This window comes from Benincasa hispida, chromosome 7 (assembly GCF_027475165.1).
Source record: "Benincasa hispida cultivar pf3 chromosome 7, pf3_genome.v1.1, whole genome shotgun sequence".
NCBI lineage: Eukaryota > Viridiplantae > Streptophyta > Magnoliopsida > Cucurbitales > Cucurbitaceae > Benincasa > Benincasa hispida.
Window position 1 is genome coordinate 4,197,076 of NC_143484.1, and position 144,179 is coordinate 4,341,254.

Consider the following 144,179-nt stretch of genomic DNA (forward strand, 5'->3'; position numbering starts at 1 on the left):
AGTATCGAGTTTTGCTCGAAACGTTCAGCTTTAAACTTTTTTTTTATCTCGACAGATGACTTAATCTAGGCCCTTAATCTTCACTATGGGTGAGGTGACTTGAGAAGATTTCATGTAGAAGGCTGGGCGATAATATAGAAAGGAAAGGGAACTTCAAGAGCTCGCGATCTTACTACCGTTGGAAAGCTCTATGAGTCTAGTTTCTGAAGCTGAGCATTGGAAGGAAATGGCGAAGGATCACGTTTTCGGGCATTTTCGGGCATTCAACGAAGAATATTAGATCTAGGTCGAACCACATGGAATTTCAAGTTAAAAGTTTAAGGTAATATTGTTATCACCATTTTAAGTAAGTTTCTATAAGGAACTTTGGCAAGATAAGATCTGGGGTTTGAGTTACATATTTTGGAAGTTAAACCCAGAAATTTTTGAACAAGCAGGCAGTTTGTGGTTTAGGGCCATTGAAGAAGATTTAAAGCCCCAGATCAAACCACAAGGATTTTTACACTAAAATTTTGAGGTAACATTGTTACACAATTCTGAGCATATTTGAAAAAGGAATTTTCTTAAAATAAGTTCTGGTTTTCGAGTTATTGACATTAGAAGCTGAATTTGGAATTTGTTGGACGAACAGGCAATTACTTGCTAAATGTGAGCTTGGTTTAAAAAGAGTAGTCTTAAAAGGGAGACCAAGGTAGTAGTTAAATTTTTATTCTTATGGTAGAGCAACGTCCATTGGGGAAGCCTACCAAGCCTAAGAAAACAAGCCCAAAGACCCGTGAGTGACTAAATGTCTTCAAAAAATTTATATATAAAATTTCATGTGTTCCAAATGAATTTCATGCTAAGGTTTACACCTATGATTTCAAAGATTTCATAGCATTTCTTAAACATGATGTTTTAAGCTAATTAAATAAGTTTTACAAGTTCTAACGCATGTCAAGGCTGAATACTAAAGTATTGTAAAAGCTAAATGTTTATACTTCGTGAAGCATTCATGTTGAAACGTGACTATGTTCTTATGGTGAAAGTTAGGTAAATGCCATGCCTAAAGCTTTATTTACACATGTTTTCTATGAATGGTACGATTCTAGTAAGCTGGATTATGAAGGTATAGAAGGTATTCAAGGAAGTACCTAAGGTGTTTACGGTACTTAATATACTCCACGTGCACGTAGGTAATTCAGTATGAGAGGCTGAAGTATGGGTATCCTGGCCACAGTCATTATAATGGGACCGAAGTATGGGTCTCATGATCATGAATGGACGTTGGGAGCTTGAGCTACGAACGCTCGTTCTCAACTAAGGTTTGATAATATGTGTGATTATGATGTTATGCTTAATGTATGTTACTACGTAAGTTGCTGGAGACTAATTTCAGCATGTTTACATGTTTAATATGTGTATGAAAGGCATGAGACAAACTATTTTTCTATGAGTCACTCACTGGATAACCAGCACACCGTTTTCAAATGTTTTTCTTTTTTCCAGGTAGCAGTCAGATCCTCTGAGGTTGATCCCACTGCTACTTGCCACTCAAGACTCAGCTAGGAAGGAGAAAGCTTAGGTTTAAACTTGTAATTAATATACACATGTTTTTTAGAGAAGTCTGGGACTAGTGAATTTGTTTTGAGACCTATGTATCTGTTCTTGTGTTATATTTTTGGATGTACGTTTTGTTCTCACTTATGAGTTTATAAGTAAGTTGCTTTTGCTGGTTCAAGTTATAGATTGTTGTACCGCTAAGTTGTAATTGCATAATAAGGCTTAAAGTAGGTTTAGGGTTAAGTTAGGCAGTAAGTGCTGGCGAGTAGGTCAGTAACTACTGTCGTCACATCCCCTTACGAGTTAAGAGGGAATCTGGGAGGGGGTATGACAATTTTGTAACTTGAATTTCAATTACATAAATTAAGCAAAGAGATTACACACTTCCGCTAGGAATTCAATTTCTTCATGGAGGAATTTTATTTCGTGAATTGAAATTGAGCCATGATTGTGAATAATTTATTGGTCAAGTTTTAATGAGCTATAATAATTAATTAACATCAGTTATAATCAATTAACTTCGATTGAGAAAATACCTAAATTCTCATAAATCTAGATTGGTGATTAATTCCTATTAAAAAGTTGGCTTTGTTACCAAATATTAGCATCAGTTGGACTCAAATGCGGAAGCAATTATCACCAATGGATTCTAATAGGATGATTAAATCAACCAAGATACATATGGTAAAGGAGTGAACACTTGATGACTACATGATGAATATCCGAAATTCTTTAAATCAATGTTCTCCAATCCCAATGTCATATATTTGAATTTTTTCTTTAATGATATAAGGGCTTGTTTAATTCAATGAATTAAACTATGAGTGACAGAGAGTGTGTTATTCTTTTGGAATAAAAAACCACGCAGAGATTGAGAGAGAGCACCATAGAAGAACTGTCCATCACACACACATATATATATATAGAAAACTACCCACATTTCGGGCAACTACCCACTTACCACTAACTTAGATAACTACCCACATTTTGGGCAATTACCCACTTGCCAAGTACATGGATACCTATCTGAGATTAGTTTTAAAAAACATAAAATAATAAAAAAGTCCCTCTACTTTTCAAATTTCACATACAACCACTCAAATTATAAATTTTATGGTATGAGAAGAAGGGATTTATACCCGATAGTTATTTCTTCAATACTACACTAATCATTATCGTGTGTGCAATAATAACAATTATCAATTCCTTAAATTATATGAATCAATATTAGAAATCAAAATTTCTAGCACATTTTGCACATGTTCTATAATAAAATGATGTCTAATATCAATATGCTTAGTCTTAGAATGATGTATAGGATTTTTAATCAAATTAATAGCACTAGTATTATCGCAAAATATGGACACACTATCAAACTTTAATCCAAAATCACATAGAGTTTGTTCCATCCAAAGAATTTGTGTGTAACAACTAGCAACTGCAATATATTCCAATTCGGTAGTAGATGAAGTAACCAAATTTTTCTTTTTACTAAACCAAGATACTAAGGAATTACTTAGAAATTAGAAAGCCCCACTAGTACTCTTACAGTCAAGTAAATTACCGATAAAATCTGCATGGGATATCCTACCAAATAAAACTCGACATTTCTAAGATACCACAAACTACATTAGTAGTTCCAAGTAAATATATAAATATTATTTTAATGACATGCAAATGTGATTTCTTAAGACAATATTGAAATCCAAAAAAACATATACTAAACATGATATCAGGTCTACTAACGGTCAAATAAAGTAAAGATTCGATCATGCCTCGAAAAGTCTTTATGTCCACACATTTACCTTTTTCCTTGTTGTTTGATTTGGAGTCCAAGGAAGAAACTAATTTCCCCATCATATTCATCTCAAACTCATTATGCATAGACTTAAAAATTCTACGCATAAAGAAGGATCAGCAGAACAAGAAATAATATCATCCACATATATTTACACTTTAATCATATCATTTTCTTCAACCTTAATAAAGAGAATAGTACAATTTTTTCTCATTTCAAAACCATCCTCAAGTAGAAAATTATCAAGAAGATTTTTTAAGGCATAAATATCCCTTTTAAACTCATAGAAATGATTGAGGAAATCAAAACTTTTAGGGCTCATTTTGGTAATCATTTGGTTTTTTGTTTTCTATTTTTGAAATTTAAGCCTTTCGACAATACTTTCACTTCCAAATTTATTCCTTTGTAATCTACTTTTTACCAATGGTTTAAAAAACCAAGCCAAATTTTGAAAACTAAAAAAAGTAGCTTTTAAAAACTTGTTCTTGTTTTTTGAATTTGGCTAAGAATTCAACCATTATACTTATGAAAAATGCAAATCATGGTAAGAAATGGGGAGGAAGTAGACTTAATTTTAAAAAACAAAAAAGAAATAGTTATCGAACAGGGCCTTAAAGTCCAGTAGTTGTTCTACATAAACTTTCTTCAAAATATAACCATTTATGAACGCACTTTTCACACCATTTGATATAAAATAAAATTTTTATAAGAGGCAAAAGCAAGACACATTCTAATAGCTTCTAATTTACTAACTGATGTAAAAAGATTCTTCATAATCTATACCTTCCTTTTGACAATAACTTTGAGCTATAAGTCTAGCTTTATTTCTAACGATATTTCCATTTTTATTCATCTTATTTCTAAAGACTATTTAATCCCAATTATAAAACAATCAAAAGGCATAAGAACTTATTCCCAAACTTTGTTCCTTTCAAATCAATTTTAATTCTTTTTGCCTAGCAAAAAGTTTAAAGAAGTGAGAGCCTCACCACCCATGAACCTATGCAAGAGAATCTCTTTAAGGGGAGGTTTTATGTTTCATTAACCATTTCTTTCTTTATGTATCATTTTTGGTTGGAGGTGGATGTGCATGTATGTCAAGTCCTTAAGAATTTAAGCTCAGAATTTGTTTATTGAGATTAAACTCTATGATGATTTGGTTGTATGTTTTGTGATTACGACGATCTGTAATAGGTCTTAGATAATTTCTATTCACATTGTATTTATTGAGTACACAATTTTCTTATCTATGGTTTTGAAGGCTTGAAGTTGTATTATTTAGCCTATATGCTAATTGTTACCCCAAAATGATAATCTTGAATGATAGTCTAATGTTATATTAAGGGAGGAGAGAAGGTTATTATTACCCTATAATAAATGGAGGGAGGGAGGGAGGGAGGGATAAATGCTTATAAAGACCTAGTTAGGATTGGCTAAGTGCATACACATGTAAGGGATAAAAAGATTAGTTTTGAATTTGCAAATGATTGAGTGCATTTGATTGGGCTTGTCTTTGTAAATATTGTTGTTATCTAAAGCTCTGAGGTTAGAGTCATTGATGTGCAAATGATTATTCATTTTATTATCTTGATTATACATTGTCAGAGGACTAGTAAGATTTAGGTTGGGGGCCATTTGATAGCTTCCTAAAAGTACTATTTTGTTTTTTGCTTAACTCGTGTTAGTTCTTAGGAATTTGGTACTTATATATTTATATTAGAAAATCAAGCACAAGGTACATTTCAAAGTGTTAAGGGCGATTTAAGGTCAAATCAGAGCATTTGGAAGCTTAATTGAGTAACTAGGTTTTTACAAAGGTGAAAAGATCAAAATATCTCTACATTAGAGTATTGTAACACTAGATATAACGGTTGGATCAATGCTTCAAGAAAGAGACACAATATTCGAATGTTATCCACCAGTGTTACGACCCTGTTATGGTAATCCAGATTACAAACATTGCTGAATACTATGGGGCACTGGGCTATTCCTTATAGGTGTCACAACACTTTTTACCAGCATCGTGTTGATCTCGCGTGGACTATAATAATTATCTTCCATTTTTATCTTTAGTGTGGAAAATTTCTAGGGCTTCATGTTCAATTTTTGTCGATTTAGGCTAAAACCCTTGAGATCTCCATGTATTTGGTTTTTAATCAATGATTTTGGCATCAAGCATTGAGTTTCGATGTCCGAATAGGCCTGAAATGCTGATTTTGAGATTTTTTTGTGAAAACTTAGGGTTTTCTAAGATTTTTAATGGAATGTTGTAGGTTTCTCTGATTTATTGTTTTCTTTTCCTCATTTTAATTTCTATAAGCATGCTAGTTAATTAATTTGATGCTTAATCACGGTTGCATGTTCAATTATGCTATGCATATGATTAAGATATGCAATTTTTTACAATATGCATGCCTAATTTGAGGAGCAATAGGCTAAGCTTATGGTTGTTGTCGAATCAATGATTTTTTTGTGTTCATCATATTGCTCATAATCAACCATAGGAATAGACAAATGATATAATTGAACTTGGCCCAATTTAATTTGTCGTCCTAATCAATTCGTAGGCTAAATGGTCCTAATCGTCAAGTATGAAACACTATCGTGACAAGCATATTTTGTTGTTTATGATTAATTACGTTTAAAATGTCTATTTAATTGGATTAGGAGCATTTGTCCAAGTTTTCCAAAAGATTAGTTAATTGTGTTATAAATTAATCCTATTCCCATGATAAATTGATGCACAAAATCATAAGTATTCTAACTGATTACTAAAATTAAAGGGATGCAATTATGCGATGCATGTCTTAGGCTATGCGTTAATTCTCATGCATCGGTGATCATGTGTTGGAATGAAACTATGCGTTAACAAATGTATGCGATGACCATGCATTCCCGTGACAGGTTTTGTTGCACTCATGCTAAGTATAACGCAAACGCAAGTTTCTCGAATGATCCGAGGTCGAACCCAGGGGCTTGTAGCTAAATGTATGCGGTAATGTGTATGCGGCGGATGAATAAAAGAATGATGGGGGATATAAGCTAATAATTACTCCTACTCCTAACTAACAGAAAAATCATTGAAAGTATGAATGAGAGGTAGAGACATGACAACTGTTGACGCGTAGTAAATGTATGGAAAAATAGATAAAATGTGAAGATGTCTTCATCGCAACCCTAAGCTTGACCGCAAGGGCAACCTCAGCCAACGCCAACTAATGCGTTCATGCCATACACGCCCACCGCAAATGCACGTGATTTGTATTAGCAAACGAAACTTATTCCTAAGTCTCCATTCTTACTTATGCGATCTTAATCTAACTCTCCTGAGCATCGATTCTAACCTAGCTCTCCCGAGTCTTAGGTTCTTTCTTTAGACTTTCTCCCGAGTAGCTCTAAAGGTGTGATGGATGCATACATAAGACAAGGTAACCGCAAAAGCCTGGTTGACGTAAGATTATTCCTATCTCTAGTGAACATTTGCTTACACTGCTTAATGCAACCAACCACTTACCCTCCCAGGTAGTTAGTTGTTGTTGATTTTACTCATAGACAAGCATTGCATCTGCTTATAAACAAGCATTGCTACAGCTTCACACTAAGCAAATAAGATTTTCTCACACACTCACACAACACACACCTCCTGGTGGTTTGCTACATGCTTCATATTCCTATGCCGCATGATTAAGTATGCGATACTCTTATAGTCTCACTAAGTGATGCGATGAAAGTTAAGTATGCTAAGTAAAGGAAGATGAAGATGGAATTGAAGAAACATAGAAATGCATTGAACACACAATGTATTAATTTCTTAATCCAAAATGTAATACAATACAATATAAGAAAAGAAGAGAAAATGAAAGAACCAGCTGGAAGCAATGTCTTGCTTCCAGCAGATGTATGTTAAGGCTGCCGGTGGTGCCATGGAAGGGCGATGGAGTTGACTCTATTGGGATCTAACTCCGGTGAAGGCTTCGGTCGTCACTCAGAATGGATGAAGAAGAAAAAGAACTCTCAAGCTTTCTTTTAACGCGTTCGTCTGGATCACAAGGATCCACCCGAAGGTAGGAAACCTTGGATGATCTGAAATTCTACTCATCGGCTTTTATTTATAGAGTTTGATCGCCGACAGAATTAATGGACCTGCTCTGATTTTGACACTCGTGGCATCATGGTCCTTTTCTGAATTTCGACTACTAATGGTGTGGTAGGTGAAATGTCAACATCATCTTTTGATTTTCTTGAGATATACGTTGATGTTTCTATTCCACCAACCTTGCGGTAATCTTACTATTATGGTTATCATCGTGTAGCCGTAACCTTGAAATGACCACATTCGCTTGGTTACTGTAACTTCTACACGATGACCGCAATCGCTTGACAATCGCAACTCCTATGTAATGGACGCATGCGGTCGTCTATACGATATCCTGGCTCCCGCATCTGCATCCGATTCCTGCATTAGCTAAAAAGATAGACAATTGAACGCATAATAACGCATAATAGTGGGTTAGCCAAGATTCTTGATGCTGAACGATGCAAACTCATTTTCTCATGAATTCTTAACATAATTGTCGCATATTTTGCTTAACAGCCCTCATAATTCTAAATAAAAGGCCTAAGATGACGTGATGACGTGCATTTCTACATGTCATCACTAACCATCTCTAAATTGGCTAGGTAATCTCTTGTTATCTTTCATACTTTCTCATCGCTATTTTACTTTCCTATAGTTTTATTTTCTCTTTGTGTTTTACCTATCAAACTAGAGATGTCCATGGGACAGGGCGGGGATGGAGAAACATTCCCCATCCCCGCCCCCGCCCCTCTATTTGAAGGAACTCTTATCAAAGAGTACCTCTAAGCGGAAGCAAGATCGTTCCAAACTTATTGTGACAGAATTACCACATTCACAATCAAACAAACTAGTTATGCAATAACAACAAATTACAAGCATGCTTTGAAACTTTAAACAACAAAGAGAGAAGATACATACCAGTTGAAGAACCCTTCTTCACAGAAATCTCGCTCTCGTAGAATGGACTGCTCCTCTCGCTTTCGCTAAGATCGTCCAAGCAATCGTCCACCAAATCACGGTCGTCTACCAATGAACAGACTCCTCATGAAATCGACAGCAAGGAAAACACTACTATTCAGAACCCTTGGTATTCTTGGAGTGATAATCTAGGAGGTGTGGGCTCTGTTGGATTTGGTAGAGGGAAGGAGGAAGAGACAATCGTTTACCATGACTAAGCAAGTGGGAGATATCGGGTATCTATCGTATAGACGATGCTTGATCAATTAGGTAGAGGTAGACGATCGTGTAGTAAAAGGGGCGCGATCGTATAAACGATCATTTAGTAAACGCTCAGGCGCGCGATCGTTTGGAAAAAGCTAGACAATTGTTTAGTAAAACCTATGTGATCGTTTAGTAAATAGTACACGTGTATACGATCATTTAGAAACTTTGAGCTGTTGTGTATGCTTTCGGTTTGCTATGCGATAGGCAGTATACAAAATTCGGTGAGCGAATGTCTGATCCTTGCAAAATGAAAACAATTTTCATTTTATCTTTGAGTTACGAAAACTGAATGCAACCTCCCACCATCTCATTTGGTTATGAAGAAAAAGACGACACAATTATCCCATAATTGTTAAATTAAAAAATAAATATAATCGTATTATATTTATAACCTACGGTTTAATATCACATCAAATGCAACATATGAACCATAGTCTTTTTCTCCTTCACTAGATATAAATCATATTTATATCATTTTCCTCCAATTAATGTATCTCATACATCATGTCAACCATATCATATATAATTGACCAGTTCAATCATACCATATATAATTAACTCCCTTTTGTCAATTTGAACAATTCAATCTGACCCAAAACCTGATTCTTAACTTGAATTCATTGAGCTACCAAGGGGACTTATGGACCTATAGCTCAAAGCTCCAACCATACGTGAATAGCTGACTAAACTCTTTAGTCACAAGATCCACCTCTCTTTCATATTCTCATTGCGTTGTCTGTTAGCTAGAAGTAGGAGTATTGTTAGCTTAACAACCCCTCCAACATTCTTTTATTCAACCGCCGCATGCACATTACCGCATACATCTTGCTACAAGTCCCTGATTCGACCTCGAATCACCCGAGAAACTTGCGTTCGCGTTATACTTTGCGTGAATGCAAGAAAACTTGTGATAGGATGCATGGTCATCACATACATTTGTTAACGCATAGTCATTCCAATGCATGACCATTGACGCATGACAATCAACGCATACCTTAAGAACATGCATCACATATTGTGTCCACGAAATTTTAGTTGTTGAGTAATTTGACATCTAATTTCCCGTCATCATAAGATCGTCTAGACAATCACATAACAAGCACTTAAGTAAACTTTTTACTCTACAATCGTGTAGTCAGGAACTAAGCGTTGAAACTTGTTGAGCTACATGATCGTCTAGTGCGCGCGTGTCAACCTGCTCCTGAGTATCCGATAATCTACAATCGTTTACCCCATCGTTTACATTAGCTGACCAACGTTTGGTCGTCTTCAACCTCGAAGAACAACAACTCCTTGCTTCGAAGCTTCATCACGAATGACTCACAGACATAAACATTTTGAATTTACAGACTCGATAGAAAGTTAATATGCCCAGAAACACAGGGGCCCTTACAATTAACTTCAAATGTAAAAGAATTTAAACAACCAGAGGCTTCATCCCAAAAAACTCCATTAATCCACATCCATATAACTATTTAATGATTAAACAGAGAGCAAACGTGATTTACCCACCAAGAAAGTAAATGCTATTCTTTGCATTAATGAATTTGGAATATCAGAACCTGACTTTGATACCAATTGAAAGAACTCTTATCAAAGAGTACCTTTGAGCAGAAGCAAGATAATTTCAAACTTACTGTGACAGAATTACCGCATTCACAATCAAACAGACTAGTTATGTAATAACAACAAATTACAGGCATGCTTTGAAACTTTAAACAACAAATAGAGAAGATACATACCAATTGAAGAACCCTTCTTCACAGAAATCTCACCTCATCAAATGGACTGCTCCTCTAACTCTCGCTGAGATCGTCCAAGAAATCGTCCACCAAATCACGATCGTCTACCCACAAACGAACTCCTCACGAATTCGATAACAAGGAAGACACCGCCACTCAGAACCCTCGATATTCTCGGAGTGAGAATCCAGGAGGTGTGGGCTCTATTGGATTTGGTAGAGGGAAGGAGGAAGAGACAATCGTTTACCACGACCAAGCAAGTGGGAGATATCGAGTATCTATCGTATAGACGATGCTTGATCATTTAGGTAGAGGTAGACGATCATGTAGTAAAAGGGGCGTGATCGTATAGACAATCGTTTAGTAAATGCTCAGGCGCACGATCATTTAGGAAAAAGCTAGACGATCGTTTAGTAAAACCTATGCGATCATTTAGTAAACTGTGCACGTGTATACGATCATTTAGAAACTTTGAGCTGTCGTGTATGCTCTCGGTTTGCTATGCGATAGGCAGTATACACAATTTAGTGAGCGAATGTCTGATCCTTGTAAAATGAAAATAATTTTTATTTTATTCTTTAGTTACGAAAACTGAATGTAACCTCCCACTATCTCATTCGGTTACGGAGAAAAAGCCAGCACAATTATTCCATAATTGTTACATTAAAAAATAAATATAATCTTATTATATATATAACCTATGGTTTAATATCACATCAAATGCAACATATGAACCATAGTCTTTTTCTCATTCACTAGATATAAATCATATTTATATCATTTTCCACCAATTAATGTACCTCATACATCATGTCAACCATATCATATATAATTGATCAGTTCAATCATATCATATATAATCGAACTCCCTCTTGTCAATTTGAACACTTCAAACTGACCCAAAAACTAATTCTCAACTTGAATCCATTGAACTACCAAGGGGACCTTATGGACCTATGGCTCGAAGCTCCAACCGTATGTAAATAGTTGACTGAACTCTTTAGTCATGAGATCCACCATCCGTTAACTGTCAGGCATTCCATTAAAGATGACAACTACACTTTTCTCACTGCAGATATATTTCTATGTCCATCAGATATAACCAATCAACAGTACGATAACCCTTCACGCATGCTCATAAGTACAACTAGGCCAATTTACCGTTTTGCCTCTTTAGTTACATCTAACTCTTTAACTACCACTGATCCCTCTAATGAACAATACAACATAGTCCTACTATGTGTGGACACCTCTCGGGCCATGGAAGGTGTGTGGCGCCACATCATTCAAGCCCTGGAATCAATCCTTCAAGGAGCAATCTATCTACTTACCCTTGCTTTGGGGAAGGAGTGAAGTCAATCTTGTGTAGCTGAGTTCCCTGCTCCCAAATCAAACGAATCCCAAAAGTGGTAGGTTTGAGTTAGCGATCTGGCCACTCACACCCATGCAAATCAAAGGACCGCTCTCAAAGGCAGAAGTTCCCAACTCACTCAGGATTTAGGTCATGTTATTTATGGTCATCCTAGTGAAGTGAAGTCTTTGTCATGAACGACGTTATATAACGATACTATAACACTTTGTGGTCCGGTCTTATAAAAACTCCTTTGTATAGGACGCCCCCGTTCGCATGTCTCCACATGAATGATTAGGATCAGATCATCTGTAGCAAGTCACAACATTTGTAACTATTCTACAAAGCGGGCCGCATCCATATTGTTACCAGGATAAGGTTTCCCTTCTATATCCATATACTATAGACCATTTTGGTTATCACTTAAGACATGATCCACCTGTACATCTCCACATACATGCTTAAGTTACAAACAATCAGAGATCTTAGTTTATTGGTTTGTGGTAAAGCAATTAAAACATTCAATGTTCCATAGACAAAAGTGAAGAAATTATCATATATTATTACATCACAAGCGTTTGTTCAAAACTGTGTTTACAAACTACAGGACCCAACGAGAGTTCAGGGCATCATCCCAGCACTATTCCATTCTCCGTCCTTGCAGGGAAAAATTCCCCGCCTTTATTTTTCTCTAATATTTTTTTAAAAATTTCAATTAAATATATATTTTTTACAATTCTTTAAACATTTTCAATGGAATTTACATTTAAATGAAATATTATCAATTTTACTAATTAAAACAATAATACACATGTAATTTAAAAAATATAATTAAAATGTTAAATTCTCATAATTTGTAAAAATTAAAATTCAATATTTAGAGCATCCTATCTTAAATATTACAACATCTAAAGAATTAAAGTAATAAAAATCTTGAACTTAAATAATTAAAACGTCTATAATTATCTTAATAAAGTCTACAATATTAATATGAATATATATATATATTAAAAATTTATAATTTATATACAAAGTCGGAGCAGGGCGGAGAAACAAATTCCCCACTCCCTCTCCCATTCCCCGTGTATTCGGGGATTCCCTATCCGGTTCGGGGCGGATCCCCGCAAATTTTTTAGACATCTCTATGTCGAACCAAACATTTATCTTAGAGAAGTTAAATACACTTCCTGTGGTTTGACTTGGTCTCACATCTAATATTTGGGTCTTTAACACTCTAAATCTTTCCATAAGGAGAGATTGACTAAAGAGTATCAAGAACTCAAGAAGATTACACGAATAATGGAGGCAAGAAAATAATAAAACTAGAAGCTAAATGCTAAGCAAAATCGAGAAATTCTTCTTCGAGAATGGTGTGTCTTGATTCCTTAACTTGATGGTCTATTTATAGCCTTTAAACTAGGGCTTCATCAAGATCTTTTTGAAGGATAAAATTTCAAAAATCAGGCATTAATGCGCTGGAGAATTCTTTTCAAGGCTGCTGTAATTCTAATATTCTTTCATTTTCTAAAGATTTGTTCAGCTACCTGATAATGCAATTGCATCAGAAATTGTAATTCTTCAATTTGCACCAATTTTCTTCAGGAAACACGAGAATTATAAGGTATACTCCAAAAATAAAGGATCAAAGATTTTTAATGGACTCACTTGAAATATGTCTCCTTTCCTATAATTCCTTCCTAGTTTAAGCCAAAAATATGTTAAAACAATTCAATAACTTGGTTTTAAGCGCTAAACAAGTCCCATAAAGAAGATGGTAAATGCCACAAAATGCATATTTTTTGTACAAGTTTCGGTACATTTTCCTAGTAAAAGTCATAATTTTGATGTTATTTATCCTTCTAATTGGCTTGAATCAGATAAATTGATTAAATATAGGTCCATTTACTAGGATTCAACCTTGAGAAAAATGATTCTATCCTGGAAAGAGTCTTAAGAGTGTGTGAATTAGCCTCAAGGAGTTCTTTACCGTGCTTTTCCTGCAATACTTTAGTTTCTTTATTGCACTTCTCATCTTTCATTTCTTTATTCTCTAAATGTTGTCGTAATCATGATTTTTAATTAATGGAATCTATTCCTTCTTTCTTAGTCATGAATTAAATTTCTAAAGGATTCGATCACGTGGATACCCTAAACTTGATAAAGGGAGAAGATAAATTTCATTTGAAGTCTTTTCTTCAAAATTCTTCTCAACTCCTTGTTGAGATCACAAGCTTCTTTAAACACCAAAGAGGATACGACCACAAGATTTTTCGTACTATTCTCTAAAGACAAGGATAGACTTCTGGGAACTGGTTTCTTATGTAGGATAAAAGGAAAAATAAGCAGAGAAAAATCTGTATTTTTCTTGAGAGAAAGCTTTTAGAGATAGATGCAAAACTTCTAAGAGAGCTAGAGAGATCTCCTTTTTCACGTTAAGAAGTAAAAAAAAACTATATAACTGGGGAAGGAAGTTAATTCCCCTCAATCTCCATCCACTCCCCTACTATAACTGTAGGGTGGTAACATTTGATTTAATAAAATAAAATAAAATAAGATTAAATTAATTAATTAATTAATTAATCTGAATGAAATTAAACTAAATTAATTAATTAATCTTAAACATATATTTAAGTAGATGGAAATACATCTCTCTTATAACCTACAATTTTAATATCAATCTAATACATATTAAATTTTCACCTATAGTTTTAATATGAATCTATTCATATTACAATATTTGAATCTCATTCAAATATTAGTTCTCTCATCTTACGAAAATTAATTTTTTAATCTATTCAAAATTAACTTTATATTATAATATTTGTACTAACATTATATTAATCATATCTTATACAATTAATTTACATCCCTAATAAAATTTGAACAATTCAAATTCTTCAAAAACTATATGTCTTCGTATTTACCCATTAGTGAGTTAGCAGAAGGACCTAATGGAACTACAGGTTAGAATCTCCAATGATTTGAGATTAATTAATTAAAAATCTCTAATTAAACTAACCAACATTCATTAACTATGGGTCATTCCACTAAAGATCCACAGTTGCACTCTTCACATTGTAGATATATTTATGTGTCAATGGATATAACCATTACAAGCAAGTCGATCCTTCACGAGTCGTTCGTAATTATAGCCAGGTCAAATTACTATTTTACCCTTGTAATTACCTATTTCTCCTTAAGTCTCATTGATCCTCTAATGAACAACCTGTTTATAGTCTAACTATAAACAAAATCCCTACCAAGCCAATGAGAGGGAGGGGGCCATTGTTTAAGACTTGGATTCAGTATTTAAGGGAACAACTCATCTATTTTACCCTAAAGTTGGGGAAGGAGCGAATTTCATCTTGTGAAGCTATGTTCCCAACTCCCCACTGTCCAAAAAATAGTAAGCTTATTGAGCCAGTGACACAAGCCACTCTCAGCCATACAAATCAAAGGACAAGTCCTCATAGTCAGGAGTCCATAACTCATACAGAATTGAGATCAAATTACATATGGTCATCTTATAAAATATTAATCTTTTTAGTCAATGGTTTTACAAAGAAAGATGAACTATTTCGCAGTTCGATCTTATACAAACTCTTTGTATAAGATACCCTCAGTCACATATCTATACATGATTGACTTGAATCAAATCATTTGTAATACTTACAACATTTGTAACAATTACAAAGTGGATCGTATCCATAATATTACTAGGATAAGGTATCCAATCCTTATCCATATACTATAGACCTTTTAGGTTGTTACATGAACACGATCAAACTGTATGTAAACCACATACTGTTCAAGTTGTATTTAATAACCTCATATTTTAGTTTATTAGATTGAGTTAAGTAAGTATAAGACATAAATAAAATAACTTTTTATTTTATTAATAAATAATATGTTATGGATTACAAACTGCAAAATTTAGAATTGACCTAGTTTCATTGCAAATACTATCCAATAATAGCTCTAGATCAATCTTACATGAAGTGGGGTGACCTAAATCATCCTAATATGAGAGGGAAGAGATGACTCTTGCTGGTTCCTAAAACCTTTAGACCAACTTCTGCATTGTCAGAATTAATGAGGTTAGTACTCCACTAATGTTAAATTTATTCAATAAATTCACCATTTAAGGCACATGAATTCAGGTGAGATTGTTTCCTGCCCAACTGGTGCAATAATTGTCACTAAATCCAATTAAAAATTAAATCACACAATAAATTAGGCAAAACACACAAATTTATCTCCAATAAAAGTATATTCATACATAATTTTCTATAACTTTGAATTTAGGTCTAGATGCATAATTGAGCTCAAAGGGGCAAAAAAAAGTAAACACATCACGACGTAATATGGTATAATATTGTTGTAGATGCCTCAAGTACATAACATTGTCAAAGATGCCCTTAGTCTATATTGTTGCGTTTTACTTTGTAACGAAGCATTTTCATACTTTAAACGACTCGAAGTTGGGATATGAAAGTGGCACAAAGGTTCAAGAACAAAAACTGAGGGCCTTGAATCCTTTGCAGATCAAGTAGATACCTTTCCTCTTGTACTTTATATAGCTGTGCAGTAACAAAAGCAAAAAAGAAAATAGAAATTTTATATATATGTCTTTAGCATCATGTTTTTTGATGTTGTACACAAAAATTTAAACATTTTTTTTTGTCAAATTCATCGTATGGATGATTACTCCACTCCGTTTAATAACTATTTCATTTTTTTTTTATTTCTAAAAATTAAATATATTTTCTCTAAATTTCTTACCATGATTTGCATATTTCTTATGTATAATAGTTGAATTCTTAACCAAATTTTAAAAACAAAAACAAGTTTTCAAAGACTTTTTTCTTTTTTTTTAATTTTCAAACTTTGACTTGGATTTTTGGAGATATTGATAAGAAATAGATATAAATAAAAAAATTTTAGAGGTAGAAAAAATGTTTACAAAAACAAAAAAAGTTAGAAACTAACGTCCCATCTGGTAAACAATTTGGTTTTTGGTTTTTGTTTTAGAAAATTACACATATAGATACTATTTCCACCTTAAAATTTTTCTTTTATTATATACTTTTTACCAATTGTTTAAAAAACCAATACAAATTTTGAAAACTAAAAAAAGTAGCTAGTAAATTTGAATTAAGAAATTTTTTATAGAAATTTTGTTTTTGTTTTTTAAATTTGACTAAGAATTCAATCATTTTAATTAAGAAAGTTACGAATCATTATAAGAAAGGAAAAAATATATTTAATTTAAAAATCTAAAAACAAAAAATAAAATGATTATCATGTTGGATATCTAAATTCAAATCTTCAACTATTACTTTTATTTTGGAAAGTTGTTTGTAGAACTATTTTGTGTGTATATGTATATCTTATTATTACTTATTTACATTGCCAATGTTTACTTGGGATAAAATAATTTATTATGACAATTGAAAAATGTCATGATTAAATTTTATTTGACAGCCGAAAACTGCCATAAGATGTCAAGAAATGTATTGCCATGTAATACAAAATAGAGAAAGTTTAAAAGAAGCAAACAATATTTTTTGTATTTGCCTGTTTACTTATTGTTACCTACTTGAACCCTATCATGACAAGTAGAAAAATATAAAATAAAAAGAAAAATTATTTTAAATGATAAAATTATTAAAAATATTTACAAATAATAACATAATATCACAATCAATCTAAGATAGATTACGATAGACTACTATTTGTATCTATCATGACATAGATAGAAACAAATTGTTGGGCTTGAAATGCAGAAGCAGGCAGAACGCAAGATGGATTTGAAAAGACTTTCGGGTCGAGAGTGAACGAAGGCCCTTACACGACTATCGAATACCCCTCGATGCTTCACACAAAAGCTAGGTCGTGAGCAGGATGTACAAACCAGGTAATGTACGATCTCGGCCTTACACTTCAATGGCTGAGATTAGAATCACAAACTTCTGCTGGAAAAACCCTTGGACTGACTTATCTTTTCTTTTCCTTTCGCAGAGAAAGAATCGAGAGAAATCAAAAGAGAGGAACGCCGAGAGGCTGCCGGAATTCGCAGGGGTGAGGAGTCTTCGATCGTCTAGGCGATGGAGGTAAAGCAGAGGTCCACTAGATGATAAGGCAGGAGTCGTCTAGACGATGAAGCTTTACTGAAGGTCATCTAGACGAGGGTCGTCTAAACGATGGTCGTCTACACGATGAGGCTTGTAGAAGTAAACGATCGTTGGGTAAAAGCTAAACGATCGTTTGGGTCAGGACGGTATACGAAAGAGGAAGACGATAAGAAGAAGAAGATGAACATGATCGTTTACGTGGTTCAGCCAAGGGAGGCCTACGTCCACAGAGAAGCTAATGGAGTTTTCTTTATTCAAGATTGCTTCAAGATAGTGTAATCACTCAATTACAATTGCTCTCTCTCTCTCATTACAAAATTAGTTATGTAGAGTATTTAAAGGTAGCTAGGTTTGTAACAAAACCTGTAATCGAATGAAGTTTATTTCACTTCTGTTTAACAATCTCCACCTTGAAATGAACTTCAGCTTCTCTGATCTGACTGTCTCTCTGCTTTAACCTTTTTCTCTCAGCTCAAACCCTATTATATCAAGGCACTTCTGGAGCTTGAGCTGAGTGACTGTTTTTCTCAACATGTCGGAGGCATTTCTGAGGTATGAACTTTCAGAACTTCAATCTGCTTAGCTTCTATCTTCTGTCGTATGAAATGATATTTCACATCAATATGTTTTGTTCTGTTATGGTACCGTGGATGCTTTAACAAATGAATTGTACTATGATTATCACAAAAGATCTTCACTGTGTCTTGTTTAATTCCGAAATCACTTAAGAGACCCTTTAGCCATAAGCCTTCCTTCACTGGTTCTGATAATGCTATGAACTCTGCTTCAATAGTAGAAAGAGCTACTACTGATTGTAAGGTAGCCTTCCAGCTTAGGACACATCTTCCAAATAGGAAGATATACCCCGATAATGACCTCCTTTTGTCGAGATCTCCTACATAATCTGAGTCTATATAACCAACCAGCTCTGGTTCACTATCTGATAGCTATTGGTACTTTAGTTTAGCATTAGTAGTACCATTTAGGTACCTCATAATCCACTTTGTAGTCTCCCAGTGCCTCTTACCTGGATTAGCCATGTATCTACTCACTAGGCTAGTAGCATAGGCTATGTTAAGTCTTGTGGACACCATTAAATACATTAAACTTCCCACAGCTTGGGAATAAGGAATTGTTGACATAATTTGCTGATGCTCAATGTCTGAATCTTTAGGTGAATTCTCTGCTGAAAGTTTGAAATGGTTGGCTATTGGAGTAGTCACTGCTTTTGCTGTTGTCATCGGATACATTTTCAACAATTTACTGCAGCATTGTGACTGATCAATGCTTAGAATACTTGTATTTCTGTTTCTAATAATGTCAATACCAAGTATTCTTCTTACATTTCCCATGTCTTTCATTTTGAACTCTGATTTTAGTAGATCTTTTACTTTGTTCAGCTCTTTCATTGTTGCTCTTGCTAGAAGCATATCATCCATATATAAAAGCAAGTAGATAGGATGAGTATAGGACTCTGTATTTATATAAACACAATTGTGATAGGAGCTTCTGTAGAAACCATTCTTCTGAACAAATTCGCTAAACCATTTATTCCAGCATCTTGGGGGCTGTTTGAGGCCGTAGATAGATTTTTTTAGTAGGCACACACAATCTTCCCTCTCTTTGACCTCATATCCCTTTGGTTGGCTCATGTATATAACTTCCTCTAGGAAGCCATGTAGAAAAGTTGTTTTGACATCTTGTTGCTCCAGCTCTAGGTTGTTTTGAGCCACAATCGACAATAGTAATCTGATAGATCTCTGTTTAACCACTGGAGAAAAAATTTCATTAAAATCAACACCTAGCCTCTGTGTAAAGCCCTTAGCAACCAATCTATCTTTAAATCTAGGTCATTGATCGTTAGAGAACCCTTCCTTTAGCTTGTACACCTATTTTGATACAATTGGTTTGCATCCTTTTGGCAAGGATGTTAACTCCCATGTATTATTTCTCACCACTGAATCAATCTCTTCATTCATAGATTCTGTCCACATCTTAGCCTTAGAACAACTGACTGCTTCCTCAAAGGTTGAGGGTTTTGCATCATTAGACAAATCAGTAGTATTCAAAGCTAAGTAGTCTTCATACCTTGATGGTGGGACAATGTTTCTTCTCTGCCTATCTCTAGCTAGGCAGTAACTTCTCAATTTTGATTCTTCTTATTCAGTATCAATAATAGCATCTTCTACTTCTTCTTCTTGATGAGGTAGTTGATCAAAGTGTGATTCAGAGCTTGAAGGATCAGAAGTAGGAACTAGAACTTGCTCCACCTCAATTGTATCACTCTTCGCTTGAGGTACTGAAACATTTGGAATAGTTTTCTGCATATACATTTCTTCTTCCCTGAAAATCACATCTCTACTAGTTATGCATCTTTTCTCAATAGGGTGCCACATTCTAAACCCCTTAACACCTTCTGTGAAGCCCAAAAACATATACTTCACAGCTCTGGCATCAACCTTCCCTTTACTCTGATGAACATAGCCAGTGCAGCCAAATACCCTCAGGTTATTCAGGTTAGAAGACTGCTTGGTTCATCTTTCTTCAAGAGTTAGAAGGTTAAGAGATGCATGAGGGCATCTATTCAGTGTATAGACTGTATATGAAGCTGCCTCTGCCCAAAACTTCTCAGGTAGTATAGCATCAGATAGTAAGCTTCTGACCTTCTCCATTATTGTTCTGTTTAACCTTTCTGCTACCCCATTTTGCTGGGGTGTATGCCTAACTGTCTTGTGTCTTAATATGCCTTACTGTCTGCAATAAACATTGAACTCTTCTGCACAATATTCAAGCCCATTATCTATTCTAAGACATTTAATATGATAGTTAGACATTTTCTTAACCATCACTTTACATTCTTTAAACTTTTCAAACACTAAATCCTTAGATTTAAGGAAATAGATCCAACTCTTTCTTGAGTAATCATAAAAAAATATAAGGAAATACTTGGCACCACTCAATGATTGATAAGGTGAAAGACCCCATAGGTCTTAATGCACATAGTCTAGGATGGCCTTGGTTGTGTGCTGTGCCTTCACAAAGCTCTGCCTAGTAACCTTCCCTATTACAAAATGTTCACAAAAGGATAAACTCTAATATACTCCCTTAGGTAGAATACCTTGGTTGGCTAGAGCTTATAGACCTTTGGCACTGATGTGAGAGTCTTTTGTGTCATAGGTCTCCTTCAGTAGGCTGATTATAAGTCATAAACAAGGCTAAGTGTACTTGATGAACACCTTGCACTACATACACTCCATTTATCTTCACCCCTCTAAGGATAGGCTTACTATTCTTCAACACTTCACAGTATCCTTCCTTGCCTCGGTATTCACAGCCAATAGAGTCAAGCACGCCTAGTGAAATTAGATTTCTCTTCAGCTTAGGCACATGTCTGACATTTCTTAAGAGCTTGACTGTTCCATCTTCTAACTTCAATGAGACTGAACCAATCCCGACCACTGGGCATGAGTTATTGTTTCTCATGTAGACTGAACCTCCATCCAATTCTCTGTAGGTACTGAACCAGCCTTTGTGAGGTGTCATGTGAAATGAACACCTTGAATCTAGAACCCAATGTATGTTCTTATTTGCTTCTTCTGCCCAACAATTAGATGTAGCCAAAGCATAAGAATAAAATTAAGAATCTTCACAAACTGAGGCTTCACCTGACTGGTTTGGTTGGACTTTGGGTTATGGCCGAGATTGTTTATTTTTCTGCTCATTTTTCCACTTGAGCGTTCTGCAGTCTTTGATCAAATGTCCAAGCTTTTTACAATATTTGCAACTGATCTTGAACTTCTCTTTTCCTCCTTCATCATTTGAGCTTTGTTTGCCTTTCTCCTTGTTATTCTGTTTTGACTCCCCTTTAACAAACAAGCCTTATGCATTAGATTTTTCTTCTTTGCGTGTAATGAGTTCCATTTCTCTGATTTTAAGAGCAGAAATAATGATATTAGTAGTAATGGAATCTCTCCCATACTTCAGGGCTGTCTTCACTTCTCTGTAGGATTCTAGCAATGAGTTAAGAAGCACAAATGCTTCATTGTCTGCCCCGATTTCTTCTCCTTGAGTCTTAAACTCAGTTGTAATTCTCTTGAAATCATCTAAGTTCTCTATTAATGACTTCGATGCATTCATCTTAAATGTAAAGAACCTTTCCCTTAGGAAAAGTTTATTAGGCAGATTCCTTGTCTCATAAAGCTCATTTAATTTGTTCCATTTTGTAGGTTGTCTCCTGATCGATTACTTGTCGTAGGACATTATCAGACAAGTTTAAAACGAGTGTTCTATTAATAGTAAGCTCCATATATTCTTTTTCTTCTTCTATCACTGTACTTGGCAGCTTTGCCGGATCATCTAAGGCCTTGTGTGCCCTCTACTGTCCTAAGATAGCCTTTATTTTGGCCTTCCACAGACTAAAGTCGCATTTTTCATCAAATTTCTCGATGTCGTACCTTGATATTGCAATTTCTAAATTGAAAGTTCGACTGAAAGACTTCAAGATTATTGCTTCTTTGAATCTTGACTAATCTTGAAGCATTCTTGCAGGCTCTAATACCACTTGTTGGGCTTGAAATGCGGAAGTAGACAGAACATAAGACGGATTTGCAAAGTCTTTTCGGGTCGAGAGTGAACGAAGGCCCTTACACGAATATCGAATACCCCTCGATGCTTCACACAAATGTTAGGTCGTGAGCAGGATGTACAAACCGGGTGACGTATGATCTCGGTCTTACACTTCAATGGCTGTGATTAGAATCACAAACCTCTGCTGAAAAAACCCTTGGACTGACTTATCTTTTCTTTTCCTTTCGCTGAGAAAGAATCGAGAGAAACGAAAAGAGAGAAATGTCGGGAGGCTGCTAGAATTTGCAGGGGTGAGGAGTCTTCGATCGTCTAGGTGATGGAGGTAAAGCAAGGGTCGACTACACGATAAGGCAGGAGTCGTCTAGATGGTAAAGCTTTACTGAAGGTTGTCTAAACGATGGTCGTCTACACGATGAGGCTTGCAGAAGTAAACGATCGTTGGGTAAAAGCTAAACGATTGTTTGCTAAAGCTACACGATTGTTTGGGTCAGGGGGCTATATAAAGAGGAAGACGATAAAAAGAAGATGATGAATACGATCGTTTACGTGGTTCGGCCAAGGGAGGCCTACGTCCACGGAGAAGCTGACGGAGTTTTCTTTATTCAAGATTGCTTCAAGATAGTGTAATCACTCAATTACAATTGCTCTCTCTCATTAAAAAATTAGTTATGTAGAGTATTTAAAGGTAGTTGGGTTTGTTACAAAATTTGTAATCGAATTAAGTTTATTTTACTTCTGTTTAACACAAATAGTAGTCTATTCCGATCTATTGTGATCTATCGTAGACCGACAGTAAAATTTTACTATATTTATCAATATTTTGATTTATTTTCTAATATTTGAAAACAACTCAAATAAAAAAGTTAAAAAAAAAAATCAAAATGATATATAAGAAGACCATTTCACATAAATGACGAATTCAAATGAGGATGTGAAATTAGGGCATATACCTGAACTTCAAACTTGACCACATTTTGGAATATAGTGACATGATTGACCTTCAACATGATTGAATGATTAGGCATGTCTTGGTGATGTGTTATAGTATCAGATGTTAGCTTACATTTCATGTTGTATTCACCAATCTTCTTCCAACACACATTCAATTCTTGCAACACTTTAAGCACTTTCATCATTATATCACGTGGATGTGCTTTAGCCTATCAAATAACACACAACAAAATTGGGTCATTTTAGTCATGATAGTTTTTTTCTAGATAAGTTTTTTTTCTAGATAAGTTTGATTTGGTAGCTAGAGGTTGTCGGCGATAGTTATCGAAAGTGGTGGCTAGAATTGACCGATGAAGGCGATGGTAAGCACGACAAGATGGTAAAGATGAAGTAGATGACTTTTGAAGAAATTTTAAGAATTATATAAATTAAGGATTGATTAATTATTAAACACTCAAAATTCATAGTTAAATTAAACACACCTTTGAATCACTTATGATATAGATAATTTTTATTTTAATTTAGAAACATTACAATATAAAATATTAAGTTGCGGAAGACAAACCTGTAATCCAAGAGCCCACTTCCCATTATTAGGAATTTGAGGTGCAACAGCCACAACTTGATTATGCATACGTTCAAAAGAAGGTAGTGCGCCAACAATTGGATTCATTTGCTTAGGTTCCTAAACAATAACATTGCTTTGAGGTTGACACTCCAAACTCAAAAGTAAATTTTGCAAAACATAAGATGAAATAATCATTGATATTTGAATTTAGTTTCTCATTTGTGAAGGCTTTTTTTTGTCTTTGAGAATTGGATTTAGGTTTACTTGCTCTATGTTTGGTCATTGAGGATTAACTTGTGAATACTATTTGGTCCTTTGTTGTTTGATACTAATCGGCTCTCATTGATTCCCAAGTATAAAACATTTTTATCAACTAGCAACCAATGTTTCTTAGAGATGTACTATTTAGAAACTAATTTAAGACTTTGAGAACATGTTTGGTCGAAGGAGTAGGAGGTACGTGACTTCTTGTTTGTCCCAAGTAGTTCGTGGGCTCCACAATTAAAATAATTAATCTATGTCTTATTAACTCCTTGCCGAAATGAGTATGGCTCAACTGCCATATGGACATGCTAGTGACGATGCAGTCTGTGGTTCGAATCACTCTGTCTTTAATTCAAAATCTCAATCTTCTAACTCTCAAAATGAACGGCATTATTGGCTTGTTTTCACACTTTTGATCAATATTCAAGGCCATATTATGGATAAGCGCTATTAGCTTCATGGTGCCTTCTTGTTCTTCTATTGTTTGTCCTTTTGCTAACCAAAAGCATATTTTCCTTTTGTCCATGAATAAAATTGCTTCCCGTGTCTTTGAACTAATACATTGTGACATTTGGTGTCATTTCAATTTACTTCTCAAGTATGATATCGATATTTTTATTTTTTTACTATTGTGGATGACGTTTCATGTTCTATTTGGATTTTTATGATTAAAGTTGATAGCGAAGTCATACTTATTGCTTCTTGATTTTTACCTTGATAATAAGTTTGTGCATATCAAGCAGTTTAGATCGCAATACTCCCAAGTTAGCCTTCGCGAATTCTTTCAACTCCAAAGGTGTTATACATTAATTCTCATGTATTTTCCATCTTGAGCAAAATATGATTGTTGAACAGAAGCATCAACATTCGTTGAATGTTGTCTGATCCTTGTATTTTTTAGTCTTGAGTTTCCATTATGTTCGGGAGTAATTGTGTTCTCACTATTTTGCATTCTTAATTAACTATACATTGTTTTCTATTTTACATTGGCAGACTCTATATGTTTGACATTTTGGCGAACCAACTAATTACTCTATGATAAGGTCCTTTAGTTATGTACATTTTACCTCCACTTTGCCTTCTCACCAATCCAACTATTCCCGCTGTGTTTATTTGATATCCAATAGGTATGGAGAGTTATCAATTATAGGACGTTGAGAATTGATGGGTTATTTCACTTAGTGGTAAAGGCCAATTAAAGGCTCATATGGCCAAAATTAGGTTTTAATTTTAAAACCTTAAATAGCCAGCATAGATTGAGAGACTTCAAAAACGGACAGGAGAAAATTGAAGAAAACTTTATTCCAAACAACAATGTTTTTCTGCCATTTGGGGTCAATTTGTGGTATGATCGAGTTGAAATTTTGACAACGTGCTCTTGACACGAGGATCTTCAATCTAGATGGTGGAGATTTCTTTTGGAGCTACCTATAATTAAATACAGTGGGTAATGGGTTGCCACTTCAAGTGAGATCTTTTACCGTAAGAAATTACTGAAAAAAGGAGAGGAGTAAGAGAAAAGGTCCGATAGGTAAAGACAAAAGTAAAAGTAAGAGTTATCGGTTTGCAAATGCTGAGTGTTATTACTATTGTGCGAAATGCCATATAAAGAAGCATTGTCGAAAATTTAAAAAGAAAAATAAAAATGATGACAGTAAAGAAAAGAAGCATGATGATAACAATGATGTAGACACAATCACTGTAGCCACCAATGAATTTTACATTTTTATTCGACGGTGATGTTATAAATCTTGCTACACAACAGAGTGCTTGGGTGATTGACAGTGGCGCTTTAGTTCATGTAACATCAAAGAGAGATTTCTTTGCATCCTATATACTTTGTGATTTTGATAGTGTTAGGATGGATAATGATGGATCAATAAGAAACACTTGGCATCAGAGATGTACACTTGTAGAACAAGAATGCTTCTAAGTTGATTCTGGAGAATGTGAAACATATTCTTGATATTCATATGAATTTAATTTCTACAAGTAAGCTTGATGAAGAAGCTTTCTACATTACCTTCTATAATGGCAAATGAAAGCTTACTAAAGGATATATGGTTCTAAGAGAGAGAAATATTCTTCAATGTATTATATGGAGGCTAAGATTACTGATTGTGATATAAATATAGTGATGATGAAGCGAGATTTGACCTATGGCATAAAAGACTCAAATACATTAGCAAGGGTTTGAAGATATTATCCAAGATAAATCATCTTTCTGATATAAAGAGTGTAAGACCCTAACACTAAATCTAAAGTGGGAGGTTAAATAGAGAAGAAAAATCCTAAGTAAGGATATTGGGGCAAAGACTGGAAAACATTAATACTAAATTATCCAAAAAGGTGACCAAAAGACCAAACGCATATGGGAGGATTAAATATGTTGAACGTAACAGTGCATGGAGGATGGAAGGAAGAAGACTTGAAAAATGCCCAAGGGCTTGCATACAACAAACGCAAGGGCATGCGGACACAAGCAGGGCATCCGTTGGAGGCATGCGTCGAGTGAGCATGCTAGGTGCAAAGGCCATGCTCGAGCATGTATGCCGAACACCCTACCTATGCATCGAACGGGCAAGCCAGATGCCCATCTTATGCGTCCAGCGCTGCCGAGTCTACCGAGCAACCATGCGTCGATGCCTTATGCCAAGCGCTCGCCCATGCGGCGAGACATGCCTATGTGACCGAGCGCACTTAGACCGAAGCGCCTATGTGACCAAGTGCACAAGCCCTAGGCAGCACACCCATGCGTCGATGGTCAGTACCGTGCGTCCATGCTTAGTAGGCCGAGCAAGCATACCTAGTATGCCATGCGTCAAGGGTGAGCAGACACCGTATGTGTTGGTGATGGCTGACTCATGCGATGGCTAAATGGGACTTTGATGAAGAAAGGGTAAGTTGTTATGTGTTAAGGATAAACGATAAGGCTAATTGATGAAAAAACTCCAAGGAAAGATGCCAATAGTTATACGAGCATAAGTCTTAAAAAATTCAAGTAGAGAAATATGTTTTAAGTGTTTAAGTAATTTAGGTGGCAAAAGGAGGATCACACAAAGTTCTAATAGAAGGTGGACAAAGGAGATTTCATGCAATAGAAGTCTTATCACCCTAAGTCGGAGGTGGGTGAAGGAGATTTCATGCGAAAAAGGGAATTTTGGCTAGCAAGCTGAGATGAGAACAACTCAAGGCTAGGCTGGATAGGCTAAGTGTTGGCAGCTCCAAAGTGAGACAAATGGGAGTTGAGTTGTCACATGGAGGTGAGTTTGGAATGGCTATAAATAGAGGGGTTGAGCGAGATGGATTTATTCATACCATCACCAAAAATCTTGTGTTGAGAGCACATTTAGAGTGGTACGTTTGAATTATTAGGTTGCCAAGTTAATTGAAGATCAAAAGAAACAAAGGTTGCGTTGGTGAGGCATTGAGTCAGCCTGGATGCACGCTGCATCCGTTCGCGTGCCTCGCTCGACGCATCCCGCGCGCTAGCCCAATGCAACTACCCCCCCTCATGCGACACATCACGCCCAGTGCAATAGGCCACCATGCAACGCATGCCCAACGCGTCAGCCCTTATGCGGCACAACACACCCACCCTTCCTACTGCCAAACGCCCAACTGCCTACCACAATCCAAATAACCTCTAAAAAGGCTAATTTTGGGATTTTGGCTAAAATGGAGTAGGGTAAGCTGATATTTTCATTATATAATGGTATTTTGGCTATTTTGACATTATTTATTGATATAACAAGTATTAATTGAGAAATTTCCATTGGTATGGAGGAATTCTCAATAAGGTATTCTCAAGGTGATTTTAGTGGAAAAACTTTCTTGTGGTGAGTGTTTACTTAGTTTTATGCATTGATATGTGGATAAATGCATATGTAAGTGCAAAATGCATGCTTATGATGTTATGTTGTTTGTCATGATATTATTTGTGAAATTTCTATGGCAACTGAGATTATACTCGGACTACATAAGTTAGCATGCTTAATAAAAGGTGTTTGGCGATAAAATATAGTCGGCCTCAGTCGATAGGAAATAATAGTCGGTGACGACCGACGGGAAATATAGTCAAGTTACCTAAGCATTACTAGTGGGAAAAGAATTGTCGGTGTGCACATTGGCGGGAAAAGTGGGTTATAGGAAAGTTTCCATAAGAAGTTGTTATGATTGATAATATGTCCATGATATGAACATGTCAAGTATAGCATAGAACTGAAGGATGATGATTGAATAAATGTACAAATGATCATGCATAAATTATACTTGGAGATGCATCATATTTTGTGATGTTCATTGATAACTATCCAAGGAAAACGTGAGTTTATACCTTGAATACTAAAGATCAGGTGTTACAAATGTTTAAATAGTTTCATGCCCTTGTTGAGAGATAAACTAGTAAAAAGTTGAAGTATACTAGGACTAATAATGGAGATGAGTACTATAGAACTTTTTATGAGTATTGCATAAATCATGGTATTCAATATCAAAAGACATCTTCTAAAACTCCTCAATTGAATGGGCTAACTCAAAGAATGAATAATGTTGGGGTTGATGCCCTAAATCTCGTAGAGTTCTATAGTTTGTAATTATAATGTACAAACATTTTATTTATGTAATAAAATATTTCATGTTTTATTTCAAACTTAGTTGCATTAACCACAAACCAATAAACTAAAATCTAGGGTTATCTTGTAGCTTAAACATGTATGTATGGACATACAGACGGATCATGTTTTAAATGAGAACCTAAATGGTATGTACTATATGGATAAGGTTGGTTACCTTATCCTAGTGACACTACGACTATGGCTGACTTTATAGGTATTATGATCCGGATCATTCATGTGGAGACATGTGAGTAAGGATATTCTATACAAAGAAGTTTGTATAAGACCAAACCATGAAATGTTTAGTCTCATTATATAACGCCGTTCATAATAGAGACTTGCATTTCACCATGATGACCATAGGTAATATGACCTAAATCCTGAGTGAGTTGTGAACTCTTACCTATGAGAGCGGTTCTTTGATTTGTATGGGTGAGAGTGTCTAGATCACCAACTCAACAAACCTACCATTTTGGGGATTTGTCTGATAGAGGAGATAGGAACACAATTACACAAGAAGGAATTCACTCCTTCCCCAATGTCGAGGCAAGTAGATAAATTGCTCTCTCAAGAGTTGATTCCAAAGTTTAAACAATGTGACCCCACATCCTTTCCTAGCCTGAGAGGAATTTGATCATAGTTGGACTATGATTTCTTGTTCATTAGAGGAATCAGTGGTGCTTAAGGAGTTAGATGTAACTACAAGGGCAAAATGGTAATTTTGACCCAGTTGTACTTACGAGCAATTTGTGAAGGATCATTATACTATTGACTGGTTATATTTAATGAACACAGAAATATATATGTAGTGCAAATAGTGGAGCTGATGGTCTTTAGTGGAGTGCCCTTCAGTTAACGGATGGTGAATAATTTAATTAAAAAGTTTAATTAATTATTCATGTACTGCTTCAATCTACAGGTCCATGAGATCCCCTCGGTAGCTCAATGGGATTAAATGAGAATCAGTTTTTGGATTAATTTCAGTTGTTTAAATTAATTAAGGGAATTAACTATATATGATATAATTAAGTTAAATTAATTATTTATGATATAATTATTATAATGTATTTGATATATTATAATATAAAGTTTATTTGAGAGGAAATAAATATTTGAATATGATTCAAATATTAATTATGTGAATTGGATTCATATTATTCAAATTAATATAAATGTGATTTATATTAAATGTCATTAGTGAGAGAAAAGAAACTATATGTTATATTGTATATGTTACAATATTAAAACTATAGGTTATATGTTATATTTGATATAACATATAGTTTAATATATATTATATGATAAGGTAGTTATCATATTAATATATATTAAATTACTTATTTAATTAAATATATTTAATATTTAATTATTTTAAATTAAAGTTTTTACTTCCTCCCCACTTCTTTCTCTCCTAATCGTGGAAGTGGGAAACTGAATGGTCAGTTATTCTTCTTCCTGCAAAAACACACAGAGTTAAGATTTGTACCGTGCTCTCCATAGAATTCCGTTGTGATCTCTCATCCTCTCAATCTTTTTCTTTCCTCAATAATAAAAAATAGTTAGAGTTCACTCCTCCTGGGTTCTCATCCTAGAGACTATCAAGGTTTCCTTGCGGTGGTGCCCAATTAGCCTTTTTATTCACAGTTCGTGATTGTTCGTGGGAAAGGATATGTGAAGTTTTGAGTTCTTCAAAGGTAGGGGTTTATGAAACCCTAATTTATTTATTTCTTTTAGCGTGTTGTATGTTTTAAAACTAAATGCATAATTTTTTCTTTTTCTCTGTAAAAATTTTCAATTATGAAAAATAGGGATTTGGGGGATCTGCTTCCACTCAAGGGTCCCTTCAATGTGGATCCTTCAGTTGGTATCATAGCCATTTTTTTTTTATTCCAAATTCTCTTTTTTTTTCCTAAATATTTTTACAGTCATGGTGAGATTTTTAATTGATATATTCTGTCATGATTCTATGATGAATGGTTGTTTGATGAATGTGGTATTGTTAATGGATGTTTCGGGATAGGATACATAGATTTATGGCTTTATTTCTTTATAAATTTGTTTCTAATACCCCATGTTTTGGGGCATAATATTATTATTGAGTCTGTATTTACAAGTCCTTAAGTCGTTTGTGGCGTTTCCGATGAGATTCTAATGAAGATGGGACAAATTTCAATGAAGAGTCGAGGGATTTTGCAGCAGTATAATCAGGACTGTACTACAACATTGCAATGTTGTGCCCTAGCATTGCAACGCTGGGCATTGTGTCATTAAGCTGCAATGCAGAAAGAACCAACTGGTTATGGTCCGGTTTGGTTTGTGGCTCACTTTGGTACAGCTCCAGTTCAGTCATTTCGATCGATTTGGGTTTGGTTCGATGGCTGGTTGGTCTAGTTCGAGCAGTTTAAGGCTCAGTTCACTTGTATTTGAACCGGTTGACATTTATTCTTGTAATAATTAATTTTAAAATTTATTTTAGGTGTTCTATCCGGATCCATTAACTGTTATTTTTAATATACATGTGATGTATGTTTTATACTTAAGTATATGTCATATCGTATGTCATATAGAATTAAATCCCGCAATAGATCATACATTTAATTTCATGCATCAATTTATATTATAAATGTTATAATATATGTATACACATGATTTAAATTATATAGCATTCTCATGCATCATATAGTATACCTGTTAATATATAGTTAATGTATGCATGGATTAATAGCATATCCATGCATCATTTATATTATAAATGTTATAATATATAGTTCAATGCTATTGTAGGTTTCATTACTTTACTATATAATTGTTATTTGTTAGTAATGAAATAAAATTCCATGAAGCATAACACTACTTTAGGTTAATTTATAAATGCTATGATTTACTAAAGTTTGTCAAAGCATGCAATGTATGATTTTAATTTATTTTTTTAGTTTAAAATTGTTATAACAAATATGAAATTAGAAATTAAAATCAATAATTAAGAATTTCATGCAAACCTTATGTTATAATCATCTTTTAAAATTGTTTTAAAATATGATTCACATAGACCTAAGATCACGTTTCTAATGAGATTAGGAATTTAAGTTTGATCTTTTAATCAGTTTAATAGGATTAAATTAATCTTAATAAAAGATTAACAATGTAATAAATATATCTATAAGGGATCTTTTGTCTAAGGCGAGTTCTGTCTAGGCTAGGGTATTTAAGTTGACGGAAACGTAACAACCCTACTTGAAAACTTACCTGGAAAGGTGAATTAGATAGATTTGTTACATGCATGCAAGTTTGATTAAAGCTTATCAAAGAGTTTAATATACCTTAATCAAAATTGTTTAACTATCCAAATACAAAAGTTATTTTTAGGCAAATTAAACAAACACTTAGATAAAATCAATAGTTGGATTTTTCCTAATTTAATTAACCCTAGGTAAAACACTCAGTGGGAGGAAAATGGGGTATATGATACTTCATTTTATCATTTTCACGTTTCTCCTTAAAATCCACACCGTGAGGTCTATACTCGGCCTGAAGGCACCATAGTTATCCCCCTACAGGTGGCATTTGTATAGATCAATATCAAGGTGAATGAAGAGAGTGTTTACAGTAAGTGGGAGCAGGACGTGTGACAATATATCTCTCGGTCTTTCTCATTAGATTGAAGTAAAGTTTCATGCATGGCCTTGTGACACCGTAGGTGTCGCCCTAAAGGATGACATTTTTGCATGACGCTTTATTCTGTCTCCATAAATGGATAGGGTTGCTTTAGGTTCATGTCTCAATAAGTTTTTTTCTAAGGTTGGCTCATTGGGTGAAACTCTAGAACCTAAAATGAGGGGGTTACACTTACAAGAATTGTTAAGTAAGTTAACAAATTCTGGACTAAACAATGGTGACTGTTAATTACAGTGACAAGGTGTTGTTTTCTGTCTAATGGTTGAAAATGTCTCATTTCCGTAAAGGGGCACTTGATTACCCTACGGTAACTTTTGTCCTGCCTCACTGAAACATCATTGCAAAATAGATGTCATGAAGGGTACATTAGACTATTTTGCTAAAATTGATTGCTTGTTTGTGTGGTTTAATGCAAACAAACTAATTATAAATAATTTTATGTTTGAGAAAATTTGTTTCAATGGCTACTGCTACTTTTAATTTGCTCGCTACTAATAAATTAACTAGCGAAAACTACATATCATGGAAAAACATGATCAACACGATTTTAATAATTGATGACCTTCATTTCGTCCTGATAGAGGACTGTCCTCCCATTCTAGCTTCCAATGTTGCTCGAAATGTTCGAGAAACATATGAGCGATGGACATAGGCAAATGAAAAGACCCGAGCATTCATCTTGGCTAGTATTTTTGAAGTCTTCACCAAGAAACATGAGCTCATGCTCACCACCCATGTGAACATGGAGTTGGGAATGTTTGGACAACCATCCACGCAGCTCAAGCATGACGCTTTCAAACACATCTTCAATGCCCATATGCAAGAAGGGGCATTTGTTCGAGAACATGTTCTCAATATGATGGTCCATTTCAACGTGGTGGAGATGAATGGGTTGGTCATTGATGAAGCCAGCCAGGTTAGCATAATTTTGGAATCTTTACCTGAAAGTTTCCTTCATTTTTAGGCAATGCTATTTTGAATAGGATGGACTACAACTTAACCACCCTCCTCAACAAGCTACAGCCTTCTAGTCCTTGATGAAAAGCAAATGACAGAAGGGTGAAAAAAATGTTGCTTCATCCTCTAAGAAGTTCTACAGAGTTTCGACCTCTAGGACAAAGTTTGTACCTTCTTCCTCTGACAATAAAATATGGAAGAAGAAGAAAGGTGGAAAGGGAAAAACTAACCCATCGGCGCCTACTCAAAAGAAAGCCAAGGGTACAAAGGAAATTTATTTCCATTGCAACCAAGATGGGCATTGGAAGAGGAACTGCCTCAAATACTTGGCAGAAAAGAAGAAGACCAAGCAAGATAAATTTGATTTGTTTGTATTGGAAACATGTTTAGTGAAGAATGATGATTCTGTTTGGATTATAGATTCTAGCAACACTAACCATGTTTGTTCTTCGTTTCAATCAATTAATTATTGGGGCAACTTGATGCTGGTGAGATGATGATGCGGGTTGAAACTGGACACGTCGTCTCGGCTGTGGTAGTGGGGGGTCTCCAGTTGACTTTCTAGAATAAATTCATTTTACTAGAAAATGTATATGTAGTTCCTGGTTTAAAGAGAAACTTAATTTCTATAAAGTGTTTGCTAGAACAATCATATTGCATTAATTTTCTTGTAAATAAAGTGTTTGTTTCTAAGAATGGTGTCAATATTTATTCAGTAGACCTGGAAAAAAAATTAAAAGTGTTAAGACCATTAGCTACTAAAGCCCTCCATAACACTGAAATATTTAAAATTGTGGTAACTCAACATAAAAGATGTAAAATTTCTCCTAAAAAAATGTCCAACTTTGGCACCTAAGACTAGGACACATTAATCTTAATAGGATTGAGAGATTGGTGAAGATTGGTGAAGAATTCCAGCCATCCAAGTTTGACTACTCTCTATTTTTTCAAAGTTTTTGAACTACTTCTCTTGATTTATTGGTTTATGTCGATGACAACAACATAACAAGAACATCTATCCAACTTTATAATAGAATGAAAGTCATTTGAATGATGTTTTTAAGCACAAAGACCTTGGCAATCATCAAGTCATTAACGGACTTTTCCTTTCTCAGCGTTGTCATGTGGTTCAACTTCTTGAAGATGGTTGACATCTAGATTATAAACCTTTTTCAGATCCTATGAATCTGAATCTTTATTTATCTACTAATAATGGTCCTCTATTGGAGAATTTTACTACTTATCATTGATTGATTGACATGTTTATCTACTTAACAATTTCTAGATATGGCATTATATTCATGGTTCATAGACTAAGCCAATGTTTGTCTCATCGTTGGTAATTGACATGGCTCACTATCTACTTTGGTAGTAATTGAAGCATTCCTCTGGTTAAGAACTACTTTTACATTCGTGTTCTGACAGCTTCATGCCTATCTCGATTTTAATTAGGCTTCATGCCTAGATTCTCATAAATCTACGATTTTTCATTTCTTTTTGTAGGTGATTCTCTTATTTATTGGAAAGTTCTTTAGCTTCCGCAAACACAGAGTATCAAGCTCTTGTAAACTTATATGGATTTCTCAATTACTTAGTGAATTACAAGTTTCAATAGGGGTGATCATCAGTCAGACGAGACCAATTTTGGACCAAAATTGACTATTTATGGAGACGTTGAGGAGTTCGACCAACTGATCAAAGGAGAATGAAAAAAAAAATGAAATGAGAAAATAAGTGAACAAAGGAGAATGAAAAAAAAAATGAAAAAATAATGAAAATAGAGAAAAATTGAAAAACTAAGAAAGAATAAAAAACATAAAAAGGAAAATAAGAGAAAAAGAAGAGAGAAAACAAAACAATGGAGATTGAAAAGAAAAGAAGAAGCAAAAAACAAAAAAAAAAAAGAAGTGAAATGGTGTAATGAAAAGAAGTGAAAAAGAAGAGAGAATTTGGTTGGTCACATGAGAGAGGAGAGAAAGAGAGGGGAAAGAAGAGAGAGATGTGGACTATATTTAGTTAAGATTTGTTGACTTTGTAGAAAATAACAATGTATTTAAGTGGGTTTTATTAGGTTTTTGGTGAATTTAAAAGCCCAATGGCATTCTTGTAATTTATGAGTAGTAGCAATTTTGTAATTTCCCTTTCTTCTCCACTTAGTGAGTATTCGCGTGTTTTGGTTTTTGGTTGAAGAAAAATCGTAGCCTTTGTGGGAGTAAGCCACCGCAGCCGACAGAGAGACACGAGAAATAAAAAAGCACCACAGCCGTCTGGGTTGAGCGATCGGGAGGCAGTCGTTCGGCCGTGAGTCTATCGGCGTTTGCGTGGGTGACGGGCAGGAGATCGGATCTGGGCGGTCCGGATTGTGGTTGCGCCTATCAGTTCCGGTTCAGGCGGTGTGGGTGTCCAGTGAGATCGACAGAGAGACAGGTGGTCTTGGTTTCAAGTGGGTGCCTGTTGGGTTCGAGCGTGGGTGTCCATGTAGAAGTGTTGTCTCTGGAAAGGTTTCGTCTGAGCAGGCGGTTTATTCGGTAGGTTGACAATGAGAAAGACATGCGGGTTTGCGCGTGGTTCGTCGGTCAGAGGTAGTAGTGCACTGTTTTGGGCTGTTTTGTAGCGGGTTGTTTCAGTTTTCAGAGACGATGTCTAGTGCAAATCTCTTGGTATCAGTGGATGTTGAAATTACAGATTGGTGATTTTGTTGATTATCTGTAATTTGTAAATTTCTTTATTGCTCATTAATAAAATTAATTCAAGTTGGTTCTCAAAGTAGATGTAGACCAAACTGGTTGAACCACTATATATCTTGGTGTTCTTTACTGCTTTCGATTTATTTCTACTGATTGTTTACGTTTTGTTTGGCCATCTAAATTAAGTTCAGAAACTCTCACAAGTGGTATCAGAGCTCCAGTTGATCCAAGGAGGGTGTGTGGTTGTGTGCTAGATTATTCATTCTTTGTTCAGGATTTTTGTTGGAATTAATTTGACAGATGGCTTCGATGTCTACACGACTCAAAGTTGTTAAATTTGATAGGAAAGGTGATTTTGGGTTACAGAGGAAGAAGATTAGGGCTATTCTAGTACAACAAAAGGTAGCCAAAATCTTAGACGAAAATAACCTTCCACCAACAATTATAGAAGCTGAGAAAAGGGATAGGGATGAGATGGCTTGTCAAATGGAGTGTTTAGGCTAGTAGATGAGGCCACTACTATAGCGAAGTTGTGGAAGAAACTGAAAAGTCTTTATTTGACTAAGTTCTTGCCAAATAAATTATATCTAAATGAGAAATTCTTTAGATATAAGTTGGACTCAAGTAAAGGCTTAGGAGAGAACCTAGATGAATTCCAAAAGATTATAGTTGATCTCAATAACATCGGTGAGAAGATGTCAGATGAAAATCAAGTAGTTATTCTTCTGAATTCTTTGCCAGAATCGTATTGAGAAATTAAGGCAGTTATTAAATATGGACGAGATTCATTGTCCATTGATATAGTGTTGGATGCCTTGAGAACGAGAAATCTCGAGATTAAAAAGGAACGCAAGGATGGAGAGTTACTCATGGGCAGAGGCAGAAGTGAGAAAAAGAACGAAAAAGGAAAAGAGTCGAGATCCAGGTCGAAATCAAAGAGGAAAACCAAAAAGTTTTTCCTATGTCATAAAGAAGAACACTTTAGAAAGAATTTTCCTATGAATAAGAGCAAGAAAGTATCAAGTAGCAAGCATGCAGGGGATTCTAGTGCAGCAAATGTTACTGATGGATATGATTCAGTAGAGGTTTCGATGGTGTCCAACAAGGACATTCAGAATGCTTGGATCATGGATTCAGGGTGCACGTTTCACATGACTCCTAATTGGGATTTCTTGATTGACTTTCAAGAAAATGATGGGGGATCAGTTTTGCTTGGTGATAATGGTGCTTGTGATGTAAAAGGAATTGGGTTAGATGGAATTGCAACACATGATGGTATGATCAGAATTCTTACAAACGTAAGGTATGTTCCAGAACTCAAATGAAATCTAATTCCAGTGGGCGAATTAGATAGAAAAGGTAATTCCTATAAATCTGAGAATGGAGTTTTGAAGGTCATCAAGGGTTTTTTGGTTAAGCTGGAGGGGACCTTGAGGAATGGCTTTTATGTGTTAGAGGGTGCTGCAGTTTCAGGAGTGTTGTTGTTGCATCTGGGAAAGAAACAGATAAATCTATGTTATGGTATTACAGACTATCTCATGTGAGTGAAAAAGGTCTTCAAGCTCTTTCAGAACAAGGTTTTCTTGGAGGAGTTAAAGACATTGAACTCCCATTTTGTGAACATTGCATAATGGGAAAGTCTACCAAAGTGAAGTTTGGGAAAGGGAAGCATTCTACCAAAGGAATTTTGGATGATGTTCATTCAGATTTGTGGGGTCTTATAAAGATACCTTCTATAGAAGGTTCGAGATACTTTATGTCGATCATTGATGATTTTTCAAGAAAGGTGTGGATGTATCCATTGAAATTGAAGGATGAAGCTTTTGGGAAATTTCTTGAATGGAAAAAGCAGGTTGAAAACCAGACAGGTGGAAGGTAAAGTATCTGAGGACAGACAATGGTTTGGAATTTGTGAATAAAAAATTTGATAAATTTTGCAAATCTGAGGGAATTACGAGGCATTTTACTGTTACGTACACTCTACAGCAGAATGGTTTAGCTGAGAGGTTCAATAGAACAGTTATGAAGCGTACAAGATGTCTCTTGACAAATGCTTTATTATCCTTGAAATTTTAGGGGGAAGCTGGCCAAACAGCCTGTTATCTTATTAATAGAAGTCTGTCTCCCGCTTTAAACCTAAAGACTCCTCAAGAAATATGAACAGGAAAAGCTCCAAGCTTGGATCATCTCAGAGTGTTTAGATGTTTAGCTTATGCTCATGTTAAGGAAGGGAAGCTGAACAAGAGGGCACTGAAATGTATGTTTATTTGCTATCCTTAGGGTGTTAAAGGATATAAACTTTGGTGCTTGGAAGAGGGCAGAAATAAATGCATTATCAGTAGAGATGTGACCTTTAATGAAACAAAGATGTCATTTCGTGTCAAAGAACAGCAGAAATAGAAAACAGTTGATTAGGTTGAGGCAGAGGTTAGGATTGATTCTAAAGCACGACCATCAGTTAGTTCAGGTGATTCCAGTGATCAGTCATCTAGTTCTAATGGTAGATAGCCTCAATTGCAGATGACTTTGATTGATGAGGGAGCTTTTGGTGAAGAAAGCTCAAGTAGTAGTGACCTACAGAACTATCAGCTTACATGTGACAGGCCTCAGCTGGTGAGGCAGGCTCCTACGAGGTATGGTTATGCTGATTTAGTTGCTTATGCTCTTACTTGTGCAGCTGACAGTATTGAAGCAAAGCTTCTTACTTTTGAGGAGGCTATTATATCTGATTCGAAGGAACAATGGAAGAATGCTATGGAAGCAGAGTTATTCTCGTTGCAAAAGAATCAGACATGGTCATTGGTTCCAAAGCCTCCTAACCGAAAACTCATTCAGTCAAAGTGGATTTATAAAATCAAGCCAGGTAAAGGAGGTGATATCAAGCCTAGGTATAAGGCTAGACCCATAGCCAAGGGCTACACTCAAAAGGAGGGAGTTAACTTTCATGAGATTTTCTCTCCGGTAGTGAGGCATTCTTCCATTCGATTAATTTTATCTATTGCTGTTTACTTTGATATGTTTGTTGAACAGATGGACGTCACCACAGCTTTCCTTCATTGAGAATTGGAGAAAGTGATCTACATGGCTCAACCTAAGAGATATGAGGTGAAAGGAAAGGAAGATATGGTTTATCGTCTTTACAGGTCCATCTATGGACTGAAGCAATCGCCGAGATAGTGGTATATCAGGTTTGACACTTTTATTCTGAAGCAGGGGTTTCACGGAGCTCATATGATGCCTACGTGTACTGGAAACTATCTCAGAAAGGTACATATATTTAGCTACTTCTATATGTAGATGATATGATTCTGGGATATGCTATGAGTATGATAAGTAGGTTTATGTTAAATCCTAGGAAGGAGCATTAGAATGCAGTTAAATGGGTGCTTCGATATTTGAAAGGTAGTGTCAGTGTATCATTTTGTTTTAGCAGGGATTGTGATAAATTAGCACTGTTGGAAGGCTTCACAGATGCAGATTATGCTGCAGACCTTGACAAAAGAAGGTCTCTATCAGGTTATGTTTTTCATTTTTTTGGTAATATGGTCAGTTGGAAGGTTACTCTACAGTCAGTTGTTACCTTGTCTATTACTAAGTCAGAGTATATCTAAGTGGGTGAAGCTATGAAAGAGGCAGTATGGTTGAAAAGGATAGTTGGTGAGTTGTTGTTGCAGGAATTCATTCCTATCGTCCGTTGTGATAACCAGAGTGTTATTCATCATGCGAAGAATCCATCTCATCACGAACGGTCTAAGCATATCGATGTCAAATTTTATTTTATTAGAGAAGTTATGGTCTAGAAAGATGTTGAACTGGTCAAGGTTCATACAGTTGAGAATTTTTCAGATATGTTAGCCAAGGTTCTTCCAGCCCATAGGTTTAAATACCTATTAGATGGGCTGAATATTAAATCTGGATGATAAGAAGATTGGAGAATCAGCTTGACACTTAAATACTCTTGTTATGAGAGATATTTGTAGAAAATAACAAGGTATTTAAGTGGGTTTTATTGGGTTTTTGGTGAATTTAAAAGCCCAATGGCATTCTTATAATTTATGAACAGTTGCAATTTTATAATTTCCCTTTCTTCTCCACTTAGGGCGGTATTCGCGTGTTTTGGTTTTTGGCTGAAGAAAAATCGCAGCCTTTGTGTGAGTAAGCCACTGCAGCCGACTAGGGTTGGCAACAGGGACGGGGTGGGGCGGGGGAGAGTCCCCTGTCCCCAGCCCCGTGGGGGAAATTCCCCCCCTTCTTTGCCCTCGTCCCCATCATTTGAAAGTGGGGACGGGGGCAGGGATTCCCCATCGGGGAAATGGATCACTACAATTCCCCGCGGGGAATCCCCTATTAGATCCCCGCGGAGATTCCCCATTTTTTCCTTTTAATTTTTTAAGTTTGGGCTTGACTTTTGAGCTTAAATTTAGAATTTATATATTCAATATTGGGCTTACAACACTATAAGTCTATAGTATACATTATAAACATGCATATAAATAAGTTATTTTATATATTATAAATATATATTTATAAAATATTAAAAATATAAATATATAAAATCGGGGTCGGGGATTAATCGGGATCGGAGTCGAGGTCGGGGCGGGGATACCATCCCTGTCCCCGCCCTATCCCCAGATGGGGCCCCAAAAAAATTCTCCGTTTTGATCCCATTCCCGGTCAAACCGGGGATTCCCCGCCCTGATCGGGGTGGGGCTTCCTGTGGGGAATTTTTCCAACCCTACAGTCGACAGAGAGAAACGAGAAATCAAACAGAGCCGCAACCGTCTGGATTGAGTGATCGGGAGGCAGTCGTCCGGCCGTGGGTCTGTCGGCGTTTGCGTGGGTGATGGGCAGGAGATCAGATCTGGGCGGTCTGGATCATGGGTGCACCTGTAAATTCCAGTTCAGACGGCATTGGTGTCCGGCGAGATCGACAGAGAGACAGGGGGTCTCAGTTTCCGACGGGTGTCTGTTGGGTTCGAGCGTGGGTGTCCACGTAGGAGTGCGGTTCGGTCTGGGAAGGTCCGGTCTGAACAGATGGTTTGTTCGGTAGGTTGACAGTGAGAGAGACGCGCGGGTTTACACGTGGTTCACTGGTCAGAGGTGGTAGTGCACTGTTTTAGGCTGTTTTGTAGTGGATTGTTCTCAATTTTCAGAGGCGACGTTACTGCAGATCTCTCAGTATCAGTGGATATTGAAATTACAGATTAGTGATTTCGTTGATTATCTGTAATGTGTAAATTCCTTTTTGCTCATTAATAAAATTAATTCAAGCTGGTTCTCAAAGTGGATGTAGACCAAACTGGTCGAACCACTATATATCTTGGTGTTCTTTATTGCTTTCGATTTATTTCTACTGGTTGTTTTCTGCTGGTTGTTTGTGTTCTGTTTGGCTATCTAAGTTAGGTTCAGAAACTGTCACAGACTTTTATCCTATGATATGTTCTGCTAGTTGTCTCTGAAATTGTCCAATAGGATAGCTCTCGACATGGAGATTCTACAGGTTATATTCCTTATTTGTGAAGTTTTGTGTAATTGTTTCTCACAATTCTTTTTTCTATCGGGCTTTTACGGATTTCTATCGGGTTTTGTTTCATTTTTTTTGTTGTGCATATTTAAGAGCATTTTTGTTTTCTTGCTAGGGTTGTAGCTTTGCATAAATCATTTTGAATATTGTGTGCTCTATGGTGGTTGAACGATGAAATCATTTTCAATCCTAGAGATTGTGAAGTTGGAGGTTCTATTGATCTTGAAATATTTCATTAATTCATTTCAAACTTGATTTCTTATTTGAAAAATGATTCTCAAACGTAGGAAGAGTCTAAATTATCAAGTGGAGTGGTTTTCAATTAAAGGAGGAAAGGTAGGAGTTGAGAGGATTCTTAGGAGGAGCCTAAGTCACACCGAGAGGGAGTCTTGCATACTTAAAGGGAGCCTAAATAATTATTCACTAATGTACTCATACATAGGGGGAGCCTAATTTCATTGAGAGGACTCACGCTTAGTAGGAGCCTAAGTGATTAATCGAGAAGTCAAGTTATATCGTGTGTCACTCTATTGGCTATTTATTTACACGAATAGAAAAGTTGAGTAGGTTACTTGGGAGTCGGAGAGGAAGAACAAAGAGAATATAGTTAATATAATTGTTTTAGAAATTAAAAGTGGTTTTCTCCAAAAACTACTATTGCCCATGGTTTTGAGCATTAATGAGATGTACGATTAATTTCTCACCATTCCATTCATGCACGCTTTTTTTTAATTAATGGACATATATACTATAATATATATTGTTTTCATAATGGTATTAGTGTTGGTCGAGATTGGGTTATCTCTAAATCGACCAACTGGTCGATTTGTTTTTATCAAAACTGACGGCAGACCAACTTTGAAAATAAATCGGCCACCCGCCTTTAGTTCGGCCGGTTTCGGTCATTCGACTCGATTTCTCAGATTACTTTACTCATCCCTAAGTTTCAGTAGCTTGTCCAAGTACTATTTTCTATGACAATTTTGTGGTCATCCATATTGTTTCTAATCTAATGTTCCACTAGTGCACGAAGCAAATTGAACTTGATTGTCACTTCAATAGAGAAAAAAGTTGATAATTGTATTGTGAAGCTTCTTCCCATTTGATCATGTAAAGTTGTTTCTCCCTTGTTGTCCAAGATGAGTGTGACTAATATTCAAAATCCATCTTGTGGGAAGTATTAAGGGTGAGGTTATGTTGAGGATCATTGGAAAAACCAAGGAACCTTACACTCTTCACGAGATAGATAGGATATTCCTCTTATTGCTAATTGGTTTTGAGTTGAAATCCTGTATTATCTAAAACGGTATCAGAACCCATAAAACCCAAATGAGTAATTAGTCCAATAAAAAAAAATTAGATCTGATCAAGAATATTCCTTAAAAGATAGGTTGAGGAACCAATGGATCTCACTCTTTATAAGATAAATACTCCATGTTATCTAATAGATTATATTTTATGTTAGTTACTTTGGACTATTTATATGATTTTCTTATTAATAATATTCTTAAGAAAGTTTTATTTACTAACATGTCTAATAAAAGCTATCATGGTTAATATGTTAATAAAACCAATAATTATCTCACAAAACTAAGGGTTTATTTGGTAGAGAATTTGAAAACATAAATTTAAAGACAATGGATTAAATAAAAACAGAGTTGTATTTCATGTTTTCAAATTTGTATTTGGTAGTAGAATTCAGAAACTAGATTCTAATTTAAATAATTGCAAACTAGTTGTAGTTACCTACTAAATATTACTTGATAATAAATTTATTGATGAACATGTTTTATGTTAAAAAAAATTATAAATTATTATTTTGTAATAATATAAAATTTATAGGATAAATTGAAATTTTTGTTTCTATAGCTGAAGAAGTTAGAATATAGGTATTATTGTTAATTAGAATTTACCCTTTATTGTTTGATAAAAGTTTTATAAATAGTCTCTATGGTAAGGATTATTTAAGAGGATTTAACAAACCATAGAAACTATATATGAAGTTATATCAAACCATAGGAATTACAATCGAAATTCTAAAACCATATGAACTAATTTTTACCTTTATTCAAACCATACAGATTGAATATGGAGTTTAACGTAATTTATAATATATTATATAATACATATTTTAATTTTTTTAAAAAAAGTGAATTGATTTTATAACCTGACATATACTATTTTTCAAAATGTTTTAAACTTTATTTAATATAATTTTGCACTTTAAATTAAATTTTAAAATTCAATTTTGGATACAGTGAAAACTTAAAAATGTTGTTTTCAAAATTTACACTGTTCGGATCACAGAATCCGAAAACAGTTTTTAGAAACAAAACCCGGGTTGTCTGCCAAACACATATTCACTGCATTCAATGAATCTAAAAATATAAAATATAATCTGGATTGTAAACCAAACAGATCCTAATAAACTTACCGTTGATTCCTGAATCTCAGCACCAAGATAGCCACTAGAAATAGGGAATCGATCGCCCAATAACAAATAGTATGTCACAGTTCCCTAAAACAATGTGGAATTAATACTTTACATCAAATATTACAACATTGTCAACTAAGATCCCATTTGGTAACTATTTTGTTTTGTGTTTTTTATTTTTGAAAATTAAGCATATTTCCTCCTTATTTCTTACAATGATTTGCATCTTTTTTAGGTACATGTTGAATTCTTAGCCAAATTTCCAAAACAAAAATAATTTTTTTAAAACCTACTTTTTTTTTAGTTTTCAAAATTTGACTTAGTTTTTTAAACCATTGATAAAAAATGGATGACAAATGAACAAATTTGGAGGTAAAAGTAGTGTCTATAGTTTTAATTTTAAAAAAAAAAGAACTAAAAATTAAATGATTATCAAATAGAGTCTAAATATTTTCGAAACATCAGAACTAATATATAAATAATTATAGTTAATCAATATTTTGAAGATGTCAACAATAGACCAAAATGAACTCAACTAATTACTAGAATATCTTTAATCTGTAAACTATCATTAACTTGATCAATTAACAAAACTTTTAACAGGTTGAGATTGATATATTTTAAATATGATTAGTCACATTGATCATGTAAAAGAAAAATACCTCATTTTGCCTTTTGTTATGAAGAGATTCAACCAACTTATCCTTACTAAATCCCATCATAACTACTTTTTGAAGAACATCCTCATCGATCTGCAAGAAACAATATAAATATATATTTAGGCAAAATACAAATTATGTTGAGAAGAGATAAATATTAACAAACTCAACATCTTCCAATAGTATTATAAATTTCGAGTAACCATATTAAATCATAAACACAAAGACAAATAATTAAGTTCTGTTTAGTAACTATTTGGTGTTTTGTTTTTGTTTTTTAAAATTAAACTTATTTCATCTACATTTCTTACCATGATTTACATCTTTCTCAAGTACAATGGTTCAATTCTTTACTAAATTCCAAAGACAAAAACAACATTTTGAAAACTACTTTTTTTTAGTTCTCAAAATTTAGCTTTGTTTTTAACATTGGTGAAAGGTAGATAACAAAAAAAAAAAAAAAATAGTTTTGGAAGTGGAAGTAGTGTCCACAGACTAAATTTTCAAAAATAAAAACAAAAAACAAAATGATACCAAACCGGGCCTTAATAAATCAACATTTATGTCTTTATTTGGTCTAAAGAGTGCGCTTCGATACGTCTCTTGACACAGTCGAGGTCTCTCAACATATATTTTTCCCTCCACATAGCCATTTAAAAAGACTGACTTTGACATCTATGTGATGTACTTTTGAAACATTTTGTGCAATAATAGCTAAAAGAAAACCAACCGTCTTTAAGTGAGAATCACAAGTACAAAAATTTCTTCATAATCCACATCGTACTTTTGCTTTTATCCTCTTAATGCACTGGTGTTGACTATATATTTTTTCTTCATACATGCATTTGATAGCTCCCTAAATGAGTTGTTCTAATGTCTTTAATATTATAGGGTCTGCTTTAGAGAAATTAGGAATTTAATAGAGCAATCGAGGCTTCAAGGGACGTGAAAAGATGAATTTTCCTCATCTAGGTGTGGCATCATGCGCAACTCACAAACAGCAACATTAGCCACAATGTTGTGGCGCTGCCTTCTGTCGTCGTGGTGCTATCGCGAAGCAGAAGGCGCGCCCACATTAAAGCGTTGCATCTCTCTACGGCCATGTGGCACAATGCCATTGAAAAGGTCTTCAACATTGCAGCGTTGCCGTGATCTTATAAACTTTCTTCGTTTTTAGGTCTTTTATCACCCGATTTTGGGCCTCTAGCCCGTTCTCCCCCTTTCTCTCTTTCATTTTCATAGTTTTTGGCTTTTTTTTTAGTTTCTTCTTGTGATCGATCATGATGATCACGAAGTTTAGCTTCCTCATACTTCCCTATGGATCAACCTCTTTATTCATTAAAGCTAATTTATTGGAAATCAAAATCAATATTGACGTCTTTTTGTCATTCTTCTTGAAGCATTATAGATCTCTAGAATATTTCTTGTTTTCCTTAGTAACATTTCTTCGTCTCTAGAGAAATTTGGATATGAAGATTTCAATAAGTAATGGTATCTAATCTTCATTGAATACATTCCATTTCCAAAATTCTATTTCATTGAATTTCATATCTGGGATAATAATTATCATCATGGTTATATGATTGCATAATCTTTAAGCCTTGAAGTTGTCACTTTTTTTCTTATATGATATATGAAAATAAGCAATGCAACCAAATATATTATGTGACTAACAGTCAGGCTTTAATTTGCTTCACACTTTTTGAGGTATAATGTCTTGTTCATCTTTGTAGTTTTCAACTTCAAGTTGCTTTCATTTTCAACCATTACTTTTGAATGTCTTAAAACACTTTAATGCGTAACTTTTCTCTCTTAGAAAAAGCCCCGATATTCTCCTTCGACCTTATAATGCCATCATTACTTGTCTTAAACTGCATCTAAGAGCAAAGATTTAAAATAATATAGAAGTACCTATCAAACGTTAAAGGATGTTACGAACTATGTCACGAAAATTCACAGAACAATTAACAAATAAAAATAATAAAAAAAGATAATATCAGAGATTATTAACTAAGTTCGATGATTAACACCTACACCTGAGGAGCAGTGTGCCTATGAAAAGATAACTTCACTAATATAAACGTTAAGCAATTACAACATAGTATTTATCTATACTGACAACTGTAATACATTGACCTCTGTAGAGCTCAACCATTCGATACACCTAGGCTCCCCCTATATAAGAGACTCTCTCCCTCAGATACTTAGGCTCTCCAAAGTAATGATATCAGTGATGAATGTCTCAGGCTCCCTTCTAAGTCAGAGACTCCCTCTAGGCAAGACTTAAGTTCCCCTTAGATCGTGAGACTCCCTCTCACGATGTTAACATCTTCCAAACCAAATTTCTTCACAATAACTTTGGCATACTAACTTTGAAAAACGAAGATGCTATCTTTCATTTGCTTAATTTGAAATCCCAAGAAGTATGTTAGTTCTCCAACCATGCTCATCTCAAACTCAGTTTGCATTTCTTTGACCAGATTTCCATTTTGTTTCTATACGAACAAGGTTTTGTCAACTCTATCGCTCATGTAACCATTGTTGACAAGAAATGGTCAACCTATATACCAAGCACGAGGTGCTTGTTTTAAAGCATACAAGATCTTTTTGAGCCTGAACACGTAATCAGGATGGAGAGGATCAGTAATTCCCTTAGGTTATTCCACATACACCTCTTCATTTAAGTATCGGTTCAATAAGACACTTTTTACATCCATCTGATAGAGCTTGAATTTCAAGAGGAAAACTATTCCCTACAGCAGTTTCATGGCTTCCAAGGCTATAGGAGCAAAGATTTCATCAAAGTCAATACCCTCAATTTGAAAGTAACCTTGAGCTACAAGCCAAACTTTGTTTGTGATGACTATGCCATCAACATCAGTCTTGATCTTGAAGATCCACCTGGTTCCAACCACATTGGTAGATACAGGTTGAGGGACCAACTCCCACACCTTACTCCTTTCAAACTGACCTAATTCTTCTTGCATTTCATTCACCAAACATTTGTCTTTTAAGACATCAGCAACTCTCTTAGGTTTCACAAGGGAGGTGAAACACACATCCCCAATCATTTGCAAGCAATCCAACTTTTTCTTTCTTCCTAGTCAACACTCCTACTTCTAAATTTCCAATGATATTACTTGAAGGATGATTATTCATGATTGTGCTAGATGGTGGCTTTGCACACATTTGAACATTTCCACTTTCTGAGAAAGCATCCCAATTAACATTCTCAGATATGTCAAGAGAAATGTCACTGATATCTGGTGAAACACTCATCTCAGATTTATGATTATCTATTTTCTCAATTTTAGATTTATCATCAACAGAAGAAGGCATAATAGAGTCATCAATAAGAACATTGATAGATTTTATAACACACTTAGTGCCTTTGTTGTAGACTCTAGAGGCTCGGCTATTTGCTGAGTATCCAAGAAAGATCCCTTCACCACTCATTTCTTCCTCTAGTCTCTATCATTTAGAATATAGCACGGGCTTCAATATAGAAATATTTGACACTAGGCTTCCTTCGCTTCTAAATTCCATAATTTGTGCAGTTTGTGTCGGGATAGAGGACAATCCCATTGTGAAAGTGACAAGCAGTACTAAGGCTTTCAGCCCAAAAATGATGAGGAAAATATGTGCATGAATTATAACACTAACCATCTCTTCTAAAGTGCGATTCTTCCTCTCAATTACCCCATTTTGCTGACGGGTGAAGGGTGCAAAGAATTCATGATGAATTCCTTCTACTGCACAGAAATCGGCAAATTTATCATTTTCAAACTCATGCCCATGATTACTCCATATATGAACTACATTGAGATCTTTCTCTCTTTGAATTTGAAGACACAGGACTTTGAACACAACAGAGGTATTTGATTTTTCCTTAATGAATTGAACCTAGGTGTAATGAGAAAATTCATCCACACAAACTAAAACATATTGTTTTCCTCCAAGGCTTTTCACCTGAATGGGACCCATTACATCCAGATGAAGAAGTTCAAACACACGATCTGTAATAGCCACAGGAACTCGTTTGTGAGACACTTTAACTTGCTTCCTTGTTTGACATTCTCTACAACTCATCTTTTCATTTTCTTTCAGACTAGGAAATCTAATCACAACATCCTTGGAAGCAGTTTCCTGTATAAACTCAATATTCACATGACCAAGGTCTTTGTGCCATAAGGCAGTTTCATCACATTTTAACATAAAAGAAGATGAGTTATTATTTGCGAGAGACCAAAGATAACAATTATTAGATGAACGGTTGCCTGTCATGATGAGAACCTTAGCATTACTAATGACAAAACATCTATCTCTAGTAAAGCTAATATTCAAACCTTGGTCACAAAACTGGCTAATACTGATAAGATTAATAGTGAGACCTTTAGTTAGCATCACATCATCAAGAGCTGAGAGCCCAGAGTATTTTAATTTCCTTTTGGCAATGATTCTTCCTTAAGTTCCATCTCCAAAAGTGACTGCCTTAAGCTGATAGCTTGAAGATCAAAGATATATCATTTTTCTCGAGTCATGTGCCTGGAGCAGCCCTTATCAAAGAACCAATCCCCTTTGGTCGAGGATGTAAAGGAAGTCAAGACTACATTATAGTAGTTTAAGTTGCTTTTCACTATTCATACTTATTTGGATCTACAAAAACCATTATTCATTCCCAATTCATGAGCATGAATTCTTGATTCGAAATTCTATTTTGGATAGCCAACCAGTCTATAGCAATGAGGTCTAATATGACCTTTCTTACCACAGTAATGACAAATCCATTGTCTTTTAACTTGCTGATCATTTCTGTAATATGGCTTGTGAGTTGCGTTGGTTAGTTGGATATTCTTCTATGGTTTCTTTTGTCCACAAAAATGATTTTCTACTTTCCTTTATCAGCTTCCCCTCGACCATAAGACTTCTTGGAGTTCGAATAGCCAATACCATGAACATCACTTGAGCTTTGACCAACAGAGATAATTTGGTCTAGGTTATCAGTCCCATAATATGTGAGTGATGTCATATAGCCTCTTTATCCATATTAACTTTCTTCAGTTCCCTCTTTAGATAAAAAAAAATAACTTATATGAGTCTAGCATTATCAGCATCAATGATTCAATTCTAGTTTTGTGAACTTCTAACGCCTTATTGTCTTCGTGTCATTGTTTATAAAGATCATGATAGGTCGATGTAACATACAAATCAGGTACTTTCTTTCATCACCAATATTTGGAAAATCATATTCCTGGAGTTTTTCTTTTAAGCTGTCAAAGGAAATGCAACTGACAAAAGCTCTAACATCTCCATCAGATTCACAATCCTCAATGAACTCCTCATTATGCAGAGTCAATATATACCCTTTGTTTTGTCGCTTTAAGAAGGTCAGACATTCGGATTGGAAGTGGCCAAAACCTTCACACTCTATGCATCGAACAAATTTCTCTCTAGCAAAGGATCATCCTTTATCAACATTCTTCTTTATCCTCTAAACCTTCTGAGAACCAAACCCTAAATGACCTCCTAACTTGGTATTTTGGGAAGAGAAAGAGTTTGGTCTTCTATCAAATTTTTTTTAACACATGATAGAATTATTTCGACAAGAAAGAAATTGCATCAACAAGATTTTCATCTGATTCTTCAACTCGATCTTGCTCTTTATCTTCTACAGTAGATTGCAAGGCAATGCTATGACTCTTTTTATCAAGCTTGTCCTCTAGAGACATTTCAAAAAAAATGTGAGAAGAGAACCAAAGAGCATCAACTCTCATAGTAGAAATATCCTAAGCTTCTTCGATCGTAGTCACTTTCATGTCAAACTTCTTAGGAAGATATCCGAGAATCTTTCTCACAAGTTTCTCCTCTAAGATTTTCTCTCTAAGAGCAAAGGATTCATTTGCAAGATCAAGCAATTGCACATTAAACTCAATTATGGTTTCATTTTCATGCATCTTAAGATTTTCAAACTTTATGGCTAACAACTAAAGTCATGATATTTTAGCTTTTAATGTCCCTACATGAGCAACAACAAGAATATTCCAAGTTTCCTTTGCAAAGACACAAGTGTTTATCAACCTAAAAATGTTCTTGTCAATACCATTGAAAATGGCATTTAACGCTTTAGAGTTGCTTAAAGAGGCTTCATCCTCAGCTTCAGACCATTCCACTTTTGGTTTGAGTTCTTTCTCACCTTTTTCATTGGAGATTTCAGGGTGAGACCAACCAACGAGGAAAGACTTCTAGGATATTTTGTCAATGGACTTCAGAAACGTTGTCATCCTTGCCTACTAATATGCATAGTTTATTCCATCCAAGACCGGTGGATGTGAGGTAGAGCCACCTTCTATGGTTCCTTCCATAAAGATACACTAGGATCGCAACACCAAAGATAATGGTAAGCTATTCCTATACAAAACAAAAATAATATGAAAGTACCTACCACACGTTAAAGGGTGTTACAAACTTTGTAACTACAATTCACATAACAATTAACAAATAGAAATAATAATAAAATAAAATAACACTAGAGATTGTTAACCCAGTTCTATGATTCACACCTGCCTCTTGGAGTAGTGTTTGTGTAGAAAGATAACTTCATTAATATAAATGTTAAGCAATTACAACATAATACTTATCTGTATTGACCACTCCAATACAATGACCTCTATAGAACTCAACCACTCAACCGTACACCTAAGCTCCCCCTAGATCAGAGACTCTCTCTCTCGGATATTAGGCTCCCCCTAAGTAATGATATCAGTGACGAACTTCTTAGGCTCCCCTAAGATAGAGACTTCCTCTCGGCAAGACTTAAGTTCTCCTTAAGTCATGGGACTCCCTCTCAGTTGCAGCTTATCTTTCTCCTTCAAGTAAAGATCACTTCACTCGATTGGCTTAGACTCCCCCTAAGCTTGAGAATCCCTTCTCAAGAAGACTATTGATGAAGTATATAAACGGCGTAGAGTAGATCTCCAACCTCACAGCAATACAATCTTCACGGCTCAAGAAGATTGACAAAGAACACACTTGTGATAAGAGTTTCACAAGACAATTGCCAATCAATATTTGTTAGAAACGCTAACTCTCAAACAAAGACTAAGTGTCATTATATACACATAGTGGATGCAAGGAAGACCGACCCTAATTTCCAAAAGAACTTATGCAGGAGAAGGAAAAGATTTGCAAAAATACTACAGACAGAATATTCTACCTAAAGAAAGTATTTTGCAAAAACAACATTTTCATATGACAACCTTAAACTAACAAGAACAAATGCAGACACAATCTTAATGACGTCAATTAGACTTAAACAAATATTGCCAATACACAAAAGTGTATTAAAGACTATTCCCGCAAACTAACACGAATCCTTTCAGCATGCTTTGTCATCATTCACATGATTCTTAGAAAAACTCTTAGAAGGTCATCCTGATAGGACCCAAATAATATATCAACAATCCACACTAGGATCACCTCTAAAACAACCAACCAGACAATAGTAGTTTAATATATCACAACTTGATCACCGAATAATCACTAAACAATCAATCAAGAATGGACAACAATAAACTATAAAATTTTGGAAGAGCAAAAACAAATAACACACACAAATTATACGTGGAAACCCCTTCGATATTTAGAGTAAAAAACCACAGTACTTGTGAGGAGCCCACCCTTGTCACCTTCTCTTATTATGATAAAGTTAAGTGAATAAAAAACCCAAATCAGTCATACAAAGATTCACAACCTACTAATACTTCCATGCATAAGAGATCAATGCTCGAGAGATAAAAAGAATGAAAATATCACTTAATTTTACAGATTCTGTTCAACAACGACTATGGACAAAGCATAGTTCAAAACGAAAATCTCACTGTTTAAAGTGAGACCCTATGTGTCCTTAATAGGTTGACCTGTGTCCTTAATAGATTGACCAAACTTCAGTAAAGTCCAATGGTTGAAATTTTAGTAATCGATAACTTTGTGGACGTTGTTCCTAAAAAACTGAACTGCATTACTCTTCATGTTTCTCTTCTTTTTTTCTTTTTTTTTTGAGTTTTTTCAACTTTCCACTTTTTAATTAGGCCATCCCATCTCAAAGAAAAAAAATTCTATCCTTTCAAGATAAACTAACCCATTTACCCCCAATTGGGCTAAACATATAACCCCCAGCATTGCGAGCTCACAAAACACAAGTTTAAAAATAAAGTCTTGTGCAACAAGTGACTGGACACTCACAACACATCCAACATAGAATTTCTCAAGGCTAAGCACGTTTAATCTTGGAATTCTTATGATTGAGCCACTGAAAAGAAATGTACATCTAGTTGGTATAGGTAGTAACTTTCAATTATTTTATGTCTTTCTGAACCACACTTAGATTTCATATCCTTTGGATTCCTCTCATTGGGACGTGATATCGATTCACTCATGTATCTTTCCTACTTTGCTTCAATGATTTGTGAGGACTTATCATCCTTGGAAGAGGTTTTGGCAAGTGAAAAGGAAAGACAAGCTAGAAAATCTTTATTAGCTTTATTTATTTATTTATTTATTGTGTGTTTAAGTTCAAGTTATTGTAATTCTTTTTGTTTATAGTTCAAAACGCTAATTTATTTGTTATTTTAATTCAATGAAATTAGTTTTCGTTGTTTCTTTCACGCAACATTTTTTATTTCCACTGTTCTTTAATTCATAATTATGAGCTAAACTCCTTTGAGATTCAAATATGTAAATAACAACTAGCTTTGATCCATTGTTACAAATGAGGAAAATGAATAAAACTAATCTTTTAAACTTCTAATTATTTCAATTCGCTATGTTTTGATGGGTTACAAATGAGAACAATGATCCATTTTTATATACCATCCAAGAGAGATACCTCCCAAAAAAAAGGACATAAATAAATAATTATAAATATACACACTATTCATATGTATCCTAAAATTATATATTGATCCATGTATATCATGTGTCTAGCTTAATTAATTTTTAATATGCCATCCGTAAAATCTCTTTGCTTAAGCTTATTGCATATACTTTCTCAATTCTACTCTTTACAAATCACGGTTGTGTTAAATGTAATTTGCAATTTTCAATTAGTCCTTTAAGTTCTTCAATAGTCTTTTTGGAATAGGTAAATGTTATATAATTTAACAAAGAAAACTATTTCCGAAGGTCATTAACTACGATTCTCTAGAGACATCTATTGACATTTATAAATAGAGATGCTCTCTACGTCTTGCATGTAAGTAACTAAGAAAGCTCCAATTGAACCTTAACTATCAAAACACTAAATGGAAGAAGTTTTTCCATTATTTTGTCCCATTCTAAACTCTAGTGTAATTTTCTTTCATTGCCTCCAATAAATTTGGTATAAATCCATCCTAAAATGAACACAAATTGTGTTCCAAACTTGTTTTCATTCCCAACAAATCAAGTTCTGATATTTGATGGAGACATTATGAATATTGGCAAAATCAAATGGGGACCTTTTTTATTTCTCAAGATCTTAGGAAAATCATTGAAGAAGATTATGAAGTACCTTCTGTAGAAGAAAATGAAGGCACCTCAGACCGATCACGATATCAAAGTTTAAGAAGAACAAAAAGAGATGCTTTGGCGCTTCGGTGTAAGTAAGTCTATTTTTCTTTGAACATTTTGTATTAAAAAAAGCTAAAGATGCTTAGAAAATTTTGCAAAAAGAATTTAAGGGAATAGAAAGGTTATTTCCATGAAGTTGCAATCTTTTGTGGAGAGATTATGGAAACTTGGTGATGAAGGAAAGTGAAAACATTCGAGAATTATTTTCTTGAGTTTCAAAGATAATTAATCAAATGAAGTGTTGTGGGGAGAAAATTCCAAAAAAGAAGGTCAATGAAAACTTTGTTCGTTGTCTTCCTCCAAAATTCAATCATGTCATTGCTGTCATAGGAGAGTCCAAAAATGTGTCTCAATTGACAATCTTTGAGTTAATAGGTTCAATTCATGCTCATGAAGAACGACTGGATGAGTCTCCAAGTTAATTTGTGGAGCAAGCTTTTCATATCAAGCTCAATTTTGCAAAAAAGAAGACTTAGAAATTCTAAAAAATGGTGAGGTCCAACGCAAAAGGAAGATAAGAGTCCGCCAAAGCAAAGAGACGAGAAAATGGTGAGATCCAACGCAAAAGGAAGTTAATTTGTTGCTTTAATGCATTAAATGTCGGATTCTAAGTCATTATGAAAAAGATTATTGGTTGCCAACAAGAGCATAGCTCAACTGACATAGTGTTCATACTATTGACCTCGAGGTTTTAGGTTCGATTCCCCTATCCCACACTTTAATTACAATACCTTTCAAAAAAATTATTGGTTTCAAAATAAAAGGAAAAAGATGAAGCAAATTTTACAAAAGGAAATTGTACATTTGACCAATGTGAATCTAAAAATATATGATATATGAATAGTGGCTGTAGTAATCATATGATAAGAAATAAAGACTTCTTTCTAAGCTTGATCGAAATTTTAGTTTTCAAGTAAAGCTTGGTAATGACAATATGTAGAAAGCAGAAGGAAAGGATGTCATTTTTGTTCATACCAAAAATAAGAGATAGAAGGTACATTTCAAATGTTTCTATGTTCATGGCATAACTCAAAGTTTATTGAGTGTTGGTAATTTGCTCCAAAAAAGATATGTAGTTCACTTTGATGATGGAAAATGCATTATTTTGTATGGTAAAAACAATAAGATAGTAACGAAGGTCAATACGTCAATAAGAAAAGCCTTCCCGCTCCTAATCAAAATAGAAAAGAATTTTACTTCCAAAAGGAAAGAACCACAAACGAAGAAATTGGTGATATCAAGAGACTATTATTCGATGAAATGGCCACCTGATATTTAGAGAATTATGTTTCTCAACATTCTCAACATGATGAAAATATTCATGATCCCGATTGGCAAGAAGATTCTCTAAATTTGAAATCGCCAAACAATTTCACGTCAACACCTGCAGGATCCCTAGTTTAAGCTATTTCAAATCAAGATAAATGTTGGAATGCCTTGAATCTAATAGTTAGTGCTCCGAATGACTGTTCTAAAATCGACAATTAAAGAACACAAAAAGAAATATAGAGTAGGGAAAAATCGACACACAGATATACGTGGTTCACTAACAGTGTGTTAGCTACGTCCACGGGCAAAGGGAGAACAATATTATTTCGAAAGAATGTTTTCAGAATTACATCAAAAACGACACCTCTAGGTTAGAGAGTTTATATATCGCACTTCTCTAAACCCTAGGATCAAAAATGTAAATAACTTCAAATAAACAAATATGTTGAATACAAAAATCTGAATAGGTTTCGAGGGCAGCGCGCTCCCCTACTAGGTTGTTCGAAGCGCCAGCAAACAGATTCAAGGCATTTCAACAAATCTCCACCTTGACTTGAATTCTCTCCCAAATAACAGATGTACCAAATGCAACATAAATCAATATCGCCAGACGTACCCAGACTTCTCCCTCATACCTCAAAGTGTCCCACAAAGGGGACCACTAACAATTCAAAATATTCAGCAAGTCCAAACAATGTTGGAACTTACCTTGTGGAACCGGTTTGGTGAACATATCAGCAGGGTTATCAGTAGTACCAATTTTCATCACTTTAACTCTCTGCTCACCTCTTAAGAAGTGATATCTTACATCTATGTGTTTAGTTCTCTCATGATGAACTTGATCCTTGGCTAGGCATATTGCACTCAAACTATCACAATATACAATAGCTTGGTCATGATGCAAACCAAGATCACCAACTAACCCCTACAGTCATATTCCCTCTTTAGCAACTTCTGTCAAGGCCATGTACGCTGCTTCAGTAGTAGACAAGGTAACTGTAGGCTGTAAGGTTGCCTTCCAACTAACAACATAACCACCCAAAGTGAACACATAGCCAGTCATAGACCTCCGACTATCAACATCTCCAATATAGTCAGAATAAGAATAACCAGTCACCAAACACTTTGTGCAATTCTCATAAACAAGACCAACATCAGATGTACCTCTAAGGTAACGAAAAATCCTCTTAGCGGCTTGCCAATGCTTCTTCCCAGGTTGACCCATGAACCTGCTGACAACACTAACAATATGGGCAAGATCAGGCCTAGTACAGACCATAGCATACATCAAACTTCCCACTGCATTACCATAAGGAATTCAAGACATGTACTCCTTCTCAGCTTCAGACTGTGGTGAAAACTCAGATGACAAATGAGCATTTACAGCACTAGGAGTATCTATAGGCTTAGCTTATGACATGCCAAACCTAGACAATATTTTCTGAATATATCCTTTCTGTGACAAGAAGAGCTTATTCTTACCTCTGTCCCTATAAATTTCCATACCCAGAATTTTCTGAGCAGCACCTAAATCCTTCATATAACACTCAGCACTGAGAAGATTCTTCAATTTTAGAATATCAAACTTGAACTTTGCAGCTATGAGCATATCATTTACATATAAAATTAGATAAATCATCGAACCATCATCAGCTTTGTTGTGATATACACAACAATCATATGGACTCCTGTTATAGCCAAGTCCAATCATATAGCTGTCAAATCGTTTGTACCACTCCCTTGGAGACTGCTTTAACCCATACAAATATTTCTTCAACTTGCAAACATAATCTTCTTTACCTGGACACTGAAATTCATCTGGTTGGGTCATATAAATCTCTTCTTCCAACTCTCCATGTAAGAAAGTTGTCTTCATATCTAGTTGTTCAAGTTCCAAATTTTTATGTGCTACTATAGCTAGTAACACCCTGATAGAAGTATGTCTGACTATTGGTGAGAAGATCTCATTATAATCAACTCATTCCCTTTGTGTGAACCCTCTAGCAACAACTCGAGCTTTATATTTAATGCCCTTTGAAGGTGATATTCCCTCCTTTTTCTTGAAGACCCATTTACAAGTGACAATTTTTCTCTCCTTTGGTCGTTTAACTAATTCCCAAGTCTAATTTTTGTCAAGAGATTTCATCTCATCTCCCATAGCAGCAAGCCATTTAGCAGACTCACCACATGACACAGTTTCTCTATAGGTGAATGGCTCATGAGGATCCACCTCTTTAGCAACCTGCAATGTAAAAGTAACCATATCTTCAAACCCATGCCTCACAGAAGGTCCAACACCAACTCTTCTAGTTCTATCACGAGATATACTCGGTTGATCTACTCATGATCTTAAATTCTCAGGAAAATCAACTTCTGACGTTCTAGGCACATTAATTTCTGGTTGCACATCAGTTTCTGTAGTAACATGTTGATCTTCTCCACTTTGATGTTATAATTCATTCACAGTGAAGTGAATTGCATCTCCACCTGTTTATCAACACTACTACTTTCTTCCACATCAGTAGACGTCACAAAAGGCTTTACATTTGAGTTAAGCATGAAATTTTCATCAAATATCACAGTCCTACTAAGTATGACTCTATTCTTAGAAGGTGACCAGACTCTATATCCCTTAACTCCATCCCCAAAACCCACAAATATACTCTTTTTAGCTCTTGATTTTAATTTATCCTCATTAACATGATAGTAGATAGTACAACCAAAAAATTTTAATAAAGAATAATCTATAGGCTTACCAGACCACATCTCGTAAGGTGTTTTACAATCAATAGCTGTGTGAGGTCCACGATTAATCAGATAACATGATGTATTCACTGCTTCTGCCCAAAACTTTCTAGCCAACCCTGCATTAGAGAGCATGGATCTTGTTCTCTCCAACAACGTCTGATTCATACATTCTACAACCCCATTTTGTTGTGGAGTATTCCTAACAATATGATGGCGAACAATACCCTCAGCTTTACATAACTCATTAAATTCAGATCCACAGAATTCCAGACCATTATCAGATCATAGCCTTTTGATCTTCTTCCCAATTTTATTTTCAATCAATATCTTCCACTTCTTGAAATTCTTGAAGACTTCACTTTTATGTTTCATCATAAAAACCCAAGTCATTCTTGAGTAATCATCAATTATAGACAAAAAATACCTACTGCCTCCAATAGATTCAACTTTAGAAGGTCCCCAACAGTCTGAATGAATATAATCAAATGTCCCTTTTGTACGATGAACACCTCTTAGAAACTTGTTGCGATGAAGCTTCCCAGATAGACAATGTTCACATAATTCAAAATCTTGTACCTTATGCCCACAAAGAAGATCTCTTTTTGACAGAATTTGCATCCCTTTTTCACTCATATAACCAAGTCTCATATGCCATAACTTAGTCATATCATCCTTGTGAACGACCGACGATGCAACAGCAACATAACCTGTTATTGTGGAACCTAATAGAAAATACAGTGTTCCACGCTTTATGCCTTTCAAAACTACCTCAGAACCCTTATAGACATACATTGCTCCACCTTTACCTTCAAAACTGTAACCCTTGCTATCGAGTACACTAAAGGATATCAAACTCTTCTTCATTAGTGGAACATGCCTAATCTCTTTTAAAGTGTAGAAGGCACCATTATGTGTTCGTATCTTGACTGAGCTAATTCCAACTATCTTGCACACAGCACCGTTAGCCATGCTAACATTCCCTCCATCTATTTCCTAATAGGTTGAGAATCACTCTCTATTTAGGCACATATGATAAGATGCCCCAAAATCAAGAATCCACACATCATCAGAATGTGACTGTTCATTCACAACTAAAGCTAGATCTCTTTCAGAATCGATCTCGACTTCTTCAGAATCAATCTCAACTTGTGCAACAGAGGCGGATGCTTCCCTTTTGTCACTCTTTTCCTTCTTTTCTTGATTCCTTTTTATCTTAGGACATTCGGTGTTCCAATGCCTTTTTTTTTTTTTTACAGTAGTTACAAATATCATCTGATCTAGAACCTTTTGACTTCGAAGACCTTTTATTCTAGTTCGACTTCTGCTTACCAGAATTCCTATGTCCCTTGCTTCTTGTAGCAACTAACCCAGATGCCTGACTTTCTGTAACTGAACTTCCTGCATTCTGACGGTCTTCTCTCATAAGCAACATGGACTTTGTATCTTCTAAGGTCAGAGTTTCTTTCCCTCCAATATACGAGTCCACGAAAGTCTCATAAGACAGTGAAAAAGATGTCAACAGAATTAGGGCAGCATCCTCATCATCAACCCTTAACCTCTACATTACGCAGATCTAATAAAATTTTATTTAATTGATCAAGATGGTCTCATAGAGATGTACCTTCCTGCATACATAGAATGTACAAACGTTTCTTCATAAACAACTTCTTGGTTAAAGATTTCCTCATCTCTCCAACTTCAACCAAAGACCAGCGATAGTTTCTTCATCCGTGACCTCGATGATAATGTCATCAGCTAAACATAGCGTGATCGTTGAATGAGCCTTCTCCTCAAGAATCTACCACTTTCCGTCATCCACGGCAACATTCTTTGACTTACCCGTCAACGGCGCCCACAGCCCCTGCTGCTTTAGCAGGGATTTCATCTTGATCTGCCATAAACCAAAACTGTTCCGCTCGGTAAATTTTTCGATCTTTACGTTCACGCCAGACATCTTCAATTGTCGAAAAAATGCGGAATTTCGAAAAAATCCTAACAAGGCTCGGATACCAGTTTGTTACGAAATCGATAATTAAATAACACAAAAAGAAATGTAGAGTAGGGAAAAATCGACACACGTGGTTCACTAACAATGTGTTAGCTACATCCACGGGAGCGAGAGCGGGAGTGAGGGTGAAAGCGAGAGCGAGAACAGCGAGAGCGAGAACAGCGAGAGCGAGACCAACGAGAGCAGTGACAGCGACAACGAGAGTCGCGAGAGCCAAACCAGCGAAAAAGCTGGAGAGAGCGAGATTCTGAGAACAAAGAGAGCGAGATTTGGACAGAAGCATGGATTATGCATTGAATTTGGCCACGACCTTATAGATTATACATGGAAAAACCCTAAAATTGAATACAAACAAAGAATGATGACGTAAGGGCAAACGTTAGCAAGATTAGGTGTCTTATTGAAAGAAATCCTTAACCCTAAGTAATTTTAAAGAAGCCACCTGTAGGATGATTTGTCACACTGAGAAGAGCTGAAAACTACTATAAATAGGACCCTTTGCCGAAGATTTAACCCATTCTCAATCCTGTGAAAAAGTAAGTGTGAGTGAGGAAGTTCTGTGAGGTTAAAAGAGAAAAGTTCGGGTAAGGTGCTGCCCAAATTTCCTTCTAGTTTAAAAAAGAAAAGCTCTACTGATCAAATCATAAAGAATAATAAGGAATAACTAGATCACAGTAAGTAGTTTATCTCACCCTCTCTTTAAATGTTCTATGGTAGTGTACCTTTATTATGTTGTATGATTATGTTAATTGTTATATTGCATTACATGTTTAGGACACGTTTCTCTACAAGGGACCCCATGCATTATGTTTGTTCACGATTACGTTAAAATCAAGTTTGTTACGAAATCGATAATTAAAGAACACAAAAAGAAACGTAGAGTAGGGAAAAAATGACACACGTGGTTCACTAACAATGTGTTAGCTATATAAAAAATGCCTCTAGGTTAGAGAGTTTATATATCACACTGCTCTAAACCCTAGGGTAAAAAAACGTAAATAACTGCAAATAAGTAAATATACTGAATACAAAAATCTGAATAGGTTTCGGGGGCATTTCCCCCGATCCCCCACCAGGGTGCACCCCTGTACTAGGTTGTTCGAAGCACCAACAAACAGATTCAAGGTATTTCAACAATGACCAAGTCCAAGGATTCTAAGTCTGATGACATTTTCCATTACTGTAAAGAAAAATGACATTTGAAAATTGAGTGTCTTACGAAAAAAAATAACAAGAAAAGAAAGAAGTTTTTGCTTCTGTTGCAGAAATTGAGATCAATCCTGAAGGAATTGGGATTGTTTCTGAAGGATATCTACCCCTAGTTGTAAATGAACAATCACATTATGACTATGTATGGGTTCTCGATTTTAGGGCATCATATCATATGTATTCGAACAAATAGTTGTTTTTAACGTATCAATAGATAAAAGGAGGGAAAGTTAGTATGACTAAAAATGTTATGTGCAAGATAGATGGAATAGGCTCAATCAGGATACGGACATGTGATGGTGTCTTCTACACCTTGGATAGGGTTAGACATGTTCCATTAATGATGAAGAGTCTAATATCTTTAAGTGTGCTCTATAGTAAGGGTTACAATTTCAAAGGTAAAGGTGGAGCAGTGTATGCCTAGAAGGGTTTGAGGTGGTTCTAAGATGTGTAAAAACGTGGAACTTTGTACTTTTTTTGTTGGGTTCCACAATATCAGGTTATCCTGCTATTGCATCGTCTAAAGATCACAAGGAGGATGACCTAGTTGTGGCATATGAGACATGGTCATATGATGAAAAAGTGATGCAAATTCTTTCAAAGAGGGATCTGCTTCATGGGCATAAGATACATGATCTTGAATTCTGTAAATATTGTGTATTTAGGAAGCTTCATCTCAACAAATTTCTAAGAGGTGTTAACTGTATAAAGGGGTCACTTGATTACATTCATTCCGATTATTGAGGACCTTTCAGAGTTGAGTCCATTGAAGGCAACATGTACTTTATGTCCATAGTTGACGACTACTCAAGAATAACTTGGGTATTTATGATGAATCATAATAGTGAAGCTTTCAAGAATTTCAAGTAGTGGAAGAACTTGATTAAAACACAAATTGGGAAAAAGATCGAATGGTTGCGAACGGATAATAATATGGAATTTTGTGGGTCCGAGTTTAATGAGTTTTGTAAAATTCAGAGTATTATTCGTCATCATAATATCAAGGATACTCCACAGTTGAATGAGATTGAATAACGTATGTATCAGACGTTGTTGGAGAGATCGAGGTGCATACTCTTTGATGTTATGTTGACTAGAAGGCTTTTGCTAGCTGCAATAAATATAACATGTTATCTGATCAACCATTGACCTTACATAGGTATTCCCTGTAAAATGCCTTATGAGATGTGATCTGGTAAGCCTGTAAATAATTCTTTATTAAGAGTTTTTGGTTGTGCTATCTAATATTCTTTTAATGAGGGTAAATTAGAACCGAGAGTTAGAAAGTGTGTACTTTTAGGTTTTAGGGAGGGAGTTAAGGGATATAAAATTTTTCTCCTTCTAAGAATAGATTTATACTTAGTAGGAATATGATCTTTAATGAGAATTTTATGCTTAACTTGAACTCAAGTCTATTATGACGTCTACTACTGCAAGGGAGAGTAATAATGTTGATAAAATGGTCGAGATGTAACTTACTTCAATTGTGAATGAATTACAACATCAAGGTGGAGAAGACCAACAAACTGCTACAGAAATTGATATGCTACCAAAAACCGATGTATCAGTTGATGTGCCTGATGTGTTAGAAACTTATGTGATTGAGATTTCATAAGTTTTTGTACCTGAGACTTCTAGTTCATAAGTGTGTCAGCCAAGCATGGCTCATGATAGAGTTAGGAGAGTTAGTGCTCGGTCTCCAAAGAGGTATGATTTGAAGGATATGGTGAATTATGCATTGCAAGTTAATGAATAGGTGGATCCTTACGAGCTATTCACCTGTAAAGAAGTTGTTTCGTGTAGTGAAATTGCTTAGTGTTTGCTTCTATTTAGGATGCGATGTAATCTTTTGATAAAGACTAGAATGGGAGTTGGTCAAATGACCTAAGGAGAGAAAATTTTTTAAGGAAGGAATCTTATCTATAGAGGATATGAAATATAAAGATTGGGTTGGTGTTAAAGGGTTCACACGAAGAGAAGACGTTGGTTCAATGAGATTTTCTCACCTATAGTCAAACATACTTCAATAAGAGTATTACTAGTTATGGTAGCACATTAGAATGTAGAACTTGAACAAATAGATATGAATATTGCTTTCTTGCATAGAGACTTAGAAGAAGAGATTTACATTACCTAGTCAGATGGGTTCTAATGTCCAAGTAAAGGCGATTATGTTTGTAAGTTGAAGAAATCCTTGTATGGACTAAAGAAATCTCAAAGACAATGGGATAAATGATTCAACATCTAAATGGTTTGACTAGGTTACAATAAAAATCTATATGATTGTTGTGTACACAACAAAGTTGATGATAGTTCAGTGGTTTATCTATTTTTATATGTAAATGATATGTTTATAACTGCAAAGTCCAAGTATGGTATTCAAAAGTTGAAGAATCTTCTCAGTGTTAAATTTAATATGAAGAATTTAAGTGTTCGTAAAAAGAAAATTGTATGGAGATCTATACGAATAGACTAAAACAAGCTTTTCTTATCCCTGAAAGGTTATAAACAGAAGATCTTGTTCAAGTTTGGTATGTCATCAACGAAGCCTATAGATACTCCCAGAATTACAAATTCTCATTTCTCATTTGTGCTTTCACCATAGTCTCAAGCTGAGAATGAGTAGTCTCTCGAGTTCTGTATGCTAGTGTAGTGGGAAGTTTGATGTATGCTATAGTTATACTATGCTTGATTTCACTCATGTTGTTAATGTTGTCAATAAGTTCATGAGTCAACTTGGAAAGAAACATTGGCAAGCTATGAAAATGATTTTTCTACCTTAGAGGTACGTTTGATGTTCGTTTCGTTTATGAGAATGATACAAAGTGTTTAGTGACTGGTATTTAGATTCTAATTATGCTAGAGATGTTGACAGTAGGGGGTCTATGATCGGTTATGTGTTCACCTTGGGTGGTTCTGTTAGTTAGAAGGAAACCTTAAACCCTATAGTTACTTATCTACTACTGAAGTAGAGTACATAACTGTGATAGATGCTGCTAAAGAAGGAACATGGTTGAGAGGGCTAGTTGGTTATCTTGGTTTACATTATGATACGGCTATTGTGTATTGTGTAGTTTGAGTGCAGCATGCCTAGCCAAGTATCAAGTTCATCATGAGAGGATTAAGCATATAGATGTAACACATCACTTCCTGAGAAGTGAGTAAAGGGTTAAGGTGATGAAAATTTGTATTGCTGATAATCTTTTCGAGAAGTTCACCAAGTCGATTCCACATGACAAATTTCTACATTACTTAGACTTGTTGAATGTTTTAAGTTGCTGATGGTTCCTTCTAGGACACTTTGAGACAAGGAAAAGTCTAGGTATACTTGACAATGTTTTGTGTAACATTTGACATTTGTTATCTGTAAGAGAATTCAAATCAAGGTGGAGATTTGTTGGAATGCCTTGAATTTCATATCTAGCACTCAGAACGACTAAGTATGAGGGTCTTTATAATAAAATTGTTCTCTTCCTTTGTACATGGACGTAGTAACAAACTGTTAGTGAACTATGTAAATTTGTGTGTCAATTCTCTATTGTTTTACATTTTTCTATTTTCTTTATTTGTCAACTGCACAATAATAACTCAGAATATCCTCAAGAATAATGTGATTTTTGCAAGATATACATGCTTCAAGTAAACAAATTGTTATGTTTGCTTGTGATTAGCCACAAAGTTTTGATGATGCTCCAAAAACAAGGTTTATACAAAAAGGATGAACTCAAATATGTCTATGAGAAAGATTACAAGTTGGTTGGCTACACTAACATTGATTGGGCAAGTTCCCTTGACGATCGAAAAAGTACTTTAAGTTGTGTTTTGTTTGGGTTCTAATACTCTTGGAGTTTGAGAAAGCAACAAACTGAAGTTACTTGTGAAGTAGTTTGGTTAAGGAGAATCCTCAAAGATCTTAAAATAGAGTAGGCAATACGAAAAGAAAAAATCGTATGTGATAATATGTCAACGATTGCACTGATCAAGAATCTTATCTTTCATGTTCGGTTAAAGCACAATAAATTACGCCATCGTAATATTAGAGATTTGGTAAACAAGAAGAAATCTACTTAGAGTTCAACAATACCAACAATCAACCAACTAATATATTCACTAAAGATATTACGTTAGAGACGTTCAAGAAGTTTGAGATGCTTCTGAAAATTACAAATTAAGAGTGTTAAATGTACTTTGCAATTTCCAATTAATCATTTGAGTTCTTCACTATGACTTTTTGGAATATGTAAAGGTTGTGTAGTTTTCTAGAGAGAACTATTCCCTAGCTAGGTCATTAATTAGGATTCTCTATACTCTTCTATTGACACCTACAAATAGAGGTGTTCTCTACCTCTCGTAAATAAGTAACTAAGAAAACTCTAATTGAACCAAAATGTCAAAGTACTCGATAGATGAAGTTTCTCCATAATTCTCTCCTCATTCTAAACTTTAGCCTAATTTTCCTTCATGCTTCCAAGAGGTTGTTCTTTTAATAATAACTTGTACTTAAGTTTTTGTGCTAAAAAGAAGTTCAAGTATAATCCCTATGAAAGGTACTTGATCATAATTAACTCATCACTTTTCTTTATTCTGATTCATGTACTCTTGCACATAAGCACTATTTCAGTGATTCATAATAAAATTCAAACAACTCATATATCATATACATCTGTTGTAAAGATTAGATGTGCAAATTTGTATGTGCAAATTTGTATGGAGATAACACGAGATTTCTTCTCAAGATTAACTATAATATTAAGAGTAACTCATATATCTTATATAAGAATTGGAGTTCTTTCACTTTTTTTTAATGTGAATCCTCAACACAAATTGTTGAACAATAAAATAAATACCTGACTTTACATGACATATTACTATAGCAATAAGAGGGTGTTTAGGCCACTAACATGAATTTGGTGGAGTGTGCTATTATAGCTCACTCCACATTTGGTGCTCCAGTTATAATAGTTAGTGTTTCCAATTCCAACTAACAACCTAGAATTAATTACAATACTACTATTTCAAATTCCTCTTTCTACAATGTTTACTATTTCTTACTCATCATTTCTTTTTCTCTTTGTTACCGTATTTACCATTTATTATCTAGACTAAAATAGTCTACACCTAAACATATATTATTATAACTAAACTAAAATACTCTGCATCTCAAATACGGACTATTATAAACTGGAAAAACTATTATAATTCATAACTATAATAATCACCCAGCACAGAAAACAATTGAAAGTTTATTAGGTAATACCTAAGAAAAATAAATTAAATAAGAGAAAATAAGGGATGGTTTGGATTGACTTAAGAAAAAAGTATTTTTCAAAAAACTCATTTTTATTTAAATATTTTTGAAAAAATGATTGAAAATATACTTCAAAAGTCATTTCGAGTGGTTGTCAAATGGTTCATGTTTTTTTAAAATAACTTATTTTTTAAATTAAACATTTGAAAATATATTCCAAATAAACTCGAAGTAAACGTGGGTTTTGATTGGTACATGGAGAGTATATTGAGAAGTAATAACTAACCTTTTCAAGTTGTCCCAAAGTGGAAGTTGGTTTGACAGCTAAATAGCGAGGAAGATGAGCTTGAAACCATGGATGCTGGCGGATTTGAGGCATGGTTATTCGTCTAAGTGGATCAACTATCAGTAAACTTGAGATCAAGTTTCTTGCCTCAGCCGATAAATAACTTGGAAGCTTATACACACCATTCTACAAGCATTGGAGAATATACAAACTAATCAAAACTTTAGTTAAACCAATATATATACTCTACTTATGTACGTTTGTTAGTTCATCATGATTACGTGTACAACCAAACAAATTGAAAATCAAATTAATCCACTCGTTTGGTTTGGTTTTTTAATATAAAATTGGATATCTTGATTTGTATTTGGAGAATAAAAAACTATTGGTTCGGATTGGTTTTTCTCGAGACAAAACCAAACCGAGAATATATATATTCCCTTCAAAGTAAAATCTAACATTAGGTATTTTTTAATATTTTAATTATTAGATGCATATATATTTGTTGTTTAGAAAAAAAACAATTATTATGGAGTATTATGTTTTTTATTTAAAAAATTGCCAAGAGAAAACAAAATGACTAATTTCAATCTCTAACAAAAAAAAAAAAAAGAAGACCCAATTTTAATGTAAAATTAGCTAAAATAAAATGATCTTTCTAAAACAAAAGGTGGATATAAAAATAAAAATTTGGAAGAAGAACAAAATCTTTCCATCACCCCAATAAAATGATAGAGATACATTACTAATTGACACGTCGATCATTTAAAATATCTATTGGTATATCAACATCTATTATTGATACTTCAATGAGATACATCAATGAGATACCCCAATACGTTAATGAAAGACATGTGTATATAGATACACACAAATAATTTTTTTTTTTTTGAAAGATTGTCATGTATATTAATTACATGTGATCAATTGTGACCCAATAAATTTTCCTACTTTAGGGTTGTTTGTTTTTTTAGAGTACCGAACATAAAAAAAATTTTATGTTCGGAATTACAGATGTTTGGCATTTTTAGATATCTATATTTATTTTGTAATTATATTTTTAAAGATATTTAGAAATAGTTGGATAGTTATGTTTATTTTGTAGAATTTCTACTCGAAAATGTCTAAAATCTACATAATATTTCATGAATGTCCTTATGACTATTCATAGTATATAACTAATCATTTAATATAATTTGAATTTATATAACATATAATTTTTTTATTAATTTGATTTTCTTTTAAATTAATATAATTTATATTATTTTTAGGGAAATTATTTCAAATGCTAAAACTGTTGAAAATATTTCCAACATATAACAAATTTTTTGAATTATCAATGATAGACACGAGACAATGATAGGCGTCTATCATTGATAGTTCTTTGCTATATTTTGTAAATGTTTTGGTTTATTTTTCTATATTTAAAAATGGCCCTTATTTTTATGTGATATTTTTCTCGATTAAATAATTTATATTTATTTAAGATTTTGTTAATAATGTAAATTTAATTATTTTTCTTAAATCAATAAAAACTACTAGGATATAACCAATAAGAGTGATATATATCGTTGGTAATATTTATTTTAATTATAAAATATAAACAAAAAAGAGCAATATATATAAGAAAAAAATTAAAGGTATAAAAATGAAGAGGATGTTTTATCTATGCTCTTATATTACTGCATAACAAATACGATAATATTGATATCTATCTCATATAAATTTTTAATTTCTATAAAACAAACGGTCTCTTATAATTTATGTCGATAAATTTAAATCTTACCTTTGTTTTTAATGGAATATAAGATTTACCTTTATTTTTTGACGAAGGATAAGAATGTTTTCATTGTCAAAAGGAAGAGAACCACATAAAATAGCATACAATATAACCCCACAGCTCCATATGTCTACTTCAGGTCCTGCGTACAATTTTCCAGAAATAACCTGAAAAATGGTAATAAAAAAACAAAAAACCAAACTTCAAACTCTTTCAAAGGAGATTTTCAAAAATATAAAAGAAGAAAAATAAAATTTAATATTTCTATTCGTTTTTATCACTAATAAACATTTATAGACTTCTATAAGCTTCTATCAATCATAGACTTATATCAGTTTCTATCATTGATAGACGTTGATAGAAGTCTATCAATGTCTAGTTTCTATCCCTTATAGACGTTGATAGAAGTCTATCAGTGTTTATCCATTTTCTTTTTGTTATTTCTGTAAATAGTTTTACTTTTATTTTATTTATGAAAATTTTCCAAAGTAAGATTATTTTGAAAAATATTTTTTTCTCTAATCAATCCAAACAAGTCCTACTGCGTCAGGAAAAGTATTTTTAAATAAAACACTTTTGTTTTGAAATATTTTTTTTTAGAACTGTGCTTTAATCACAAATTTCTTTTAGTGGCATTTATCTGGAAGATTAATTTTAGTGACCACACATTTTTTTTATTACTAGTAATTATTGATCTATCCCTATACAATCATTTCTGGAGTGTTTGTTTAAAAAGGAAAATAAAATAAAATCAATTTACTTTTCAAAAGAGTGATTTCTAGTTTAAATTACAAGTTAGAGTTCCTAAATTTTAAAGTTTATATCTGTTCAATTTTTGTATTTTAAATTTTTTTAGTAAATTTTTAAAGTTTAGAAATTGTATAATAATAAGTCATCAAACTTTTAATTTTGTGTACGATAGATCCTGACATTCAAAACTTTCAACAACCAATTAATGTAAAAGATATAAATTTTAATTTATATCTAATGGAATCTACACGTTCAAATTTATGTCAAGTAGAACCATGAAATTTAAATAATTTGAATAGTTCAAAGACCTATCAAGTTTAAAAAATTGAAAATTAGATCAAATTGATCGATTAAAAATATTTTGTAATTCTTACTCTTATTCAATTTTTGCTGCTTTACACACTAATTTTAACAAGAAACAACGTGAAAACCTTCATAAACACAGTAATTTCGATAAAGATATGCAAAAAAATAACTTATGGTAAAAATTCATACATTTCAAGAAAAAAACACTATAATACCATTTTTCTATAAAATAATAATTTGATACAAATGTATAAGAAAAAATTTAGAACAGGAACTTATTAGATGTTTAAAATTACCACATTGTTTGAACTTTAGAATCACTCAAAGAGAGAGGAGAAAAAGAAAAACTTTAATAATGTTAGAAGTCAGTGACTCAAAATTGATTTTTTATTTTTTAAAAAAATTTAGAAATTTGTTAAACATTTTTATATTAAAAAATTGGGAGTTTAGAGAAAAAATTGTTTTTCAAAAAATTTATTTTTATTTAAACACTTTTGATATAAAAAAACTAAAATACGTGATTGCTAAACACTTTAATTTATTTTGAAATAACTTATTTTTTAAAATTAAAGACTTGAAAAATGTATTTAAAACATAGATAAATAAGCAGGGGCTTAAATATATTTAAGGGCTAAACTTATAAATTAACCCATAGTAGTTTTTTTATTTTTATTATTTTTTATTTTTTTAAAATAAAAATTTTTTTAAAAAAAAACAGTACCTCTGGAGCAGCATAGTTAGGACTGCCACAACTAGTTTTGAAGAAATGGCCATCATACATCACATTGCTAAAACCAAAATCAGCTACCTTCACATTGAAATTGGAGTCCAAAAGCACATTTTCAGGCTTCAGATCTCTGTGAACTATCATATTTCTGTGGCAGTGCTCCACTCCACATATTATCTGTCTCAATAACGTTTCGATTAGAAGATTAAAAAATATATATATTTTTTTTTAAAATTTTATTTTTGTTTAAATTTTTTTTATAAAAACAGATTAAAATACATTTGAAAAGTTATTTTGAGCGATCGTCAAATACTTCAATTTTTTTTATTTTTCAAAATTAAACATTTGAAAATGTATTCCAAACACACCCTTAATTTTTATGATTCGATAAAAACTCAAAAAAAATCTCTATGATTTGATAAAATCTTTCTAGAATAAACTCTATGAACTAAATTATAACTAAATTATAAAAATCTCTATGATTTGATAAAATCTTTCTAGACAGTTTTTATACTTTCAAATGTTAAATTATAATCCTTATACTTTCAATAAGTCATAAATTTAGTCCCTAATATTAGTTCTTTATACATTTTTTTAAAATTTGTTTATTATCTATTAGTATTTTTACTATAAATTTGAAAATATATTAACATATTGTTTTTCTTAAATGAACAATATTATTATTATTATTATCATGAACCAATTTCGATAAAAATTAGTAGGGATGGACTAAGAATGTATTTGGTTTAACTTTTAGTTATTAAAATTTTAAAATAAGTCATTTTGAAAAAAAAATGTTTGGCAAAACGCTGAAAATAGTTTTGGAAACACCTTCAAGTCTATTTTGAACTGTAACAATTAAATAAAAATGATTTTCTTGAGGGAGAAAAAAAAAGATAGACTCCTATAATTAGAGTTTATTGAATGTACAAAGATTAAAATTGGACTTTTGAAAGTAATGGACTAAAACTAGACAAAGTCCGAAATATAGGTACCAAAATGGTATTTTAACTTTCTTATTATTGTTTTTTTTTTTTTTTTTTTTTGAAAAGTTACTAGTATTTTAAGATCTATTTGAAGTAAGTACATGTTTTGGAGTGATTCTAAAGTGGTCAAAATCATTTGGGTCATGTTCAAAATCAATTAAATATTTAGATTTTGAGTTATTAAAATCATTTTCGTAGTAAGGGGTCTCTTTAAAAGTAAGGTGTAAATATTTTTGGAATTTTTCTATTGATAAGAATTTCCCTTTTGAAAATGACAAAATTGACTTTAACCGTTGTAGGTATACTCCCAAACATGTCATAAATGTACTAAAATTGGACGGATTGAAAGTAAAAATAGTATTTTTTGTTTTCATTAAACAACTTTATTGTTTCCAAAGTTATTTCAAACTCAAATATTATATACCTGTTGAAAAATTCTACGAGCTTCATCTTCCTTTAACCTACCCTTCTCCACAATATAATCAAAGAGTTCTCCAGATTTGACGTATTCCATCACTACATAGGTATCAGTTGGTGTCTCTATAACCTCATATAGTTGTACTATGTGAGGATGCTTAAACAACTTCATTATTTTTATTTCTCTTCTAACTGCATCAATTTTAATATTAAAGTAAATACCATGTAGAGGCAAGTCAACCAAAAAGAAAATTCTTCAATAGATTAATCAATATGGAAATATAGCCCACACATAAAAATATATATAAACGATTAAATATGAGAGAATATATATAATGTAATTTCTTGGAAGAAGTATTTTTTTTAAAAAAAATAAAAAATTATTATTCTATGTTATTTTAAGTTCAAACCGGGTCATGAGGAAACAACCATCATTTTTTAAAAAGGTAACCGGTGTGTTTTTTTATTGAGCTATACTTAGATTGATTCATAAAAGAAAGAATAATACATTTCACTTTTTGTCACCAAGATTATTTAGGTCGAAAGTTAATTTTGTTAATAAAGTCAAAATGATTCAATTTCGCTCCCACCTCCAGTCTTAAGAATTCATTTGATCTGTTTTCTGATTAACACCTTTAAATAGTGTTGAGGGTTGTCTAAGGCAAGGCCAAAAACCCATGAGCAAACTCAAGCCCGTAGGATATCGAGAGGAGGTATAGAGAAAAACATGTCCCAAAAGGGAAAATTCAATGTCTCGAGGTTTGGGTCGAATAGACAGGCCGATAAATATATATCTATTAAGAAATAACCAACTTGGGCTCAGTCTGACATCATGCAACCTCGAGCGCCAAAAAAAACCTGAACAATACTGACGTTACATGCAACCAAAACCGAGTGTCAGAGGAAGAATCAATAAAAGCCTCATTCGACAACTCTGTAGGGGAAGAGTAAGTAATCTCCACAGAAGAGCCCTATTTTTACTTCTTGTGTGTTTAACTGAACTATACACTTCTTATACTATCATAGGCATCAGAATATGGTAAGTTTGGCACCATATCAATGCAAGAATCTCCTATGTAGGACAACTCAGAAGCGAGACCACACCAGGGGAAGCGAGCTAGAGATTAAGCCCATAAGGGACACACAACAAAATTGAACGCGAGCGAGATTTGAGTGCCAACACTTGGCACCATCTGTGAAGAGTGACAATAGTTGACAACAATTGGCCTCACGCTACCTAGGTTTGTTTGGCCTGCTAAGCTTGAAGCGTGTGCCATAAGAACATACCCAATCTTGCTAATTAATGATCCGAAGCCCCACACCCGAACAGAAAATCTCAAACAGGCAAGAAGTGGCCCCACACAATCTTGGGCTCAATGCAGGACGAACCAAGTCAGGTGATGAAGAGCCAAACCCCACAGGGGAAGGCACCATCGTAGGACAAGACAATCAAACCACAACCTTGTTGTAGGAGGTCGCACAAAACCACGACAAGGCCCAATCAAGCTAACCAAGCCTTCAACCTCTTCTTTAGCTTACAGGTGACAATAATCCAATTCATCGCTTAAGTGGAAGCCATGACGAAGGTGTTGGGGTTGATGCCCTAAACTCTTGTTGGGTCCTGTAGTTTGTAAACATAGTATTGAACAAGTGTTTGTGATGTAATAATATATGATATTTTTCTTCACTATTGTCTATAGAACATTGGATGTTTTATTTGCTTTACCACAAACCAATAAACTAAGATCTCTAATTTTCGTTGTAACTTAAGCATGTATGTGGTGACATACAGGTGGATCACGTCTTAAGTGATAACCAAAATGGTCTGCAATATATGGATATAGAAGGGAAACCTTATCTTGGTAACGTTACGGATGTGACCCACTTTGTAGAATAGTTACAAGTATTGTGACTTGCTACAGATGGTCTGATCCTGATCATTCATGTGAAGACATACAAGCGAGGGTGCCCTATACAAAGAAGTTTGTATAAGACCGGACCACGAAGTGTTATAGTCTCGTTATATGACACCATTCATGATAGAGATTTCACTTCACTAGGATGACCATAGGTAACATGACCTCAATCCTGAGTGAGTTGGGAACTTTTGCCTTTGAGGGCGGTCCCTTAATTTGCATGGGTGCGAGTGGCCAGATCGCCGACTCAAATCTACCACTTTGGAGATTCATCTGATTTGGGATCTGGGAACTCAATTACACAAGATGGAATTCACTCCTTCCCCAAAGCAGGGGTAAATAGATAGATTGCTCGCTTAAGGGCTAATTTTGGGACTTGACCGATGTGGCACCACATCCCTTCTCATGGCCCAAGAGGTGTCCACACATAGTAAGACTATGTTGGTTGTTCCTTAGAGGGATCTGTGGTACTTAAGAAGTTAGATGTAACTACATGGGCAAAACGGTAAATTGGCCCATCTATACTTACGAGCATCTGTGAAGGATTATCGTACTGTTGATTGATTATATCCGATGGACATAGAAATATATATGTGGTGAGAAGAGTGCAACTGTCAATCTTTAGTGGAATGTCCGGCAGTTAACGGATGGTGGATCTCGTGGCTAAAGAATTTAGTCAGCTATTCACGTACCGTTGGAGCTTCGAGCCATAGGTTCATAAGGTCCTCTTGGTAGCTCAATGAATTCAAGTTGAGAATCATTTTTTGGGTCAGTTTGAAGTGTTCAAATTGACAAGAGGGAGTTTGATTATATATGATATAATTAAACAGGTCAATTATATATGATATAGTTGACATGATGTATGAGATACATTATTGGAGGAAAATGATATAAATATGATTTATATCTAGTGGAGGAAAAAAATACTGGTTTATATGTTGCATTTGATGTGATATTAAACTATAGGTATAATATGATTATATATATATTTTTAATTTAATTAAACAATTATGGGATAATTGTTGGCGATTTTTTCTCTGTAACCGAATGAGTTAGTGGGAGGTTGCAATAAGTTTTCTTAACGGGAGGATAAAATGAAAATGGTTTCATTTTGCAAGGCATCGGTTAATCACTACACGAATTGGTACATTGCCCATCACCTAGCAAATGAGAGCATACATGATAGCACAATGTTTACTAAACGATCGTGTACACGCGCGCTTTACTAAACGATTGAGGAGCGTTTGCTAAACGATCGCGGGCTCGAGTGATTTTACTAAACGATCGTCTATACGATCAGACCCTTTTTACTACACGATCGTGCATCTTGTACTAAACGATCAAGCACCCATCTATACGATAGACTTTCAATATCTCCCACTTACTTGGTCGTGGTAAACGATCGTTTCTTCCTCCTTCCCTCTACCAAATCCAATAGAGCCCACACCTCCTGGATTCTCACTCCGAGAATACCGAGGTTTCCGAGTGGTTGTTTCCTTCTTCTGCCTGTTCGTGAGAAGTCCATTCGGTGGTAAACGACAACGAGATTTGGTAGACGATAGCCTTGACGATCTCAGCGAGGACAGCGAGAGTTGCTGACTTGACGAGACTAATAATTAAAAGAAGAAAAGTTCTTCAACTGGTATGTCTCTTGTCCTTTGTTCTTTAATTTTGAAAAACATGTCGTAATTGATTGTTAAATGCATAACTTGTATGTTTGATTGTGAATGCAGTATTTCTGTCACAATGAGTTTGGAACGATCTTGCTTTCACTCAGAGGTACTCTTTGATAAAAGTTCCTTTAGAAGGTCACTTCTTACATGCATAATGGGAGGCGAGCCCCTAAACCAATCCTCATATGTGATCCTATGAAAGGAAGGCTAAGGCCTAAAATACTGAGTTAGCCTTTTCTTGGAGGTCGTGTAAGACTGTGACTGAGAGATTGCAATTGAGCCTCTCCCCACTATTACAAATCTGTTTGAGGGAATATACCTAAGAAGCTGCTAAACAGTATGGTTGTTGTCCAACATGGCTAGAAGAAACTAATAAGCATGAAGCTTACCAAATTATTCCTAGAAAAAAAAAAAAAAACAGCGACCCCTTCACCAACACATGGCGGAAAAGCTAGCTCCCTATCATCAAAGAGTATGACAGAAGCACCAACCAGATAAAACATACTGACACTTATTGCTCGACCATGAAGCGACACGGAGTGCCAGAAATCATCTGCTAGCCTCCAACGTATATCTCATCAATTCAACTCAAGCCTAGTATAAAAAATTGTCCATGGGAGCATTTGAGTCATTTTGAAAGCCTGTCAATGCCTTTATTGACCAATTCATTGGAGAACATGGAGCCCTACGGCCATCTACCCACTTGTTCACAATGCGATTGGTAAGGTAAAGTGTATAGAGATTACATCACACATTCCAAACTTTCATCAAGAAGGTCTCCACCATTCGTTGAGCAAGAAGCTCACCACCTCCTACACTGAGATGCTTTGCAGAGCCTAAAAGCACATCTATGAAATTAAGCTCGTTAGGGTGGAAAGCAACAAGGATTAAAAGAGAAATGAGTAACCTAGGGACATGACCTTGAAGGTTCAAACAACTTGATTTAGGTACGAAATGAGTTAAAGAGGTCTTCAACCTCGTTGGTTAAATTGTCTTGAAAATGTGACTCCATATTAATGATGAACCTCCCCATAAAGTTTGGGGAAGGAGTTGAACACATGGCTCAAAGTTTCTGGTGGTTGATGGCCTAAGCCCATACAATGTGATCTTGGGTAGACTAGTTGGGTTATATATCCTAAAACTCACCGTTTGTAAACTTTAAACATATCTCTATTTATAATAAGATGTTATTGAGATTGTTTCGACAAAGTTGTTATTGAGCATATAAATTACACTTATAGATTCCTAAATCCAATAAACTAACAAACCCATGGCTATTATATGAATACTTAAACTTTATGTAGAGACATAAAAGATGATCAAATTTTAGTATATAGCCAAAACGGTCTATAAGTATATAGATAAGATTGGGTACCTTATCCTGGGGACACTATGGATGCGGCCCGCTTTATATATTGATACAAATGATGTGATCCCAAAGTCATTCATGTGGGGACATGCAAGTGGAGGCATCCTATGCAAAAGATGTTTGCATAAGATTGGATCACAAAATAGTCACTTTTCTTTATAACGACCATTTACTGTTAAAACTGTCTATTTCAATTCATGACCTAAGGTAACTCGATCTCAATTCTAGGCTAACTATGAAGTCCTATTTATTCGGGATTATCTTTTAATCTGCATGGGTGAAAGCGGCTCAACATTGTCACTCAATAAGCCTCCCATTTTAAGATTAAGACCAAATAGATAGATGGAGACATAGTCCTGCAAGACGAAATTTACCCCTACCCATTTTAAGGTTAGCGGATAGGTTGTTTCCATAAGTACTAACTCCTAGTCTTGAACAAAGGAACCTCGCCCTCTCTATGGCTAAGAGGGACTCAGTTTATTTGTAGGACCATAAACCAATTGTTCATTAGAAGATCAGTGGAGACTTAAAGAGCAAGATGTATTATAGGGGTAAAACCATAATTTTGACCTAGTTGTAAATATGAACAACCTGTGAAGGATCGACTTACTGATTATGGTTAAATCAAGTGGACAGAAATATATCTACAGTGAGGAGAGTGCAACTATTGAGCTATAGTGAAATGTCTCGATAATTAACGAATATTGATTAATTAAGTTTAAAAAGTTTAACCAATTAATCTCAAATCGTTGGAGCTCATGATCTGTAGGTCCATTAGGTCCCTCTACTAGCTCGTAAAAGGATTAACCTTATAATAGCGTATTGAGAGAATTTGAAATGTTCAAATTTGGTTTAGGGTGGATTACAATATTCGATATATTAAACATTTAATTAACAAATTAAACAGATTTGGATAGTTGAAAATGTTAAAATGAGATCTAAATATTAATTTTTTATTAAGGATCCATATTTTGGATTAGGTATTTAATCAATTTAGTACTTGATATTACATTAATTAATTAAATTTATTTAATTAATTATTTATTCAAACTAAAGTATTTTAAATACATTTGAATTTGAAAATATCAAATTAAAAAATAATTTTCCTTTAAATTTAATTAGAAAATTAAATTAATTAAGAGAAAAAATGTTTGGAAAAATGAAAAGTGAGATTTTCCCACTTTTTCCATTTTTTTCCACCTAATCCACTAAATTAGTGGATGTTAGAGTGACAACTTCCCTACTTATTTATTTTAAATGTATAATTTGTATAAATACAAGCTGAATTTGAAGGAAATTCATGCATGCAAGAGCTTAAATTGGAGAAGAGAATTTCTGTTAAAAGTTCTCTCTCTTCAACTTTCAAAATCCTCCCAAATCTCTCTCAATATGGATCCCACAATCCAATCTAAAGCATGAGAATAGTAGAGAAGACTTTAGTGGTAGTCTACTTCGAGGTTTGAAGAAGAAATTCATGGAGGTTTGTAGAAATTAAGGGGGCGTTTGGCCCCAAGTTGGGTTGGGTTGGGTGGGTAAAAAAAACCCACCCACCATTTGGCTCACCCATTATTAAAGAGGTTTATTACCTCGTTATTCGCACTAATTCACATTTCTCACCTCGTTATTTGCATCAACTCTCCCAATTACTCTCCTCCTATAATAATTATCAACTCAATTCAACTCAACTCAACTCAACTCTGCGCGCTAAACGTCCCCTAAGTGAATTCATCAAAGGTTGTATTCTTGAAATCCTATTTCTGATATTTTCATGAGCATACATGCTAATGCACTAAAATTGATGTAGTTAGAGTACTTAGGATCCTAATAGATTTCGTATGTTGAACATCAACTCCATCACGAGCCACTATCCATACCTTATGTGATCTTGGATAAACCCATGACCCCTTATCCACTACCACCATATGCTTAAGTTCCTTAGCCTGAATGAGGTTGAGACGGTCAAAAGCGAGCAATGTGCCTCGCGAGAATGCAACGCCACGACATTAAAGGCCACTTCGATCAACTGAGTCCATGACCCACAAATGTCAATCGTCTCTCACTTTACTTTGGCATCTCTCATTCTATATACTTTCATCAATTTTTTTTTGAACCGTGTCAGACAAAAATTTCATAATATTTACTTTTTGGATTGCTATCACTCCTTCCTTTTCTATGTTGTCCTTACTTTCCAAGGTAAACTCAAGCCAAATTTCATGGTCCAGGTCACGATTGCATCCTAGAGTTAGAAGCTTTTGTAGAAAGATAATTTATAAAAGCTAAAGTACAATTTAAATTAAAGATAGACAAAAAAAAATCCTTTGTTAATGTAATAACAGTTGAATTTTCGGTGTTAAGAGTAAGACAGAGGGAAGAAGGGGAGATACTCAGACCAATCAGTAAGAGCCTTTTTGGTATTCTCCAATATATTTCCACACACTTTACATCTGAGGTATCATATCTTGTTTATACAAGGGAAGAATAGTAAACCCTAAAGACTGAGGGGTAATATAGACAATTTACAAGAAAGAATGAAACATACACAAGTGGCCACATGACAAGCTTGGAGAGGGCAAAAGATAAATAAAAGAAACAAGAGAAATTGACCATTTAACTACTCCTTTCTGCTCGATACCTTGACATCCCTGTCAAACGAGCGGGTAACTTCGTTATCTCGAGTTTGGATCGCAGGTAGAAAAACTGAGAATGAGAAAGGGGTTTTGTGAGACAGTTGGCAATCTGATAAGCAGATGAGACATATCGGACTTGAAGAAGCCCTTGAAGAATCTAATCACAGATGAAGTGTATGTCGATTTAAATGTGCTTGGTTCGAGCATGGAAGACTAGGTTTGTGGCAAGGGCACCTTCTCTGAGGTTGTTGCACCAAATGGTAGGGGTGGCTTTGATTCTGGAGCCCAAGTTTGAACAGTAATTGTCGGAGCCAGATGATTTCTGCAAAGGTGTGAGTGAGAGCTCGGTACTCTAATTTCGTGTTAGAGTGAGCAATGGTGGATTGTTTCTTCGAGGACCAGGAAACAAGAGAGTTTCCAAAAGACACAGTAGGCAGCCACGGAACATCGATCATCAAGATTGGATGCCCAATCGGCATCAAAGAAGGCAGTAATGTTGAGATTGTCGGATGGAAAGATTAGGAGGCCCATGTCTTTGTGCTGCTCAGATACCGGAGGATTTGTTTAACTCCCTGCCAGTGGGTGTCGGTTGGGTGTTGGAGGAATTGACTAAGGTGTTTTACAATGAATGGGTAATGTTCGAACGAGTATTCGTTAAGTATTGTAAAGCACCAATAGTGCTTCGGTAAAGGGACAGATTGGCCATTGGAGTGCCATCATGGGAGGAGTAGGATTTTCCCATAGTAGAAGGGGTGGGAGCTGGTTTTAGGGAGAGGAAGTTCAACTTGGTCAAGAGAGCATCAATGTAGTTGGACTGACTAAGAAGAAGACCAGAAGAGGTGCGGATTACCTGGACTCCCAAAAAGTATGTGAGTTGGCCAAGGTCTTTCAGGGAAAACCATGATTGCGGGTGTGAGCTAGGAGATTAAGCAGGGATGTGTTATTGTCGGTAAGGATGACATCATCGACATAAACTAGGAGTAGAGTTATTGAAGACCCTTGCCTCTGAATAAATAGAGAGGAGTCGGAGCGACTGTTTTGAAATCCCCAGCTAAGTAGAACAGACTTTAACATGGTATTCCAGGCACGAGGGGCTTACTTGAGGCCATAAAGAGCTTTGTGAAGCTTACAGACGTGAAGGAAAAGAGGGGTTAACATATCCGGGAGGTTGGGCCATATACACATCCTCTTTGAGATGGCCATTGAAAAAGGTGTTATTGAAGTCTAAGTGGCAAAGCTCCCAGTTGCACGATACAATAATGGATAGCACTACGCAGACAGCCGACGTCTTCACCACAGGGCTGAATGTTTCAAAAAAATCAATGCCTGGACTCTGGTGAAACCCCTTTGCAATAAACCGGGCTTTGTACCGATCAATTGAGCTGTCCGGGTGCCATTTAATCCTAAAAACCCATTTGCTTCCAACAATAGTGGCAGTTGGTGGGGGTGGAACAAGGACCCAAGTGTTGTTGTTGATGAGGGCCTGGTATTCATTATCCATAGCCGATTTCTAGGTTGGGGTAGCTAAGGCATCAACAACACGAATGGGTTTTGTTAGTGTCCAACTAGGATCGGAGGTTGATAGCCACACTTTAGGTTTTAAGATGCCAGCCTTGGCAAGGGCGATCATAGGATGGTTGGGAAGGGGCAGGGTGGAAGGTATAGCTGAAGGAGGTGGAGAAGAAGAGGATGAGGACTGAGGGATAGGGTATTGATAGTCATTGATAACTTGTAGAAATACAAGTTATTTATGCTTCCTAATCTAGATATTGCGGCCAAAAGAGAAGGAATATGCGTTGATTGTATGAAAATTAGCTCAGAAATATAATAATTATGAATTAACGCAATTACACCCACTAACATCGTCAAGATGGTAGAAGAAGATATTTACTCTGTTTTGTAGGAAACCAAGTCACCGCTTAAGATCAAGGCTCAACGAGAAATTGAATAACGTATCTCTATTTCATTGTGCCAGTCAATCAACAATGAAGAGACGATTAACGCAATGATGGCGCAATGCGACAGTTGATCCCGAGCTGAATTTCAACCACATGCATTACTAAAAACAACACCGCATGTGAGCAACCGATCGAAAGATGCAAATGAGCAACGCAAAGGTGGAAGATTGCGACACGTGTACAACTAACCTTTGTGCAGATTTGACGGTCTAATTACATAACAGAAGGAATATTTATTCCTCCATCTTCGGAATTTCCATAACAAGAAGTGGGGTCCACAGCCAAGAGTCAAAGCTTTTCACCTATAAATACCCCCATAAAATTCACAAAAGATATACTAGATATGGGTATAATTAATACGAGGCCTAATTGCTGCTAAATTACTGAGAGAGAGGTTGAGCTGAGTACTGATCGGAAGAAATCCGAGAAGAAAAGAGACAAGGCCGAGAGGTGAGTCTCAGTGCGAATTTTCCAGATCGCCGCCGCGAAGTCTGTGCTTAGATCCCTGTTACCGGTTGAGCAAGCCTGAGAGGGAAGTTCATCCTTCCGCACGATCCATCCACACCGGCAAGCAAATCTCCATCCAGATCAGCATTAAGACGTTGGCGCTCATTTGTATTTGTTTCTAACTCTATTTTCATCAAGTGTATTTCACCTTTTTAATCTCTTCATTCACACATCATGTATCAGACGCTGAATAGAAATTTTGAATGTCTCGATCGATTTCATACCCCCTTCTCTGTCTATTTTCGTTCCTCCATTTATCGCTTTCTTCATAAAGTCTTCTTAATCCCTTGGTAATTAATATGAATTAAACAAGTAACTTACTCTGTGCTAAAGAAATAAGAACGTTTAGCTAAAACATGCTAGATGGCATCTTCACCTGTGAGAGCAGAAGTGAAGATGTCATTCTGATCTGTCAAGAGAAGGTTAGAAGAATGCGTTAACTAAAGCAGGAAGTACTTCCAGAGATGGAAGCAACCTTGCGTTCATTACGTTTGTCCTTGTTTCACCACAGAGATGTGGGAACGTGACCGATCACCGAGAGGTGTACGTCATGGGAAAATCAGAACCGTATTTATGCCTTTAATGCAATTAAGGAACTTGCGATGTTTGTATTAATTATCTTTTCTGTTTCTACTTCGTACATAAGTCTTGTCACTGCATTACACGATCTTTGCATAACCTTCACAGCCAGCCTTGACCTCAGTATCTTGCATCATGAGACCTGTATCTTGTATCATCTTAGCTTAGATTTACTTTAACGCAATTTACTTTAACACAATTTATTTTATTATCGCATCTTTACCGCTTACTTTACTTTATCACATGTTTATATTCTTATATACAACAAATTTTATTAATTGAAAACCCCTGGTCACATGTATCAGAAGCATAACGCAATAACCTCAAACAGTCCCTGTGTTCGACCTCGGATCACACCGAGAAACTTGCGGTGAAATTATACTTGGTTTCAACGCAAGAAAACTTGTGACAACGCACAACATACTATAAGAACATTATTAATTAACGCATTTCTAGAAGTAGTACCACATGGATTTGAACCTTGCATCATATGCATCCATGCGTTGTGTGACATAAGATCAATTTCTGAGAAACAAGTTTATGGCACCGTTGTCGAGGACTGGTTAACGGTTTATTGTTTGAGTGTGTTTGTGGTATTTGCAGGACAGATCTCATTGTACTGGCTGTTCAACACGGAAAGCAGCTTGACAGTTTATGAGTACTGGTGCTGAACCAGAATTCGAAGCTTACCCTGAGATCGAGCGTACCTTTCACGCACGGGCATGTCAGAATCGGATAAGGTGAAAGAAAGTAGCGAGTATGGCAGATAATAACGACAATTTGGTTCCCGTAGTAAATCAAGAGGCTGTTAGGCAGTGCAGGATCCTGTTTTCCTGGCTGCTGACCGCAACATCCCCATGAGGAATTATGCGGCACCCAACCTATATGATTTTTCGCCTGGGATTTCGAGGCCTATTATTGAAAAGAACGCAAGGTTCGAAATAAAGCCGGTCATGCTACAAATGATCCAAAATGCAGGGCAATTTGGGGGTTTACAAAGTGAAGACCCGCATGCCCACTTGACCAGCTTTGTCGAAATGTGCGGCAACTTCTCATTACCTGACGTAACCCCGGAGAGTATTAGACTGTATTTGTTCCCTTATACCTTGAGGGATGAAGCCAAGAGGTGGGCTCACTCACTAGAGCCAAACGAGATCACATCATGGGATCAACTGGTGGAGCGATTCATGAAGAAGTTCTTTCCACCGGCCGTCAATGCAAGGAGACGAAAGGACGTTTTGAACTTTGAGCAGATGAAAAATGAGACCCTGAGCACCGCTTGGGTGCGATTTAGAGGATTGGTGAAAAACTGCCCGCGAAAAACTGCCCGCATATCGGGATACCTGATTGCATTTTGATGGAGACCTTTTATAACGGCCTGAACAGATCAATGCTGGCTATTGCTGATGCCTCCGCGGTAGGAGGTTTTATGGACAAAACGTATACTGAGGCTAAAGTCATCCTTGACCACATATTGCGGAACATGGATGACTGGATTGATGATGGCTATGGAGGCCGAGGCGCCGAAAGAAGAAAGAATGAAACTGCCATTATCCCTGCGGAGATAATGACCACATTGGTTGCTCAGATGGCCGCGGTGACCTCGATATTTCAATCGATGGTAACAAATCAAGGAGCCATCTCCCAACAATCAGCACAACCCGCTGCATCGCCTCAAGTGGCCACAATAAGTTGCGTTATTTGTGGAGGGGCTCATGTAGCAGAAATGTGCCCATCAAATCTCCAACAAGTATGCGCCATCCAAAACAATCCTTTCAGCAACACCTACAATCTTAGCGAGAGGAGCCATCCTTACTTCGGTTGGGGTGGCAATCCTAACCAAGAGGGGCCAATCAACCATCAGAGTGGCAGTCGAGGAAATCCTCCTTTTCACCATAACTCGAACCAGGGGAAACCAAGGCAATCGCATAACCAGCAACCCTCATCTTCGAACACTTTTGGAAGCTCGTTGGAGACCCTGCTGAAACAATACATGGACAAAAATGATGCAGTAATGTAAGCGCAGGTATCTTCAATTCAAAATTTGGAGATCCAAATGGGCCAGCTGGCATCTGAGCTGAGAAATAGAGCACTAAGAACATTGCCTAGCAACTCAGAAGCCCCGGGATCCAATGGAAAGGAACAATGTCCCTAGGACATTGAGCAGGCAAGTCGGACCGCCTGCAGGGATGTGGATTGCGCTAATTCAAAGAAACGCATCTTCCGGTCCATATCTCACAAATATGTTTAATGATTTCTTTAATTTCTGTCTTATTGAATTCTTGAATTGTGTCTTTACTTCTTCATTTAATTCGTATTTTGACTTTATGAATTTAACTCTTCATTTATTTCCCCTGCATTTCTTATTATACCATCTTTAATTCTTTGAACTTTTCTGTAATTAATGCGTTGGTTCTTAATTAGTGAATGATTGAGAAATAAAGGGAAATTTATTACCGCAAGTCATAGCAACTTGCGTTGATGAAAAAAATAATAATCATAATCATAATAATAATAAAATCATATAATTAACAACAAGTATGCAAGGCGATAATGGATGCATCTTGAACCAAGCAAGACATGTTTTGCGTTCATTCAACTCTAATGCGTTGAAACTGAGGGGTGTGTTGCACGCGTATATATCCTTTGCCCGTCCTTAGCTAAATGCACTATGTTGAGGTATCCTCCAGAAATGTGTTAGTTAAGGGGTTTGTTGCGGGGGTGTATATGTTGTTGCCCGTCCTCGGGGAAGATGCATTTGCGTTGATGAGCACATTGCATTAATCTTTACATTGTGTTCATTCGAATAAAATATTAAAGAAAATTCTTTTTGCATTTGAGATGTCCAATCGTTTCGTATCCCAAAGCAATGATGATTCTGCAGACGAAAGGACATTTTTCTGAATATTCATAAATGAGAGAAGTTCGAACGACGGGCCTTTTGAGATTCTTGAGGCCCGTCGCCGCAAAAATCGCGTTGGGCCCACTGCGGCTCAACCTATAAATAGAAAACCTTCCCCGTCTGTGAGTTTTTTTTACCTCATTTGCACTTTGAAAAACCCTAGCACCAGCATACGAAACCTTCTTCTTCCCAAAAACCCTAATGATTTTCCAGCTCTTTTAACTAAGCTCCCATGGTTGACCAAACGTCTCAATCTTCTGTTTCACCCTCAACCCCTTCATTTGACCAAATCGCCATGCGACAGGCAGCATTCATTGCTGCCAGTCGCAGGCTTGCTGCCCAACCCCATACCGTCTCGAGAATCGCCGGTAGAACCCAGAGAAACCTATTGTCCGTCTAGCCTTCTCAGTTTAAGAGGGGGCAGAGCACTAAAAATACCCCAGTTCCAACTCCTGCCGTCTCAACTGAGAGCGAGAAAAAGAGGCGTGATGACAAGGAAGTGTTTGGCAACATTCTGAGTCATTTGGAGCAAGGAGGAGGACTACCCGAGGCATGGGTTGTAAACCAACCACTGTCCACGAAGGAGGTGGCGGCGGTGGTGGCTGAAGAGGTGGCGGTGGCTGAAGAAATGGTTGTGGTAGAGGTAGTGGTGATTGAAGAAGAGACAGAAAGAGACACTCTAACCATAGAGACTTCTGAGGTAACTGCCAACGCAGAAACCTAAGACTGACCCTCCAAAGTTCCGATAGAAGAGATTGCTAAGGAGGCTGAAGTTGTGGTAGAGACTCCTAAAGTTGTAATGGAGACGCAACCAGAAGGAGCTGAAGAGGAAAAGAAGAAGAAGAAAGGAAAAGGGAGAAAGGCTGGAGAAACAGAGTCATCTCATCATCGCAAGGAGAAAAAGAATAAAGAGAAGAAAAATGATGATGAAGATAAGAAAGAGAAGAAGAAAAGTAAGAAGAAGAAGAAGAAAGAGAGAAGAATGTGCCGACGTGAAGAAATGCGCCTTAAAAAGGAAGAAGAAAAGAAGAAGAGGGCTGCGAGCCTTGAAAAGGATGGAGAATCAACCTCTGTGAGGGAGGATAGGGGGAAACAGCGCAATTATTGGAACCAGCGCAACCTAAAATAACAGAAATGGTTGCGACAGAAGAAGGCGAAGAAGGAGAAGATACCCCCCTGATGCAGCGTCGCAGGAAGAATGCGCCGCAAGGGTCTTATGTTGACCCTCAAAGATTAATAATCGCATTAGAAGAAAAAGAAAGAAGAAGAAAAGAAGAGGAGGAAAAGTAGGAGAAAATGAAGCGGGTGAAACTCATCACCGCAGAAGGTGATAGAAGAAGAAAATTGCATGATGAGAAAGTTCGCCGCAATAACGAAATCTCAAGGCTTGAAGAAATAAGGTGAATTGAAGAGGAACAACGCCTTTTGTTGGCCTCTGAGCAGTTTGTGGAGGAGTTTGAGAGAGAAGAAGGAGAAGAAGAAGAGGAAGAGAAAAAGAAGAGCGAAGAAGAGAAGAGGAGATTGAAAGAAGAGAAGGAGAAGAAGCGCGAAGCTAATAGAAGGCACTTACAGAAGAAGAAAGGCAAGGAACTTTCCGAGCGAGAGAAGAAAGAACAATGCAAGGAACGGGAAAGAAAAAAAAGGCAACAATCCCGCCTTGCGTTGGCCAAAGAAAAGGGCAAAGCAATCGTAGAAAGCAGCAAGCCCACGTTGCCAAAGGCACGTCCATCCAGAAAGAAAGAAAATGATGACTTGTTGATGGAGATTGGCTTTTACCCTGCGCCAATGCCACTACCTGACCTCATCACGAGCGTGGTCGTGGAGCATGGCTGGGATACATTTTGCCAGTGCCCAGCCATTGTTGTTCCAAAGGTAATGCGTGACTTTTACCATGGACGACTACATGGCACTAGGGATGCGATGACCATAAAAAGGCAAGTGGTGCCTTTCGGCGCAAAGGATATCAATGAGCTATACCAAATGAAGGATCAGATGCATCGGGTAACAAAATCATTGATGATGCCACAGAACAACAGTTGGAAGATGCACTGCAAATATTAACGCAACCGGGCACGAAGTGGTCAGTTTCTTTAAAAGGCATCAAGACCCTTGCGTCCAAGACTCTGCTTCTGGAGGTAAGGCTTTGGGTTTATCTGGTTAAGAAGCGGTTGATCCCAACTTCCCATGACAAGACCATTTCAAGGGATTGAGTTATGACCGTATACTGCATTGCGTGCGGCATTCCAATCAATGTGGGTCGGTTGATCGCAAGCCAAATTCGAGGCTTTGTGGGGCACATTAGAGGACAATCTTTCTTTTCATGGACTATCTCAAGTCTGTGCCTGTCAGTGGGCATAGGCATTGAAGAGGAACCCATGGAAGAAGTCCATGGCCTCATCAATATCAAAATCCTGAGGCTGCTCCTCAAAGACTCCCCACATTGCACAGAATTACCTTTAAAGAGGCCTGCAATCGATCTCAATACGCCGCAAGAACCCAGGCCAAAGAGGCAGCGTAGAGATGATAAGGGAAAAGGGAGTCCAAGAAGAAACAATGCAAGATCCAGAACTATTGAACCCTTTACTCTTAGTTATCCGCCCTCTAAGCCCTTCGAGCTCACCCGCACAACTTTCTTCTCCACTTCATGAGCATTTCACCAACCTTCTTCTCACTCTAAATTCTCCAACCGCATACCCACCCGTCTACTCACCTGCAGCTTCATCACCACAACCTTCCATTCCACCGCTGCATATTGATGACCCACACGATTTGGGTGAAGGCACCTCTGCCCAACCCCAACATGATGCTGGCGAGACATCGCAGGCACAACCTTCCATCCCTTCCTTGGCTGCTGAGTTAGCTGAAATGCAGTCTCTCTTTTCCTAACAGCAGAAACTTTTTGCTCAGCAACAAGACTTTTTCAACCAAAGATTTGATGTGGTAATGGAGCAAATTGATGATATAAGCACTGCTGCCACATCAAGGGAGGCGTTGATCAATCCTCAACGCAATATTTTTAAAGTCCATTGCCATCAAAGACAGATTGCGGAGAGAAACTATAAGTACTTTAACTTTCTCACAGCTTATCTTCATGGTCCCATGATGCATCCGAATCTCAGGCAGCAACTGAATTTTGAAGATGCTTCTGCAGCACCACCTCAGAACCCTCCTCCAGATCCTCTAGCTCCTCAACAATAAGTTTTACATTTTTGCGACCATTCTATATTTTTATTCAATTCATTATTTTTTTTTCTAAGTTAAAGGAATTCTTTGATTCTTTGTATAGGCAGAAATTTTTGTGTTCCGTTAATTTTTAATTCTTTATATACTTTGTTAATATTCAATACAATCGAGTACATATTCACTCCTTTCTTCCTGTGCCTTTTTCTTTATCATCCTTTGTCAATATTTGCGATGTTCTGAGCTTTTATTGTTGCGTTATTCATTGCGTTGTCATGATGTAATATATGTTTATACTTAGAAACATTTCCCGTACTTTGCAAATTTTGACTAACACTTAGTTAATTCTTAGTTTAGCAGTACTTTACCTTTTATCTTTCAAAGTTCTGCTCAAACCTTCTTTTTGAAATTTTTATTCTAAGTGTTTGTCTAGTCTATCCAAACAACACAATGAAGACCTTGCTTATCTTTAAATTTGGGGGTGGGGAAGGTCTGAGCAGATAAGATGAAGAATATGTGATGATTAAGAAAATGTGTTCATTTTTTATTTCATATAAAAAAAAATAAAAAAAAATCTTATGCCAAACTCCAATGTCAGCGCAAGGGAAAACCTAAAAAATGTTCCCAACCTGATAAGAGTTTAGTTGTAAAAGGAGCCTACTCGTAGTTGGATGTTCGTATGACACCCGTAGGAGCAAGCCAAAACGAAGGTGGGTTTCCAAGAACAACGCAATAAAAAAGAAAATAAAAGAGTGTAAGAGACAACTCCTCTGAATATCATGAGTTAAAGTTGAAATTGGCACACAACTATAGTTGGATATTCGCATGACACCCATGGGAACAAACGAAAACGAAGAGTGTAACCATGACCAACAGTCTCTAATAAATAACGCAAATTTTGGCCGCTGCATATAGACATATCGAGTTGTTTTGACAAAGAAGAGATAAACATTCTCTTTTCAAAATTTGAAAAGCATCTTTGAGCAGAATTTTATTATATAGAAGAATAAAGTAGGGCTTTGTTCAGAATTAGCAAGGATAGAAAGAAATTGTGTTGTTAAGAAATGTGCTTGAGTGTAACATTCGGAGCAGCCAATCGACGCAAAATATCGGAGAGGAATTTAGCTTTATTGTCTTACTAGAAGATATGCTTGAGGACAAACATATATCTAAATTTGGGGGTGTGATAAATTGTAGAAATTCAAGTTATTTATGCTGTCTTATCAAGATATTGCGGCCAAAAGAGAAGAAATATGCGTTGATTGTATGAAAATTAGCTCAGAAATACAATAATTATGAATTAACGCAATTACACCCACGAACATCGTTAAGATGGTAGAAGAAGATATTTTTACTCTGTTTCGTAGGAAACCAAGTCACCGCTTACGATCAAGCTCAACGAGAAACTGAATAACGCATTTCTGTTACATTGCGCCCGACAATCAACAATGAAGAGACAATTAACGCAATGACGGCACAATGCGACAGTCAATCCCGAGCTAAATTTCAACTGCATGCGGTAATAAAAACAATATTGCATACGAGCAACCGATCGAAAGATGCAAATGAGCAATGCAAAGGGAGAGGATTGCGACACGTGTACAACTAATCGTTGTGCAGATTTGACGATCTGATTGCATAACAGAAGGAATATTTATTCCTCCATCTTCGGAATTTCCATAATAAGAAGTGAGGTCTATTGCCAAGAGTCAAAGCTTTTCACCAATAAATACCCCCATAGAATTCACAGAAGATATACTTGATACGGGTATAATTGATACTAGGGCTAATTGCTGCTAAATTACTGAGAGAAAGGCTGAGCTGAGTACTGATCGGAAGAAATCCAAGAAGAAAAGAGATAAGACCGAGAGGTGAGTCTCAGTGCGAATTTTCCAGATCCCCGCCGTGAGGCTCTATGCTTAGATCCCTGCTACCGGTTAAGCAAGCCTGAGAGGGAAGTTCATCCTTCTGCACGATCCATCCATACCGACAAGCAAATCTCCATCCAGATCGGTATTAAGACGTTGGCGCTCATTTGTATTTGTTTCTATCTCTATTTTCATCAAGTGTATTTCACCTTCTTAATCTCTTCATTCACACATCATGTATCAAACGCTGAATAGATCCCCTTTCTCTGTCTATTTTCGTTCCTCCATTTATCGCTTTCTTCATAAAGTCTTCTTAATCCCTTGGTAATTAATATGAATTAAACAAGTAACTTACTCTGTGCTAAAGAAATAAGAACGTTTAGCTAAAACATGCTAGATGGCATCTTCACCTGTGAGAGCAGAAGTGAAGATGTCATTCTGATTTGTCAAGAGAAGGTTAGAAGAATGCGTTAGCTAAAGCAAGAAGTACTTCCAGAGATGGAAGCAACCTTGCGTTCATTACGTTTGTCCTTGTTTCACCACAGAGATGTGGGAACGTGACCGGTCATCGAGAGGTGTACGTCATGGGAAAATCGGAACCGTATTTATGCCTTTAATGCAATTAAGGAACTTGCGATGTTTGTATTAATTATCTTTTCTGTTTCTACTTCGTACATAAGTCTTGTCACTGCATTACACGATCTTTGCATAACCTTCACAGCCAGCCTTGACCTCAGTATCTTGCATCATGAGACCTGTATCTTGTATCATCTTAGCTTAGATTTACTTTAACGCAATTTACTTTAACGCAATTTATTTTATTATCGCATCTTTACCGCTTACTTTACTTTATCACATGTTTATATTCTTGTACACAACAACTTTTATTAATTGAAAACCCCTGGTCGCATGTATCACAAGCATAATGCAATAACCTCAAACAGTCCCTATGTTCGACCTCGAATCACACCGAGAAACTTGCATTGAAATTATACTTGGTTTCAATGCAAGGAAACTTGTGACAACACACAGCATACTACAAGAACATTGTTAATTAACTCATTTCTAGAAGTAGTATCACATGGATTTGAACCTTGCATCATATGCATCCATGCGTTGTGTGACATAAGATCAATTTCTGAGAAAAATTCATGGGACTGACATTCAGTCAGTCGAGGAGTAGAGTGGATTAATGAGTGAGGAGGAGGCGAGAAAGTGGGTGTTGAGAAACTTGAGCTTGGACTAGGGGCAGAGATGGGGGAAGGGTTGGGCTGAAAAAGTGGGCGTGCACGGAATGTAGGAAAATTATGAGTTGGGATTGGGGGTAAGTGAGATGGATAGGTTGGGGAAGTAGAGTGAGCCCACGGTGGGTTTGATAGCCAAGAAGTGGAGGATAGGCTGAGTTGTAGTGAGAACTCAGGACTTGAGCCAAAACCTATTGCAAAAGGAAAGGAAGATTCATCAAATTCAACATGTCTGGAAATAAATACCCTACCATTACTGTTGAGGCATTTGTGCCCCTTGTGCACTAGGCTGGGTCCTAAATAAACACATTTCTCTTATCAAAACTGAAGCTTGTGTGTGTTGTAGAGTCGCAGGCAAGTGTAGCAGGCACACCCAAAGCAGCGTAAATCAGTGAAGTTGAAGGTCTTTTTTATCAAAACTTCCATGGAAGCTTTTCCTTTAAGGACTGGGGTTGGGTGGCCATTGATGATGAGTGTGGATTTCATAAAGGCATCCCACTAGAAGTGTAGTGGCATAGATGCTTGAGCAAGTAGAGTGAGGCCCATCTCTACAATATGCTTATGCTTTCTTTCAGCTCTACCATTCTGTGAAGAGGTGTAAGGACAAGAATATCTAGACAGTATGCCCATTTCAATACATACCTTGTGAATTTTCACATACTCTTCTCCATTATCAATTTGTAGAGATTCGACTTCCACCCCAAAGTGAGTTTTGACAAAGGTAATAAAGTGGTAAAAGGTAGCAAGGACATCACTCTTTAGCTTGAGTGTGTAGATCCATACAAATTTGCTAAAGTCATCAATAAAATGTATATAATAACGATAACCTGCAGTAGAGATAATAGGGGCAGGCCCCCACAAGTTTGAATGGATCAGTTCAAAAGGAGAGCCAGCATGAGAGGTAGAAGGAGAGAAAGGAAGAGCATAGGACTTTCCAAACTTGCAAGCTTCACAAAATAAATTTTCTTCATTGGCTTTCAATGGTAGATTGAAAAGTTTGATTACATCATTAAGGACTTTAAGGGAAGGGTGTCTAAGCCTTCTATGCAAAATCATTTAGACACAGCATTGACACTCATATTGTTAACTACGATAGAGCATGCCATGATCTTCTTATCCGACTTCAAGTTGTTGCATTCCACACATGAAGTACTACCAATGGATCTACTTGAAGCTAGTTTATACAGTCCATCGTCAAGCTCCCCCTTCAGCACCACTTGGCTGGTATTGATAGCCTTAATAAGACAGTAACAAGAGTGAAATTCAACTATGACTCTGTTACCTTCTAAGAGTTTAGACACACTTATGAGATTCTTTGCAATGGTAGGCATACATAGCACATTATGAAGACTCAATGAGCAATCATTAGTAGAAATGCAACATGAACCGATGTGAGTTGTGGGTAGAGAGGTTACATTACCAAAAATCACTCTTTCATTACCTAAATATTCATAAAGGTTGGTCATACTGCTGTGATCAGAGGCTACATGGTTGGAGGCTCCATTGTCAATATACCACCTTGGATCAATCACTGACTCAGGTGTTGCAACAAAAGGATTGGTGCTTTGGGTTGCGACAAACACCTGATTTAGAGGAGGCCATTAGGAATTGGGGACTTGATTAGGATTTTGTTTCCTCGAGAAGAAGGGTCATCTGCTCGATTGTTCTCCATGAGCATTTGGACCAAACTGTCAGTTGAGTAGCTGATAACATTGAGGGGCAGTGTGTTCCAGTTTGGAGCATATTTGACATACTAGTGTTGGATTTTATGTCCTAAAACTCGTAGTTTGTAAATTAATAAACTTATTTTTTTTCTTTCTCGATAAAGTTGTTATTGAAATTGTAATCTTGAATCCAATAAACTAAGGTTTTGAGGCTATTCAATGAAGTTTGAACTTTATGTAGTGACATAAATGTGGATCAAGTTCAAATATATAGCCAAAATGGTCTATAGTATATGAATAAGGTTGGGCGCCTTATTCTGGGGACACTATGGATGCGGCCCACTTTGTAGTTAGTACAAACGATGTGATCCTGAATCGTTCATATAGAGATATGTGAGTGGGAGCATTCTATGTAAAGAGTTTACATAAGACTGAACCATGAAATAGTCACTTTTTACGTTCTAAATGTCGTTTTATGTATAAAACTGACTATTTCGTTAATTGATGACCTAGGTAACTTAATCTTTATCCTGAGCTAACTATGAACTCCTGTTCACTCGGAATTATCCTTAGATCTGCATAGGTGAGTGCAGCTCAATATCGCTGGCCCAATAAGCCTCCCATTTCAAGGGTAAGATCGGGTGGATAGCTGGGAACATAGGGTGCAAGACGGAATTCACTCCTACCTGTTATAGGGATAGTAGATAGGTTGTTCCCTTTAGTACTGAATCCATGTCTTGAACAAGGGGCCCCACCCTCTCCTTGGCCCGAGAGGGATTCGGTTTATAGGTTGGACCTTAAACCAATTGTTCATTAGAGAATTAGTGGAACTTTAGGAACAAGATGTAGTCTTGGGGGTAAAACGATTTTTATGACCCAGCCAAGATTACGAATAACCTGTGAAGGATTAGCTTACTAATCATGGTTATATCAAATGGACACAAATATATCTATAGTGAGGGGAGTGCAACTATGAGACTATATTCGAATGACCCGTTAGTTAACGAATGTTGATTATCTTCGTCTAAATAGTTTAGCAAGCTAATCTTGGATCGTTAGAGCCCATGATCTATAGGTCCATTAGGTTCCCCTACTAGCTCATATGGAATAAACTTAAAACAGTATGGTAAAATAATTCGAATTGTTCACATTAGGTGAAGAGAGAGAAACCAACAAGTATATGTGATATAGTGGTCGGATTTTTCAGTTTAGAGATACAACTTTAATATTTAAATGTGATTTAAATATGAAGAATATGATACGTTCATATTCGGAAGCTCGAAAATGATGGAAATGGTCAAAGATGTAAAAATCAAAGAGTTGACTTTTGACTTTGAAAAGTCAAACTTTGACCAACCTTATATTCAAATGTGATTTGAAATTCGAGAAAAGGAATGTGGATTCATGCTCGGGAGGTCAAAATTAGACAACACGAAAAAAACATAAAAAGTCAAAATGTTCACTTTTTGGTCAAAATTTGACTTTGACCAAATGACTATTTTGCCCTTTGACTAAAGTTAGTGGGAAAATCCAAAATTTTGTTGGATAATTCCACTAACAAAATAGTGGGCTAGGTGTTGGCTTACAGTGGAGACATTAAGCCCACTAAGATAGTGGATTATAGGTGTTGGGTTTTTATGGATTTGGTTCATGCAATTGTTGCATGATTTTTTTTCTATAAAATTGGCTTTTGATTTTAAATTAAAGACTTTTGACAATTTGCCAATTTTTTTTTTTTTTAATTTGGGCTGGAAAAAAACCTCTTTTCTTTGTGTGATGTTCAAAAAGAAAACCCAAACCAAAATCCAAATTCATTCCTTTTTTCCATCTTTTTTCTCTCTCTCGAGGTTCTTCATGCACCGGGTTCCACAACCCGGTTCTGAGTCCAGAGGATAGTAGGTCAACTCTAGTGGTGGTCCGAAAGAGTTTGGGTCGAGATTCAACGAGGAAAAGCGTTGTTCGAGAGCTACAAAAGTTGTATCTCATCCCTTTTTAATTACTGTTTTTCCTTCAATTGCATGCATAATTTCCTTTTAATTAAAAGCAATTAGAGTATAATTAGATCCTAATTCCACTGCGTATGTCTTGAGTTCCATCATGTGGTATCAGAGCATGCTAAAATTACGCTCAATTACTTTTGGTGGGTGTTTTTTTCCTATCTATTCAAGTGTTGAATGAAATGTGGACTAAAGTGGATTTATTATGATTTTGACATTGTTTTTCTCTAAATTTCTTGTGGAAATTTGTAATTGCTCACATGTTTATGAGCATTAATGTGTGAAAAAGGGTCTGTAAATTTGTTGGAGTCATTAGAGTTAATTTGTTAGGGTCATTAGAGTTGAAATTAGGCTGTAATTTCTTGATTTCGGGAGAGAGAACAGCAGCAAAAATGGAGAAAATTTGTTCACAGACCCAAATTCTGCTTCCAGACCTGAGAGAAGCTCCCAAACCCAGCCCACCAGTTTGAATGCGACCCGGTTTGGTGTAGCCCGTGCATGCCAGCTGTCGATGAAGTGTCCATCCGTTTCGTGACCCGAACCAGTCCTGTCGCCAGCTCCGCCCGAGCCAATTCGTAGCTGGCTAGCGCATTTGTCTGCTGCTTGCAACCCGTGCGTTCCGTCGACCCAACCCGACCCACGCCTCCATTGACTGCACCGGCGGCCATTGACCAGCCGGTCCAACGGTCTAGACCGATCCGTTTGACCTTGTTGAGCCAATTTGACCGGTTCAACTTGGTTTTTTGGAGTTTTTGGGCCGGTTCAAGATGGTTCAAAGTGTTTGAAGCCGATTCCGGGAAGCTGGTTGCTGAATTTTGTAATAAATTAGTTATTTATTTGTTTTTAATTCCAAAATCGGTTCACTTTAGTGTTGTTTACCTATTATACATGTGATGTATAATGTTGTTTCATTATGTGTGCATATTATGCCATATAGTTTTAAAATCCTACCATAGGAAAAGCATGTGACATGCATTTTTTATATCTTATAAGTGTTATAAAATATATACTATGTGTTATAAAATATATACTATGCATGCATAGTTTTAATATAAGTGTTATATTAAAGCATGTTTGATTGAAGGAAGCATGTAATAGATGAATGCTCTAGGGTTATAATTATTATAAAATAACCTAGACTTCTAAAATCTATAACAAAGATAAGATGCATGCTCATTTAGGGTTAACCATCGACCAATCCTAATTTTCATAGAAAATAGGTCGATATCTTTTAAAACCGTAGTTACAAGAAAAGTCACCAGGCAAGATCTTGGCAAAAAGTCAGATAAGATGACTAAGGTTGAATGTTTTTAAGTTGACGGTTCACGGAACATCTACTACCTGGAGATCGAGCCGACGTCTGAGTTAGGTTAAACTGGTTTTATGAGCATACGTGAACGGTGTGAGGTAATAAAATTTGTTTATCACCTACACATCGTAGATTAAAAATTCAGTATAAAAGTTATACTCAGATGAATCACCTAGACTTAGGATATGTTTAGTTAGCCGAAATGTATCGCTAAATATTTTATACCCTAACCGTCTAGAACACTTCAGCTGCAGAGAAGTAATGTACTTTTAACTCTAGCGTCCCTAAGAGTTCACACCGTGAGATTCATGCTTGGCTTTGGGCCGCCCTAGGAGCGGACTCCACAGAGAGTGTTTGCATGAGTCAATACCAAGGTGAATAAGGGAAGTTGTTCACAGTAAGTGGGAGAAGGAAGTGTGTCAACACATCCTACGGTCTCTTCCATTAGGTCACACCGTGAGATTCCTATAATGCGCCTGCATGTCTTCCCTGGAGCGACCTTACCAATCGAAGGGTTGTTATATAGGATTCGGAACTCCACGAACTCTAGAAATTGATAAGGTCTCTCATGTCCGTTTTCATTCTTGTCTTTCCAACTTCGGGAGCATAATGATTCTGATCTTTGAGGTCTGAAAATGGAGGGTCACACTTACGAGAATTACTAAGTGTTAGTAAATTCTTGACCAAAGTAGAGATAACTGAGTTACAATAGGAATAAGAGTTATTCTGGTGATGGTATCTAGTCAAGATAGTCTTGGTTCAATGGAGGAATAGTCGATCACCCCTTGGTGGAGGTTATTCTAAACCATTGAAATATCGTTGCAAAATATAATAATGAAGGGTACATTATTATTTTTTTTGCTAAACTTGATTGGATTTGAAAGATTAATGTTTTTTAGTAAAAAGGATATGTTTTTCTTTTCAGCATGACTAGTTCTTTAAATCAACTCTTAGCTTCCGAGAAACTAAACGGCGATAATTACTCAACATGGAAAAACAATCTGAATTCAACACTAGTCATGGATGACTTGAGATTTGTCTTAGGCCCCTCCCTTGAAAGAAGCACAAGGTAAATATGATTTACTAGTTGCTGAGACATGTTTAGTGGAGGATGATACCTCAACCTGGATATTGGATTTAGGAGCCACTAATCATATTTGCTTCTCTTTTCAGGAAACTAGTTCTTGGAAAAAGCTTGAAGAAGGCGAGATCACCCTCAAGGTTGGAACATGAGAGGTTCTCTCAGCCGAAGCAGTGGGAGACTTGAAGTTGTTTTTCGACGATAGATATATCATACTTAAAGATTTTTTGTATGCACCTCTTATGAAGAGGAATTTAATATCTATCGGTTGTATTATGGAACAAATGTATAAAATATCTTTTGAAGTTAATGAAGCGTTCATCTTCAGAAAAGGTATTCAAATTTGTTCTGCTATATTTAAAAAAAACTTATATAAGTTAAGACCAACTAAAGCAAAATTTGTCTTAAATACTGAGATGTTTAGAACAGCCGAAACTCAGAATAAAAGAGAAAAAGTTTCTTCTAATGCCTATCTATGGCACCTAAGACTTGGCCACATAAATCTCAAAAGGGTTGAGAGATTGGTTAAGAATGGACTCCTAAATCAGTTAGAAGACAATTCTTTACCTCCATGTGAGTCTTGTCTTGAGGGAAAAATGACTAAGAGATCTTTTATTGGAAAAGGTCTCAGACCCACAATACCCTTAGAGCTCGTACATTCAAACCTCTGTAGACCGATGAATGTCAAAGCTCGAGGTGGGTATGAATATTTCATCCGTTTTATTGATGATTATTCAAGGTATGGTCATATTTACCTAATGCATCACAAGTTTGATTCTTTTGAAAAGTTCAAGGAATATAAGGCTGAGGTTGAAAACCAGTTAGGTAAAACAATTAAGACACTACGATCAGATCGATGTGGGGAATACATGGACTTAAGATTCCAGGACTATATGATTGAACATGAAATCAAGTCACAACTCTCTACACCTAATATGTCTCAGCAGAACGGTGTATCTAAAAGAAGAAACAAAACCTTGTTGGACATGGTTCGCTCAATGATGAGCTTTGCTGAGTTACCTGATTCTTTTTAGGGACATGCATTAGAGACTGCTGTCTATATTTTGAATAACGTTCCCTCTAAAAGTGTTCAGAAACACCTCATGAGCTATGGAAAGGGCGTAAAGGCAGTTTATGTCACTTTAGGATTTGGGGATGCCCCATAAACGTGTTGGTGCAAAATCCTAAAAAATTGGAACATTGTTCAAAACTATGCCTATTTGTAGGTTATCCAAAAGAAACAAAAGGTGGACTATTTTATGATCCTCAAGAGAATAAGGTATTTGTATCGACAAATTCCATATTCTTAGAGGACGACCACATAAGAAGTCATTAACCTCGCAGTAGACTAGTATTGAATGAAATTTCCAAAAACGCTACAGATAGAGCTAACTCATCTACTAAAGTAGTAGATAAAACTAGTACATCTGGTCAGTCACATCCTTCTCAAGAGTTGAGAATGCCTTGACGTAGTGGGATGGTTGTTCATCAGCCTAACCGTTACTTGGGTTTAATAGAAACACAAGTTGTCATACCTGATGACGGCATAGAGGATTCATCGACCTATAAACAGGCGATAAAAGATGTGAACTGTGATCAGTGGGTCAAAGCCATGGACCTCGAAATGGAGTCTATATACTTCAATTCTATCTGAGAACTTGTAGATCAACCAAATGATGTAAAACCAATTGGTTGTAAGTGGATCTACAAGAGAAAACGAGACCAAGCCGGTAAAGTACAGACTTTTAAGGCTCGACTTGTGGCAAAGGGTTATACCTAGAGAGAGGGAGTGGACTATGAAGAAACTTTCTCTCCCGTTGCCCTGCTTAAGTCGATTAGAATAATCTTATCCATTACCACCTTTTATGATTATGAAATTTGGCAGATGGATGTCAAGACAACCTTTCTAAACGGAGATCTTGAGGAGAGTATCTATATGGCTCAACCAGAGGGGTTTATTGCACAGGGTCAAGAACAAAAGGTTTGTAAGCTTCAGAAATCCATTTATGGGTTGAAACAGCTTCTAGATCCTTGAATATAAGATTTGATACTGCGATCAAATCTTATAGCTTTGAACAGAATGTTGACGAACCTTGTGTTTACAAGAAGATCTTAATTCTATTATAACGTTCTCAGTTTTATATGTTGACGATATTCTACTCATTGGGAATGAAGTAGGTTACCTAACTGACATCAAGAAATGGCTAGCAACGTAGTTCAAAATGAAAGATTTGGGGAATACGTAGTATGTTCTCGGGATTCAGATTATTCAGAACCGCAAGAACAGAACATTAGCCATGTCTCAAGCAACTTATATAGACAAAATATTATCTAGGTATAAGATGCAGAATTCCAAAAGAGGTCTGTTACCTTACAGATATGGAATTCATTTGTCAAAGGATCAATGTCCTAAGATACCTCAAGAGGTTGAGGATATGAGACGCATTCCTTATGCTTCTGCAGTAGGGAGCCTGATGTATGCAATGTTATGTACTAGTCAGTAGGTATCAGTCCAATCATGGATATGATCATTGGACTGCCATTCAAAATATCCTCAAGTATCTTAGGAGAACAAGGAACTACATGCTCGTGTATGGTACTGAGAATTTGATCCTTACTGAATACACTGACTCTGATTTTCAAACCGATAAAAATGCTAGAAAGTTTACACTTGGATCAATGTTTACTCTTAACGGAGGAGCAGTAGTGTGGAGAAGTGTGAAGCAAAACTGTATTGTGGACTCCACAATGGAAGCTGAATACGTAGCTGCTTGTGAAGCAACAAAGAAAGTAGTATGATTGAGGAAATTCTTGACAGATTTGGAAGTTGTTCCAAATATGCATTTGCCTATCACCTTATATTGTGATAATAGTGGTGCAGTTGAAAATTCAAGAGAACCAAGAAGCCACAATCGTGGTAAGCATATTGAGCGCAAATACCCTCTGATCCGAGAGATTGTACACCGTGGAGATGTTGTAGTAACCCAGATATCTTCTGAGCAAAACATTGCTGATCCTTCTGCAAAGGCCCTCATGGCTAAAGTGTTTGAAGGTCACTAATAGAGTCTAGGTCTACGAAGTTTGTAAACTAGGACAAGTGGGAGAACTTTTGGGTATATGTCCTAGTTTATTGTATTCATATGTTTATTGTACTCATATGTTTATCACTTAAATTCAACATTGTGATATTAAGAACAGAACATATGTTTATTGTCCATTCATATGTTTATTGTACTCATATGTTTATCAAGAACAGAACATAGGGTGCAAGACGGAATTCACTCCTACCCGTTATAGGGATAGTAGATAGGTTGTTCCCTTTAGTACTAAATCCAGGTCTTGAACAAGGGGCCCCACCCTATCCTTGGCCCGAGAAGGATTCGGTTTATAGGTTGGACCTTAAACCAATTGTTCATTAGAGGATTAGTGGAATTTTAGGAACAAGATGTAGTCTTGGGGGTAAAACGATTTTTATGACCCAGACGAGATTACGAATAACCTGTGAAGGATTAGCTTAATAATCATGGTTATATCAAATGGACACAAATATATCTATAGTGAAGGGAGTGCAACTACGGGACTATAGTGGAATGACCCGTTAGTTAACGAATACTGATTAGCTCCGTCTAAAGAGTTTAGCAAGCTAATCTCGGATCGTTAGAGTCCATGATCTATAGGTTCATTAGGTTCCCCTACTAGCTCATATGGAATAAACTTAAAACAGTATGGTAAAATAATTCGAATTGTTCGCATTAGGTGAAGAGAGAGAACCAACAAGTATATGTGATATAGTGGTCGGAATTTTCAGTTTAGAGATACAACTTTAATATTTAAATATGATTTAAATATGAAGAATATGATACATTCATATTCGGAAGCTCGAAAATGATGGAAATGGTCAAAGATGTAAAAATCAAAGAGTTGACTTTTGACTTTGAAAAGTCAAACTTTGACCAACCTTATATTCAAATGTGATTTGAAATTCGAGAAAATGAATGTGGATTCATGCTCGAGAGGTCAAAATTAGACAACACGAAAAAAAAACATAAAAAGTCAAAATGTTCACTTTTTGGTCAAAATTTGACTTTGACCAAATGACTATTTTGCCCTTTGACTAAAGTTAGTGGGAAAATCCAAAATTTTGTTAGATAATTCCACTAACAAAATAGTGGGCTAGGTGTTGGCTTACAGTGGAGACATTAAGCCCACTAAGATAGTGGATTATAGGTGTTGGGTTTTTATGGATTTGGTTCATGCAATTATTGCATGGTTTTTTTTCTATAAAATGGGCTTTTGATTTTAAATTAAAGACTTTTGACAATTTGCCAATTTTTTTTTTAATTTGGGCTGGAAAAAAACCTCTTTTCTGTGTGTAAATTTTAAAAAGAAAACCCAAACCAAAACCCAAATTCATTCCTTTTTTCCATCTTTTTTCTCTCTCTCTCGGGGTTCTTCATCCACCGGGTCCCACAATCCGGTTTTGAGTCCAGAGGATAGTAGGTCAACTCTAGTAGTGTTCTAGAAGAGTTCGGGTCGAGATTCGACGAGGAAAAGCGTTGTTCAGGAGCTACAAAAGTTGTATCTCATCCCTTTTTAATTACTGTTTTTCCTTCAATTACATGCATAATTTCGTTTTAATTAAAAGAAATTAGCGTGTAATTAGACATATGAGTACAATAAACATATGAATACAATAAACTAGGGCATATACCCAAAAACCGGACGATTGTTCCATCGCCTTCTGCCTCTGTTGCGCCAGTTTCCACGTTGGTTGTTGTTATGCTGTTGAGAAGGTCTGCTGCCATTGAACTGACTCTGGTTTGATTTTTTATTTCCTGTATTGGGATTTTTGCTGGTGGTCATGTTGATGGAGGTGGATCCACTGAATGATCTAGTTTTCTAAGTGTTCTAATGTTCGAGTTGTTTTAAATAGATTAGAATTTCTAATTGAATATCGGTCCACTTAACATTAATTTTTCCTTGCATTGTTGCAACGAGTGGGTTGTATTCTTCATCAAGACCCAACAACACTTGAGAAATCAGAGCCCATAAGGCAACTGGACTCCCTACTTGCTCTAGGTTGTTTTCGTGGGATTTCATGGTTCATAGGTAGTCATTCACCTTCATTGACCCATTGCGAATGGATTGAAAAACTTGCCTTAAATAGTCTTCCTTAGCATGGGATTGAACTCCAAATAGCTCTTATAGAGCATCCCATAGCCCTTTAGCAGTCTCGTGACTCGTAACTTATGTGGCAACCTCTGAAGTCATGGAGTTATAGAGCCATCCCAGAAGAAGTTGATCCATTGCTGTCCAGGACTCATGAAGTGGGTTAACAATGGTCTGGGTACAAGGCACTGAGCTTGACTCCCCCGACTCTTTAGCTTCTGTGAGTAGTACCTTTGGGGTTGGCGATGGCGTGATGGTTGCATCGTTTTGTTGGACAAACATAGGTGGGCATATTTTCTCTCCGGTGAGGTAGCTGAACAACTTATAGCTTTTTAGAATGGGGAGGGTCAGGTTTTTCCAAAGAAGAAAGTTGCTTTTGTCAAGCTTGATGGAGGTGATTTGGTATAGGAGTTGGTTTAGGGGCGGATTGCTATATGTAGGGTTTGAGGCTTGTCCACTTGAGTTGATTGAAGGGAAGGCGTTGGCCATTGCTACTCTACTACCAAGTTGAATTTTCAGTGTTGAGAGTAAGACAGAGGGAAGAAGGAGAGATACTCAGACCATTTAGTAAGAGCCTTTTTTGTATTCTCCAATATATTTCCACACACTTTACATTTGAGGTATCATATCCTCTTTATACAAGGGAAGAATAGTAAACCCTAAAGACTGAGGGGTAATATAGAAAATTTACATGAAAGAATGAAACATACACAAGTGGTCACATGGCAAGCTTGGAGAGGGCAAAAGATAAATAAAAGAAACAAGAGAAATTGACCGTTTAACTGCTCCTTTCCGCTCGATACCTTGACAATAACTATGTACATAGGAGCTGAGCTAAAAAAAGGGGGGAAAAAAAAGACTAGTTGAGATAGAAGCTTGAGCCATTGTAAATCAGACTACAGAATCTTGACGAGGCTGTAAAAGATGGTGCTCCCTCTGAAGACTCAACAAAGATATAATAATAAAAAAAAGAAAATAAGCCATTTTTTGCTAATGAACGAAGACTTTAGAGGTACATAATTTATACCCCTGCATGCGCAACCCCAAGTGTCTGATCAAAACATAATCTAACGATGAGAGTGGTTTTTGAAGCGATCAATGGTTTACCTACCGCTCTTTACAATGATATGATTCCTGTCAACGTTCACAATCTTAGCATCACTTCAGCTTTGTTTTAGGCTTGCTCCGATATCCCATCAAAGTCAGGCTAGGGCTAGCCTTCAAGCTACCCCTGACCTGCTAGGGGAAGTTGGATGACAAACTAGAGGAACGACAGATGGTTGAATCCACACAGAATCGGCAGACCAAGTGAACACAACTTGAAACACGAAAGCGAAGAGTTGAAAGAAAGGTAAACTTATTTCATTACTAAGGCCCCATAAGCCAGAAACAATACAAAATGAGCCAAGCTAACTAGCTCGCAAATAGATAGAAGTCCACAAAAACAAGAAGAAAAGACTAAGTGTTAGGGTCTAGTCTACGAAGATGAAGAGCTCAGGATCTATCGACCATAGAATCACTCTCTCACTCAATGGGTTGATGATATTTGCTAGCGAGATCAATCCCCTCTGTAACACCCAATTGCTACTATTTTTATTTATTTTTAATTTTTAAATTTTTTTCATTATATAATTAACTTTAACTTTTTATTAAATTTTAAAATAAAGAAATGTTAAAATATTTTTTATTATTAAATTAATAAATAAAAAAAATACTAACTTGTTACCTAAAAAGTATATCATTTCATTAGAAATACAAAAAATTATTGATTTTAAATAAAAAAATTAAAAAGAAAAACAAATGAGCGGGGAATTTTTTCCCGTAGGGACCCGATCTCCGAACAGGATTCTCCGACCCCAACCCCGACTTCTCAAAACGGGAAATGGGGAGGAGAAGAGGATTAAAAATCTCCGCGGGGACGGGGACGGGGAGTACATCCCCGACCCCACCCCGTTGCCAACTTTATTTCCAAGGAAAAAATGATGAAAATTATTTTTTTATAAAAGAAAGAGGGGAAGGGACATAAAGCCAATTTATTTAAAAAAAAATCTAGAAATATTTTTAGAAACCCACGTTCTTTTGGGGAGAAAGAATGAGAAAGAGATGAGGGTGAGAAATAGAAAGGGAAGAAGAAGACCTTTTGGGGTTTTCTTGTTGCTACACTTGAAGAGAAGAGTAATATTAAGAAGAGTTCAACATTCGAGTAAGTTTTTAAATTTCCTTTTGCTTGAGGTTTTCTCTTGGGAGTGGAAATTAAAGAATGAGTTATTTTAGTGGGTTCTTCTTTTTCTTTTTTTTTTTTTTTTTTCCTTCTTCTTTTGTTTAAAGTTTTTCATGGGATCTAAATGATAAAGATTGAGTATTGGATGGTTCCTCTTCCTTAGGGTGAAACTCCAAAGCTTAGCTTAAATTAGGGTAATGTTAATGGGTGTTTGGGAAGAAGGAATTTAAAAGAGACCATTTGGTAGCTCAAATTTCAAGTTCTTCCTAAGAAAGAAGGACGTTGAGTTTCGGTTATGAAGAATATATTTTTTTTCTTTTAAAGATGGACACAAGTAAACTAATTGGAAACTTTGTTCTTAAATTATGGCATTGGTAGGAAAACTAGAGTTTAAAATCGTGAAAATGGTGACCCCAATTATTAAAGACCAATTAAGGATTTGAGCAATTTAGTGAAGCTTTTTTATGTTGTGGGTATTTAATAGTTACTAATGCAACGACGAAACCATTTCAAGTCAAGTAGAGATCGGGAAGGCTTATGATCCAAATTCCTCCTAAATGCTTTTACTATTAAAATAAAATAAAATTTTGAATTATGAAGATAATAACCTACGTTATCTAAATTTAGATTTTGATTTAGTATCCTGAAATTTAAAAGGATGAAATTGTAAAACTTTTAAGGTTTTACTTTGAATTGTTTTAGTAATATTGTTGATATATTCGTGATTATTGGAGAAAAATGTTTTATGATTTGTCAAAGAATTTATATATGTAACATTATTATTGGAATTATTATTCTTGAGAAGATTTGAGATTTTTTATATTATGTCCCAAAAAGAGCACAACTTTAGAATATTTTAAGAGTTAGGAAAGAAAGCATTGTTGGGGTCGATGTCCTAAATCTCGTAGGATCCTATAGTTTGTAAACATACTTGTGTGAACAAACATTATGCGATTTATAATATATGATATTTTATTCACTTCAGTCTATAAAATATTTGATATTTTAGTTGCATTAATCGCATACCAATAAATTAAGATCCATGGTTATCATTGTAACTTAAACATGTATGTGGAAACATCCAAGTGGATCATGTTTAAGTGATAACTTAAATGGTCTGTAGTATATGGATAAAGTTGGATACCTTATCCTGGTGACACTACGAGTATGACCTGCTTTGTAGATGTTACAAATGTTGTAAAGTGCTACAAATGATATGATCCTGATCATTCGTATATTAGATATGCGAGCGGGGATATTCTATACAAATAAGTTTTTATAAGATCGGACCACGAAATATTTAGTCTCATTATATAACACCGTTCATAATTGATACTTTCATTTCACTAGGATCACTATAGGTAACATGACCTTAATTCTGAGTGAGTTGTGAACTCCTACCTAAATATCTAAATATCTTTTTCCCCTGGACTTTTATAATGGGACTACAAACTTCAGTGTCTAAATATCTTTCCCCCCTCGACTTTTATAACTCATAATCAATTTATATTTTATTCTCTATTTTAATGTTGAGATCAATATAATGGTGTAGGGTTGTATGTTTTAAAACTCGCGGTTTGTATTGTTAAATATATTCTATTATCAAATATGTTAATGACATTTATTTAATAAAACTGTTGTTGAATATGTGAATTGCACTTGTAAGGATGAAATCTAATAAACTAAAGATCCATGGCTATTATATAAATACATGAACTTTATGTGGAGACATAAGAGTGAATCAAGTTCAGTAAATAGCCAGAATGGTCTATAGTACACCAGTAAGGCTAGGTACCTTATTAGGGTAACACTATCTGATGTAGCCCACTCTGTAGTTGTTATAATTTGTTGTAAAGTGCTACAAACAAAGTGATCCTGATTCGTTCATGTATTGACATGAGGAGCGAGGGGCGTCCTATGCAATAAGTTTGCATAAGATCGAACCAAGAAATAAGTCACTCTTACTTTATAATATTGTTTACTGTTTAAGTTTGACTATTTCAAAGCAATGACCTAGGTAACTTGACCTTAATCCTAAGTTAACTATGAACTTCTGTTTATTTGGGATTATCCTTAGATTTGCATGGGTGAGAGTTGGCTTAACAACGGCGGCTCAATAAGCCTCACATTTCAAGGGTATGATCAGGTAGATAGTTAGAGACATAGGATGCAAGATGGAATTCACTCCTACCCATTTTTAGGGATAGTAAAGAGATTTTTCCCTTAAATGTTGACTATGGGTTTTGAATAAGGGGCCCCAACCTCTCATTGGCTCGAAAGGGGTTTGGTTTAGTGATTGGATCACAAACCAATTGTTCATTAAAAGATCAGTCGAACTTAAGGAGCAAGATGCAATCTCAGGCGTAAAACAACTTTTGATCCAGTCATTATTACGAACAACCCGTGAAGGGTTGACTTACTAATCATGGTTATATCGAGTGGACATAATATATCTATAGTGACGGAAGTGCAACTACTAGACTTTAGTGGAGTAATCCAGTAGTTAACGAATGGTGGTTAATTTGGTTAAAGAGTTTAGTTAGTTAATCTCGAATCGTTGGAGCCCATGATCTGTAGGTCTATGAGGTCCCCCTACTAGCTCATATCGGAGTAAACCTTAGAATAGTGTGACGAACGAATTTGAAGTGTTAAAAATTCGGTTTTTGAAATAAAGTGTTAAATATATACGATATATTTAAACTAACGTTTAATTGTAAATTAAACATAAAGAGAGAGAAAATATGATATATTTAAATAAGATTTAATAAGATTTAAATAAGATTATGAATAGGGATTCATATTGATTGGGCTTAGTGTTAGATTTAATATTAAATTAAATTAATTAAATTATTTGATTAATTATTTAATATTAAAATTAATTTTGAAATTAAATGGAATTGGTCAAAATTACATTAAAAGTCAAAATTGTTGACTAGGTAAAAAATGTAATGAAAGTCAAATTGTTGACTTTTGACTTTGAAAGTTAAAAAGTCAAAACTTTTTACTTTGGACTTTGAGAGTCAAACTTTGACCTTTGACCATGTTAGTGGAAAGATTCAACATTTATGAGTGGGAAATGCCGACTTTTGCATTGCTAAATGTTGTCTTCAATTGAAAACACTTGCCCCATTAATCCCACTTTGAATTAGTGGATTTTTTATTGTCAAATTCTCATCCAACTAAAAATTGCATGTTTTGCATGAAATTGTCTTTAAAATGAAGAGCTTAATGAATTTTAAAATTCTTGGCCAAGTAGAAATTTATGAGATTATGTGATAATCTCATAATTTTATCTCTCAAAGACTTAACTTTTTCCTCTTCAAATTAGTCACTCACTGGCTCCCACCATCTCGTTCTAAGACCAGAAAATAGTGGGGAAGACTCTCGTGGTGGTCTACGAACCGTTCATGAGGACATTGGAACTATATATTTTGGAGAAGACTCAAGCATACAAAGGTTGTATTGCTGCTATCCTTATTTACTTGTTTTAATTGCATGCTTATTCTTTAAAATTAACCTAATTAGAGTACTTTAGATCTATTTTTTCTTCCGTTGCGTATGTGTCTGTTCCATCAAATGGTTCATTCTAAATAATATTATGAGGTTAATTTCCAAAGACTGTACTTTTGGAAAGGCTTTGTTGGGGCCTTTTCCTCACTCAAGCATAGTTTTCAAAAATAGATTGGGGATTTTTGAGGATCTTTGAATCCCTAGACTCATTTCTTTAAAGATCATCACCCAAAATTTTGGAAAAGCGTAGAAGTTATTTACTTCTACCTTGTTGGATAACTGCAGGTAAGATGTGGAACAGGTGAACCCTTTATTTTATCCATTGGTCTGGGAAGTTATTTTGAATATTCTCCTCTGTCAGTGGTTGGGAAACGATAGGTGGTTTGACATTATGATATGTGCAGAAAGTATTTGGTTAAGTGTGGCAATCATCACCATTCCTCTAGTGTGAGGAGATGGGATAGTTGGTGGAGAAGGCGTTTCATAATTTTTTTTTTTTATCGAATAGTTATAATCTTTGTGGACATCATATCAATACCTCTCCCTTTTGTTAGGAGTGTGAGATGAGGTCGAGTACACTAACTGTACTCTGATTTCTTGTGAGCGAGCTAGATCAATTTGGAAAATATTCTTACTAGTTTGGAATCATGTAGACTTTAGGAGTTTTGATGACGGTTTGTGGGTAAATGAGTTTCTTCAATGTCGGAGTGTGACCTTTGCCCTCACATATGTCGGGGCTTGGGCTATATGGGGGAATCAAAATAAGTATTATAATCGAAAACTATTGAGCTCGATTTCTTTTAAGTGTGTGTGGATTGTGGATAATCTCGATACTTATTCGATTCTATAACACCATTATATGAGGTTAGTCATAGGGTGTATTTCTTAAGTTCTTTTGAAATACCATAATCCTCTATTATGTTGAAACATCTTGTCGTGAGGGGGAGGTGATATTGTTGTATTGATACGATTTAGGCCACTTCGTTTGGTTTTAAGGCAATGACATTGTCCCTAATTTGTGTTGAGGCTGAAGCTGTTATCTACAAGTTTATGTTTTATACGAAGAGGTTGGGACAGGAATTCTCATGTTTTGGCCTGTCATGGCTTATCGTCTGTTTCGTGTTTATGATTTTTTTTTTTTAAATATTCTTTCTTCGTTGATTTCAAATTAAAAAAAAAAAAGAATATTCCTAATTTTCTTATCATTCTTCTTTAGATCGAAAAAAGGGTTATTCAAACTTGTCTTAAAGTTAAAAGAGCATGAATTGAATCTTGCTACATAGATACATAGGTCTAGGTTTGTATGTACCATTATTTTAAATTAGCACTTAAAAGTGATCATAATAAATATTAGTTTTTAAATATAGAAAAATAAGTCGAATTTATTTATAAATATAACAAAATTTCATTATTTTTTTATTAATGACAATGATATTTTACTATTTTTAGAAATATTTCTAACGATTTTATCATTCAAAATCAATTACCAAAATAATAATATATGAAATGTAGTATCCATACTTTTGTCTTAATTAAATATTAAGTTTTTATTAAAAATAAATTATCGTAAGAATAATATCAATGGACGTTAGAAACAAGAATATCAATTCCCAAATGAAAGAATAAAGATAAAATTAAAAATAATAATTTAATATGTAATGAGTTTTTTTTTTTTTAATTGTGATTTGACTTTCGAATATATTTTCAAAATCCTATTCTCAGTTGTATACTTATGTGGACTAATTTCAAATAAAGTTTCTAGTATGAACATCTATTTATTGACATTTTGAATAACTCATTTATACAACATTTATTTAATTCAACATTTCATTACCGGATGCATTTAGAATAAAATAAAGTATACTTCTTACGGAAGATAAATCATTTGCTTATAACCATTTTTTTATTTTTTTATTTTTTTGAAAAGTTGAATTTGATTGTAAAATGAATTTGTGACCATTAGATTTTACACTTAATCCTAAGATCAATTTATGGTCGTTAGATATTTTAATATTTCCCAATGTCAATTTCTGATCATTAGATATTTCATATTGTCAAATACGAATTTCTATATGAGTGGTGATCAAATTTATTTAGATTATAAATCGAGGGATATCCATTATTGAAAAACCATCTCAAATCAAGTCAGTAAGATGTGAGAAAAAATAGAAAGGTTTTTTTAGAGAATAATTTCTTCTTCCTCTATGAAAAAGAAAGTTTCTCACTCTTATTTTATATAGTTGCTCGTTTTTTTTTAGAGATTTTGTACATATAAAATCACTATACGATATTCTATCTTTCTCTTATCCATAATTATTCTTCTTCTTTTCAATCTAATTAAGCCACAAAATCCTTCTACAACACTACTGGACATATAAATATTTTTACTTTCTACTCAGTTTCAAAAGCCAAATCTACTAGTTAAAAACTTAAAAAGAAAAGAAAAAAGAAATCTTTAAAAACATGGTTTTTTTAAAATCGATGAAATCCATAATAGAAAAATTGAGAAGAAATATAAAAGTAAAAATCAAACCGTTACGTGGCAGACAAATGGTAAATAAATAGATAACGAAGAAGAGAAACCTTTTTGTTCGAGACCCATTTTTGCAATTTTGCGATGGTTGAGGATCTTGATGGCAACTTGATGTCCAGTTAATTTATGCCTTGCAGCCTTAACTTTTGCAGTTGAGCCAACTCCAAGAATTTTTCCAAGCTTGTAGTTTTTGAGAAAAACCTCAATGCTTTTGTCTTCATATTTACCCACCTTCTCCATTTTTCATATACCACCTTCAAATTAATTGCAAATTAGTCCCTAACTTTTCCATGAATTTTATTATGTATATACATACTTAACAGATACAAATAATTGAAGAAATTAAACATGATCAAATTTATATAATCCACGATATTAATAAATAAAAAAAGAAAAAAAAATCAATAATTGTAGAAAAATAGGAAAGAAAGTGGAACCTGTGGTACAGAGAAGAAACAGCAGATTGTTGTTTGATAGCCTGCGGATCTCTGTATTTGCTCTATGTATGTATTATTGGGGACTCTCAAGGGTAATTTGGGTAATTCACATTTGATTAAAAAAAAAGAGAGAGAAATTCTCAATGGAGGATGGAGATTTTTTTAATTTTTATTTTACTTTATTTTATTTTTTTGTCTTTTGGAATAATTTAACCACGATGTCAAGTTTCAACCCTCTTTTTTTTATTACTTTCATTTAAAAAAAAAAAAAAAGAAAATGATGTTTATTCAAAGTAATTAGTTAATCAATTGTATTTTAACCTTATTCTAATTTAATATTCTACCGAGGGATGTTTTTGTTTCTATTTTTTATTCTTTTTTATGGAACGGGTCAGATTATGACAAATGATTGACGTCATATTTGGTAATTCATTATAATTTGAAAATAGGAATTTAAAAATAAAAAACTCAATGAAAATAATAGTTTGTGCTTTCATATATGTATTTGACAACAATTTTAGAGATTGAATCTCATTTAAACAATAGTTGAAAATGTGTTTGATATAACATATTTATAAATGGAAGATTTTCAAAAATAGAAAAATAAAGGAAACTATTTGCACAAAATAGCAAAATTTTAATCTTCTTTGACAAAAGTTGATAAAGACTGATAGAAGTGTATAATAATATCTATTAGTAATAGAAATTGATAGGAGTCTATCACACTTTGCTATACATATAAATTAATATGAACCAATCTGATGTCTACTTTTTTGCTGTTTGATCAAGAAATTGTAAGAGCCATACATTTATATATGTAAAATTTTATGTTATTGGTATATAAAGTCGCATTTAAACGTCTGTAGGATTCATTGGTGATGGTAACTAAGCAAAGTTTTCTACTTAAGAAAAAAAAAATTGCCAATTTCAAACTTACTATAAAAATCATTATTTTTGAGACTTCCGAAGGAGAGGCTTTGTTACTGGGATAGGCATCCGAAAATTGTCCAAAATAACACTCAAATTTTGACATTACAAAAATAACATGATTTCTTAAAATCCTTTAAATGAGTTTATCTCGAACTTTCTCGGTTAAGATCATCCTCGAGATTGAATCTGAAATGTTAAGAATTCAAATGGTGCAGTCGTGTGAAAGGACAAAAATACCCTTAATCGAAAAAACTCTTCATCTAAAGAGAAAGTATGTCAGTTCCTCACTTCGTCCGAGGTCTCCCTTCACTTTGAAATTTTGTTGACATCAAAATTCGTTGACATGTCTACAACATATACATACTCAATATTAACAACCGCCTCAGATATATCCACATCCTCCCTATTTAATAACTCATCCATATCTTCTCCCAATTCTTACAGAAATACATTATCATTCAATGGTCTTAATGATCACATGTCATTCGAAACCATATTGTATTCGAAAATAAAATCAAGGTGAGATGGAAATGGGGAACATTTTGAGCCATTTGAACTGGAAATGACAGGACCGTATTTCTAGATTTATTGACTTCTACTATTGATAACTTCAACACCAAAAGAGTCATTTGAAACACATCGTCATCATTTAAGAAAAAATGAAGATTTTTTTTATTACTAATAAAAAAAAGCAGATACATTCCACCTAAATTGTACAAACACCTTATAACCAAATCAAACTCAATGGAATTTATCCCACTAATTCTATATATTTCCCATAAAAACTTCTCATATGTTATTTCAACGTCTACAATCAAACCTAGGCCCACTACATATTCTTTCTCATTCTCCTTCCATTTGTCCCTGAAACAAAAAATATATGCTACATCCTAAACATTCATACAGATTTACAAAAAAACTTATTAAAATCATACATAATCTCGAGGAGTGTACGTAATCTCGATGAGAAAAGTATCAATATCTCGTCCGAGAGTTCAAACCCTACTCTAAATCTCAAGTAAATATAATCAAACTCAACCAAGATTATTGAATTTCCATAAAAAAGGACCACGAAAAAAATATCTATTGGGCTTAATAACATGCAATTAACAAGCAAAATACATTTATAAAAGGCAATATCTTCTCTGCGTCGAACTCCCTTCGACGCATGGCCCATGCGTTAGAGCTTTCCCTGCGACACTTCTTGATTATGCGTTAGCTTTCTGTAAAGATCTTGTAATATAATGCGTTAGCGCCGCAGTATTTAGTAATAAAACTTCTTTTGCATGAGTTTGCTAATGTTTGAGTAATTCCATGCGTTTCTACTAAAAATGGGGAGAATTTATCATTAAAAATCTTAGTTGTTCCAACTTAAGAGCAAAAATAACTTGTATTTCTACAAGTTATCACCAACCCCAAATTTGAACAATGCTTGTCCTCCAGCATTTCAAAATAATTCTTTGTTATCTCTTTTGTCTTAAATGTGCAAAGTTCGCCTCTCATCATATTCAGTCATAAGCTTGAGATAAATGTTTGGAAAATGTAACTCAAATTGACTCTTTTGTAAAAGGACTAATGTTTAGTTTCAGATGCAGCAAACCTTTTGTCAACAACTCCTTTCGTTTCTCAAAACATTCCCGTTTTTTCTAAACCAGCAATGCGTTAGATTCTCTTTTTAAGATAAATTTCGGATAAAAAGAAAAAAAATATGAATTTTCAATTACTCATGCGTTGTTCTAGGTATCTCACTTTCCTTTTGGCTTGCCCCCACGGGTGTCATGCGAGCATCCAACTACGGGTGAGAACCCTTCACAACTAAACTCATATATAATATTCGTGCGTTTCAAGATATCATTTCTTCATAATAGATAGAGGAGTTCTATTGGACACGTTGGTCTAGGAGACTTAACTTCGTTTTGGCTTGCCCTTACGGGTGTCATGCGAGCATCCAACTACGGCTAAGTGCCTGTTCCAACTTCTTAACTCATGCTACTTTGAGGTTTTTCTTTTGAAGTAATGACAGAGGAGTTATGTTTAACATTTTTCTTATTTTGTTCTCTTTTCTTTATGATGTACTCGTTTGATGCGTCTTAACTCGGATTTCCTTCATCTCCAAATTTAGAGATGAGCTATACTCATCCCAAATTTGGAGACAAGCTAAATCCTCATTGCTAAAAGAGAAACAAAATTTCAAAAAGGCTTTGAGAGTCTGAAAGGAGGTTGAGACTTAAAGCTTGCACGCGCTAGAAAGAAAACATGTAGTCTTTTTAGATAAGTTCAGGCTTTGTTGATTTTTCTAACGCCTACTCTATACTTATAGATTTCATATTGTTGATATCACTGAGGTCAAGCAAAGCACAAGACTTAGAAAATATTTAAAGAACAAAAATAAAGTATGCTAAGGTCAAACGCAAGGAACAAAATGATAGGAATTTCTCATTCTTTTTCATAGATTCACATGAAACAAACAAGCCAAACAAATACAAAAGAACATCAACTAAATCAAAATACAAAATAATCCAACACCCAAAACTCTATTGTGCTGGCACATCATCCCTACGTTCTTCTCCAGGGTCTTCATCCATAAAATGCAAGAGGTTTCTAAGATGAGCAGGCAATGGAGGCAGAGCAAGCATTCCAACCAAGACCTGGTTGATGTACTGCGTCGTATAAATGAATTGGTCTTGCATCCGTCTTGTTTGCTGCCATAGATAATCTCTTCGAACCCGGTTCTATTGCTGAAGACCTTTGATGGACGTGGCCAGTGGGCTGAGCTGATCACTAATAAAAGTTTTCAACTCTTCTAAGTCAGCGTTGCGTTAAGGTGGTATCGGTTTTTCACTTCTTCCAACTGGGTCTTCAAAATTTGCTGCGTTGCTCGATCTTAACCCAGTTGGTTCAAAGATTGTTGGAGGAGGCACAAAATTGAGAATTGGACTTGGTGAGGGCGAAGGAAGGGAATAAGGGATGTCTTGATCTCTACCAGTAGGTTCTTAATGCGTTTGATCAAGACTCCCTTCTGGTGGGGCCATTGGCGAGTCAGGAGAGTAAGGTTGAGGATTGTCTGCGCTTCTTCACCCGTATGATCAAGCTCTGCTTCATAATCTTTATGTTTTGAAGCTTCATCCCTGTGTTCAACAATCTGGACGCATCTTCTTTTGGGGGCACGCTTTGATGATCGAGGTTTGGTTGCCACTTCTTTGGTAGGTAACGTAGGTTGATGCGGCAAACCACGAAGTAAACGCCTTACTAACTTTATATTTATTAAACCATCAATCTCTTCATGATCATCCCCAGAGGGATGCCCCTGTATTCACATAGTGCACAGATCAACCATGGGAAGTAAAGTTGCCCTCGTGGCTTAGTCTTGATGGCTTTGATCTAATCGCTTATTATTCTTCCAATGTCTAAAGGGATGCACTGCATGATGCAATAGGTAGCCAGGACGCGTTTCTTTGACAGTGTTTCATTATGCATCATAGGCATGATGCTTCTTTTGATCAGATAGTACTATAGGTTTGCGTCTGGGGTTAAGATCCTGGAAGCTAGCATCGTTGCTCCATTTCTAGATGCTTGCCACTCGCTTCCAAGTTTGGCTACCATTCTTAACGCATCTTCCAATTGGCTTGGCGTTGGCTGCTCCAAGATGCAATTACCTTCCGCATCTAGATTACTATCGATGTTGAACACTTTGTTGATCTTGTCGGCTGAGAAACGCACTAATACCCCATCAACGAAGGTTGTGTTCTTCTCCATGTCAAATTCACTGCTATAGAACATGCGGACGAGGTTGGGCCAAATCTGTGTGTGCCCAACGAAGAACTAACTCCAGCCCATTGCGTTTATTGTTTCTGTTATGTATATTGGCAGTGGGTGGCGCTCGGGAAAGAATCCTTTTTCAACAAGTATGTATATTGCGTTTATTGTGCCCAATGAATTGACGATTACCTTGCGTTTTCTTGCCGCGTGTTCTTTGGCTTCCCTTGCTAGCTCTCTCAATTCATTCTCCAATTCCCTTTGGAGAGTTGTCTTCTTTTGCCCTTGCCTTGCGGGCTGATAGTCTTCCAAGTCCTTCTCTAGTGCATCGTGCCTTGAGTTGCTTCCATGCGTTGCATTCTCAGGGCCGGATGCAGATTTCTCATCTTCTTCCTCCAATATTAATTTTATTTTCCTTGTTACTCTCGTAGATTTTAAGGGCCCTTCATTCGCATTGGGTTGGCGTGATTGAGACGCATCTGGGCCAATTCTCCTTTTTCCTTCTCCATTTTCTTCTTCTAATTCTTCTTCAAGCATCATAGCATACCGCTCCGCTTCGTCCAATTCAAGTGATGCGTTAGGTGGGTCTAAACGCATCACTTGCTCTTCCTCTTGGCTTTGATTAAGGCTCACCAAAATAGAACCAAAAACTTCCTGCTCGTCCAGTCGAGCCAATTCCGCCAACTCTTCACGGTTGCACTCTGACGCAGGAATGTCAGAGAAGGGTCTAGGTAGAGTAAGTGGAGGGATGCCTGATGGAGTATGAGGCGACCTAGGGGAGGATATGACTATGGGTTAATGTGGCGGTTGGCTTGACGAGCCTGATTCGACTGGATAAATGGTGGCTAAGAGCTAGATAGAAAGTGGAGGCGATGGATGCATGGTTGATGACGGTGCATTGTGAAGGTATGCTGGAAGTGGGTCATGCGTTGCATCTACCGGGGTTAGGTTAGGAATGAATGGTGGTGGGACAGGCTGGGTGTAGGGCTTACTGGCAGCCGTAGATGATGGACGCTGCCTCGGTTTTACAGGGGTTTTGGCCTTTGGCTTAGGGGTAGTTTTGGGTTTTGGTTGAGAAGTCTTGGCCGGAAGGGCTGTGATGGCTTTGGTGATTTTAGAGGGGAGTTTTGTGGGTGTTGTGGAAGGTTTCGACCTAGACGGCCGCTGGGAGGTGGAAATGGCTCCGCCGTGTGTGGGTTTGATTTGAATAGGGGAGCTTCGGAGGTTTTTCTAGGGTTCGGGGGAGGTGAAATCGAAACAGATGATGTGAGTCGTTCCTGAAACTCATGGTTTGGTTCTGACTGCCTGATGCAGACGACATTGTGGCCGGAAAGGAGCTTGGGCAGATCGGAGGTGAGGGAAACGGAGAAGCTAGGGTTTTCTCTTTTTTTTTTTTTTTTCAGAGATAGCTCGAGTGAGAAATGAGGAAGAATAAGGAAAATGAAACATTCAATCTTTTTATAGGTTGAGAGAGTTAGTGGGCTGACGTCAGGCGGCGCCTGACGTCCGTAATAAATGTGAAGCTGAAGGGACGTCTTGGGTTTCTAAGCACTCGAGTGCTTTTGTATTCTCGAAACGCATCCCTTCAACTGGGCCATGCATTAGACTTGAGTCTGATGCGTCCGTTATTCCTCTCCCAATTGTACACAACTTTAAAAAAAAAACAAGTGAAATTTCTAACTCAAGAAGGAAGAAACAAAGAACAATCAATCTTAAAAACATAGACAAACAAACAAACCAACAAACTCAAACGTATTGTAAAATACAGAATGCAAAAAAAAAAAGACAAGAATAGAGGAAGTGTCCATGGAATGTATGGCAATATGAACGCAGGGATGCTTCGACGCGAGCCTCAGCTGGTTTCACGTAGTACGAGAGATGAATTTTGACGTTCTAGTTCATTTTCAAAGTATGGCTTCACTCGTTGGCCATTTACCTTAAATGCGTTAGTGTCATCTTCCCATGTTACTTCCACTGCTCCATATGGAAAGACTGTTTTAATGATGAAGGGACCTAACCACCTGGATTTTAACTTCCCTGAAAAAAAGAAGGCATATTTCAGGTGACTAGGTAACGGTTTTGACTCGAGTTCTAGTGTTTCGTCAAGCGATGGACACGTTGGTTTTGTCTGCCGCTCACTCAGACTTGGCGGCTCTGGTTCTTTCAGGTTCTCCTCCAACGCAAGGACCTCGCATATATGGGTCTCTTCTTCAGGCAACTCTAAACTGTTCAGCTGACAATCTTCACTATCTGGGAACTTTAATGTGTTTAGCACATTAAACTTCACCTCTTTATTATCTACGCGCATAGTTAATTTTCCTTTATGCACGTCAATTAAAACTTTCCCAGTAGCTAAAAAGGGGCATCCAAGGATAATTGGTACCTCCCTATCTACTTCATAGTGCAAGATAATAAAGCCTGCTGGGAATATGAAGTTGTCAACCTTTACCAGAATGTCTTTAATCTTTCCTTCAGGGTACTTAATCGTTCTGTCAGCAAGCTAAAGAGTAACAGAAGTGGGTTGTGCTTCGCCAATTCCCAATTTCTTAAAGATTGAGAGTGGCATGAGATTAATGCTAGTCTCAAATCGCACAACGCACGACCCACATCCAATCCTTCTATCGAGCAAGGAACTGTGAAGCTCCCAGGGTCCTTCTGTTTCTTGGGTAGACTGTTGCTTACTAACGCGTTGCACTCTTGGGTTAGCGCGATTACTTCCATCTCGCTGACTCTTCTTTTCTTTGTCAAAATGTCATTAAATTTTTTTTCATATTTTGGTATCTGCTCCAGGGCTTCTACAAGTGGAATGTTGATATGCAACTACCTTAGGAGCTTAAGAAAGTGCTTGAATTTTTGTTCATCATTCTTCTTCATCAGACGCCTAGGGAATGGTGCATTCAGCGGCACCACAGGTTTTCCCACGTTAGACGTACTGGTTTTTGAATGGCTTGTAGTCTTAGGCGTTCTTTCTTCTTGATCCATTGAATGTGTGATGCGTTCTTTCGAAGGACTGTTGTTTCTTGGATTCATTCTTCTTTCTTCAAGAGCTTTTCCACTTCGCAACGTCACCACGTGACATTGCTCCTTTCATTGTTGTTCCCAGGTGTTTCAGTGTTGCTAGGTAGAACTCTAGGCTGCCTGTTCTTCAACTCGCTCACTATCTGCCCTACCTGTATTTCCAGGTTTCTGATAGACGACGCATGGCTTTTCAGCAACGCGTCATTCTGGGCTATGTACTCCTTTAATAGGTTCTCAAGCGGAGATCCTGAGCTCGACGCCTGTTCTTCTCTATTAAAGGGTTGTTGGTGATGCTAATATGTTTGTTGAAATGCAGATGGTGGTCCATTCCTTTGCTATTTGTTCGCCCCTGGGTGGTGCTCCTGATGATTTCCTCCTGTCCAAGAAAAATTTGGATGGTTCCTCCATCCAGTATTATATGTATTGGAAAATGGGTTGTTATTAATGAAACATACTAACTGAGGATTTTGTGGGCAATCCGCATAGAAGTGAGGATCTCTCTACAGCCACACAGCTAACCATGGGCTGCCCGAACGCTTCTACCTGACTCACCTTCTCTTGATTTGATGCGTTACCTAACGTTATGTTCTACAAAAGGTTGGTCATCATAGCCACTTGCGTAGAAAGTGTGGCTATTGCGTTGGAATCGATAGAATTAAAATTCTGAGATCTCTTCTTCCTATCAGCTCTTCCATCATACGTATCGTCCACCCATTCCATGTTGTGCTTAACAATACGATCTAAAATATCCTTAGCTTCAGAGTAAGATTTATCCATAATTCCACCAATCGCTGCTGCGTCTGCTGCCATCTGCGATGCTCTATTCAATCCACCATAAAAAGTCTTCATTTGGATAGTTAGTGGTAGTCCATGGTTCAGGAAATTTTTGACCAGTCCCTTAAAACGCTCCCATGTGGCGCTTAAGGTCTCAGTTTCTTTTGGTTCAAAGTTCATAATCTTTCGACGCCTCCTCGCGTTGGTGGTAGGTGGGAAGTATTTTTGCGTAAATTTATCCACCAACTTCTCCCAGGTGGTGATTTCATCAAGCTCCAGTGAGCTTACCCATTGTTTTACGTCATCACGTAAACAATAGGGGAACAAAGACAACCTGATCGCCACTGGGGTGATTCCAGGAATCACAAATGAGTTACATGTTTCCAGGAAACGCTTCATGGGGCATGAGGATCTTCACCACGACCACCCCCAAATTGTCCAACAGTCTGGAGCATTTGGAGCATTATAGATTTCATCTCGAACCTCGTCCCGTCTGGCATTGGGTATATGATTCCTGGAGAGAAATCATATAGTATAGGGGATGCGTACTCCCTCATGAGACCCATGCTGCTGTTCGCCATTAGGATCGGATTTTGTGCAGCATGAGCTAGTTGCTGATCTAAGTTCTGATTTTCCTGATTGTCTACCATTGTTTGTTGCCTGTTCTATTGTCTGAGAAATTGCTGCTCAACCTTCAACGACGATTATATCGATTTCTACGTCGGAAGGTCCTTTCAATCTCGAGATCGTATATGAGTTCATGAGTGTTCTGCCTGCTCAAAAACGTTCACAAGCTTAGGCTTAACTTGTAATACTCCCTCGACTGAAGTGTTCCTACAAAAGATACAAACGAAATTTCTAGTTAGTCTTGTTTCTAAATCCCCGGCAATGGCGCTAAAAACTTGTTTGTTGCTATTGTTATTCGAGCTGGGAGTGTATTGTATAAAATAAATTAGAAAAATAAGTTCTAAGTATAAGTGATGCGTTTGATGCTTTGATGCGTTATGTAATTGTAACGCGTTGGTGTGTTAAAGATATGCAACAGAATGCACAACACTTCTTCTATTGACATTCAAGTTTTCCTAAACTAGACCCAAGTGTAAATCTAATTTAGGTTCCTGGTAAGTCCAGGGTCGAACTCAGGGATTCAGTTAAACAAACGCAGACCTTGTGTTGTAGCTATTGTAGGGGTTTTCCTAAATAAGTGAGAAAAATGTGTTATTTACACTAAAATGTTGTGCTTGTGCAAGAAGATACAAAATAATTGAGTAGTGATTAAATGGATCATGCGAAAATGAATTTTGTAAGTGATATGCGTCGGTCTAAGATGAGTGTACACAAACTAGAATGTGATATGGATGAGATGAAAAGATTTTCTTATCTTTGTTTATGTGTTAAACTTTATTCAACACTTCTCAGTGCAAATAACATACAAAACCTATCTCTAGGATGCATGCGTCAAACACAGAATGCAATAGACACCAGTAAGTAGATGTACTAGGCATCCTACTTGATGCTGGCTTATCTATTCTCTCAAATAATCTAAGCTAAAGATGCTTTTACCAATTGATCAAGTTGGCTTAAGCGTTGAAATGAAGTTTTGCATAAAGTATAAATGCATTCAACATAAACAAGAAATAAACAATGGCAAAATGTGATGGATCAAATATATGAATTTTATAAAGAAGAAAATTGTCTTTACAAAAGCAATATTCAATCAAATGCAATGAAAGTGATAAATGAGATTAAAGGAACTTAGTCAAGTCGCAGAGTACAATCTCTTGTATCTCTTTGGCTCAATTCTGTTGTGTACAATCACTTGTATAGGAGTTGGACAAAGTGTATTTCTCAAGTTTGGCTTCTTCCGCTCCTTGACCGGCGGTGGTGGTGATTCTCAACCCTTCTGATCGTCACGGTACCATAGCACAACTTAAACTACGACTACGCTAATTACAGAGAGTGAGAGTCTTGATAAATTTCTATGTTTGTCTAACTGTCTGCAAACTCTAGAGGGACTTCATCTATTTATAGGCATTGGTCATGTCCACTTGGTGAATAGGCAGCATTAAAGTCCATGCCCTGGTCAGCCGCCTGACTCTCGGAAGCTTTTCAGACGCCGTCTGTTGTTGATACCCATACTGCAAGTGGTGATGTGACACAATCAGCCTTGATTAATGTATCTTCTCTGCATTGAATTCCCTCGGACGCATGGACCATGCGTTAGAGCTTTCCTTGCGGCACTTCTTGATTATGCGTTAGCTTTCTGTAAAGATCCTGCAATACAATGTGTTAGAGCTGCAGTATTTAGTAATAAAACTTCTTTTGCATGAGTTTGCTAATATTTGAGTAATTCCATGTGTTTCTACTAAAAATGAGGAGAATTTATCATTAAAAATCTTAGTTGTTCCAACTTAAGAGCAAAAATAACTTGTATTTCTACAAGTTATCAACATACAATAGTAAACCATCTCTCGATGCGAATGCCACGGCTTCTAATGCTAGAATGCATGCGATATATGCGATAAGTCTATAGAACCTACACATAAGCCTCTATTCTTATTTATGCGATGACAAAATGACACACACATAAACAAGGCGACCACATAATATCATATCTATCTCTAGGATGCATGCGATGCAGGTTGACAAATAAAGCTTATCTCTAAGTCCCTATCTCTTGTTTATGCAGTTCTAATCTTGCTCTTTCGAGTCTAGATTCTAACCTAGCTCTCTCAAGTCTTAAGTTCTTTCTTTAGACTCTCTCTAGAGTAGCTCTAAAGGGATGTTGGGCACAACATAAAACAAGATAATCGCAAGCAATGAAAATTCTAGGTCATGTTAGCTTAGTTCTTCTCAACCCATTCGATAAGTTTAGCTACTCATGCGTGCTAAGAGAGTGAAAAAATGTAGATAAAGAACTTCCATTGTATATATATAAAGTTGAAGTACAAAATAACAATGCAAGAAAAGAATAAAGAGTCTGGTAGCAATCTCTTGCTTCCCAGGCTTTTACACCGTCATTGCTACTCTTATTCAAAAGATAATCTTGCTCTCGTGAGAGTCGGCCCACTCTCTTCTTTCTACGCCTCCGGGTTCACTCTCGAGTTGCCCTGAGCGATCTTCCGGCTTCTCTTCTCTTCTCTCGCTCCTTCTTAAAATAAAAAGGAAAACTATAGACAAGGCTAACTATGAACTAGCTAAACTCGTGAACCCCTTTTCTGAAGGATGCCTTCAGTATTTATAGAGCTTTGGGGTGAAGGGTGGCTTCTCTCTTATGATTGCACAAATGGGATGGCTTTAATTCTCTTACTGATGCATCGAATATTTGTCACCGAAAAGTTGAGTGTACTTATTATTGTTAGCGGCTTGTCAACTTAATTCGAATTCGATCGTCATCAGCTTTCTGTCCCATCGTGATTAATTATACCTTTTACCCAGATGAGCCTACCAAGTTGTGTCGGCTCTATTCGGCAATCCTTCTTGAGTAGATGTTTGCGAACACAAATCACCACAAAGCCTTGCGGTAATGCTGCGCTCGACCGTTGATTTCCTGTGATCGCGCTTTTCGCCTTGTGTCAATGCATATTCTGCATAAAAATACAAAAATTAACTGTTTCTATACGATGAACGCATGCGACCGCAATGTTATGAACTTAATGCTTTTTGGACGCAATCTAACATATTTTATCAATGCAAACCTTCATTGTTTATTAACTTAGCACTGTAATAACGTGCATTTCTGCCCGTTATCACTCCCTAATCAGACGAATCTCCAAAATGGTAGGCTTATTGAGTTGGTAATCTGGCCACTCTCACCTATACAAATCAAAAGACTGCCCTCATAGGCAGGAGTTCCCAACTCACTCAAGATTAAGGTCATGTCACCTATGGTCATCCTAGTGAAACGTAAGTCTCTATTATCAACAACGTTATATAAAAAGGCTAATCATTTCGTGGTTTGATCTTATACAAACTCTTTGTAGGATACCCCCGCTCGCATGTCTTCACGTGAATGATCAGGATCAGAACATTTGTAGTACTTTGAAACACTTATAACATCTACAAAGCGGGTTGTATCCATAGTGTCACCAGGATAAGGTATCCCTCTTTATCCATCTACTACATACCATTTAGGTTATTAATTTAAACAAGATCCACATGTATGTCTCTACATACTTGTTTAAATTTACATAAAATAACCTCAGATCTTAGTTTATTGGATTGAATAAATGCTTATAAAATAACATTTATTTTATTAATAAGAATATGTTTAGAGAGTTTACAAACTACGAGACTACCAAGAGATTTAGGACACCATTCCCGACAATCAATCTCCCACTTGTCCTAAAGCCTAAGGAGACTAATGTACAATACAAAGACAGTACAAAATACAATAAACTAGGGCATACACTATACCCCAATAACTTCTCCCACTTTCCCTAGACAAGGTGCCATATATCCTGTAGACCCAGACTCTCTAGATGACCCTCAAACACTTTAGTCGTGAGATTCTTTGTAAATGGATCAGCAACATTGTGCTCCGACGCGATCTTCGTGACAATCACATCACCACGATGCACAATCTCCCGGATCAAATGATACTTCCTTCTATGTGCTTGCCTCTTCGGTGACTCTGAGGTTCCTTAGAATTTGCCACAGCCTCGTTGTTATCATAATAAAGTGTGATAGGCAAAGACATATTTGAAAAAACTTCCAAATCAGTAAGGAACTTCCTAAGCAAAAAAGTCTCTTTAGCAGTTTCACAAGTAGCTACGTATTCGGCTTCCATAGTGGAGTCTGTGATGCATTCTTGCTTGATGCTTCGTCATACTATAGCCCCTCCATTCAGAGTGAGCACTGACCTTGATATTGATTTTCGAGAATCCCTATCAGTCTGAAAATCAATGTTTGTGTATCCTATAAGGATCAAATCCTTATCTCTATACATGAGCATATAGTCCCTCGTTCAACGAAGATACTTGAGGATGGTTTTGATCGTCGTTCAGTGATCTAATCTTGGATTGGACTGATATCAACTGACAATCTCTACTGCATAGCAAATGCCAGGTCTAATACATAACATTGCATACATAAGGCTACCAACAGTCGATGCATAGGGAACCTGTCTCATTTCCTCAACCTCTTGAGGTGTCTTAGGATACTGTTCCTTAGATAAAAAATTTCCATGCCTAAAGGGTAATAAACCTTTCTTGGAATTCTGCATCGAATACTTGATCAACATCTTGTTAATGTACGATGCCTGAGACAAGGCCAACCTTTTGTTCTTAGGATCCCTTATGATCTGGATCCCTAGAACAAATTGCACCTCTCCCAAATCTTTCATTTGAAATTGGGCGGCTAGCCATTTCTTAACGTAAGTCAGAAAACCTACATTCCCAATGAGTAGGATATCATCCAATACAGCACAAGGCAAGCTACTGAGTTGTTGATGATTTTCTTGTAAACACAAGGTTCATCAACATTCTGATCAAAGGCATAAGATTTGATCGCAGTATCAAATCGTATATTCCAAGATCTAGATGCTTATTTCAATCCATAAATGGATCGATTAAGCTTGCAAAATTTTTGCTCTTGATCTTGTTGAATGAATCCTTTTGGTTGAGCCATGTAGATGGTCTCTTCAAGATCATCGTTCAAAAAGGCAGTCTTGACGTCCATTTGACATATCTCATAATCATAAAATGTGGATATGGACAGGAGGATCCTGATAGACTTTAACAAGACAATAGGTGAGAACGTTTCTTCATAGTCCACTATCTCAACCTAGGTATAACCTAAGGGTGGTCATTCAAACTGCAAAAATCGAATCGTTTTTGAAAACCGAACCAAAAACTCAGTGAAACCGAAAAATGCGGTTCAATCCAGTTTGAAGAAATTTTGAAACTGAATTAATTCAGTTCGGTTCGATTTCACTTTCGAAAACCGAATTTGAAACCGAACCGAACTGTTTTTAACTAATATATATATTTATTTATTTATATATTTTAAAAAAGAGTAAAACTGAATTTAAAACCGAACCGTTTTTAATTTAAAGAACAAACCCGAATTTAAAACCGAACCGAACCGAACCATTTTTTAAATAAAAAAAATATAACATGGATTTTTTTTTAAAATGCCAAAATTGAATTTGAAATCGTTCGGTTCGGTTTGAACCAATAAATCGGTCCGGTTCGGTTTCACATATTACAAAATTCGATTTAGTTTGATTTGATCACCAAACCGAATCAAACCGTTCACCCCTAGTATAACCCTTTGCCACAAGTCTAGCTTTAAAAGTTCGTACCTTTCCATCTACACCTCTTTTCTTTTTGTAGATCCATTTACAACCTATAGATTTTACCTTATCAGATTGATCTACAAGCTCCCAGATAGAATTGAAGTACATTGATTCTATTTCCTGATTCATGGCTTTAATTCATTCATCTTTGTCAACATCTTCCATCGCTTGCCTATAAGACAACGGATCCTCAACTCCATCATCAGATATGATTTGTGCTTCTGTTAAACCCATGTAGCGTACAGGTGGGTTCATAACCCTCCCACTACGTCGAGAAAATCTCAACTCTTGAGATGGTTGACTAGATGTACTGACATCAACAACTCTTATTGAAGTCTCAACAGTCTCATTAGAAATCTCATTTAAAACAAGCTTACTTTGTGGCTTATAATCCCTTATGTGGTCTTCTTCCAAGAAGATAGTATTTATCGATACAAGCACCTTATTTTCACTTGGATCATAGAAGTATCCACCACTCATATCTTTGGGGTAACCTACAAATAGACATACTTTCAAACGAGGTTCCAACATTTTAGGGTTAGCCACAAGCACGTGGGCTGGACATCCCCAAATCCTGAAGTGGCGTACCTACCTTTATGACCTCTCCATAATATTGATTTTGATTTGTCTCGTTGCAAATCTAGTGTCGTTGATCGTGATTTGGCCATGGTGAGGTCGTTTTTCTAGTCTTCTGTCTTGTTAGTTCTTGGGTAAGTTAAATTTGAGACATTTGGATAAATTTTGGTTAACTTATTGATTTGAACTAGGATTTTATTATTGATTTTAAATTTGGATGATGTTTAGGCTTGATTCAAGATTCAAGATTTTTACGAAGTTTGAATTTGCTTGGATTAATTTTTGGTTTTTATTTGAGGTAAGTAATCTTACTACTGCAGCTGGCTTCTTGTCAGGCAATAAAATTAAGAATAATTTTGTTGGTTCTGAGATTGTATGTATCACGACTATTAATTAGGGAGGTTGCATGTGCATGTGATAATTATGTTTGAAGCATGTTTTATGTATAAGCATGATTTAGAATTTTATTAGTTATTAAAAGAATGATTGAGCATAGGCCTAAATTCTGAAGTAAGTGACATCACTATTAGAATGCCACAGTGCCAGGTGAAAACTAGATAGATATTGATGTACAAATTTTCATGTTATTTATTTTGAAACTATGAATGTATGCCATATGATTTATTATGAACTTATGAATGATTTATTATGTACATGTCTTCAAGGAGTCTAGTACATGAAAGTGATGCACTAGGATCGATTCATTAATATGAGATTATGCATGGTTCTCACGACTGATTAGTATGACATTATATACACGATTTTATGTAAGAAGCATGCATATATGGATGTTACATGAAATTATGAAAATAAGTTCTTCCCCTTTGTCAATTGTGTTGATTTTCGAATGTTCCATGGCTAAAGGGTAAGAACTTAGCTTGGATTTGTTAATTTAATTTCATTCCAATTTAATTCTTGAGACTGATTTTGTAATTCCGTGAGTTTTATTATGAATTTTATGAAATTTATCTTGAGCATATTATTCAATTTCCGTGTATGAGATAATCTGACAAATTAGCTATGCATGTTAAATTGATTGCTTTGATTGACCCTAATTTGTAATCGTTAGGTAGTCATCGCTAGAAGCATGAGTTAAGTAGGTTTGTTGTGTTGATGTGGGATTCCAAATAGCAAGCATTTACTTTCTAACTTAGATAAGTTTCAATCAATTAATTAGTTAGACGATAAAAACTAATTAATTGGCTTAGTTTTTCATTGAATCTTAATGCATGTTGATTAATTGATTGGTTAAGGATTCTTGCTTTTCTTTTAATCTAGATTTTTATGGACTATTGTTTAGGATTCTAATAGAGTATACTAAGTTTTTAATTAGAATAATCTCACGTATCTTTCGAGCAGTCTATGATAGAATTAATGAGGAATGAATTAAATTATAATTACTCAAGCTACATATTTGTTTGATAATGAAGTTTCTCAATTGTTTACATTGCACAATTTTCGCTTTCACAATTTATTTTAACAATTTTCAAAACCCCCTTGGTTACTTCCTACAAGTTCTAACTTTTGAGGAGTCCATATTTGGCTCTCTATGGTTCGACCCCAGACTTACTACTTGTATTACTAGTTAGTATAAAGGCTTTGTTCAGTGCATATACATTTATTTGAACGGCCTCTTTCTTGAGTGACACCGTAAGATAGTCCATCATGCGTTCTGTCCGAAGCATCGTGATGCTGAAGGTAGCATTGTGCGCTACCCTATCTTGCTGAGGAAGTGATGCTTCAGTCTTTTAGCGTTGCACAATGCTGAGGTAGGGTCGTGACACTGCGCTTCGATGGCATTTTTGTAATTTTGTTATCTTTCTTCAATTGTGTTGACTTCATGACTTTTTTTATCCCGTTTGCCTAATTTTGATGCATTGACTCCAAATGGCTCTCGAGATTATTTTTCCTAAAAAATAGACATTTAAAGCAAAGAATCAAGATAGAATTGAGGGTTTAATCATAGAAAATATAATCTTTTATAAGACCTATCAGATATCATCCACATACAACAATAGGAAAGCTATTGAACTATTGATATTCTTCTTGTAGTCACAAGGTTCATCAATATTCTAGTCAAAGCCATAAAACTTGTATTGGGTTTTATGTCCTAAAACTCATGGTTTGTAAACAATAAACTTATTCTGAAATTCAATAAAGTTATTATTGAAGTTTGGTTCAATAAAGTTGTTATTGAATTTATGAATTGCTTATTTCTTTTTAGAAATAAATTCAATAAACTAAAAGATCCATGACTATTAAATGAGTAATTGAACTTTATATGGAGACATAAAAGTGGATCAAGTTCGACTAAATAATTAAAATGATCTATAGTATACGAATAAGGTTGGGTGCCTTATGCTGGTAACACTATCGAATGCAACCCATTCTGTAGTTGTTATAAAGGATTATAAAGTGCTACAAACGAAGTGATCCTAATTCGTTCATGTGGTGACATGAGGAGTATAGGCGTCATATGCAATGAGTTTGCGTAAGATGGGACTAAGAAATAAGTCACTCTTATTTTATAATGTTGTTTACTATTTAAGACTGACTATTTCATAGCAATGACCTAAGTAACTTAACCTTAATCCTGATCTAACTATGAATTTCTATTTATTCGATATTATCCTTTGATCTGCATAGGTGAGAGTAACCAACAACATTGTTCAATAAGCCTCCCATTTTGGGGATAAAGACTGGGTAGATAGCTGGGGATATAGGATACAAGATGAAATTCATGCCTACCCGATTTAGGGATAAGAGAATGGTTGTTCTCTTAAGTATTGAATCTAGGTCTTGAACAAGGGGCCCCACCCTCTCATTGGCCCGTGAAGGATCTGGTTTAATGATTGGATCACAAACCTATTGTTCATTAAAGGATCAGTGGAACTTAAGGAGGAAGACGTAATTTTAGGGATAAAACAACATTTCACCTAACCGTTATTACGAATAACCTGAGAAGGGTGGACTTATTGACTATGGTTAAATGAAGTGGACACAAATATATTTACAGTGAGGAGAGTGCAACTATCAAGCTATAGTGGTGTGACTCGATAGTTAACAAATATTGATTAATTCAGTCTAAAGAGTTTTAGCCAATTAATCTCAAATCGTTGGGGCTCATGATCTGTAGATCCATAAGATCCCTCTACTAGTTCGTAAAACATGAACACCTTGAATTAGTAAATTGAGTGAATTTGGAATGATATCAATTTGAAGTGTTCAAATTGAATTTAGGATTTGAATTTGAATCGTTCAAATTCAAATTAGGGTTTGTATAATTATATCTGATATAATTAATTAACGTTTAATTTATCAAAATCAAACGAAATTGGAGAGTTTATAATATTTAAATATTGATTACATGAATAGGATTCATGTTTTAAATTAGGTATGTGATTAATTTTATATTTTATATTAAATTACTATTTATTTAATTAAAATTTTTCAATTAATTAAAAATTAAAATTGATTTTCATTTTTATTTCAATTTCAGAAATTGAAATGTTGGTTTTGATTTTAATTAGTTTTGAATTAATTAAAATTAAAGATTGAAAATGGAAATTGAAATTTTGTAGTGGACTTTTCCACATTTTGGTGAAGTAAGGAGGTATTCCTCCTAAATTCACACACATTGCCCATTAATTCCATGCATTTGAAGTGGCATCAGCTGGTCTCTTGAGTGCTTTCATGAAAGGGAATGATAAAACTCTTCAATTATGAGATTGAAAGAAATTCAAGACTGAGAATAGTAGAGAAGATCTTTTGGTGGTCCTCGACATCAATTAGAGAAGATTGCAGCTTAAATTCATGTTTAAAGAGGATCTTCAAAGGTATGTGTTGAAACCCTCTTAATACCTTATGAACATGCTTATTTTGATGTCAAAATTAAGAAATTAGAATGCTTAATGATCTTGTTTTCTTTCACTGCATGTTTCTGTAAACCAACAACTTGATCGTAGCATCAAATCTTATATTCCAAGATTGAAATGTCTATTTCAATCTATAGATGGACCGATTAAGCTTGTAAATCTTTTACTCTTGACCTTGTTCAATGAATCATTCTGGTTGCTTCATATAGATATTCTCATCAAGATTATCATTCAAAAAGGAAATCTTGACGTCCATTTGCTATATCTCATAGTCATAATATGTGGCAATAGACATAAGAATACAAATATATTTTAGCATGAAAACAAACAAGAAAATTTCATTATAGTCCACTCCCTCTATCTAGGTATAACCCTTTGCCACTAGTCTAGCCTTAAAAGTTTTCACTTTTCTATCCACACCCCTTTTTCTCTTGTAGATTCATTTGCAACCTATAGATTTCATCCCCATCAAGTTAATCTACAAGATTCTAGACTGAATTGAAGTGTATTGACTCCATTTCCAGATTCATGGCTTTAATCCATTAATCTTTGTCCACATCATTCATTGCCTAGTTATAGGACAATGGATCCTCATTATCATCATTTAGAATGATGGCTTGGGCTTCTATTAAACCGATATAGTGAGTAGGTTGAGTTATAACCCTCCTACTACATCCAGTACTCTCAATTCTTGAGATGGATATGCTTGACTTGATGTGTCAACTGAAGGAAATCAAACATGAGGATTTCCATGAGCAACGGAATGATTATTCCAAATTCCATTCATTATTAAACAATAACAATTACAATCAAGAAACGGAAACATATAGATCATGCACAATACGAAATTACAGCATGCTTTAAGAACATCAAGGGATAGAATATCATACCTTTGTAGACTCACCTTCAAACTCCCTCGATTACGAAAGATCATTCAGACTTCAAGATAGCAACACACAAATGCTCAACCACAGCGACTGCAACATATCACGATCAATTAGCAAACACGAACTCAACGATCTCCAAGAACACGAACCCAGTGAATGGCCTCCAAAACCTTGAACATAGTCAAGTTGAGTAAGACACCACCACAACGGCTACCTTGGTTAGAGGAATTGTGGGCTCTGTGTGGACTTGGTTAGAGGAAGAGACCGAAGAAGTAACAATCATGTAAACGATTGAGGAAGTGGGAGATGACAAAAGTATATTGTATAAACGAATGCCGAATCGTTTAGAAGATGGCGAGCTATCATATAGCAAAAGTCCCGCGATCGTTTAGAAGACGCCCAGCTGAGTGAACTATCGTGCAGTCACTCTACGATCGTTTAGTCTCTCTTTCAGCTATCATTTAGTGAAAACAAATCTCACTTGACAACGATCCATGAATACTTGCCGAGAATAGAAACTCTAGCAAATCTTACTAAAATTAGGAAAACATTTTTCCTTTTATCTCACGATTACCATGAAACCACCAATAACCTCCTACTCAATTGGTTATTAGAGAAAAAGAGATAATTATCCAATAATCAATATTATTATAAATATATATATGATAATTAACTTATCATATTATATTTATAACTTATAGCTTTAGTATTTCATTTCATGAAACATATAAACCATAGTTCTTTTTCTATTTCATGGTACTTTATGTAAATTTCATTTACATTAATCCTCCACTTGATATATCTCATACATCATATCGATCGTATCATATAATTGAATTTCCTCTTGTCAATTTGAACATTTCAAATCAACACCAAGAACTGATTCTCAACTTAAATCTATTGAGCTACCAAGGGGACCTTATGGACCTGTAGCTTGAAGCTCCAACGGTATATGAATAACTGACTAAACTCTTTAGTCATGGGATCTACCATCTGTTAACTGCCAGGCACTCCACTAAAGACCGATAACTACACTCTCCTTACTACAAATATATTTTGTGTCCATATCAACCAATCAACAGTGCGATAACCCTTCACAAATCACTCGTAAGTACAGCTGGGCCAATAACCATTATGTCCTTGTAGTTACATCTAACTTCTTAAGTATCACTGATCACTCTAATGAACATAAGTCATAGTCCTACTATGACTGAGTCCTCTCTTCCAAAGAGAAATTGTGGTCATTATGTTCAAGACTTGGAATCAGCCCTTAAGAGAGCAATCTATCTACTTACCCCTGCTTCGGGGAAGGAGTGAATTCCATCTTTTGTAACTGAGTTCCCAGCTCCGAAATCAGAAAAATCCCCAAAAAGGTAGGTATGTTAAGTTGACAATCTGGCCACTTTCACCCATACTAATCAATGGACAACCCTCGAAGGCATGAATTTCCAAAACACTCAAGATTGAGTTTATGTCACCTATGGTCGTTTAGGTGAGATGTAAGTCTCAAGTATCAACAGCGTTATATAAAAAGACTAGTCATCTCGTGGTTCGGTCTTATACAAATTTTTTTAGAACACCCTTGCTCGCATGTCTCCACATGAATGGTCAGGATCTACCATCTGTAGTAGTTCACAACAATTGCAGACCTCTACAAAGTGAGTCGTATCCGTAGTTCCACCAAGATCAAGTATCCCTCTTTAATCCTTATACTATAGACCTTTTTATGTTATCACTTAAGGCATGATCCAATTGTATATCTCATATACATGCTTAAGTTTACATACAATAACCATGGATATTTGTTTATTGGATATCAGTAAATGCCAAATAAAATATCTTTTATTTTATTCAAAACAATGTGTACAGATTACAAACTACGAGACTCCGAGAGAATTATGACACCAATCCCAACAACATCAACAGCTCGTGTTGACATATCAGCCTCTTCAACAACTCATATTGAAGTTTCAATAGTTTCGTTAGAAAGTTCATTTATCACGACTTACTGCATTGTTTATGCTCCCTAATGTGGTCTTCATCTAAGAATGTAGCATTTATCGACACAAACACTTTATTTTCTCTTAGATCGTAGAAGATACAACCTCTTGCTTCCTTTGGATCGCCTACAAATAGGAATATTTTTTAACAAGTTTCCAATTTTCACTACTACAAAACTAGGATTTAATGTCGGTTTAAAACTAACATTATAGGGGTACAATATCGATTGAAAAGACATCGAAGATCATGTTATAAAAGGTCTTTAATGTCGGTTTTAAATCGACACTATAGATTACCAAGATTTCATGTACAATTATTGTTTCTTACACATGTTCAAATCAATAATATTTCTCATGAACAAAATAGAATCTTAATTGCTTTCACAAATCCCCAATAAACCTTTACTGATGATTATTCACGATATGAGTATGTTTATTTAATGCAACATAAGTTTGAATCCTTTGAAAAGTTCAAAGAATTTAAGCCGAAGTTGAAAATGCATTAAGTAGAACAATTAAGACATTACAACCTGATTGAGGTAGAGAGTTTTTGGATCTTACAATCCAAAAATATTTGATAGAGCATGGAATTATATCCCAACTCTCAACACCTGGTACACCTCAGCACAATGGTGTATCAGAAAAGGAGAAATTGATCCCTATTGAACATAGTTCGGTCCATGATGAGTTACGCTTCCTTACCTAATTTGTTTTGGGGTTTTGTAGTACAAACAGCAACATATATGAATCATGTTCCATCCAAGAGTGTTACCAGAATACCTTTAGAGTTATGGAATGGTCGTAAAGCTGGTTTATGTCATTTCATAATTTGGGATTGCTCGACATATGTTCTTAAGAAAAATCCCAAGAAACTAGAACCCTTTTTAAAACTATACCTATTTGTAGGCTACCCTAAAGGAATGAGAGGTGGTTACTTCTTCGACCCTAAGGAAAATAAAGTGTTTGTGACGAAAAACACTACTTTTCGAGAAGAAGACCATGTAAGGGAGCACAAGCCCCGCGGTAAGATTGTGTTGAATGAACTTTCAAAGGAATCTACTGAAGCTTCAACAAGATTTGTTGAAGAACCTGAAACCTTAACAAGAGTTGTTGAAGTTGGATAATTTAGTAGGTTAAATCCACCTCAAGTGTTGAGGGAGCCTTGACGTAGTGGGAGGGTTACAAACCTGCTTGTCTGTTATATGGGTTTAACGGAAATCCTAGCTATGGTAGCCGATAAATATGTTAAGGATCCATTATCTTACAAGAATGCAATGGAGGATGTAGACAAAGATGAGTGGATCAAAGTTATGGATCTCAAAATGGAGTCGATGTACTTCAATTCAGTTTGGGATCTTGTAGATCAACCTGATGAGGTTAAACCTATAATTTGCAAATGGATCTACAAGAAAAAACGAGGTGCTGATGAGAAGGTACAAACCTTCAAGGCTAGACTACTGGCAAAGGGTTATACCCAAGTTGAGGGAGTTGATTATGAGGAGACTTTCTCACCTGTTTTCATGCTAAAGTCTATCCGGATCCTCCTGTTCGTTGGCTCATATTATGATTATGAGATTTGGCAAATGGACGTCAATACTGCCTTTCTGAATGGTAATCTTGAAGAGGCCATTTATATAGACCAGTCCGAGGGATTCATAACCCAAAGTCAAGAGCAAAAAGTTGATGACTCATTTAGATCTTGTAGATCAACCTGATGAGGTTAAACCTATAATTTACAAATGTTTGTCAAGTATTCGATGAAGAACCCCATGACAGGTTTACTACCTTTCAGGCATGGAGTTATATTGTCTAAGAAATAGTATCCTAAGACACCTCAAGAGGTTGAAGAAATGAGACGGATCCTCATCGGGTGTTGGTAGTCTAATGTATGCAATAGTGTGTACTAGATCTGACATCTATTATGTGGTAGGGATAGTCAGTAGATATCAGTTTAATCCAGGATATGATCATTGGACCATCATTAAGAATATCCTCAAGTATCTAAGGAGAACGGGGGATTACATGCTCGTGCATGGTTGTAAGGATCTGATACTTACATGATACATAAACTTTGATTTTCAGATTGATAAAGATTCTAGGAAATCCATATCAAGATCAATGTTCACTTTTAACGAAGGGCAGTAGTTTGGAGAAACGCCAAGGAAGGGTGCATTGCTGACTCCACTATGGAGGCTGAGTATGTAGCAACTTGTGAAGCTGCTAAGGAAGGTATTTGGCTCAGAAAATTCTTTACTGATCTAAAAGTCGTTCTAGACATATCAAAGCTCATCACCCTTTATTGTGATAATAGTGGTGTTGTGGCTAATTATCAAGAACCTAGAAGTCACAAGCGTGAGAAGTACATAGAGTAGAAGTATCATCTCATCCGAGAGATTGTGCATCAAAAGAACTTGATCATCACACAAATAGCTTCAGAGCACAACGTTATTGATCTATTTACAAAGACCCTCACGGCTAAGGTGTTTGGGTCACCTACAGAGTATGGGTCTATAGGACAGGTCACGTTTAGACTAGAGCAAGTGGGAGATTTGTACTGGGTGTGTTATGCCATAGTTTATTGTTTGTGTACTTTATATATTAGTTTGACTTATATTGTACACTCTACTAGCTTTAGGTCAAGTAGGAGATTGTTGGGGTTGATGCCCTAAATCTCGTATGGTCCTATAGTTTACATTTGTAATGTACAACCATCTAATTTATTTAATAAAACATATGATGTTTTATTTCAATTTGAGTCGCATTAACCACAAACCTATAAACTAACATCCAAGGTTATCTTGTAGCTTAAACATATATGTAGAGACATACGGGTGGATTATGTTTAAGTGATAACCTAAATGGTCTGTAGTAGATGGATAAGCCTGGATACCTTATCCTAGTGACACTATAAGTATGACCCACTTTGTAGATGTTACAATTGTTGTAAAGTGCTAGAAATGATCTGATCCTCATCATTCATATGGAGACATGTGAGCAGAGATATTCTACACAAAGGAGTTTGTATAAGATTGGACCACGAAATGTTTAGTCTCATTATATAATGTCGTTCATAATAGAGACCTACATTTCACCAGAATGACCATAGATAACATGACTTAAATCCTAAGTGAGTTGTGAACTCCTATCTATGAAGACGGTCCTTTGATTTATATGGGTCAGAGTGGTCAGATCATCGACTCAACATGCCTACCATTTTGGGGATTCGTCTGATTAGGGAACTGAGAACATAGCTACACAAGAAGGAATTCACTCCTTCCCCAACATCGGGAAGTAGATAAATTGCTCCCTTAAGGCCTGATTTTAGGGCTTGAATAATGTGGCGCTACACCCTCTCTTGGCCCAAGAGGGATTTGACCATAATTGGACTATGATTTATTGTTCATTACAGGGATTAGTAGTACTCAAGAAGATAGATGTAACTACATGGGCAAATCGAAAATTTTGACCCAACTGTACTTACGAGCAATTTGTGAAGGGTCATTATACTGTTGACTGGTTATATCCAATGGACATAGAAATATATCTGTAGTGCGAAGAGTGAAACTGTAGGTTTTTAGTGGAATGTCAACAATTAACAGATAGTGAATAATTTAATTAATTATTCACTATCTGTTAAAGCTTCAAGCTATAGGTCTATGAGGTCCCCTTAGTAGCTCGAGGGGAATAAATGAGAATCAGTTTTTCGATTAATTTGAATTGTTCAAATTAATTGAGGGAATTAATTATATATGAATATGATTCAAATATAATTAATTATATATGATATTATTAATTTTAATTTTAATTATATATGATATGATTACTATAATGTATTTGATACATTATAATATAAAGTATTTTTTAGAGAAAATAAATATTTGAATATGATTCAAATATTAATTATATGAATTGGATTCATATAATGAATTTAATATAAATGTGATCGATATTAAAAGTCATTGGTATGACTTGGAGAGAATTAAACTATAGGTTACATTATATTAGATACAATACTAAACTATAGTTTATATGTTATATTTGATATAACATATGATTTAATATATATTATATGATAAAGTAGTTATTTTATATATATATATATATATATATATATATATATTAAAGCTTTTATTAAAATTAATTTTATTTATTATTATTAATTTTATTTTTTTAAAAACAACTCCCTCCCCTTTTTCTCTCTACTACATGGGAAGAGAGGAGGGTGCAGTTGAGAGATCATCTTCTTCCTCCATCATCGAGAGAAAACTTATAGAAGAGTTCTTAAATTTTTTCTTGTGTGGTTTTCCAAGCTCTTGCTCTCCTCTTTAAAACTCTCTACTCTTCTTAAAAAAATTTCTTTCTTCCAAAATAGTCTGAGCCCACAAACTCTTGGGTTCTCATCCTTGAGAATATAAAGGAAATTTCGTGATGGTGTTCGTTTGTTTGAGGGAATCAATTGAAGAACTGTTCTTCAAAGTTAAGGGTTTTCTACCCATTTTATTTTTCTTATATTTCAATTTTGAGCACGTTGTACTTTTTAAATTAAATGCATATTTTATGTTCTTCTCTGTAAAATATATTGTGAAAATTAGAAAATTGGGACGTTCTTGTGTTCTGCTCAAGGACCTTTAACAAGGTTCCTTTATAAGTCTCATAACCGACGATTCCATTTACGCTGTATTTCTATTGAGAATTGATACACGGTCTCATAACAGATAATTCCATTTACACTGTATTTCTATTGAGAATTTGTACAAGGTATAGCAATTACGCAAAACTCTAAAAAGCTGTTAATCGACCATACCAGGGGCAATTTTAGGGTCGACATATTTTTGCCAAAAATCTTATTATTTTCATTTTTTTTTGACAAAAATGAAAAGGCACCCCTCGACTTTACTATTTCCTCCAATTTGCCAATCCAAAACTTGGTGTAACTATTTCCCATTATGGGCCCAAATAACGCCTGATTTGATGCCCGTGAGTTTTAATGGAACAATTCCTTATAAAAAAAAAAAAAAGAAATTTCGTAACATAGTTAAATTAGAAATTTCATAATCTATTTAATTTAGAAATCTATATTTTAATTAAATTTAAAATCTAAATAAACTTAATTTATAACGTAGAGTGTTACAGACTTCCCTCCTTTAAAGACTTTCGTCTTCGAAATCTTTCTTTATCAAGAAAAGACTTAAAATAACAGGGGACATTACACTCTCTTAGACAAATTTATGATCATTAAACATATAACAACTGAGAAAATGTTGTGTGCTTTGTAATTTATAATAATGTCTTATCCAAGTATTCTTTATTATATTCTTGATATAAAATTTATTCCATAGAAAAAAAAAAACAAGTTGTTCATATGGGATTAGCATATGTATACATATAGATCAATAGGTTACAATTACACATAACATATACATATACATGTATATAATTCTTAGACCAACAAAGTATTTATTATTATTTTATTTATTTATTTGAAGTGGTAGTTGAGTTTAGAAAATGGGCAGGCTATTGAAGCAGCTAAATCTTTGTGATTATGTTGGCCTCTGGATTCTGAGGCAGTACTTGTTTTGGCCTTAAAAAGAGCTCCAAATAGCTCTCCTGGATCATAGTACATATGAAATTCTTCAATCTTCATGGATAAACAATCTACCTGTACTGCAAAATCATGTTATTTTATAGTCTATACACACCCATTTTTTTCAAGAATATTATAAATCCTTCCAATAAGAGAACTCTAGTTTATGTATATACCAAATCCATTCCAAAAAGGACAAAATTAATGGATCGATTTTTTATCGGTTTGCACATTTTTCTTCTTCTTCTAACTTTTTCATTTTTATTGGGCCAAATTTCTTTCATTTCTTTCTTTTATTCTTTTTATATATATAGATTGAAACCAGACATCTTTGTTTCTTTTGTTGCCATTTTTTGTCTAAATAACAAACATGCAAGCATCATAATAATTAAAATACTAAAAAAGTATCTAGGGCTAAAGTTTGTTTTTAAAGGTTTATATATACCTTTAGTTCAGTTTGATTCTGATTAGATTTTTAATTAAAATACTAATCTAAAGTAATAATTTTTTTGTTTTCTTCAAATACAAACTAAATTTTCTAATTGTATATTAGAAATAAAACCAAATTAGTGATTCAATTTGGATCAGTTTAGTTTAGTTTTTCAATTTTCCGATTTTTTTATTGCACTCCTACTTATATACATTCTCTTTAATGAGAAAAAGAAAAAAAAAAAAGTTTCTCTTATTACAGTTATTGAATATTATGGAAGGTTAAAGTATATATTTTTTTTAAATAATAATAATAATAATAATAATAAATTTCTATTTGGGTTAATCAATACAAACCACTTGTGGAAGGATTTTATTGATTTTAGTAGCGCGGGTTGGTAATCATTCGCTTTTTTATGTTTAGTTTTTCAAAATTAAGTCTATTTCATCCCAATTTTTTATCATATTTTTTAAGTAAAATAATTGAAATATTAATAAAAAAACAAAAACTAAAAAATAAAAAATAAATGATTATTAAATGAGGTCTGAAGGTTCAAAATTTGACTTGATTTTTAAAAACATGAGTACAAATTAAATATCAAAACTAAAAATTTAATGGTGAATCGGTGTTTTATAGTAATTTAATTTAGGGTAATTGCTATTAGTAGTATTTTTAGGAATAATAACCAAGTGTATAACATCATTTAAAGAAAATTGCAAATATAGTCAAATCTATCCGTGATAGACTTCTATCATTGATAGACTCCTACTAATAATATGGTCTATCACTATAGACTATTTAAATTTGGTCATATTTGTAATTTTTTTACATTATATTCTATCTGTTAATATTTTAGGTCTAATGTCTATATTTGTAACTGTCTCTTTAATTTACGAGTTGTAAATTTGAAATCTAAATGTAAATTACTGTTGTAATTTTTACTCTCCAGTTAATTTCAGTTAATTTACCTACTAATTTTACTCAATAATATACGTACATATGAACTAACACTTATTTCAATAACATCAAGTTCCGAAAAAGAGATTATATAAAGATCCAATGTACATATTAAAAATTCACAAATTTCAACAAAAAAAAAAATTAAAAAATTAAAATTAGTTCTAAATGTTTTTCTTCTGAGTTTATTAATTTTGTACCACCTACATAGGTCTTATGTATTGACCTATGTATTCATTAAACACATGAAAATACTTTTATAAAATGATCTTTTGAACGCATATGAACTTATAAAAAGGTTTAAAATATAACCAATAATTGAAATTTTGATGACATTTTCATCGATATTTTCTATATGTTCTTGAAATTGATATGATGAGTGAATTAACATTTCCATCATATTAGAAAAAAATCATGAAACATGAAAAATGATCTATAAAATGTCATTAATGTGAATAAAATATAAATATTTTAACTTGTTTAAAAGGTGGAAAATATTTATTTATTAATCCAAAATTCCAAATATTTTGTTAATTATTTGTTTTTAGAAACTTTCATTCACATTGACATATTTTGTTAATATTTTCATTGTTCCAATATTGAATATGAGAATTCAATATTTTCGTCGACATTGACATTTTAAATTCCATATATTACTGCAAGTAGATTTATGGGAAAAATAGGGTAAAATGGAAGTACATTTTTTTAAATATAAAATAATAATGGTCATTTGAAAAACCAATTCATCTGATCAGAAATCACTCGGTTTTTTGTTTTTAATTTTTTAAAAATTAAGTCTATAAATACTTCTTTCACTTCTAAATTTTTTGGTTTGCGACCCTCCTTTTATTAATATTTTAACAAACGAAGCCAAATTTGGAAAATTAAAAAACAAAAAAAGTAGTTTTTATCTTATACTTAAGAAAGATGCAAATTCTCAAAAGAAATTAAGACAGACATATGTTTAATTTTCAAAAACCAAAAACCAGAAACAAAATGGTAACCAAATGGACCTGTGGTTTATAACAACTTGAATCTAACTAATCATTTAGTTAAGAAAGATAAAGAAAAATCCGATGAATTTTAAAAAATAAAAAATCAAATGATCACTCGAACGGGATAGGTTTAGATGTTAAATAAGTTTATTACCTTGAGAGTTGCCATGCCATAGAATTGAATCAATTCACCAGTTGGAGGGTGGGCTTTGTAAGGTCCTTCAAAGAAACCCCAATGCCTAAACTTGAAAGCAATTAAAGGAGGAGGTGAATAAACCTCTGTAACTTCCCATGTAAATCCTCTTGGAAAACATGTTTTAAAGTCTTTATGAGTTGATTCAAATGTTTCTCTGTCTGCTTTGAAATATTGCAATTCCTCTGGCACAGAACTCTTTAGCAATGCATTGAAGCCTCCAATCCTAAGTATTTCTTCTCCTGATAACCCATCTCTTCCTATACCACATATAAAAAGATTCATTTAGAAAAAAAAAAAAAAAAAAAATCTTTTTCAAAATTATTTAAAATTAAAATGCTCATGTGTTTGATAACTTTTTCTTAAAAGTGTTTTTATATATAAGTTTGTTTGGTTTGTAATATACTACAAGTATTTTTATTTATATCACATTATTATAAATAACAACTATAAAGTATTATTAACTAATAATTTAAAATAGTGGTGTTTGAAATTTGTCATTAGGGTGGTCATCGCCAAAATTGATTAAAAAAAATAAGTGTATGGTTCACTTTCATCAATCAAGATTCACACCATAATATTGCTGTTAGATAAAGACAAATAATAGGGATAGACGAGTATTCAACTATGATAATAAATTACAAAAAGTTATTACAAGAAACTATTTAATGAAAAAATGATATTACAAGAAAACATTCTAATTTAAGGCAATACAAGAAAAGTAGTAAATTAAGAAACAAAAAAAAAGGTTTGAAATCGTGTCAAACGTTTATAATTATAACCTTCACCGACATAAAAACTAGGATGAAAATCATTTTTCACCCTTAAACTTTCATAAAAGTAACAATTTAATCCTTGAATTTTGATTTGTAACGATTTAATCTCTATATTTTTAATTTTATAATAATTTAGTCCCTAAATTTTAGTATGTAACAATTTAATCCCTATATTTTTAATTTTATAATAATTAGTTCCTAAACTTTAGTGTGTAACAATCTAATCCTTATATTTTTAATTTTATAATAATTTAGTTCCTAAATTTTAGTGTGTAACAATTTAGTCCTTATACTTTTAAATTTGTTACAATTTAGTCCTCAACGTAAATAAACTTATCAAAATTAGATGTCAGTTTTTATGATTTTATGATGTATGCTTTGTATTTTATAAAAATATTGAATATGTAATTAATTTATTATTTTATTTATGCAAGAAATCTCATTAAATCTTAACACTAATTTTTAAAATAATGACTAAAGTATTACAAATTTCAAAGTATAAAAACTAAATTGTTACATAGTAAAGTTTAAGAACTAAATTATTATAAAATTAAAAGTTGAGGGATTAGATCGTTACATTGCAATGTCAAAAACTAAATTGTAAATTTTACCGAAATTTAGGGATTAGAAGTGATTTTGTAACCTAAAAAGTATTAACTAAAATTTAAACATAAAATAGTAGAGCACTCAAGAATAATGTTAGAAATAAAACATATACTTAACCAAATAAAATTTAATTAAATAAGATCATATGATCATATACAATATGTTGTAAACCAAAAAAAAAGGAAATTACCATTGACAAAAAGCTTGAATTTTTCAGGGATTATAGTCTTAAAATCCTGTAATTTAGTCTTGTGGACAATCTCCATGTGCCATGATTTGATAGCATTTTGCACTTTTTCTTCGGGAGATTCATTTGGCCACTCCTACCAAGAAACAAAACAAAAGCTTTTTTATTTAATTAATATGATACTTGAAAGAGAAATAACGATGAAAAAGAGAATAAATACTCGAATCTCCGATCAGAGATTCTCCGAGCCCCTAAAATGGAGAATAGGACGGGGACGGGGAATGCATCCCGCCCCGTCCCGGTCTCGTTGCCATCTCTAATATATATACATATATGTAAACAACCTTTGTTCTTCCCTCTCCAAAGAGTTGGTTAGCAATTTCATAAGTTGGAGGATTCCCATATCTCCATTCAACATTGGGATCCTCCAAATGCAAAGAGGCTCTGTACTTATCAGGAACA

The 144,179-nt window shown here is 35.2% G+C and overlaps 2 protein-coding genes across 4 annotated transcripts in view; both read right to left on the minus strand.

Moving 5' to 3' along the window:
* Positions 1 to 15,968: 15,968 nt before the first annotated feature.
* LOC120081788 (SNF1-related protein kinase catalytic subunit alpha KIN10-like) lies at positions 15,969 to 111,935 on the minus strand. Of its 2 annotated transcripts, none has more exons than XM_039036950.2 (11): positions 111,876 to 111,935; positions 111,489 to 111,692; positions 72,139 to 72,323; positions 70,810 to 70,905; positions 68,981 to 69,112; positions 67,166 to 67,351; positions 44,795 to 44,884; positions 44,133 to 44,216; positions 23,973 to 24,092; positions 23,407 to 23,616; positions 15,969 to 16,315 (listed from the first exon to the last, which is right to left on the minus strand). In XM_039036950.2, the coding sequence occupies exons 2-11, from the start codon at positions 111,676 to 111,678 to the stop codon at positions 16,202 to 16,204; spliced, it is 1,407 nt and encodes a 468-aa protein (XP_038892878.1). In that variant the 5' UTR covers positions 111,679 to 111,692; positions 111,876 to 111,935; the 3' UTR covers positions 15,969 to 16,201. The 2 variants fall into 2 exon arrangements, with proteins under 2 accessions (XP_038892878.1, XP_038892877.1); XM_039036949.2 differs by having other exon boundaries at positions 70,723 to 70,905.
* Positions 111,936 to 139,298: 27,363 nt separating this feature from the next.
* LOC120082092 (pathogen-related protein-like) overlaps positions 139,299 to 144,179 on the minus strand; it is a 4,897-nt gene continuing 16 nt past the window's right edge. Inside the window, exons 1-4 of one of the 2 annotated variants that reach the window (XM_039037314.2) lie at positions 144,062 to 144,179; positions 143,721 to 143,853; positions 142,110 to 142,408; positions 139,299 to 139,648 (exon numbers count right to left, since the gene is read on the minus strand). The exon at positions 144,062 to 144,179 is cut by the window's right edge and continues 16 nt beyond it. In XM_039037314.2, the coding sequence (XP_038893242.1) occupies positions 139,466 to 139,648; positions 142,110 to 142,408; positions 143,721 to 143,853; positions 144,062 to 144,179 (733 nt within the window). In that variant the 3' untranslated portion in view covers positions 139,299 to 139,465. Of the gene's footprint in view, positions 139,654 to 142,109; positions 142,409 to 143,720; positions 143,854 to 144,061 lie in introns of both variants that reach the window. The other variant, XM_090315800.1, reaches the window with a different exon arrangement.

Coding starts and splice junctions, on each gene's coding strand:
- LOC120081788 (XM_039036949.2), bottom strand. CDS start 111,678: ATGGAGAAGGTGGGTAAATATGAAGACAAAAGCATTGAGGTTTTTCTC. Junction 67,352..68,980: donor TCCTTCGTCAAAAAATAAAG/GTAAATCTTATA, acceptor CAATGCTTGTAG/AATGGTGTGTATAAGCTTCC. Junction 44,217..44,794: donor ATAACAAAAGGCAAAATGAG/GTATTTTTCTTT, acceptor ACATTGTTTTAG/GGAACTGTGACATACTATTT.